The sequence below is a fragment of the Emydura macquarii genome, unplaced genomic scaffold, assembly GCF_026122565.2.
Source record: "Emydura macquarii macquarii isolate MOO-44397 ecotype Brisbane River unplaced genomic scaffold, CSIRO-AGI_Emac_v2 contig_480, whole genome shotgun sequence".
NCBI lineage: Eukaryota > Metazoa > Chordata > Testudines > Chelidae > Emydura > Emydura macquarii.
The window spans coordinates 10,747,849-10,875,000 of record NW_027130617.1 but is presented as its reverse complement, the minus strand read 5'-3'; the positions used below and the strand labels follow the sequence as shown (position 1 = coordinate 10,875,000).

At 40.2% G+C, this 127,152-nt stretch overlaps 1 protein-coding gene and 2 long non-coding RNA genes across 8 annotated transcripts in view; 1 reads left to right on the top strand and 2 right to left on the bottom strand.

The window, feature by feature from the left end:
- LOC137146881 (uncharacterized) overlaps positions 1-2,994 on the top strand; it is a 4,025-nt gene extending 1,031 nt beyond the window's left edge. Inside the window, exon 2 of the long non-coding RNA XR_010918071.1 lies at positions 584-2,994. This is a non-coding gene — a long non-coding RNA (uncharacterized lncRNA). The remainder of the gene's footprint in view (positions 1-583) is intronic.
- Positions 2,995-14,026: 11,032 nt separating this feature from the next.
- Positions 14,027-17,570, bottom strand: LOC137146879 (uncharacterized). Its single transcript, XR_010918070.1, has 2 exons — positions 16,493-17,570; positions 14,027-14,419 (listed from the first exon to the last, which is right to left on the bottom strand). It is a non-coding gene; the product is annotated as an uncharacterized lncRNA (long non-coding RNA).
- A 22,296-nt stretch (positions 17,571-39,866) lies between these two features.
- Positions 39,867-117,888, bottom strand: ZNF644 (zinc finger protein 644). 6 transcript variants are annotated; one of them, XM_067538497.1, is made up of 7 exons: positions 117,673-117,888; positions 85,969-86,024; positions 55,377-58,420; positions 54,572-55,177; positions 51,925-52,047; positions 42,084-42,186; positions 39,867-41,471 (listed from the first exon to the last, which is right to left on the bottom strand). In XM_067538497.1, exons 3-7 carry the CDS (start codon positions 58,387-58,389, stop codon positions 41,279-41,281), a joined length of 4,038 nt encoding a protein of 1,345 aa, XP_067394598.1. In that variant the 5' UTR covers positions 58,390-58,420; positions 85,969-86,024; positions 117,673-117,888; the 3' UTR covers positions 39,867-41,278. The 6 variants fall into 6 exon arrangements, with proteins under 6 accessions (XP_067394598.1, XP_067394597.1, XP_067394601.1 ...); XM_067538496.1 differs by lacking the exon at positions 117,673-117,888 and adding an exon at positions 89,368-89,860; XM_067538500.1 differs by lacking the exons at positions 85,969-86,024; positions 117,673-117,888 and adding an exon at positions 85,315-85,880 and having other exon boundaries at positions 55,377-55,932; positions 56,374-58,420.
- Positions 117,889-127,152: the final 9,264 nt, after the last annotated feature.

Genomic DNA, 127,152 nt, shown 5'->3' with positions numbered 1-127,152 from the left:
TTGAAGACCTTCACCAACTCTGGGAATTATTAGTCTACATTTATACTGGATTGGCACCTAAAGGCTCCAGTCATGATCAAAGCCTGATTGGGCCAGGTTCTATAAGAACACACAGGAAAATTCAGTCCTTGCTCCCAAATAATTTACAACCTAATTACAGACCAACACAACAAACGGGTGTGACAGACAATGGGGGGACAAGAGGGGTTAACAATCGTATGATTTTAGGTTACATAGGCTCAGACAGTGCAGCGAGATAGATGGTTCTGAATCATTTAAACAAAGTGAAAATGCCAAGAAATAAAATACAAACTTCAGAGTGAGGGTGACTAACCATTGGAACAAGCTACCAAGGCAAAGGGTTGATTCTCCATCTCTTAAAGTCTTCAGATCAAGACTGGATGCCTTTCTGGAGAGTATGCTTAAGTAAGACAGGACTTACTGAGCTCAATATAGTGAGAATTGGAAGAAATTCTATGATATCGAGGAGGTTTCAGATTAGATGATGTAATGGTCCCTTCTGGCTTTAAAAATCTATCAAATCCCTTTCTGTGTCTCTGCTGTTGGGTTTGTTTGTTTCTAGCCTAGTCATCACCAAGTGGCTGATTGCTTGCAGTCAGAAGATGTGGGACTTGAGGAGGGGTTTGAAAGATGAGAGGACCGTGACCTTATGGATCCATTCAGAAAGGGTGCTCCATACTTGGAGAGAGGCATGAAAGAAATCACCATACAGTTACTGGAGAAGCAGACAAATGGGCAATCAAGGTTCCAGTCTTAAACCTTAATCTGAAGCTGCCAATGCTTCCCCTTCGACCCCTTCTCTCCCTATTCAGATGTTCAAGCTCCAGCTCTAAATTTGGCCTTCTCCAAACCCAATCACCAGAGAAGCCAAGGTTGGATAGCTAGATGGCATCACTGTTGTGGGAGGCATACAGGTGGTGCGGCACTGGGGCCCAGAACAAAGGCCCACCACTGGCTGTGGGGGCAGCCCAGAGCACCAGCACTGGCAGCATATCTGAGGTTGGAAACTGCTGTCTAGAGTCTTTCTGGGCCAGCTGTATAGGTAAAGCTCTGGGACTGGCAGGCTTCAAAAGGTATGGAGGAGAAAGGTGTGTCAGGGAGCAGCACATTTGGCCTCTTGTTCAGTTAACACAGTTTCATCAAAGACTGCAACAAAAGGAACCAAAGGATTCTAAAGCCCCTCCAAGGAGAGAAAGACAAACTCAGTGGGAGCTGGGCAAGCCTTCCAGAGCCCCAAGGCCACTAAGAAGCCAGCAGCAGTTTAAGAGAGGAGAATATTTCTGAGACAAAGCTATTTTGCGTTCCTTCCCTTAGCTGTCAGTCTGCATGTTTCTTTCACACTGATTATGTGACCTTCAGAGGCATTAGCACTGCAATTCCCGGCCCTTGGAGAGGACAACACACTCCATTGTTAAATTAAAGAAACGAAATCCCAGAGACTAAACCAAGATGGAAGTTCCTGACACACAGATACCGTCACCATGAAGAAAGAAAATTTGTTTAAAGACAGGGACCCAAAGCAAGAATATTAACAATAAGCTAGAAACATCAGTAACATCTCAGTGATGTTTTTATTAGTATTACACTTTTGTAACATTTTAAATGCTAATAGTAAGGAGAATGCTGATAATCCTGCTGAAGTACTCTCTCTGACCCTTTTGCTGAGTGTCTGGCAGGCCATCCCCCTGTAAGACCAAAATGTAGCAAACTACTCGCCTTGCACAATTCGAGTTTTAAGTAGTAGGCCTAAAGATCAGCCAGATCAGATCTGTGTCTAAGAGATTGGCACCTCCTCTGGGTAAATGCCCTTCAGACATTCTTTGGAGAGTTGACCATGGTTTCTAAAGAAATTAAGTTTTAAATATTTATGTTCTCTTCATGCCTTTTTGAAGGAGAAGAAACCATGAGCTATGGCTCTTTGCCAAGCACACAGACTGACTCAAAAGTAGAATCATGTGGAGTTTGAAAACTGAAGCGAGACCCTATTCCCAATGAGAGCTTTCCCACTGGTTTAATTAGGCATAGGATCAGGCCCCTAGATTTAATGGTAACAGTTTTATAAACATAGTTGAAATCCTGGCCCAGATAAATCAAGAGCAAAGTTCCCATTCAATAGGGCCAGAATTTTACCCTATGTCTTACATTTGACCAAAAAGAAGGCCCTCCTTTTATCTCCCTTTTCCTTCTCCATCACGTGGGTACTTTCAGATGCTATGCAGACTTTTTATCTCTATACTTTGTTTCTGAATTAACTCTGAGACAGTGATCCTTAAAGTCTCCCAAACAGTTAAGATTGTGACAGGTGATCTGGTGGGGATTGAGATTATGCTAAATCCAGTGAACAACAAGCTCCCTTAGTTTTGGGGATGGGGCAGTAACTGACAGCCAAAAAGAGAAATCTTCTAACTGGGATTCTATATCAGCAGTGTTATCGGTCCTTAGTCATGGAATCGAACCTAAGGTCAATAGAACTCCTTACATCACTTCATCAGAGAGGGGCTATTGGGAAATGTAGTGTCAACTAGTTTTTTCCACAATGTCTTTTGAAGAAAAAGTGAAGCTACAGCCTTGGTATTACTTTTTAAATGATGAATGGGAAATGTAACATTTCCCCCTCCTCTTCTTCACCATCTATTTAAAAAAAAAAAAAAAACCAAATATTTCTATTCACACAATCATCTAGTTCAAAGTGACCTCTTACCTGTAGAGGACCTGGGCTTGAGAGCTTGCTGTCCTTTAACAGGCAAAATACCCATTGACTTCACAGGGCTTCAGCTGATTTCAGAGGGAGGTTTGGCTGCCTAGGGAGTGCAGGATCAGAGCTTGCAGCAGTGTTTCTTGGATTCCTGGAGATGACTTTTGTACAAGATAGTTTTTAAAACTATTTAGGATTTCTCTAATAAGTAATGCATTGCAGTGTAAATGTCTTCCCCTCTGCTTTTAGCAACATTAACTACAGTCCCTGAATTTTATTCCTCCCAATTTGGTTTTCTTTACATACCAAAAAGAGGGGTTTGATGATAATCTTAAAACATAAAACAAAATGTATTTTTAAGTGGTTTTTACTTACCCTTTAAAATAACACACTGATATGCAGCACTGCTTTTACAGTATTCATGTTATATGAAATGGAGATTCAGATTTTCCCTTAAACTGAAAAGCTGCCTGCATAAAAGTGAACATAATGAAATTGTGAGGCTCATCTTATATTCGTTCCACAATATAGGAGGGATATCCCCTACAAAATTAAAGACAAGAATAAAATGAGACCATTAGGATATTAAATATGGCAAAATACATTCATTTTCCCTAAATCAACACTGTTTACTTAGAGAACAGAAACACTTTTTGCATAATGTCAAAGTACAATTAGTTCTTTATACAATAATTTAATTGAACGTACATCAATTTGGACTAAATTACAAAGGACCCAATAGAAACATTCATCACTTCAATTTTAATGCCAATTGAGTTAATTGGAGGCACTATTCCAATAAACAACATTCAGTTCAATAAACCACTAAGTACTACATAGCGTCAAACATAACCTATTTCCCAGTGTACTGTTGAAAGAAAAAAAAATTGAAATGTACATACCTGGAACGCCTAGGAGGTGAGGAAAAATCTTGATATATATACCGAAGCTATACATTAGTGGAAGGGCTCAATTCTTCATTCACTGTGAACCCAGTCTCCTCCTTAAGTCAATGAGGGTGTTGGCTGCACAAGGTATATTGAGGGCTGGGAGCTAAGTAGGTTAAACACTTTCATTATGAAACTATGTACAGACACTTCTGAAAAAAAGTGACATGCTTGTTTCCAGCCCAAAGGTGATTTTTTGTGAAGAGATAAATGCAAATTCTATTTGGCTCTTTTTAAAAATTTACTTTAGTGACTTGAGTTGGTCTTTCTGAATGGGAGTTCTTGGCTTGAAATGAATGGGGGAGCTCTGTATGTAAAATGCTTGGAGGATTGGGCCTTGTGAATGTGAAAAAAAGTGTTTTCACATTTTAACACTTTCTGATTTTTTTTTTTTTTTTTGCTAATTCAAATAACAGGTTTATTTTTAACATGTCAGATTTGCCAGTGACTTTGGCCCGATCCTGCACTCTTTATTCAAGCAAAAGTCCAAATGAATCGTGCCTGAGTAATAAGCGTTTGTCTTGTTCAAAAAAAAAAATTGGTTTAGAAATAGCTAAGTTACACGTATTTGAATACAGGAAACAGAATTCAGATGTGATTGTCCTCCATTTCCTGTTAAATTTCCATTGAAGTCAACTTACAGAGAATGAAGTATCTGGCCCTAAATATTTAAAATTTGCCACGTTGGAAAGCTTTAGATAGACACATGACAAGCCTGAAACATTTACTTCAACCCTGTAGTTCACTCTGAGAACAGTCTAATAAATGCATTAAATTGCAAATTCAAATAGCAAGTAAACAAACAAATTTAAGGCCCAATTCTGGCCTCAGAGCCAAACCCAATGAAAGTCAATGCACACAAACCTCAGAATCTGGCTCTAAATTGGTTTATTTTAACCTTCCATTGAACTGTGGAACAAACAGGGGGGATCCAACCTGATTCCTCCAATTCCTCCTCTCCTCTCACTGAGTTCGGTGGAAGTGGGAAGAGGCCAACACTTCACTTATTTCCAGAGGGGAGGTTCTTTTTCACTTCTCCCTTCCACATTTTTACTAAATGGTTTTGCCTGAATAATGTGTCCTGACAATGGCAATCACACCAACACAGCTGGAAAAGCCTCCCGCTCCCCTTGACTTTAGTGGGGAGAGGGGGGGCAGAATTGACCTTCCTGGGATCACCACTGAGGTAAGGGGGCTGCCCCAAATGTGTCGATTCCCTTTTACAGCACATGTGCTTCCTTCACACCAAATACTAGATTAAACTCGTTGAGGACATTTCCTAAAATTTTAAATTCGTGTTCATACAAATATCCCTATCCTCCTATCCCGGAAGGCAGGTTGTATTAGTGACTTACGGTTCATGGCAGAAAGAAACATTTTCATTGGTGATTCAAAAGCTCTAGAAGCGATTTAAAGTAGACTTTTCTGTAAATGGTGAAGACTGCTGTTCTGAGGTCCAATATCACGTTGCCTGACAAGACGAGACAAGTGGCAGCATCTCTGTCACTGGAAGGCCCAGAATCTTAGGCCTCCAATGGGATTTTTTGCCTTGATGGTTTGATTCATCAAACATGATCCTGATTCTGAACCGAAAAATGCTAGTCCTGGACTTTGCATAAGTATGTTTCTAAATGCCCACTTTTTGGGGGAGGCGGCATGAATTTTATGTCAGGTTCTTTTGGCAAACAAGGGCTGTCTAAAAGCTGCTCAGGGGTTTAGAGTGTTAGACATGGTCTTTGCTAAGGTAGATCAGTGGGCAGAATGCAGGTGAGGGGATCAAAGGTGTTAAATAAATACAGTGTGTTCTATGGGTCTGCAAGGCCTGCAGAAAGGAAAAAAGAAATGTGAGTGTTTATTAACAGCTTGTCTACATAAAGGTGTAAAGATGTTTATCTAGCCGTGTGTGTTCAATCCACTATATGATGGATTCAAGTGTTTAACTTCTTTCAGTATTAATGGTGGTTAAGAGCACAAATTTCCACCTATTAGGAGATCAATAGACTCATACCTGCTCAATGGCCATCTCGTAGTGTAAAGAGACTACTCAATAGTAGGAAATTCAGTACACTTTTTACATGAAGTATATTAGTGACGACCAGGCACTGTCCATTTCTGGCTCGGCGTAACTTAGGAATTGTATGATGATTCCCAAATGACAAAAATAATATGTATTACACGCTATCTACAATCACAGATTGCTCTACAGTCTTTCTGCTGAATCTTCTGAGAGATAGAGGACAGCTTCCAGTATGAAATTCCAAGCAACACTCCAAACAATGAATGTTTCCCTATAGTCTGTGCCTATGCTTATGTATCAATCAGTACACATCACAGTAGAAAATATATGCATGTACTCTGTGTAGATCTGTGATCATGTATAGATATAAACAAAAAGATACAGATAGAGAGAGAAACACATACCTCATGGTCCTTTTCACGGCTGTTTGGAATTTATAATAGTGTTTCTTTTTAGGTCTTCAAAACAGTTAACATTCTAGGTAACACTGAAGAGAATAATGCTCTCTATGCAGGGAAATGCATATATTAAAATAAACATACATACCAAGGTTGAAAAGAGGTACCATAACCAGGACTAAGAACCATTTTGGTTTTACACGACAGCCAGTGTTGTAGTTCATTAGACAGAGACACCGTCATGGACTGAGTAAGTTTCCCATTTGCACCAGTAATTTTCATGACATGTCTAACATTACTTTAAGCATGAAATGCAGCAAAATTAAAGAGATTCCCATTCTTTATTCAACACTCCCAGCAAGTGCAAAAGACTGGGTGGTTTAAAAAAAATGGATCTTTACATTTCAAGCGCTCCTACTTGAGAAACCTTTACAACAATAGCATTCAAAGATTGCTAAGGACATTTTCCCCATCTGCTTTCTAAATATACACATGGTAACTCACTAAATAGCATCTTTGTGCTGGATTATAACGACCACTATCAAAAGCGAACCTGCAAAATAAAAAAACTAAAGACACAAAAATGCATCAAAAATTAAAATAATCATCAAATATTTAAAATCAGTGACCGCATTAAAAGTCACCAGAATAACGAACAAAACGCCATAATCTTATTTAAAAATATGTCATTTCCATGGAGGCAATTGTTTACCTCCTTAGTAGTGGGCCATAGCTAGCCAATTAATGCAACTTAATGCTGTAGTTGGTTCTGTTTAAAGAGTATTTGGAATGCATTTTTTTCTGTTGTTTATGATCAAACAAACGAGCCCTGCTAATCTTATATTTTATCTCCCTAACATATGGAAAAGCTATTTATCCTAGCCAATCACAATAAAGTGAAGAAAACCCCGTTTTATGGAAAGGTATATATCACAAGTTTGTTCATCATTAAAGATATGATTACCAGTGAAAACCCCCCGAAAGTGGCACATTTATGATTCCAGAAACAGATGGGGACATACATTTTCCTTGCAAATACTTTTGAAATTGCTCTACTGGTAGCAGTATAAAAATGATATACAGATGCCAGTGCCAACGAAGCCAGGACAAGAGGTCCAGATTTACACAGTAAAAGCTTCACATGCGCTCTGTCAGCTTTGATTGATCTGTACTATACCTCAGAAACTTGTTGACTGGTAAAGGAAACAGTGCAAATAATTCACTGCAACAAGCCAGATAATTCACACAGCCAATCGGTCTGCTTCACTTTTCCTCACCAAGATGCATCATTTTCCAGCATGAGCAGTATTCAGTGTCAGGGAGGGGGAGGGAAAAGGAAGGAAGGAAAGAAAGAAAGAAAGATAGGAGCAGCTCACACAAAAGAAAAGGCGAGACAAGAGAAGTTGTTTTGGGTAATGGGCCCAGCCATCTACCTTTTCCACTTTGAGCCCTAGCAGAGCCATTCAGCCCCAATTGTCATTATCATATTGATTAAGTTCATCAGAGTGCAATTTTAGATTTAACGCCAACGGATTGGGAAAGGGAGCAAAGAATTATCTAAGAAAAGCACAACATTCTTACCGCAGGGACGTTTCCCTGTTCCAGTTCATTGATGGAGTTGATTAAGTTTAAATGAAGCAGACACTGGATAAAAGTAAGGGTATTGACCACTGGGCAGGGCGGGCTGAGCTTGAAAAGGCCTGATACATGCAGAAAAGCAAGATTTGCTAAATGCTCTAATCTTCAATCAAATCTTACATCAATACAGACAAAGTTTGGTAATGAGAGATTCAATGAAGCATGCGGGAGAAAGAATTAATCCTCTTGGTCTAAACTGGGTTCAACTTTGAAGCCTGCTCCGAAGGAAAGACAGTTATCTAAATGCTAAATAAGAAACTTATTGTACTTTTCATGGCATGCTAATCTTTTGTCTATTTCATCTCTATTATTTGTATGCTCATAGATTGCAGTTGTCATGGTGATTATATCAAACCACTCCGAGCGGATGGTTGCGAGGACTCAGGGCCTCCATACAACCCTCAGCCACACACACAAAAACAAAAAACAAGGCATGGCAATTAAGCCCCTTCTGTCCGGCCGGCCAGACCCCCAATATTGCCCTGCGGGTGCAGGGCAGGGAATTCTTTAGGCTACCAGCCGGAGAGCTAACAGTCAGCCGGGCCCTGGCCAGGGCCACTAGCTCTCTCCAGTACAGCGATGTCGTTTGCCGTGGCAGGCCATACAGACCGTTTTCAGCACCCCTGCCCCCCCCCTTGCAAAGGGAGACCCTCCAAACCCCGAGATCGCTCCCCGCCAAGCTCAGCCCAGCCCAGCCCTACACGAGATGCTTTTTTTGCAGGCTTGTCTTGATAAGCTTTTGATGTCACAAATCAAACACTCGCCAGGAGGTAGATAATGGGGAGTGTGATCTCCTCGATTTGTACATCGCTAGCGCTTCGCAGCGGCTCTGCCTTGAACTTTTGGGAGGGAGAGTAAAACAAAGGAGAGGAATGTCGACGGTCGCGGTCGAAAGGGCAGAAAGCGCCGAGCGTCCCGCCCGGCCAGCGGGGGCTGCAGGGCCGGTCCTCGGCACCTGACTGAGCCGCTCCAGTCCCTGCGCCCCACCTGGAGGGACCCGGGCTCCCCCAGGCCGGGCAGGCGGCGGCGAGGGGAATTAGGATTCATGTATGCAAATGCCTAGGGGGCCGCAGACACTGTAACTGCGAAAGATGGGACGGCGCGGGGAGGAGGAAGCGGCACGAACAGGAGAGGGAGCTCCGCTCCGCTCCGCTCGCTCGGTGCAGTGCAGCTTGTCACCGTCTGCGGACAGGCTGCCGCAGGAAGCGCCGCGTAGTCTGCGGACAATCAGCCGATCGCCGCCGGGCAAAGGCAGGGGCTCGGGGAAGGGCCCCGGCTGCGACAGACGGCCGAGCTACGCGTGGCGGCTGCTCCTACAACTCCTGCATCTCGTGGGCCTGACCATGCAACCCCCACCCACCCCCTCCCTCTCCGGGGAGGGGTCCTGACCCGCAGGCCCAGGGCGGCCATTGGCCGCGTAGGTGAGGCACTGGACAGATGAGACAGACCAGAGAGGACAGGCAGGTCAGATCGGCTACCTGGCCCCATTAGATTGGCTAGACAGGCAGCCCTGACGGGAGCCAGGCAACTCAGATCGGTCAGCCTGCACAGCCAGACCGCCCAGAGGGACACACAGACCGGCAGATGTGTAGAGGGAAAGGCCGGCCCTTGCTCTCTGTCTGCCCAGAAAAGGCCAAGCCTAGTCATTAGAAACCCCAGCTTTTCTCTAGGAATCCGAGGCAGTAATCAGGATTTCTCTGCAAATCGGGGGGGGGAAGCAACCAGCAGAAAGGCCTGGGGAGTCCAGGCAAGGGAGGGGGGGGACTTTCACTATTATATAGTCACTTGAGCGCACAAAGGGTGTACCCGGCTTTTGTGTGTTTTACAAGAGTTGCCGAATTAAGGTCGGCTTAGGGAACCCGCCAGGATTTGAGGCAGCGGCAGATATAGCCCGGCTGTGTTTATGAAAAGCTTAAAAAGTAATAAAAGGGGGGCCAGATTCCGAGAGCAAGTAACATGTCTAACTCTCATTAAAGGAGCAGCGAGCGGGGCTGTGAACTTGAATAACTGTTTGAACTTTAATTTGTTCATTAACAGGATTTGCCCCTGACTGTGAATGTTATTACTGCTCTAAAAGCGAGGTGCAAATGCAAAGCCCTCATGAAAGAGCCTGGCAAAAAGTTAAATGCCTAGTAATTACACTTGTCTCATTGGAAACTTAAAGTAATACAAAAGTGATGAAAAATGGGAGCGGGGCTCATATTCTCCCAACGCCCCAACCTTGAAACAATAGAAAGCCAGAGCTTAAGGCCCAGGTTTGATCTTCATCTCAATGCGAGAGCAACACACACAACTTGTGCGAATATAACAGAGGGACCCCCCCCTGTATCCAGCTGAACTCTAGGTATCCACCTACAGGTGTACGTAAAAAGAAACCCCTTGGAAAGTCCGGGATTTTTTAAAATGTTTTATTTTCCTTTTCCTCAGTGGGGGAAGTCTGTTTTACTCTGTTTTAAGTCTTGAGTGAAACATGGTGTCAGAAGTCTGATCTAATCTGCATGTTTGTATCCTAAACAGGGCATATTAGCTTCCCTCTTCTTCATCACACCGACAGTAGCTAAAACTCTGGAGATCTGGAATAAAACAAACTCCTGCTCCTCTCAGAAGGTATGTGACTTTGTACTGATGCTTTTGCCTGTTAGCTCCGCATTGACGGTCTTTTCATCTGTCAGTTATTTCTTTCCTGTTTTTGTCAACTGTTTTTTTTTTTTTAAATATATATTCACTTGTCATCTGCATCCTTCCTCAACAGGAACATGCAGCCAGGTCGCAATTAAATACACAGATACGCGAGCTGTTAGCAAGATTTCACCCTTACATCCGAATCAGAAAGCAAAAAAGTTGGGGGGATGATTGCCATGACACTTCCCTTTACACTTAAAATGTCTTAAAACTCGCCCGCAGAGCGAGGTGTTTGTTATTTATTCAGACACCTGCTTTTGTTAGGGTCCCTTTCGCTGCCGAAAATCTTTGAAGTATTGACTTAAGCTGCTGCTTTCTGTTTTTTCCACATAAATGTATAAAATAAAGAGAGAGAGAGAGAGAGAGAGAGAGAGTCCCCAAAGAGATGGTCTACCAGCTGCTCTTACCCGTTCGCTTCCGCACCATTTTCTCATCACACTCACTATCTCGCGAAGCAAGAGTGGAGTCGGCTGGGGCGGATGCTCAGTTCTCTCCATTCTCTCCCCGGGAGGTTACTAACGCTTGTCGGTAACCGCGGTGTAAGGACCGCTGGGGCGGGGCGGGGCGGGGCGGCGGGCGTGGTGCTGCGGTTGTGCCCGGGACACGTTCCTAGCACAGCGCCTTGCTGCGGGAGAAACCCGCGCTGGCCAGATCTTACCCCTCTCCTGGCATCGCCCTGCTGGGAACAGGGGGGGAGCTGAGCCTCTGCCCCAGGGAAACTTGACTCCCCGGCTCTCACTGCCTCGCTCCCTAGGGAAACGCCAGCCCCAGCCGCTGAGCGGGGAGTTAACCCAGCGGCCGGGCTGGGGTCCGATCCCCGCGGTTTGTGCGGGGTGGGAAAGCCGGTCACCCCCATAGTGCCTAGGCGGGCCGTGCCCCAAGGCAGGGCCCGCCCGCGGCCAGCTGCGGAGCTCGCAGGGCAGGCCCGGGCCGGGAGGACCTGCCCCGGGAAGAGCCCGACCTTCGGCGGAGGGGGCTGCCCCCTGCAGCGGCTGAGCAGCTCCCCGAAGGCGGCGAGCTGCCCGGTTGGACTGAGCTGGCTGCCCCGCGGGAGGCCGGCAGGGAACAGAGGAGGAGCAGACCGAGCTCCTGCCCGCCCAGCGGGCCGGCTTGGGGAGCTGTTTACACGGGACAGGCGGGGCGGGAGGAGTGAATAATTGATGCGGAGGGGCCGGCGCGCTCCCGCGGGGGGCGGGCAGGGGGGGCGGCCTCGTGTTCTCACAATGCTCGCTGCACTTACAAAGAGAAATGGTAACGGCGCGGCGGCCAATTAAAGCAATTAGCTCCCACCAGCCTCTCTCCCCGCCAAGCTGCTCATCAGGAAACGATCAGAAAACAGCTCCTCCCACGGGCTCCTCCGTCAGCAGCAGGCACCCCGCCGTGGGCGTCTGGGGCTGGCTCTTCGCGCCCCTTTCCCCAGGCCTGGGCTCCACCAGGGGCCCCTCAGCTAGGTGTAAAAGGGAGCGGAGCAAAGCCTCCTTCACCTGCAATGGAGAGACGGGCAGGAACAAGGAGAGGCCCAAGCCTTGCATCATCCACGCTGCTCTGAACAAGAGGGGCCACTGCATGGTGGGAGGCGTAGTGCCCCAGCAACTCCATGTCAAAAACTAGTGCGCTAGCCCATTGGGGCCATGGGTTACATTTTGACCACCCCTTCCATAGGGTGGGACCAGGCACCAGAGGAATCTGCTGTGCAGCAGCTTTTTCTCTTCACCCTCTTCTCTTTTCTTGTATCTTTATTAGAATAAACAGCCTCTGGATAGTTTCAAGATGAGCCTTAAACAAACCCGGAGCTTACCAAATTAAAAGATGCTTTCCTGAGCTCATGTAAAGGCCATATGGGAAAGGATGAGAGACAACAGGGAAACCAGAGCTCTGGGCAGGGGGTCCACAGGAAGCCAAGGCATGGTTATTAACAAGGCTCAGGTGGGACTGAGTGGTGCACTGACCTCCTGCTGGTGCTCTGCACAGGCTGAGTTATACTCCATATGAAAGCTCCTAAGGATGTCCTACCAGCCAGCTCAAACCCTGCTCAGGCCTTATCCAGAGAGGACAGATAGCCGCCTGCAGGTTCCACAGTGTCATTGCTGGGGAAAGGAACTATCCTGGGTCTTCTGGAAATTTGGCATCGCTACAGTGTCTGCATTATTTAGAATCATAATAATATTAAGGGCCACAAGAAAAGCCAAAAAAAATGTCATGGAGAGTCATGGAGAGAGCAGTAATTATTCCCTTTCCTGTACAGGAACAGCTATGCCCGTATGTACAGCCTTTATACCCATATAATAGTCTACACTAGGGTGGCTGTACTGCATTAACTATAGTCTATACTGGTATAGTTTAAGTGGTAGGATCTTGTTGTGTAGATAAGGCCTTATTTTTGTATTTATTATTATTTATAAAAAGCTCTTCTAGGGACCATCAGTAGAAGAACACAGATATTGTGATGGGTCACTATCTAGGAAAAAAATTCCTACCATCCATAAGTAAATTCCTTTCCTTCAGCTCCTCTCCATTCCCCAGTCTGCCTAATCAGTAATCCCTCCCCAAGGAAAGCCTGGGAAAATGGATAGGCCTTGCCATGTGATCTGAATGGCAACAAATGCAGATTCTACTGGAGCTAAGGGAAAAGTGGGTACCATAGCTGAAAACCCATCTATTGAAGCCACTGACAATCTCTGATTTAAATCAGGAGCTGTAAGCACCAGTGCTTTAGCTGATCATAACTATTGCATTATCACGTGAGGATAGAGGTAGTTACTAAAATATCCAGGATACAAGACATTAAGGACTTTGAAAGTCAAAAATACCTTACACTGCACCTGGAAACTAAATGGAAGCCAGTGCAGATCACAGAGCATGGGTGTAATTTGCTTCATGTGAGAAGTATCATGTAACATACAGATGGCTACATACTGCACCAACTGAAATTTCTCAATGGCCTTCAGCTGCAGTCTCACATATAGCAAGTGTAGTAATCCAATCTTTAGGTGACAGAGATGGATAACTAACAAGGTCCTCATCCCACAGAAAAAGTCCTAACCTTTTTGCCAAGCAAAGAAGAAAAAGTGTGCGACTGGCCAGTGCAAATATCTGGACAGTTAGAAGTTGGTGGGGTCCAGTTACATCTCCAAGTTGTAAAGTTGGCTGACAAATGGCAGGCAAGTGCCCACAAATGAGGGCTCAGACATAGGCTCCAATCCTGCAGTGGTCTCTTCATGGGCAGCTCCTTGTGCCTTCATGGAGCCCCATTACTGTCATTGACTGCCAATACTGAGCCTGTTGTAGACTCAAAGTAATAGAACTACCACTTCTGTTTCTCACCCAGCCTATAAACGTTACCTACATCTGATAAGGATTTAATCTCAGTCAGATAACTCTCATCCCAGGATTGGCCAGACACTGGCTGGATTGTTCAACTCCACCACATAGGCTTGACTACTGGAGACACAGAGCTGGGTGTCACCTACTTATTGGAAGCACATCAATGCCAAAAGCCTCATTTGCTGATGTCAGACTAGAAAATCACAGTGGTTCCTTCTGGCCTGAGAATCTCTGAATCTACTGTCTCCCCTACTAGTCTCAAATATACATTGAATAGAAGAAGTGACAAGATAGAAGCGCATGGAAACTCTCATGAGAAATCCTTGGGGCACAGGAGCAGCTGAGATCACTCAGAAACAACGTCATCTACCCTCACTATGGTGTGTGGATGTGTCAGCAACACCTCATGGGCAAATAATGTTCGTATCTGGAGTGTTTAACTGGGAGCATTTGCCACAAAGAGGGAAGGGTTCTAGCAGCCAGGCAAGATGCTTGGCAATGGAGTCTGGGATTTGGCAGGATTCTGCACACTGAAAAGTGATTGGGCTCTTGGGAGTCATTTATGGGGGCGTATAGGAGGGGCTTGTCACTGAGGAAGAGGGGTTCTCAGGTGTGGGGTTTATAAGAACTGCAGGACAGGCATCACTGAGGGATGTACTTTCCAGTCTCTTCTCCTTTTATCTCTGCCCATCATCACCTTTGAAGACAATGGGAGTTTTGCTTTAGTAATATTGCCGGAGCAAGCCCTACATATTCATAATCAAATATTTTATACAATATATTTTAACCCTGAGATATGTTATATCATCTGTAACATTTTAATAAATATGTATTTTATAGGATACATCATAAAATCCCATTATGCTGCATGCTAATACTACATCAATTCACAAACCAGTCTTTGCCACGATATCTCCATAAAGTATTAAAAAGTAGGATGTCAATCCATGGAATCCTAATCTCAATCCAAATGCAATTGGTAAACTATATTTTAAGAATGTATTTCTCATTAAAAATCCAAATTTTTAAATATTGATAATTTAGCAATAATTATTTTTATACCCAAAAGGTATAAATCGTGAAAAATATTGACCTGCACAATTGCAATTGGGGTAAACACCCCCTCCCCAAAACACTTTTTAGTGAAAGTGAAAACAAGTGCACAAAAACTGATCAAAATACGATTTACTTCTGCAAATAAAAAGGAAAGTGATTTTATACACTTTATCCAGCCAAAGGATTTGTAGTTTGAGTTTTTGTCATTGCTGATATTATTTTTTTTATAGCTACATAAAGCCGCATGGTCCCTGCCCTGAAGATCTTACAGTATAGGTAAGGATCATCTTTGTTCAGCATGACTTGTGTAATTGGAGAGGTATTTATGTATCTGGGCAATTGCTGTCACTTATTTTACCTGACAGATGGTAACAGTCCTTTTGAACCAGGTGTTAATACAAATAATGAAGTCAGTGCAAGTTTTGTCTGACTAAGAAATTCCAAGACTGGAACCATACTATGAATTGCTTCTGTGTGCCATGACAGAGATCTTATCTGTGCTTTCATTTATGTGCTGAGGATGAAGGGAGATTCTGAGCACACTATGAACTCAATCCTGCAGTTCTCACCCAGGCAAAATTCTCACGATGGGAGGCAAACTCCCAATGGTGCAAAGACAGCAGGATCAGGCCCTTTCATCTTTGAAATAGCTTTGCTTAGAAGCAATTTTGAGGGAAGGAGGAGGGGAGAAAAAAGTAGGCTGATTTTGGAATAGGAGTCTTTCAGCTTACCCTTTTCCTTTTTTTAAATTAAGCCATTTAAATAGGCCAGAGCAAACCGGGGAGAAATTCCCCTGCATCCTCACTATGCGTGAAGCAGTCTCGTTCTAATATGTGGTCGAAGCACTTTGCTTTTAAGAGCACAGACCAACGAGAGTAAGGTAATAAAGAAACGCTGTATAAAATAAAAATAGACAGACTTCAGCATCTTCAGCATTTGAGGCTGGACTAGATGACTTCCTGAGGTCCCTTCCAGCCCTAATCTTCCATGATCTCCTACTGACAAGAGTCCCCACTTCACTCATGAGCCTGACAGAACCGCTCGTTTGCCAGAACTCGTCATCAGCCCTGACCTGCTACAGTCTAACTCACCTATAGATGTAGGGGTACTGGAGGAGACTGAAAAGAGTGGATGAATTTAGGTACCATAAATACTGCAACATGCAGATAGTGATTTACGAAGAGAATTAAGAGATCTTGAATTTCTTGGCTATTATGGGTTTAACTCAGATTCTTCACGGACTTTAGTGAAGTCTTTTGTGTATTAGGAGTTTGTTTGTAAGAAATGACGTTAAAGAGCAAAAACTACAGAGAATAAAAGGCTACATATACATGTAATCATACAAATAGTATCTGTAAGCATTTCCCGTGGCTATTTGATCATGAATTTCTATACTTTATTCCATTATCCCCTTCCTTGCATTCGTGGAAACTTGAATCTTTGGTCTTGGGTCATAAACCGATTAGTATATATTTTATTATCTTACAGAGGGGAGGGACAGAAAGGACGGGAGGGGAAGAAATAAAAACAGTTTGTATCGAATATTCTACATTAGCCCCATGATCAGATCCACACCTATTCTTTGATCAGGCAATAAAGCTCTAATTCAAAATGGGAGGAAAAATTCATGACCGTTCTCAAAAGTCTCTAGCAACTCTGCGTCCCTGTCTACGGTCGCTAACCTGGAAGGTAGTAAAGGCTAGTCAGTACTTACTCTTTTGGAATCCAACGGGCCGTCTTCAGATGATTCAAAGCCCTTTAATTTTGAGGTTTCTAATTCAAGCCCCTTTCCTCTTTGGCTGGTGCAGGCAGACCTAGCGCCTAATCTTGGTAGAAGTATGCAAGTAGAGCGGCCTCTAGTGTTCATTCTCAGATTTGCAGCTCTGAGATGGAAACAGCTAGTAACAACAAAACAACGCATGGGGCTAATGCAGCTATTCGATAAAAGACGAACGAGAAGCGACATGGAAACCAGTCTACCAAAATGAACTGTGATATCCTTTTGATGGCTATAATTTATTCCGCATAGTCACTGGACTGAAACGATCAATTAGCAGCCTGAAACGCACTGTGAAGTAAATTGTCACACTCCCTATTACAGCGTGGTTATCATATATTTGTAAGGTGGGTTTTCTGCAATCAGAGCCAACAAGGTGTTGAGCGATCAGTCATAAACGCAATGCTTCACAAAAAGAAAAGCCCGGGTATTGTGTACTGAAAGGAGAAATCTTTGTGACAGATATTACACCTTTCCTCCAGGAGTGTTAGATTTTATCTGGGGAACGCAACCCGGCACTACAAATGGGAGCCGAGCTATTGCCAAGCAGGGAGAGATGTCCATGCGTGTATTAAAGGGCACTCCACCCTGGCCACTAGGACTGAGATTTCCTCTGGGTTCAGGCACAGGAACCCCGAGATGGGGAGTTTAATCGGCTGCTGCTGAGCCTCCAGCTCAGCCCAACCTGGGGTGGCAGCTCCTCTCCCAGGACATGTTCTGTGCTCGCTTCCTCCACTGGCTCCCCTCGCCAAGCCGATCCTTGGTCATTTGTACTCTTCGTGCTAGGCCACGTATTTTGCTCCTATTCTTTGTTTCCCAGCAGCTCGACAATTCAAAGGAAGAAGCTTTGATGGGGAGTTGGCATCCCCCTCCGAGAGCCAGCACGGGCTGGAGAGCGAGCTCCCCCGGCCTCCTGGGGCCATTTTTCTTCACTTGAAATGAGCGCTCTGGAAAGCGGAGGGGCCGCTCTTCACTAGGAGCGGATTGCCCGGCCCCGCTCGCCCGGCGCTCCCCTCTCAGGTGAGCCCGCCGGGGCAGCTGGGCTGTCAGGGCCGGGGCTTGCATGGCGAAGCCCGGACAGCAGCAGGAGTCAGGCGCTCTCATCTGGGACAGAGGCCGGCGAACGCCTCTCCGGTCCCGCCCGAGCGCTCCAGGCCCGGCTCTTTTTCCCTCCACTCACTTCCCCAGCATGCACCGGTCGTGGCGCTGCGGGGAAGGGAGGCGGGCCCGCGAAAGCAGGTCAGGCTGCGCCCGGAGGGAGGAGGGGCAGCTGCTCGCTGACCAGCCCGCCTCCGTCACACCCACGGCCTTTCTTTCCCCTGGAGACTCCCTGAAGCGAGTAACGGCCTAGCCCGAGGAGCCGCGAGCGGCCTCACCCAGCGCTCGCCGAGCCGGGAGCGGCACCTCCTTCGCACGTGCGCGCTGGGGAAGAGCGCTTCCGCCAGGGGCCTTTGGCGGGAGCGGACACCCGCAAAGGCCGGCTCCCGGGCAGAGGACTGGGGCGGCGGGCACAGGCGGGGGAGGCCGCCCTGAGGAATGGCCGGCGCCCGGCGAGCAGCGTCCCCGCGTTCAGGTGGAGGGAGCCCCGCTCCCTGGCCGGGCCGGGCCGGCTCGGCTCAGAGCTGGCGAAGAGGGCAAGTCCCGCAGGTCTAAAGCGAGCAGCCGCGGCGCAGCCAGCGAGCCGGGGGCCTTCTCAGGCCAGCATGACTCGCGGGAGGTGGGATTTAGCTTCTTAATGGACTTCAAATTACTAGCGTCGCTAAACTCTGCCCTAATGGAGTCGGAGAGATCCGCGCGCTACCTTCCCCCGTGCGTCTGCAATTCCTAATCAAGGGCCCAATTTTGTCGTTTGGAAAGACTAATTATCTAATCACGCCACGCGGCGGAACGTACTTGTCTGCCCAATTAGCTAGGACAATTATTAAAATTCGGAGGCCTAATTATGTCTCAATTTAATGCTGGCAAACTCGTGCATGGAGCAGTAATTAAAATCCTCTCCTTGCCTCTGCCTGGAGGGCAGTGGCTGATTAGGACCTGTCAGAGGCTGTGCGGAACCAAACCAGTCAAGCGTATTGTGCAGCATGACCCTGCATTGTTAAGTGTGTCAACATATTAACCTGAATTCCCTTCAGCCCCCATCACCACATTGGGTAGGCGGAAGAAAGGAGGCTAAAACATGAAGCATTTTATTAAAAACACAAATGCTTTTTAATTAATGCTACCAGAGATCTGACGCGGTGTGAGCTACCAAGCGCTGCAAGTCATAAGAGGGGTTCTTCTAATTACCAGTCAAGGGGAGTTTACTCTCCCCCCCCCCCTCTTCCCCGTTTAAAGCAAACGAGGGTCTGGCGGTGGTGTATTTTTAAACCCAGCTAGTTGGCTCCCAGTGATAAAGTTGATTGCCAGTTTTTCTGTTTGATGAAAGAACGCAAGTGACTCTGAGCTTCGGCGCGAATCAAAAGGAGGGCTGGAGGCACAGAGAAAAAGGCCAGCATTTAAGACTTGAAAGTAGTTAATAGAGGGTGGAAATTAAAAATCCTAATATTGGGTTAATTGCTGACTATGGGTTTTTGCTCTGCTCCCCAGTTCGGTGTCTGGCCGGAATTCCCACGGAACCCCGAGACAGGCAAGAGCTGGGCTGAGCCCACGGCCATATTCAGGCCGGATTCATTCCCACGTGGCTGGGGTCAGAGTGGGGCTGCGCTCGGCCCTGCGCTGTCTGGCGGGGGCTGGCCCGGTAGTAGCCAGCGAGGGAGGGACCCTCTGATCCGGGAAGCTGTGCTTTGTCTCCAGGGGGTGTGTAATTTCTCCGTGCACACTGCGGAGGCCAGGGAGCGGGGGCAGGCCCCAGCCCTGCTCCCCTACGGCGTGTGCCCTACATCTTGGAACAGGCCTTCCTCCCAGCCTCTCTGGCCGGCGCGCCGAAGTGCAAAGCTGTGTTCCGACTTGTTCTAGGGAGCTGTCAGCATGTTTGCCTCTTGTCAGCAGCAATTGACTGGCCAGGTTCACCCTTGTACAGCAATTGTCACAGCTCATTGACAGACCAGTGACCCAGCCGCACCCGATAATGGAAAACTATTGATTGGGGGCGCCGCGAATTCAAAACCAACGAGCAGGGGAAAGTCATCAATTGCTTGGACTCCGTCAAAGAGACGACGAAGTTCCGAAGATCGGCTGCGCAGCCTGACAATTCGCTTGTAAAAATCCGTGCATGCAACGATGAAGTGGACCTTTATCAGCTTGTTTCCCAAATAAACAATGGTCAATCAATCCCCTCTTTGAACCCTAGGCTGCCCTGGTACGTGCGCCTGTAAGTCCGCTGCGGGGGAGATCCCAGCTACCTTTTAACTGAAGAGATCTGTGACTGTCTCTTCAGCTGCTAACACGTGCCAAGGAAGAACTAGCATAAGGAGATTGATCCTCAAAACCGCCCCATCCCGCACTAGAACAGGGAACAAGCAACGTCAGGGGGAGGAAGAGAGACAGCGCGGTATCACGGTACCACCTCTGTAGCCGATACTTGTGTTAACGTGCGGTTGTCCGAAAGCTAGAATAACCAGACACACCTGTGAGGACCACGCACCTCCTAGCTAAGGAGTCTGGTAAGGCAGCATGAAACTTTTAGTCATTAAGTAATTGGTTCAAATCTGACCCACCTCAGTAGCCCCCAGCTTGGTTTGGCTAAGGCTTGGTTTTTCAGAAGAGATGAGCACCCACAAATCCATCTGAAGTCAACAGGGTGTCAATGACTGCACAGGGATAAAAGACCCGTGGCAGTGGGGCACATCCGCTGGCTGGCCAGGGTCAGCTGACTCGGGCACGCTTTGGGAGTGACTTCTGACAATCCAGCCCTCCCTGTCCAACTGCTCTTTAATGAACTATTGCTCCCACTCCCTAGTGGACAAATCCAGACATTACCAAACGCACGAGTAGAGCTGGCAAAAGTGAAAGGTTTTGCAGTCAGAAACAAAGGGGAGGGGGAATTGTGGCAGCATATAGAACATTATATGTGATTACATTATATCCTGCAAAGTTGGGGAAGTGGAATACAGATCTATGAAAAGTCTTAGGGAGAGAGGGGCAACGGCACCCCTAGCCTGTATCAAATGATATCCCTGCTTGCAGTCAGTCTTACCAAAGGCAAAGGATTGACTAGGCATAGCAACAGAGCTATTCTCTCACCTGTTCAGGGGCCCATCCCTGGAGCTTTGCTTTGACTGCCAGGTCCATCCTATAAGGCATTGACTAAATGGCAGTTAAGGCTACTCAGCAGCTTGCAGAATTAAGTCTGATCCTGCAAACCCTTACACATGAGAGTGCTCAACACTCAGAGGCAGGGGTTTAACAATGATTTGCTTTAAGATAACCATATTTTAAGATCAAAGAAATCATAATATATTTCTTTATAAACTTTGAGTAAATCATTCCTTTTGTGAAAGGAATGTAGAATAATGAATCACTCTGAGTTTCTTGTAGGCAACTGGCTGAACACAGATCTCACACTTGCATGAATCAGGAGTGAGGGGAGTTACACCAGTGTAATACATATGGAAGATCAGAATCAGTCAGGTTCTGGCTCAGGGCTACCAAGTACATTTTTATAGAAAGTGTTTAAAAGCGCTTTGAAAAGACCATGGAGATGGCCAGAACTTTACTTCTTGTTTCTGCTAAATGAAGCTTTCTTTAAAGAGAGAGGAGAAAACAAAAATAATGATGATGCAGAGGACATGATAAATTTAATTCAACACTTAGGCTACGTCTTCACTGATGGCAGCAAATTTGCTGCCATTAGATCGATTTTTCTGGATCGACTGAGCACTCAATGAAGACCCGCTCAGTCGATCCAGAAATCGACGTATTAAGACCACCTTCTCAAGTGGCGTAGCACTGCGTCGAAGGGAACACAGGTCCCATCGGCGCAGTACAGTGAAGATGGTGCACAGAACAGAAGCAGAGAAGTCGATGAGAGTTAAGCAAGTTTTTTGCATAGCTTGCGTAACTCTGCTTGACTGCCGCTGAATCTTGGAGGTAAGTGTAGACAAGCCCTTAATAACAGATGAGACTTGAATGGCTTTGTAGTCCTGGAAAAAAGTTAAAGTATCATTGTAGGATGGAAATTTCTATTTATACCTGAACCATTGAGCAGCCCCTACTATTAGTCCATGCTTCAATAATTTCTCATCTCATCTACTTTAATTTCTCCTTGCTGGCCTCCCATTCTGTCTTTGTTCTATCCTCACTATGCAAAGACTGCTCCCAATATCACCTTTATCTCCCACCTTTGCGACAATGGGCCCAGCAATCTGCTGAGCACCCTAAATCAAGGAGAGTAATTCAGCACCTTGTAGGAAGCACTCAGCCACTCACAAGATCATGACTGTCTCTCCCCACTTTGAGTTCTTTCCTATTTTCTTTATATATTATTAAAACTTCTCACTTTCAGACAACTCCATAACACTGGTTCTGCCAACGCCTGAGCCCTGACTTCTTCCATATCGGTCTACTCCCCTCAACCCTCTCTTCATAGTGTTCCCTTTGGTCCTGATGCTATGAGCCTAGATATGCAGCACTTGAGAACTGCTGAGCACCATCAGTTCCCAATAAAGTCAGTCAGAGTAGAGGGTATCCAGCCCCTCACATAAGGTGCTCAGGACCACACCTTTTGTCATAGTCTCTTACTATGAATTCTATCATACGGGTCCCCTAATCTTGCAACAACCTCCCAGTTAAATACTCAATATCTCTGCCTTCTCCTCCATCTGCACCTCACTTCTGTTAAGCCAACTAGGGATAACATCTGCTCACTGCTCTGTTTAATTGCAAGGTACCCACCCAGGCTTTTAGGTAGTAAGCTTGTGGGCCATGGATTTTGCTCATTATTACTGTTGTCATATTGTCCCTGCTGTAATGTTTAATGTACAATTATGGCACCTCATAAATAAAATATAATAAAGACATGTTGGAACACACATGGAAGCAGAAGAGTAAAAGTAGAGCAACCATCTAGGTTTGTTGTCTAAAACTATGATGGCTCAGATGACATGATGCCAACTACCAGATCTGAAAAAGAAATGAACTACAATTCTGAACACTTTAGAATACAGCCCAGTACATAATTCACCTTCACGTAAATAGTTCATTCATTATGGTCTTCTTTGTCCCATGGTTTTTGATCATCTCCTCCCTCACACCTTTTCTTCATTCAAATGATTACATTTAACTTGGGTAGTAGTTTTATTGCTAAGTGACAAATCCAGCAACAATGAAAGCAACTAAGCACAGTAATTATAAGAAGGAAAACATTGTGTATTCTTGTGTCCCTTGTGTATTCTTGTAGCATTTGACTTTTCTAAGATGAAGCAAATCTTAACTCAAACAGTAATCTCTTTTCTACTCACCTCATACCCTAAAGAGATAGAGAGAGGGAATTTAAAACTGCTCAGTTAAGAAACTGGCTGTAGCTGTCCCTCTGCAAACACCTACTAAAATTAGCCATTGAAAGGTTTGCATCAAATCACCAGAACTTCTAGATAAAGACAAATCTGACTTACAACTAAATCCCTCTCTGCAAAGATATTCATTATGAAATCAGTCCCCTCTATCGTTTCCATAGGAAAGACATTAATAAAATAGTCATTTGTTTGTTTTAAATACATACTATACAGAATCCAATGTCTTTGGCAGCGGCTTTAGATTTGATAGATGAAGATCCCCATCCTGCAACTGCTCCCACACTGAAAGACTCCTGTGCCTATGCAGAGCCCTATTGAAATCAAGAGGGAGCCTTCCATTAGTTGCAGGACTGAGGCCTAATCTGCGCTGTGATTTTTGTAGGGATCTTTCCTCTTACAAAGCCTAGAATTTTTCTTTGCACGTGGCGATGAATACCACAAACCCAAATCCCACCCCATCTTTATAAGCACAGTTTGGTGTTAATGTCAATTACTCCTCTGGCCAGTTGTTGTCTACGCTAAACTTCCCAAGACTTTTAGTAGAATTTCCTAATGCTTAGTAATAATTACTTTCTTTTCTATAACTTTTAACTATGATCTGGTACAAAAGACTAATTTACTTCATGACCAGTTTATATTAGATTTGGGAATAGCCTATTAATCTTAAATTTTACAGTGTTAAATGTTAAACTAATGTAGGCACAGTGTACTTGAGGGGCCTTGGAACGTCAGTGGGAGTTTTACAGTTGAGAAGATTCTGGGAGACTACAATTCCCATGATGCCTTGGGGAAAAGGGTGAGAGACTCTTCCCGTTCCAGGGCGCTCAGAAAAAAGCATGGTGGACTTCATTTTCCTTTTTTTTTGCGGGGGGGGGGCGTTGGAGCGTGGCCAAGGCTGGAAGCTGCTGCTGCCGGCTGCTGGGGGTCCCAAAGCTGCTACTGAGAGCCTGTTGGAGTTTTGATTGAGCCGCCAGCTTTGGAGGTTGGTGGCATTGCCCAAGCCAGGGCAGGCACTGAGCCTGGAGCTGCCTGAAGTGGGCCTGCAGTAAAGGTGGTGTGAGTGCCTCCCCTCCCCCATTTTGTTTTGGGGCAGGGCTTGTAAAGGAAGGGGCATAGCAGAGAGACTTTGAATGGGCCTGAGAAGAGGCAGAGAGGTATTCTCTTCAAGCCAGGGCTGCTGACATTTGGTTGGGACAACTCCAAATTTTCAGCTTGAAATCTTAGCTGAGCTGATACGGTGAACCAACAGAGTGCTGTCTCCTTCTTCAGCTCCTCAAGCGTGCCCACGCAAGCAAGTGGTTAGGGCTCTGAACTCTAGGGGAGTGCACATTCCAGAGGTGGGGTAAATATTGGCAGTGTAAATGCCAGCTAGACAAGTCTCATTTATTACTGTATACTATATTTATTAATTGAATTATACAACTGCCCCAGTGGATTTAAAATAGTAGTGATGTTTAATTTGTCTATTATGCCATATTTCCTTAATTTGTTAAGTAAAGGTGTGTTAACTCTAATTTAAGCATATTGGCTGTATAGTCTGCATAATTGGTATTTTTGAATTAGACCCATGCCACAGATTATAGAATAGGTTTAGTCCTGGAAGCTCCCAAGGCATGCTATTGAGCATTTACAGGGTCCAGCCAGGTGGAGGCACCGCCAATTATAAACTCCTTTAGGAGTAAAGGGACTGCAGCAGAGGGGTGGATAGAGGATTCCCACCTATCCTACAACATTACTGGGGTCCTCAGGATCTCCTTTGTTGTCAGCAACCTTAGGCACCTGTGCACACAGGTGAGTGTTGCCTGCTCCCAGTAATCCAGAAGAAAAGGGGTTACACTAATATGATCAAACTACCAAATCTATACTTTCTCTTTCAATGGAAGGTAACCATAATCTGAAACCCATGTTCTCCAACTGGGATTATCACTGAAGAGACAAATTAAAAAACATTTTCAGTATTAGGAATTTTGGTATTTTCACCAACTCTATATTTCTTGTTCAGTTTTAGAATTATTTTCTACTACAGCTTTCTTTATAGAGCAAAGTCCTTCCTAATTCAACCCCATATCTGCTATTATTAGAAGGTAAATTAATTATCTAGCATTTTCAATAAACAGACCTTTGTTGCAATACGAATTATAGTATTTCTAGGCATTTGATAATTTTTTATTAGGGCTGACCTCAAAGGAAACTCTAGACAAGTGGCCATATGAAGTCCCAATCTGAGAAGCAGGCTCGTCAATTGAAGTGTGATAAGGACTCATTTTTAATCAACATTTTAAAAATCCCTACTTTTGTCTAGCTTTAAAAGAGCCTCTGGCACAACACGTATGTGGAATAAGAATTCTCGGCCTTAGGCCTTTTATGCTGACATTCAGGCTTCAGCTGAGATCAAGGATGTGTAGGAGGGTCTGCACCATCACAACACTAAGAAATATTTCCCGCCTCAAAAAGCTCACCATCTAAACAGACAAAGGTTGGGAGACAGGAATGCAATATATATGTAGAGTTATCAGAGTGCTGATTAGCAAACTCTCAAGAAGTGAATATTTATTTCTGGAAATTTAACTTCAGCTCATCTTTAGAATGTTATTTGAAAAGGGGAAACAACTTTATAGTTACTGAAGTTAGATGAAATGATAGAAAATAATGAATTGTATAATTTCTTGTTCTGGGGAATAAACTTATTCTCTGTCAAGGTAAAGTTTGATAGTCACCTCAAAGGAAGAAAGCATCTACTTTTTATACCCATTTAACTCAAGGGCAGAATGCAATTGCTAATATTTGTGTTTCTTATAGATAGGTCTTTACAGATGCGTTCACATTTTCACAGGGTTTTATTAATCTCTCTGAGACACCATATGGGGCTGAAATGATAAGATCATTTGTTCACATGGTATTTTCATTCCTGAATAGTAAAAAATCCCCAAGAAGGCTAGTTCTCATGTTATTTTGGCTGCATAAATGGCTCTCTATGCCAATGAAAACCCATAATAAACACAAATTCTAACAAAATCAGGCTTATTTAGATTTTTATGAATCCAAATGCACAGTTCTGATTTACACAAATGCACGGTGGCTAAGAGAGGTTATGTGATTTATACACAGTTATTGCAACTCTGTGAGGACCAACAAGAACCAAACTTGGAGACCCAGTCCTTCATTACACTATGGCTTTTTTTTCCTTGCACCACTCAAGTTGTGCAAAGCCCCATAAATCTGGCTAAATCCACCCCTTCCAACTTCCTTTTGATCAAGGAGAAAACTCACATGATGAACAATCACTGTAGCAGCTCTATACCAACACCCTTCCCAGTCCCTGGCATAGGCAGCCTGGCTGGTGTGTCCCTACCCTTTGGTAATTTCCAGTTGCACAGCCCTTTGGTGCTGTTGGGTTCTGGACATAATTTAAAATAACCTTGAGGCTGCTTTAAGTTGCACCAGAGAATCAGTTTGGATGGGAAGGAAAAGAAAGGTGTAAAGCTGACTGAAAAGCCACATTATTTTTCCCACCCAGAAACGTTCTGGCATAGCTCAGGATCAGTGTCTAGGAGTCAACACCAAACCATGCAGCAATGAGTTAGTGTGATCCTATTGGCATCCTTCTTTGAAATGAAGTGTAAAATATAAAGGCTTTCATTGGTTAGTTCAAATCCCTGCTAAGAACTCTCCTATTTCTGACCCCATATGGGGCATTCTGAATTTAGTCTCACTGGAAGCACCAGATGCTCGAATTACATCATCCTTGCCTTTTATAAGTTCTATTGGACAACCAAATGGAAACATTTGAAATTTAACATTAACTATTTTTTAATCAGATCAGCAACATTTTTTATATCATAGCTCAAGAATCCTCTTCAGTGGGACTATGTTGTTTTAACACTACTCAAGAGCTTTAGTGAGGAATTCTTAGGATGCACACACCCTTGTATCTGTTTTGAAAAGACTCAGGCACATAAGGCCATGAATGTTTCTTGCCCATCTGCTCCATACATTTTTCTGTAAGGCTTATTTGTAGAACACAGTAAATGAGTTATACTTGGTCAGCTGTTGCTTTCCATTTTTGTTGCAGTCACTTAATATGTTGCCAATAGAGTCCATTTCTGCATCAGCCTGTTTGATTTCATTTAAATCTAAGTGAAATGGTTAGATGGGGGCATCTGAATCATCTCTTAATTATTAATTTATTTTAGTAACATTAACAGCCTGCCTGGAAAGGACCCATGAAGCCTTAGTATGTTGTTTTCCTAAAACATTATATGAAAGTGAAGTTTTCCCCCAATCAGATGTCTAAAATACAGTATAGGAAGCTTAAAAATCACAAGCAATATAGGATGAGCATTGCATTTTTATCCAGAGTTTTCATCACTTATTGAAGTTGCCCTTCTTTTGTCTTCATGATTGACCGATGTTCCTTTTTTATTCCCTTCTACACTCTCTTAAGGTATGTGAGCCACCTTTGAAAGTTAGTCTTAAAAAAATTTTTGGATTAAGTGCTGTCAGGAATAGCAGACAACCAGGTGCATGGCTGTTGTGAGATAAGCACATATATCTCAGGTGCGTGCTGAAGTGTAAAACTGAAGGCCACATGCCTTCAGCATCTAAGTGCAGTTTTCTCACAACTATTGCCAATCCTGGAATGTGCTTTTTCAGATATGTAAAGGAATAAGTGATTTTAGTATGGGGGGAAAAATGCTAAGCCCTAGTTCCAAGAAGTATGGCTGTCACCTCACGTGAGATGGGACAAGAGCTTAGCTAGCCAACCTGTCTCTCTTGGTCCTGTCCATTTTATAATGTTTATTATGCAGAGGCATGGATATGAAAAACGATGAAATGCTCTGAGAGAATGGTGAAAGTAGAACCTAAAGTCCAAGGAGTTAACTTGGGTTTCAGAAAGGAGTCAGCACTGTCAGCCATCCCCTCACCACCATATACATAGCCACTTACCCTGAACAAAACACTTTATAAACTGGATGTGGGGCAAATACAAGGCACAAGAGTAAGCTCATACGCCTTCTGCTCTACAAACATTGCCAGCCTTTGCAAACGGGGCCGCTCTTTGAGTGCCAAGTTGAAATACCCTTCCTGTTATAGCATGGTAAAGATAGGTGATCCCCCAATGCTCTCTGTCTTTCTACACTAATTCATTTGCACAGCAGAGGATTTAGCCCTTACTGTGTTTCTCTGTCTCAACCTTTCTGCAGTGATCTTTTTGTTAATTTAATGATTCATTTACTCAGAGTATCTTCTTGCTCTGGCGTTCACTTGTAACCGATACTCACTATTGTTCTCAGGAAATGCACATGGTAAATTCTTTGCCCAACTGGAATCAGAAGCATCTCTTTGTGCTAGGAGCGAATGAAAGAAAACTCATACGTTAAAAAAATACTTGGCTTGCGCAGCCACTCTGAATATTGACTAGAATACAAGGGAAGGCTAATTTGTCTGCTCTCGTGTAATGTTTTGGCTTTTATCTTTTTGTTTAATTATTTTTTAAATGTTACTTTTCTATAACTCTCACTTGTTTTACTCTTATTAAATTATCCTTTCACTTTATTCCATCAACAATGGTCAATCAGTGTGATCTCACTTATTGAGGACTATGCTGCCAGAATCTAGCTCTTTCATCAAAAATGTTTAAAAATATGTATGGTTAGAGGGTCTAGTTATTCACAGAATGGCTTTGTTTAATGCATTTTGCAACTATTAAAAACAGTACAAAAAATGAGTTATGAAAAGAAGCCTAGATTCTGGGAGACCGGAGTTCGAGTCCCAGCTTTGCCACAGACATCCTATGTTACCTTGAGTAAGTCATTTAGTCTCTCTACACCTTAGTTCCCCATCTGTAAAATGGGAATAATGTTTCTTTATCTCACAGGGGTGATGTGAGAATAAACACATTAAAGATTGTGAAGCACTCAGATACTACAGTAATGGGGCCAGATCAGTACCTTAGAAATGTGCCAACTACCGGTTTGATTCAGACAAGTGTGGCACACTCACTTTCTTGGAATGAAGCACTGGTAGTTGGGGTGAGATTTCTGAAAGAGGAGATTATTTGGACCATCTCTGTTCAAGGACTGGCATACAGTATGTAAATAAATCCATTGTGTGTACACACACACACAAAATACCCAGACTGCCCATTTGAAAGCATTCAGATGGCTGGGGGATGAGGTTAAGACTGAACATTACTAAAACACCTCTGCAATCTATTAATGAAATAATTGTTTGGAGTGGTGGAGATGGTCAGAACCTGAGGAATTACTCCTAATTTGATTTTATTCAAGATGGGGAGTACAGAGAAATCTGGAGTTTATGAAGCTATTGGTACCTTTTCAAAAACCTAGATTAGAAGTTACCTTTCTAAATGAAATCTAAGCAGAAAGTTTGATCTGTGCGTTCTCTTTGTGTTTAATCCTATGAGGACTGAACTCATAACATACCTTTACCAATTTGCTCATAAGGATGCAACCCTTCTGTGCAATATATGTGATCTAGTGAATGTAATGTTATCAATTGCACCTGTAAACAAGTGAGCGCAATGAACGTTTTAAAAATCATGCATCCAAGGTACCCTCTGCAGCTTTTGTTTTTATTATTTTTTTCATGACATACTCCCACATAATATAAAATTAGGCCCATAGTCTAGCTTTTGTTATGAGAAGATGATGTGCCTATGTTTAAGCAAATTTGGTACATCCCCTTGGGTTATGTGTCATTCACCGAGCTGTGCTTACAGTCTGAGCCAGATGGCTGATGCAGAAGTCGTTTGGAGGAACACATCTCTATAGAGGATGATGTCGCACTGTACGTGGTGACCAGGCTGTCACTGAATGCAACTCCGTCACGGTATTTAAATCACATTAAAGCTTTCTTTTATTTATGTATCCCCTTGTGATTTTGTCTGGCTACATTCTAATTGCTAGCCGCACTGCAGTGCACTGATGTGCCACAACTGACTACTCCTTTTTATTCTAGGGAAAATGACCTCCCTGCATTGAGTGTTCACAATACTGCTGAAAGTAACTGTGATGAAGTAACTCACTCTGTCCTTAGTTTCCACCATTCAACAGCATAAATTTTATTGTGAGAGCTGCCCTGATATTTACACTTCATTTTTTAGGTGCTATAGATAGATCTGCTAAAGTTGGGGCAGGTTTCAAATATACCATTTTATTACTTTGTTGCGTCTCTCATATATTGATTGATTTTATCTATCAGTAACTTATGTTCTGTAGAGAGGTCAGGGAAGTCCGTTCCCCTTGCATTCAGATTATGTTTCTATTATGTTTTAAATCATCTATTCCTCACCCATGGAAAAATAATATTTATTAACTAGCGGTGTTGAAAATAAGATGTGTTTCACTGACGTCTAATGACTGATTTTATAGGAAAAAAATCTACAAAAATTAAAGGTGATAAGTAGCACTCTTCTTCACAGTCTGGATAGGAAAGGGCTTACTGGAGTTTAAAAGAAAAATGGAGAATGTGATGATCATGAAAGCAAAGGACTAGACTCAGGAGTAGTCCAGTCCTTTATACATCTCTGCCATTGCTTTTCAATCATAGCCTGGAACAACCATTGCCATTCAGTTTCAGATCTCTTTTGAGTAATATGTCAACCATACTAAAGTGTGTGCCAGTTCCATAATCTGTCCACCATTCCATAGCTATTTGAATGAGACCCCTGAACTCATTTAGCATGGTAACCCAAAGCAAGCCTCCTGTGTGGTGAAAGGTCAAGTGTGTACTTACTTTCTCTCTTGGTTTCCCTCCCTAAGAATAAAACTGAGGTGGGCAACGAGCACAAACCACAGAATAGGGAAATTTCAATCTAGAAATTGAAAAATTCAGCCCTACTTAGAGAAAAAGAGAAACAGGTGCAAGATCTCAGCTACAGTTATATCTGCACCAAACCTAGACCTTTCATGAGAACCATCTTAATTAAAATCCGTAGTGACAAACTGAGATCTTTGGAGGGTAGTAATCAATGCAAAGCATTGACTGTATACAGACAGCACATGCCAATGTTCCCAGGCAGCTGGCATATGAAACAGTTGAAGCTCTGAATACACCTGCTTTAATATTCACTAATTTTTCTTTGTTTTCAGGAAGCTTAGACTATTGTACGTATGCATAGTAATAACAATAACATCACTGGAGGTTTGTAAAATTAGGCCACATTTTTCAGATGTTGGAATCTGAAATGAGACACCTAAATAAGTTGCCTGATTTTCAGAGATGCTGAGCTCTCACGGGCCATTCATGGGTCTCTGAAAAATCAGGCTACGTTGGAGGTGGCTAACATTAGACATCCAAGTTTGAAAATTTTGGTCCAAGAACTTTGGTAGAAGTAAAATGTTATAAACCTGTGAAATCTGAGACAGCAATGTAAGAAAACTGATTGCTTCAAATGGGAACAAGTAATGAATCTGCCTGTTGGAGGCCTAGCTGCTGAGGCATAAATCTATCGAGAGAGATTAAAAACCTTCCTTTACAGTATGCTCACTACTTTAAATTTCTAAGGCAACACAAAGTGCATTTCCTTCACATCTTTTCACACCATTCATAACCCACTCCAATGCCCAACATGTTACAGCAAATGTAGACTTAAAGCCAGTGTTCTCCCCCTCTGCCCTTTATTAAATTATGTGCCAGCTGTTATGTACCGCAAAGAAATTATGTTAAACTGCAGGTTGCTAATTTTGTTTGCTGCTAGCAGTGGGGGTTCAGGTACTTCTGGCACATTTCCAGATAAAATCTGAAATCACAGTTTAATTTTGTATAGAGATTTTCATGACATCTATTGCATTCATTATTAACAAGTACAGGCGCCATGATTCAGGCTCCTCAATATGTTTGTACAGAACTTATTTTCATTAAAATCCCCCGGTGAAGATATTTGTACTATCTTGCTTAAAAAGCTAGCTAGCTGCTTGCTCACAAAAAATGTTCAAGTCAAATATTTCATTTTCCAGATTTCCTCCCATTTTAAATGAGACTTGCCAGCAAAACATTCTGCAGTTACATTAGGAAACCAGAAACATGGCATTGGGAACAGAGAGCATTCCACTCGTGGACTCAGCTCATTCTATGTAAAGTAATTCAGCAGGAAAGACATTTCAATCACAAAACCAAACAAACAGGAGTGCATTCTGACCCTCAAGATTTGGGAGGAATTGTTACAGCTCTGACCTTGTTATTCCTAGTTTCTCTCATCTGCTCAAAAACATTTTTTAAAACATTAACAAAGACACCTGGGGTCTATTTATAGGGGAGACACCAACAACTTTGGCTTTTAGAAACAAAACACAGACCATGAGATAGTGAAAACAGGTACTCAACAGTAAGTTACAGGTATTCACATTACATATATCCTGCTAACCATTTCCAATACAATTAGGTAGCAAATCTTTAGGTCTGAGGTGGCAGAGGTAAAACAAGACCCATAGGACAGGAAGAGGAGAAAAGTCAAACACTGCACAAAAACGGAAGATGACCAGAAATGGCCCAAAGAGCACAGAAGGCAAGGTGGTAAAAGAGGGTTATCAGCAGGAGCAAGAAGATATGTGGAGGAAATGCAAGATATAGTGAGGGGAAAAGCAGATGAAAGGACTGGAAAAAGAATATGAGAAGAGTGAAGAACAAAGGATGAGTGAAGGAGAAAGAGACAGAGGAAGGGAAGAAAGAACAGGAAATAAAAGTGGTAGCGAGGTTATTGGCCCAATGAACGTATATCACAGTGTGTGGGAGTCCTGGGCTTGAGAATCATTTCTGGAAAGGGTCTTAGGCCATGGGGCAAATAGCATGTAGCCAGTGTCCTCTGCTGGCTAGATCTACAGCCACCTTGTTTTTTATAAAGAGGGTTGCTTGCCTACTGTTTCAGTTGGAGAAAAGGACACAAAATGGCAGATGTTTGAGAGACACCTTTGAGAAGGAAAACAATAGACCCAATATGAAGAGGAGATGAAAAGTTGATGGCTTATAAGTAACAGGCTTGTGATTGAGGTTAAATATGGTGATGAGCACATATTCATTCATTATGTCACTAATCATTCACGTCTGCAGATTTAATCATCATTTGAAAAATCAACAGTAAAATTAGTCCATGGTGATTTGGCGTCAAAGCCTGTATTCCTCCCTGCCATAAGCCTATTTCTTTTATATATTTTATCTGGACAGTTAGTGATCCTTGACTTGTAAAGGCACTTGGAGAAGATTTGAAGAGTCTGGGAAATTCAGCAATCAGATTTCATGGAACACAACAAATAAGCAGAAACCTTAGGCTAACCTTGTCTTCTGCTGTTTCTCTTTCAGAACCTGGGGAAAACCTAACAAAAATTGTCGTTGTCCAAATAAGGACATTTAAAGTTAATGTACATGCTGTAATTGGCTTTTTCAGAAAAGAGGAAGATGAAAAATTCTATTGAGCAGGATTTATGCCTGGTTGACATGCATTTCCTCATTCAGTTAAAACGTAGCTTAATCTTGTTCACTCACATTCTACTTTGTCAGTCATCTCTCTTACACTGAACGAGTGCAAGAAATCATGACTTCGGCATTCATTACTGCAGCAGTGACTTCACTTATTAACAAATTGAATTTGGATATGTTTCACAAAGACATACATGAACATGATTTGTATCTGCACCTGTTGAAAGGATCCATCACCATCCTGTGTAGATATCGTAAATATCTGAAGAACAATCACACTACAATGAAATTCCAACGAGCACAATCATTACAATTATTTAAAACTTTAAAGATCACTATGCAGCACTTCCCCTAAAAAGTCATGTATTTTTTTCTGGATGTTGCAGGTCTCTCCAATACAAAATGCTGCATTTAATAAGTAAAGATACAATTAAGTGTCTGTTAGCTTTTGTTATAAGACTCAGTTTTGAGAGGTTAAAAACTTAGATTTTTACTGGGATGCAGGATGCCGAGACACACAGTGCTACACATGCTATGGGAGCGGTTCAGACATTTTTGGAAGTGTAAGGGAGTGTCCAGCATTTTGCTATCCCTTCAAGTTACACTCACAATGAAGCAGTTCATATATGGACAATTCCAAGGGGTCTCAATCTCACAACTACCAGGAATACTTGTCTCTGTGGTCTTGCATATATTAGGGAAATTTATCATGACCCTACATGTGGGTCTCCCTAGCATACCTGTAACAAACCTCGCCTCCGTATTAATGCCCCAGTGATGTGTATCCATGTCAAATATCCTTTGAATTGGACATATTTCCAGCCAGGTTAACTGTGTAGATTCTCCGCTGCAACTGTGGACATAGTCAGCTGCTCTACCACCACAAATGGTGCAAACAGTCCTCTTCCATCCCAGAGTCTTCTGGTGGCCTATCTGGTCTAGGAGCTGTGCTCCACTAGCAGTCAAGATGGCCAGATACCACTTACCTGTACAAACAAAGTTACATAGACATGGACTGCAGATGCAAACTACTTAGACTGCAAGTTGTTGTGCTTTAAGCACTTGACTATTACCTGCATGCCATAGAGGAAGCTTTCTCACAAATGGGTTGTCAGCTGGCCTCAGGCCAGTGTTCAGGCCCTGGTCTCAATCTGGGGAGAGGTGGAGATGCAAAGTAAGCTAGACAACATAATTAGAAATATGCTTGTTTTATGGCCAGGTGGCAGAGTTTAGGATAACCAGGACTAGCAAGCAACAGGGATTAAAGGCCTTAAACTACAATATAGCAAGGAATAGCAGTTGGTGGAAAACATGCTCACTTTATGATGAACTTGATTGGTTCCTGGGCATTTGCTCCCCCGGTGAGCCTGAAGTGCGGTGGGTCAACAATGAATCACTTTGTGGTGTGGTTGTAAGGACTCAGGACTGCCAGCAGGGAAGATCAAGGGGCTAAGGAGCTGCACAGAGAAATGCCTGATGTACTACTAGGATCACAGGATCCAAGTGTGGCTGGTGACCCAGTGGGCAAGCCAGTTCTGTGGAGGGTGGGAGGAGGGATTGGGGGACCTGGGGCCCTCTACAGGAGATAAGTACTGTAGTTCCTTATGATAAAGGTACTAATGAGGGTGGCTTTGAGAGGCTCAGGGGAAAAAATGTCCAGTCTTATGAACAGTGCCATTATTATTTGTGAAAGGATGGATATAGCCTCATATTAGGACAGAAGTGTCCAGCCTTTCTCCCTGCTCCACCAGTCTCCATCTGCACTACTGTGGCACAAGTAACAGTTGGCTGGACCCTCCCTACCTCCCCCAATTCAGTCCCCTCAATTTCCTAGATCATCTTATTCTCTTGGCCCCCATTTCAGCTGAAGGGCATTGTTCCCGGTGGAAGCAGAAGGGCCTGGTTTGGCATGTATGGCAGCTCACAGAACCATGCCACGTGGCTGAACTGGGAAAGGAGGCCCAGTAGGGAAAAAATTTCAAGAAGTCACAAAAATGCAAAACATAGGAAACATTTTATTGCAAGAAGCTACATATTGGGCACTATGACCAAAATATTTCCATTACGTTGAATCTTCTAGCCCATGTGCCAGGCAAAAGCATCTACATCACATGCTGAACGTATACACCTGCAATCGCATGAAATTAGTCTGACTTTCTAATGAATGCATGAAACATTATCCTAAGCAGATTCTTTCTAGCTGCTTAGGTAATGCCTTTAAAACGGCATGAAGCACAATTCTGGAATGTAACCAATGTGGACGTTACAGGCCACTGATTGGTGGGGTACAAACTACAGTCTTGCGGGGAGTTCTGGTAACTATAGCCCTTATTTCATCCCAATCCCTAATTACTGTTTCCAAAAACCATTCATAAGAGCAAACACTTGCTATTCACCATCACCATCCTGCTCAGTGTACAGCTGAATTTTCTTTTATAGGTGTTTGCATACTCAGGAAAAGGCCTACTCTATGAACAAGCCTTGGAAGATAATAGTGGGTATGCAGGGTCATCCAGGATCATAGTGTGTCTACAAACACTGTTCATGTCAAAATAGTTTGGTAGGAACAAGATTCCACGTTGCTCACTCTTCTAAAGTCCAAAGTTTTGAAAATCCTGGAATTTTGCACGTTTCCAGGCTCCGATGTAAATATTCAGGACCTTCTCATAAAGATCCAAGAAGGCCTGCACCACCATGGAGAGGTAGCCCTTCCAGTTAAGTGCACTCCTGAGCTTGTTTGGGAAGATGGAGGGGGACAAATGGATACATGGGTTCTTCCATCAATAGCTCATAAAACCCAATTGTTTAAGTACCTTGATAAATTTAGGCACATTAGCAGCTTAATTACACACTCCTGCAATACATTAGGTTTTGGCTTGCACATTTTCACCAGAACAGCAACTACCATGGACGTCCTGACTGCAAACGGAGTCTCTCCCAATGACTGGTAATGAATCTGGACTGGCCAGATTCCACAGGATGATGACTACTCTCTTTCACAGAGATCTGGCACTGTGATACTGGGGCGAGGTCAGCACAAGAGTTCCAGAACAGTTTCTTTTCTCATCCCAGGGTTGTGTAGGTAGAACTGGCCATCTCAAGTCACCAGAACAACTCTGTCCCACAAGCTTGTGGTCGTGGTTCACCTGGTGCAATTCATCCAAGAGTTAAAACACAGAGCTATGCACGTGGCAAGTTGCAGTAAGTGCCTGATGTGTATGTTGGTCTCTACGCTCTCTGCAGGTACTGTCTGAACACATGCCCCCACTTTGCAGCAGCTGCCTTAGAGGCCTCTTGACGACTTTTCCCATAATTCTCCTGTGCTTCCCAAGACATTTTAGAAATCCTTCCACAATCTTCCTAGAAGCAACTGTTTGTGAGAGCTGTACCAGAAACTAGGATAGTTATTGGGAGGACAGGGCAACTACAGTGCTGTAGAAGAGCATAATATAAGGATACAGAGCAAAATTGCAACAGTCTTTAGCCCGAAACATGGCTAGTGTGGACACAGTGCACCACTGGTGCTACATGAGTGCAATTTCAATGGTTCAACTCCTTAGTGAAGACTCTGCCTAAAGCCTCCTAAGCATTGCAGACATGTAAAGATTCAACATCTGTATGATTAGAAAACTGAACTTACGAATTTTGTTATTTGTCATCCTTAGAAAGGGTGACAAACAAAAGATGGACTCAAACGTTTTGGACAACATGTGGACTGATTTTTAGATATGTTGAGTACTTGCAACTCCCATGGAAGTCCATGAAATTTGAAGGTGGCACCTCTGAAAAATCAGGCCGATCATCCTTATTGCTTGAACACATGATAAATGATCCACCATTATCCACTTTAAAACTGTCTTGCACGTCACCAAACACTATGCACCAACCCTTCCTTTGCTTTTCCTGTCAGTTCTTTCCAACTTTTTGGACAGCTTTAATCCCTCTTCTACAAATTATATATTTTACTTTAAAAAAAATCCAATAAATGCTTTTCACCAAAAGAAAAAAAAAAAAAATCAGCCTCATCAGTTCAGGCTGAACATGGTCTTTTAATTTGGCCACAAAACAACATTGTTAAACATGGATAAACTAGTCAGAATGATTTATTGTAAGTCAGTCATCTCCTTTCATTCCTAGTGGAAAAGCGTCTGTAATATAAAAACAATCCATCACAACTGGCATTCTTTCTGGTGGTCTCAACAGAGAGGTCAAGGCATGGGAACCCAGCTGGTTCTCAATTAATATTAAAGTACAGTAACCAGTAATGGCTATAAATAAAATGAAAGGCCAAACACTAGATCAAATTTTTCAAACGGGATGCCTAGCACTAAGGGTAAAAATCCACATTTCAGAACCCAAGGAAGTGGGCATAGATATGCTGAGTCAATGGAAGCGCTGAAGTCAGTGCGAGCGGTATGGGCTGTGAATGCTAAGCACGTCTGAAAAATCAGACCACTTATTCAGATGCCTAAATATGGAATTAGCTGCACAGGTTTGAAAATTTTAGACTTCTCTTTAAAATGAAAAAGGACGAGTGATTTAACTAAGTCTGCTCTATCAGATTTTTAATTCGCTCCATAGCACTGGAAACTGGGATTTATGGAATCTGACAGTAAATGCTGATGGTTCTAGACTCCCAGCAGCACAAACTAGGCAAGTAGAGAAATCCTAACACCTTATGTCAAGTAGGGTCATTTTTAAAAAGACCTAGGGATAGATAATTTAATAAGCAGCCTTTAGAGAATTAATTTCAAATCCAACGTAGGTCCCAAGTGCAATGACTTTAGCTAGTCAAAGAGTGCTAAAATTTGCCTATATTTAAAAAAAAATATATTGGTAGGAGTCCAAGACAAGCACAGCAAGATCCCACATTTTGAGACAGACACAGATTAGCAGCAAATGTGCATCTGAATAATTGTGCAGCTCTGGCTCACACTATGCAGAATTCTAGCCATATCAAACAGTCCATTTGCTCAAAAATTAAGAGTCGGATCCTGGAAATTACAGCGCTCCTCCTTCAAGTATTACAGGACAAGACCCATATGCTCTTCAAACTTAACCTTACAAGTGAAGCTATTTCATAAAGGTAATTCACTCAGTGTTACTATTACACACTGCTTGGTTTGAATCAAATTAATAAAATTCACATTATTTATCTTGTTGAAAACCCTCTTTAGATTTTCTACTACTGCTAAATTCTGCATGTTATGGCTTTACTTTATCAGCATATTTAGCAATGTTAGATAAATATCAGTGTAGCTTCACTGAATTATCCATCAGTTAACCAGCCACAGAGTATGGTTAACTGGTTAACATCTTTTTTGTGAAAACAGCCTATTAAAACATGAACTTTCAAAGCAATTTCATTGCTCTTATCTAATTTACATCTGTTTCTCCAGCACTTTGTTTCTAATCCTCCATCTTCACTTACAAAGCAAGCTTTCCACCACAAGAGTTCAAAATCCCACAGGTTGCTTGCAAACATCTGGTTATTTTTCAGTATCCACAACTGAAACCAGCTCCTATGCAGACCAAGACTAAGGCCCTGATATGCACTGTCTGCATCCAAGCAAAGCCCAACTGATGTAGACGGAGCCTTGCATGGACACAGCAGTCTACCTGTGTGCTACACAATATATAAGGTCAGTTCCTAAGTGATGATAGACACTTAGTTTTATGATCAGATATATATAAAAAAATCAAGATTAAATGCAGTTTTAGTACATCAAACCAAAAGCATGCAAGGAAATGCTCAGGAGTATTGCTATGAGATTTTCCTCTCATCCTAAAAATATCAGGAGGCAGCACTCTTTTTAAATAATAAGAGAAGCCCTACAAAATTATAGTAGGATGTTTTTGTACTATACATCAATATATTTCAGTTTCCTATTTCTAAAATGTTTCCCACAGCCAAAAATCCTTTAAATATTTTCAGGTGTATTTTTGATTCAGAAAGGTAACAATATGATCGGACATGTTAAAACGTCATCCGCAGAGAGTTACACTAAGAATACATTACAATGCCTCTCTAATGACATTAGCCCAGACATACAGAAAGCTACTTTTGCAAGATATTAGCAAGCCCTAGTATGGAGATTATTTGAGCTTTATTAAAGAAAACAAACCATCCTGACATTTACACCAATCAAATGTAATGCTTCTGCGAACAAATCATATTCTGTTGTGAATAACTGTATTTTACTCAGGATCACTAATGAGGAAATTCTAATTTCAAGCAAGACAAATCAACTTGTCATGAACTGTCATTTCATGCATAATGCAAATAAGAAATGCTTCACATTATAGACATTTAAGATTTTCTTTAAACCTTTTTATTTAGAGATTTTTCTGGTAAGGAGATATACCATAGGAAAGCAATTTCACTGGCAGTGAGGTATGTATATACTCTACCAAAATACTCCTTGTTTTAACTGCTTTTAACTTTATTTACAAGTAAAGAAAATATCAATGCATATTCTTGATTTAACTACTGTATTAGTTACCCTACATGAATAAAATGAAATGCTACTTGCATACAAAACTGATTTGTAGAGGAATTTGATTTACTGATTTAAAAATGAAATCACTTTTGATGACAGTTTAAATGAACAAACACAATTTATCATGACCAAGACACCTGCACCATATTTTCCATCCTCACAGCACATTTATTTCGGTAATTCCGTAAGTAGGTCCTTAGCATGAGCATAGTGTTACACAGTTTTTATACATATAATCACATCCAAAACAAGTTCTAAAATGTAAATTGTAAACATTCTCTTCATATGTAGAAACATTTCAATCTGTGTTCAAAATTGTTAAAATGATCAAAAAAATTTTAAACAGTATTATAAATGAAAAGTCTAGTCCTAAACCGTGTAGTGAGCAATTCTTATTAGTACATTTCTACAGTGTTAAATAAAGTAGTAGAGAGGCAAACTGTTCTGTAAGCAAGTTAGACTTTAAGTAAAACATCATAAGGAAACAAACTTAACAAAAAGATGCTTTGCAATAAAGAAAGTTAGATTTGAATCTACTATGATACAAAAACGTAAAGGGTAATAATACCATCTTTGTTGACAAAGTAGGAGGTAGCATGGATGCACCACTTATTGTCAGTGAGAAATGCAACTGAAGTAAAGAATACTTCCTTACCACAAATAATTTCCAGTACTATGTACATATTTCTCTTAGAAATATTTGTTTAAACAAGTTTCCCTCCACTTTTTAGTACAAAAAAGCCTCATGTGATTTAAAAAAACACTTACACACCTAGATAGAATAGTACTAATTGCCCTATTTGAATGAAACAGTCTCTTGAACTATGAAGTACATGATATTTAATGCCCTAAGTTGAGTAAGTTGTATTAGCGGTTCTTGTTATTATACAAAACACTACATACATACAAATAAAATATATCATCTTATTTTACTATGCAAGTGTTTTTTGTTTTTGTTTTGGAATAAACAGAGTCTTGATTCTGGTAACACTGCAGAGGGCATGGTTTGTTTTTAATAAAATCTGTCTATAAGTACCCATGTGCAACAATTTAAAAAATGGCTGCTTACATGTAATGATCTTGTATTGATAGTGGACACAGTAACTGACAAAAACATAGTAAACCTTAAAAACACATCTTCCACTCTATATAAAATATAAAGACTACTTACTGTAACTGTTAAGTACTCAATTTGTTTTGATGTTACTATAATTCACTTTCCTACTTCTCTGGCTTTAGGATTTATAAACATAATTTAGTGTAGCAATATTTTTTAAAAAATGACAAAGTATTTCAAATTTACATCCAATTCAAATTTAAAATGTTTCCTTGTTCTATGACGCTGCTTCTGCCATCAGTAAAGAAAACGAAGTTTCAGTAATTGAAGCAGGCTTTTTAAATAGTGATGTGACTTCAACCATGCCAGCCCCAGTCCGTGGAAGATTTGCATTGACGATGTGTCTCTGCAAGTGCTTTATCCAGTCTTCCTGAACAGACAATGGTCCTCGAAAGACCAGACCACAAAACCTGTGCAAATTTTAAAATCATTCCATCAAGAAGATATATTAGCATTCAACGAAGTGCAAGTCAGACAATATTGCTAAGGGTTGAAAATTTGACAAAAGTAAACTTTTCTCCTAAAAGCTCATTTGAATATTTTTTTAGATGAAAACCCTAATTGTTTCTTGGTTAATTCAACAATACTTGATAACTGTTTCAAATGACTATGAACATATAAACAAAAGCTTAAAAGGTTTATACTATGAACTATACCTTCACATTTGTAATGCTCTACTTAATGGCCCATTTCCATTAATAGGCTTTTGTTTGTTTTGTGCAGGGGAAGAATACTGCTCAAATATGAAACATGGAAAACACATTTTCAGCCAGGAGAGGAAAAAAATCTATTCTAAAATGTAAAACTGTTTCAGTTTCTCTTTTGTTTAGGTTAAAATTGTTATATTAAACTTAGTTCTTTGTTTTGCTCAATGTTAACTTTTTAAATCAAATGCAGTTACAAGATACACTTCTGAATATTCTTAACAGCCACTATTTATAACCTTTTCTTAAAAAAACAAAAAACAAAAAACCCAAACACATGTAATTTCAATGAACCAATTATAAAAATCCTGCATATACCTGCATCGGAGTATGTAAACTTCATCAGCACTATGAGGTAATGGCAGCATTTTTTTCTTGCTTCCAGATCTTGATCTTGACTTTTTTTGCTTACAGTCTAAGGCTAAGAAGGAAGGAAGAACATTTTCCATATATAAAAGTGAACAATTACTAGTCCTAAACCAAATAGAAATATTTAACAAACCTTCATTTATAACAATGCCAAAAAAGCCATTGATTGTCTCTTACTATGCCATGTTAAATTACAATCTAAATGCCAAAACTTTCAATTGCCCATCAAACTCTAAATAATGATTCACAAACAAGCAAATATATTCTTTTCTTATTTTTTGTTTATCTTATTGTTCTCTTCTAAAAACCAAAGGACAAGCATTAAGCTAGATACATTTTAGTTCCAGCAAGCACTAGTAACTGTTATTGTAGAATTATCTGGAATTACCCAATGACAGTTTGAAATTCCCTTTCATTCTTAAAATTTTTTCAGTCTTAGAAGATTCGTTGATTACTATGGTTCAAACTACATCATAAAAATACATAGTTACAGCTTCAAAATGTTAGCATATTCAAGCTAATTTGATTTAAATCCAGAACATGAATGAGAATTTCTGTCTGCCAGGCAATCTTGTGTACATCTGCTACAATAGTGAGGAATACATAATACAAGCGCCAAACAGAAGCAAAAGTTTTGGTCCTGTCCTGTCTCTGGGACTTGTAGATGAAACTTCCTTAACATTTCCGTCTATTCAATGGTTAAAAGGAGTAAGAACAGTGATCATGCATCCCTTGTAATAGGTTGGCAGACTATGACAATGCAGAGAGATGCAGAGAGGCACTTGCTGAATCACTGTCTTATCGGGTGTTTGAACTATGCAGGAAGGTACAGCGTAATTACCACTGATGCATATTAGCATGTGGATTTAATTAGGATTAAGAGGGGGCTGAGTTTTTGAGAGGCAGAGGGAACTGAAATTTGAAACAAAGAGCTCTGTTCTGCCAGGGGCAATGCTTCATTTGTGCCAGGGCTCTACACTTGGCAGTTCATAGCCCCAGCACCTCTGGGTTTTTGGCGTGTCATTTATGAAAGTAAAAAAAATTGCTTGAACCCCAGCACCTCTTTCTTTACAAGTTAAGCACTGGCCTGGGGGCAGGGCAGAGGAAGCCAGAACTCCGTCCCAGGGGCAGTGCTGGGATGGGAGCCAGCCAGGTGTCAGTGTATACCCAGGGAAGCAACTTGCAGGGGCTCCCCTGCTCGACTCAGTGCTCTGCTCTCCAACTTATTCCTGCCTGCAGCAGCCCAGGGATTCTCCTGATTCCCCCTCTTCCCTCCAGTAACACAGGGCCTTGCATCCCTGCCATCTTCCCCCTGTGCTCTGCTCAGCTGGGGCTCCTCCATCTCCCCATGTGCGCCAATTTGGCTGAAGCACCTCCGCAGTATCCCAGGGGCCCCCTGCCATCCCCTTCCACCCAGCCCAGCCTTGCCATATCCCAGAGGCTCCCCTCCATCCCCGCCCTGCAATATCCCCTCCATTTGCTGCTCGTCCCCGGGCAGCGGGGCTGGACACAGTAAGATAGCAGCAGGGTTCTCTTTCCAATCTGCTGCAGCTGTTCATTTCCAGCTGGTGCCCCCATCATGACAGCAGCCCTTGTGTGAAGCAGGCTCTTAGCTCTATTGAGGCTCTTGGCACTGCCACTCCTCCATCCCTGGCTGCTTGTGACAGGGAGGAGCCACCATGGGCATGGAGCCCCTGTGGCAGTGGGGTACCAGGATCCTGCGTGTTTCCTGTCTGGGGTGACATCACCCCCCCATGGCATCAGTGCAGCTAGTAGTAACCAGCTGGTCCTAGCCAGCAGTGGCCCAGCTCAATACCTTGATGGACCTCCTGCTGCACCGGACCTATATGGAATTCACAGTGCTGGTGGACCTCTGGCTGCCATGCTCTGACCTTCATGGACCCTGCCACTGCCACCTGCTGGGCTGCCTACACTCAACAGGAGGCGCTGTTCCCTGCCTGTGAGCCCAGGACCCATGAGCTCAGGGAAGCTGAGGTGGTGTCCTATAGTCAATGGTGTTATGATTTCCTAAAATGTTTGTGCAGTTTTATTTTAGCCACTGCAGTTTGTGCTTTTTTTTTAAACACAACTGAGAGATAGCATGAAAGGTAATTTATGCAATAAAATTAATATTTTTGATACTCATAACTATACTGATCAAAACTCTTCTACCTTATTACTTGTATTCTTGCAAAGTATAGGATTTTCAGTTTTGTGTTGTCAAGTAAACAGTGGAGAGATGCAACTGTTTTCTCTCTTCGCTTAGGGAGGCTCACTGTTGCAAAGTTTGAGAATCCCTGTTCCAGACTGGCGTTTCTGAGGTGCAGAAACATTACGATGTAAAATCCTAATGTTTGCATTCTCTGACATACCAGTCAAGGATTTGTCTACTCTAACACAAGGATAATGACGCAAAGACAACTACTCTTAGCATTCAAAACCTCCTCTGCTTAGGCATTTATACCAATTAAAAGAAAGGATAGAGCATTACACTGCACCTTTGCATTTTGCTTCTATCGTAGGTGAATACTCTGGGAAGTAGGGGATCCCTTCAGATGAACAGATATCTTGATCTACAGGTTTTAATCCAGTGGGCCAAACTTATTTTTAGAGGCCTTGTTTTCATCCCTGATTCTGTCCAACAGAAGAAATTAGTACTTTGTACTTGGAGCACCTTTCACTGGAGGCTCTCAAAGCTCTTTAGTGGAGCAGGGGGGACGAACATCCCAACTAGTTTTAAGATGGAATCTGATAAATTTGTGACTGGGATTATATAACGAGGTGTCTGCAATAGCTGGGGACTTGACTCAATGATTCGGGAGGTGCCTTCCAGTCCCATGTCCTATGATCCTCCCCGAAGATATGGTGCCAGTGGTATGGGAAATGTCAAGCCACCAATTTAATGGCTTCCACTCCTGTGTAATTCATACTCTCCTAAAGCTTGGAAGATATGTTCTTCTTTCCGTTACAGAAAATGGAACATGTTCTTTTGATGTTGACAAAAAGCAGTTAAGGCCAATTCCTGTTCCCTTGATCACATCCTGCACTTTCTCCAAGAGGGTCTTGGCAAAGTCCTTGCTGTAAGCACCTTTAGTGTTCAGATCCCTTCACTTGCTGAGAGAACACCATTGGGCCTCATCTGCTAATAGAAGGCATCATCTTTTGTGCAAATAAGCCTATTCAGATACCTGTTTTGTACCCATGTGGAGTCTGAATTTAGTTCTCTCCTCCCCTCAAGCCTCTGAAGTGTCAGTGAGCTTTCTATTGGTCTTAGTCATTTTTCTAGATAATGCTTCAATAAAAGGGATCAGCAAGTTGGCAGATGTCTCTCAATGTCCTTTCTCTTACTCTCTTTCCACAACAATAAGACGATAAGAGGCTGAGGGAACATCTTGGTACTCAGTCAGAAGCTAGTTTCTGGGGCAGCCTCTGAATATTCTGGCCTTGATGTTATGTCTGGAAAGAATTAGAGGAGCAGAAATCTTTAGTTTCATCACCTTGTGTCTCCTCATCGGCACAAGACAAAGATCCTTTTTCAGCCTCATCTATCCATATAGGTTCTTATGTAACCATCATAAATGCAGCACCTGAACACCTTCCACAATTATGGAGTGTGCACAGAGATATAATCTCTCTTCCCATCAGTCAGTAGGAATTTGACTTAATTCATTTTGTACTCCCCTCCCCCCCTTTTTAAATCTAATATTACTGATGGACATCTTGGTCAAAGCGGGTTTTGCATTTTGCCTGGAAGGCACTGAAATTTATGGCCATCCTTATCTCTGTAGAAGAGCCTTTTGAAAGAGATAGGGTCCCTCAAGCCTGGGTACCAGTGTGCCTGCAGAGAATTATTAGCATAAAGGGAGATCCATCTGTCCAGATGGAAATGATTGCTACAGCAATGGCTTTGCTTCTGTGGATCTTGCAAAACACCACCACATGGAGGGAAACTGGAGGAAACAGACCACAGCTCCATTAGATTGTGAAGGCATCCAAGCAAGTTCCTTCTGAGATCAGTTAGCAGTTCCAAAATCAATGATATTAAAGAATGTGAAAAAGGTCTACAAAGTGGCAGCCCTATATGGACAGCAGGCTCCAAAACACAGAAAGATGTCACTCTTGTGAGATAATGCTTTGTGGCTCAGATTCTCTTAGATCAGATTTCCCTGGATACAGACAGACTTCAAGATTAGATTCTCCTCATCTCCATCAAGAAATTTGACTCTTCTCTCAGGCAAATACGCCAGTGTTTCAGGGAGGCTATACCATCACTTGTGTCCTAACCATAGCTTTTCTAACAAAGGGTTCCTGAAGGCTAGCAATTCTAGGACACTGATGTGTAAGCGTCTGAGAAAAAAAACTCCTTGACCATCCCACACTCAACTGAACCCTAACTCAGTAAAATAGTCTGGCACAATGCACCAAGAGAGGTGACTTTCCAATAGCCAGACAAAGGATTTTACAGGGTGTAAAGGGAAGGAAGAAGAGAATGGGCAAGGATTTTTCTGATGTGTCTAGTACACAGGCTCTAGATAGAGGAACTATAAAACACAGAACTGAGAAGAACTCAGCACAAGACTTCCAGTGAATGCAGCCCCTCTCAGATAGGGCAACAGGACTAAGGCTGGAACATAAGGATCAGTCCACATGAAGCAACAACAATAACAGATTTAAGAAACAAATTTGCAAGCAATTCAAATGTTAAAACTGGCTGTGAGTTGAAGTAGCATTTCACTAGATACATTTGCCCCCTTTTCTTGTGGTGTTTTGACCTAGAGTACATTTCTTTACTTTTAAGGCACAAGCTAGCATGAATATGCTTTTGGGTCACTGCCAGCTAAGCAGAAAGATATCTGTAGGAGAGAAGGTAAGACCAAAACTTTTGGTAGAATTTGACTGATGCTTCTGATCAAAATTCAGATGATTCACTCTCCAAACAGACTGGTATACAAGCAACTGCAAAACTTGTCGTTAAATTGCTAAAACGCAGTAGTAGCAAGCTCATTTAAAATAAAGCCATGTGTGCACAAACACTTTTGGTGCTCATATACTTTATTGATATGATATTAAAACAAACAGCACCAATTTAAGAATAACACAGTCTCACGCCTGGGTCACCTGTCCAACCCAGCCCATGTTATAACCAAAACGGTATTTAATAACATCTGTCTGGTGGTTTTGGTCCAGTTCCTAATGGACAGTTTCCACATGACAAAGTATCACTCCCACAAACAGCAGGCTCACTAAAACTCAGCAAAGAGACCAAGACAACTGAACCCCATCTAGCCTCATGGAATCCTTAAGATTAGGGTTGAGGCACATTGTCAAAGCATAGGGAAGCTCTGACTGCCACTATCTATGTTATGCCCATGTTGTGGATAGAGGGTTTCAGCCTACACAGCTGTCAACTATCACCTTTCATGAGCAATATATTCAGTATACGAGTCTCTCTGAATGAAACCTTTTCCCTTCAACCTTGACTACCCGCTGTCTGCTTAGTTGCTGCTTCTGAAAGCTGTGTGTGACTGACTGGATTCACTGCTCATCAAAAGCTTTGATTCACCATGGCAGAGTAGAGAAACAACCAATTTAAAATAGAAGATAATTGAAAATCTTTGGGAAGATCACTCTGAGGATCTCAAGTTCTGTTGAGAATGCACTATTTAGAAGAGCATACACACTATGTAAACAGGCTGCATATATACAATTTTACAGCACAGTGACAGCATGACAGGAAGGACCCCAGTCTCATGGACATGGCAAATTACAATGTATGTCCAATATGAGTGGGAAGCAGCATGGATTATGTTGAAAATTGTAACTAGAAGTTCTTTGTTGCATGTCTTTTGGTCCAATGAAATTCCCAGGCTGTGAAATAAGTATGCAACTATACTAGGTCTTAAAATTTGTGCTTTCTGCTAATCCATTCTATTTCAAGTGCTGAAGCAAGGTTTGTTCTTACTAGGACGTCATTGTTTTTGCTACAGAACATTTACTAGTATACTAAACTCAGGTGACACTACAATTAAGTGATATATGTTATCCTTTAATTGTATTTGTTTGCTTACTTGCTAATTGGCCACATTCAGTCGTTAGCAATGTCTCTCCCAGTCATTAATGAAAATTTGTAGGGTTCAACTATACATCAAAATATTTTTATCTATAGTAATTTTTGCACCAGGGAACTTTATTGTGTATTCATGAAGATATTAATACATTTTCTTAAGGTCTGCAGTTTGATCAATTATGGATATAAGACTGCAGAATAAAGACTTCTGAGCTGTATTTCTTGCTCCTCCTCCTACTCCAAGGTCACTTCCCTTGTTTTGTGCCTCACTGCAGCAGCACAGCAGGGAGCAGTAACAGAAAAAAACACATGGATCCTTATTTACAGTGGAGCAAAAGGAAGGGGAGTGGAGGGGGGAAAGAGAAAAGAAAGGGGGAAATGCCACAGAGCAAAAGAGATCAAAGAATCTCAGGGGACAAAGAGAAAACTGGGAAGGTCAAAGAGAGAAAAATGGGGGACTCTGGAATACAACACCTTAGGAGGAAAAACCAAGGGGAGCAAGATGGTGGAGGGGATCTGTCGTTAAAGTGACAGGGTGAAAAAACAAATGTCTCATCTGCTCCGCAAAACACCAGAATTGGACAGCAATCCACTAAATCTTTCACCAAAATAGGTAGGAGGAAGAAAACTAGCATCTATTGGGCATGAAGGATTATAACAATTACCATATTGCATTGTGCAAACCCATGTTGTACAGCCTGGAAACTTGCATTAAGTTCTGGAACCAGACTTCCAAAGTTAGATGTGGAATTTCACAAGCAAATTGAGTAACTATGCACACAAATGCACCTAACTGGTCATTTATGCATTCAGTTACAGTGAACAGTGGACCTATGTTGGGAACCTGCATGTATAAATTGGGTTCGTAATTACAAACTAAACTTACCATTGCCAATGGCCTAACGAATCTTGCCCTTGCTTAAAATTTGTTCCTTGAACTATTTTTCAAATATTGGCAGCTACATTTCATTTTTTTTCCTTGTTAAACCATAACAAATGATGATATAACACTCCTGTATTTTGTTAGCATGCAAAATTTGATTACATACCCTGGAAGTTACTGGTTCTGAAAAAGCATGGAATCTACTAGAAAAGTAATGTTGTAATAGTTAATACTGAAAATACAGTCAAAGTAGTGGGGAAAAAATTAATTGCCTAAAAGAAGGGAACTTAAACTAATGCAGCCCTGGGAAAGCCTTCATTTCTGCTTCAGTGACTTGCATAGATGATTCTATTTCTTTTATTGACTAGCAAAGTATAAACAGTTCCTATAGCAATTGCCACATCACATAAGAATTACAGCAATCATACATGCATACAATTATGTAATTAGAGCAAGAAGCTGGGACAAGTACTGAACTAAAAGAATTTCTCTGTGACTAGTATTTCTTTAAAAAAATGTACAGAATTAAAAGAGTAAGTTGAGGGCTTTTTTAAAATCAGAAAAATTACTAGATACTCAATTCCTCCACACAGTTTAGAAGCCAAGGTCAATGAATTTCGGGGTTGAAGATCCCATCTCATAATTTCTCTAATGTATAATGATCCTCATCTAACAAGAACTGGGATCTTCCTAATATGGGAGATCCTCACCAATACCGGCCCTCACGTAGAGCCATCTCTTCCTCACTTCTCAGCAAAGGCGTAAGAGCAGAGTGCTTGTAGTGTGGTGTTATATCACTAAGATCTTAGCCTACAAAATGTATTCTAGTACAGTACATTTACTGATACACTATGAATTATCAAATAATTAAAACCACTATTTTCAAAGTACATTTTGTGATCCATTATCTTTGCTTTGTTTATTCGCTTGCCAATTGACAAAGCTCGCTAATTTGCAAAGAGTCTCCCAGTCATTAGTGTAAGCTAGCAGAGTTCTAGTATAAGTCACTGGGGATGAAAGTAATATTACATAGTGATTATGTATTCTAACATAATTTAATCCTCCTATACATCATTTTTGAGACACCTACCCCATGGACTTCCTTTGGCTGGCTTAATGTATTTATCTGCTGTCTGTGACCAGATTCAAATTCTGCAGTTAAAAATTAAGTTTCTAGCTCTTCCAGAGGAGAAGAAAAACTTCCAAATGGGCAGATGTAAATGAAGAAAAACTCATACAGAATTATCTTTGAAAGTTTGCAGACAGCTTGAAACAGCTCTAAAAAACATGAATTGCCCTCAATCTCAGAGGTGTATTATATAATACGCAATAATAATAATACACCTAGCTTTTATATCGCACTTTTCATAAGTAATCTCAAAGGACTTTACAACTTTAATATTATCTCTGTTTTACAGATTGGGAAACAGTCACAGTATGACCTCCGCAAGGTTACCAAATTCAGCTCTCCTGGGTTCCAGACCAGTGCTCTATACAGTAGGCCACACTGCCTCCTCTGTTAACTTTTAAGAGCAATAATTTCCAATAACTTACTATGCAACTGTGCACCTATCTTGCACAATTATCATAACTAAACTGAATAAATGCACTAGCAAAGAGAGTAAAAATCTCAAAAACAGCAGTGATGGTAACAAAGCGGGCCAGTGCATTATCTTTTCCCCATTAAGTGATACTGCAAACAGTAACCTTAACGGCAAAGTTAATTATTATGTAAGAGCCATATTCTATCATCCACACACAGTCTTGGTTCAAACCTCCCATTGCTATCAGTGGGAGATCCACTGTGAATCAAGGGTAACACATGACACAACCTTCATAGATTCTGCTTGCAGACGAGAATTAAAAATGTATCTTGGCCCTCTTCGCAAACTTTGACACTCCTCCTTTATACATAACTTGTACTTCATATAACTAGAAAGATTTATGGCTAATAAAATGGAACACTACTTTCACCAAAGCAGAATGTAGACTTCCTATGCTTGTTTCTTCTTTACGTACTGATAGACTGCCGCCCTTCCCAGTTACCTAGTATGTCTATTCCAGGCTCTCCACCTCCCAATTGCCTTGACATCTTCCCCTTCTGCTCCCCAACTCTCATTCCGCCTCCTACTGTAGACCATACACAGTCAGATGACACTGACTTCAGTGATACTTCATGTGGCTACAGGGATTTGCCTGCAGACACACAGCTGCAGAATCAGGGCCTGAGATATTATTCCAGATCACAACATAAAATGGTAATCTATCTTATTGTAATATGAATGAGTTAAAAGTAGTGTCAGACAGGACTACACTCACCCCCTAATTCCACTACCAAATTATTTTGGCTTTGTGAACCACCAACACAAACAGAGAAAACTGTGAAACTGGCTATACACAAAGTGCTGTCAGATGCAGACTGAAAAATTAGCTATTTTCTACTCATGTATTTCAACTGTAGTACTCTTAATGGTTACTTATAATAGTAAGTAGGTAAAAAGTGTTTGGACAGGCATGATTTTTTAAAGCTGTCAAGTCCCTTTCATAAGAAACAAATAGCTATTTTTATTTTGGGGTGAAGAATGAAATTTGCTCAGCTTGCAGCTTTGTTTACATACCTGAAATGCTGGATCAAAATGAGTAAGAATGAAAAACAAACATGAAAAATGGACAACAGCAACACCTATATGTTTACAAGTTGCTGCAGTTCAATCTCTTAATTCAACTTGTTTACCAGAGAAAGCGTCAAAATTCATTTGGATTCACATATAAGTTTGTGCAGTCTGATGAGGAAAATGCATCATACACAAACTTGCTTTTACATCTGTAACAAAACATACCTGTCCCAGTCAAAAGTCCAGCACTCTTCTTTCGTGCATAAGCGCGTAAGTGGTTGGACAGACTAACAGCACTTGTAAACGTCGTATTGCAATGCACACACGTTCTAAGCTTCACAGGCATACCTATCATTCAAAAGAAAACTATAATCCAGTTCTCTCTTCAAAAAATGAAATTCTCAAAGCGTTGTAAAAAATTTTCTGTAATAAAGATGTTTAAAATATATTCACTGCATTGATGCAATCGTTTAGTATATCAGAAGGATCCAAATTAACCATTATTAGTTTTGCATGTAGCGTTTAGAGCCAAACCATGTTATTTTGAAAGAAAAGGGGGGTAAAACCTTGAACCCCCAAGCTTCTCTGGATTTAACACCTATTATCACTTTCCTGCAGATCTCCACAGTATGCAGATCATTTCCTAACCCCAAAATACAATCCTGTGATTTGAATAGCACAATTCTGTTGAGAAGTTTCAAAGCCTGCAACATTCCCAATAAAGAGAATTAAAAAGTCTAGTTGACAAAGTGGTAATTAAAGTGTTTTACCCACAAGACTGTAAAAGGCTCAATACTAAATTAGGCTGCTGATGAAGGCTGGGAGAAAAGGTGGTAAAACACACCACTGAACAGCTGTTAGACAAAACATTTTATTCAGTGCATTTTATGTTCATTACTTTGGATGCGCAATCAATAATGAAAGTTAATGATTTGAAGTTTTTTGCTAAAATCTTTGTGCTAAATAAATGATCAACAAACTAACATCTTAGTTATCACAGGAAAGAAAACATAGTGAAACAATACTAAACTCCTTACTTACCAAAAGAAACCATTATAATTGGTTTCTTCTCAAATTTACTGTGATACCACATCAAAGTGCTTCCCTTCCCTTTGTCAAAAATACATTATCTTGGTCAATGAAGTCTAATATTATAGAAAACTTGCAGTATGTTAGTTTAAAATGTCTACAGCTATTATGGTGGGGAAACTTCTGTTTGCAGGATAGAAAGAATCCTATTATCCAGTAGCCCACAGAAGAAAAACTGCTTTTCCGGCAAATTACAGAATGAGAATATCTGGTTAGTAGACAATTTTTTTAACTGAAATTGTATTAAATATATTTGGAATAACTTAATTTTTGCTTGATAAGCAATTTATGGTTACAGAGATTTTCTTTTCTTTTAAACTCAATGGTCATAGTGAGTTAGTGGTCAAATTCTATTACCTTAGCCATAGCTAGCCTAAGGGTTTTGTTTATAACTATTAGTATTATGCAAGTATATGTTCATTTTCACTTGATTTTTCAATACAGCTAAATAGATACCACCTAACATTCAGAAGTAAATGTATTAAATATAAAGCTATACACAGTGTCAAGTTTGAGAAGCTATACTTCATTCAGCATGTTTTCCCAAATATAGTGAAATCTGTCAAAGAGACCCTTCCCTTATGAGAAAACTTCCTGTTTTAAGGGACCACCAAAAATATCCAAATGTACTGAATATAATTCAGTTCCAACTTTGTGAGGAAAATTAGAAAGCCACCTTTGTTAAGAAATTGATTTCTGTCAGACAATTGTGTGGTCACGTAAGACAGGTTTTACTGCACAGGCAAGATATTTTTTAAAAAGGCAAAAATACAGGTGAACAAGCATTGAGCACTGCCAGATTTGCTATACGGCACTGGAATACTGACAAGAGAACGAGCAAAACAAAAATTGTTACAGGAATAAAATAAGATCCTATACTTCAGTATCTAGGATATTGTAGTGCCAGAAAGCGGTGTCCAAACTAGGAGCAGAAACATATTAGCTATAATTCTGTTTACAGGAACACATTATCAAAGGATATTAGTAGAGTTTCCCTGACCAGTGGAAACAGATTTTTGCAAGAGCTGTGTTAAGAACATCATTCTAAAACTGGGTTAGAGACTATCTAGGAAGTAGCCAAATATTACAGAATTGTTTTACTAACACATTTCTCAGGGGGGGAAAAATTTCTTCCCGCAACAGTCAGGGATTGTGCTGGCAACCACTATGTTCAAACAGAGCTGTAACTAGCACAGTTCTTCTCCCAGGGTAGACAGGGCTAAAAGGAGAACAGCAGTTTTCCACATCAGCCACCATTATACAACAAACATGCATTAATTTATGCTGAAGAAGCATGTTTGCCTAAAATGTTGAAATTATTCAATAGTTGTTCATAGTTTTGAAATAGTATGCCTTTATAACACTGAGAATAGTTCTGTCAGCTTGGGTAAATGCTGCTTCTGCACAAGTTGGATTAGTCTCAGAGAGGTCTAAGGTTGGCTCCCAGCTACTTCAACTGTTTTTGTTGAGGAACAGGATATTTTGCTATCAAAGATTGTGCTTTGGTCTAAACTTTTGCTTATTCCCTTTTAAATCACATCCCAATCACATGCTGTAAAAGAATTATGTTCTGTGCAAAAGAATTCACTGCTGATTAATACTAACGTTGGGCAAGTTACATGAGAAGTTGATTGCATTCTCTTTCTCTACTCAGTGCTTTGCAAAGGAAACAAGAGTTAAATTAACTGTGTTCTAAGAAAAATATTCTACACTGAAATACCTTTCCTAAGAAATGAAAAAATTCTTTGGAAGAATGGTTAGACAGCTATAAACAGCCTCTTACCTGACTGCATAGTCAAGTCCATTCTTTGTGGCTGATACATCAATGGACTGTCTTCATTTAACGGAAGAACACATTTCTGAACAAACCTCTTTCTTGCAGTTTGATTATGGATCTTTTGAGGAGAGATATCAGGATTCCTTTCTTCTCCTAACCTTTTATTTTTCAGAAGTTCTATCAGTGTAAGAGACTGATTTTTTTTTTCATCGTGTAGTACTGGTTTTGTTTCATCACATTCATTTAGGAAACTCAGACCGTCTTCCTCCGATGCAGACACTGATATATCTTCAGTCTTTAGGCCATTACGGTATGCTTCAAGAGGTATAACATTTTGAGATAAAAAGTCATCATTAGATGCAAGTTTCTGAGCGACAAATGGTCTGGGAATAATACGGCGACTGTTCAATGCCTTTAGGATTTTTTCATATTTTTCTTCATTTTGCATCATCTCATTTAGAACGCAGATTGGAGACTTGTGTGCATCCCACTTGGTTTTGCCAAGCCTTTTCAGGTGTCCTCGCACATGATTAGACAATCCAATTTTAGTATCAAACCAACCTCCACAGAGCTGGCATGTGTGTTCAGAAGAAGTTTCAGATTTCTCAATAGCTAAAAAGAAAAAATAATGATTTATCAATTTTCCAAACATTTTTACCACCTTATCTGTATATAACTCTATAAACTTTTAATCACAACTACAAGGAAAAAAACTTGAAGGCAAGAAAACACAATTTACCCTCTTTAATGATTAACAGACCCGTATATCCTACCCTACCCCGTACTGCACACTCAAATTAAGAAACTGTACCTTTTCTAACTCGCTTAACAGGGGTTCCTGTTCCAGTTCTTTTGAAATGCTGCATTTTGTCACTTGTCGCTATCTGCTCCGGTGAAACCACATGGCGGGCTTCATAGCTTAATCCAGCTCTGTGAAGATGCCCACGGACATGATTAGACAATCCAACTCCTGTTTCAAATGTTGCTGGACAGTATGGGCAGGACTTCTTCTCAAGTGATAAATCAGTCCAATGGAAAACTGAATTATGCTTTGGCAATGCCGTTCCTACATTTTCTAAATTTTGAGGCTCATGTAATTCATGCAGAAAATTACTACTCTCTGCATCTTCATAATATTCAAAATAAAAACCATCATTCTGCTCATAATGAAGAGAGGATTTATCACCAGTTTCTTGATCCTCCATTTTACCTTTGAATAAAGGGAATAGGTTTACATGATCCTGATTAATATCACTGTAAGATTCATCCTCCATAGACTGTGTAGTGTAATCACATAGTTCAACATTATCCCATGAACTTTCATCCTCCGTTTCATAGCTGTCTTTTTTTTCAGCAGAGTTAAGTTTCTGTAAAACAACAACAGTCATTTTATGTAGAAAATCTGGATAGCAATCCAAATCATCTCCTGTAACAGAGCCTTCCCTCTTAGACTCTTTAACCACTCTTTTTACAGCTACACGCCTATGGTCTTTATAGCCTTCTGGCCTTTTGGAATCAAGATTATGAGAATCCATGATAAAACAATTATTATGGGGACTATTTGATGATGAAAATAAACGTAAAGAACTAACAGAACTGGACTCTTCCTTTTTAAAATGTAAAGGATAAGGATCACTAGATTTTTTAATCATCCTGTAGTTTTCATATTTGTGTCTATATAAATAATTACTGCTTGTTTTGATACTAGCTTTTTGTTTTGCTGCTTGATGGAAATATTTAGGTTTTTGGTCAATGCTATTTTTAATCAAAATAGTCTTGTTTGTAGAGTTTTGATTGCACACACTTACAGCTGACTGTGAAACGCTTTTCCGAGCCTTCTGTATCCTGTGGGGTCTCTTGTGAAGTTTCGCAAAGTTACTGGATTGTGAAGCTGAGTCAAACGATCTTTTTACATCTTGCTTTAAAACAGAATTCTTTGGAAACGTAGATGATTGTTTGATCAATTGTTTAGTTCTGCTACCAAAATTTAAAGGTTCTTCAATTATGCTACTTTTCCTTTTTTCTAATCTAAGATGGCTACCGAACTGATCAATGCATGATGTTGGATGCAAGTATTCCATGTGTTTTTTTAAAATGCTTCTGGCTGATGTAGTAAATGGACACATCTTGCACATGTATGTGGTTGACTTTTTTGATGACCCTATATATGGATCTTTCACTGAAGTCTTTTTCTGTGTTTTTCTCTGGGACATATCACTACTGATAATCGAACACTTCACTACTGCTCCATGAGCAACCCCTCTGTGGCATTCCAGTTCATTTTCTGTCACAGCCATGAAATTGCACTCCTCACAACAGTAATATCTTTTATCCTTTTCATGGGTTTTAGCATGTTGCACAAATGTTTTGGGACAATTGGTACCAAATACACACTGTGGACACTGTAATCGTGCACTCCTACCCTCATCCTGAAGTTCTTTCAACTCACGGATTTCTTCCATCAGTTTCTGCCTTCTTTCCTGGTGAATTATCATATGTTTAAGAAGTGAATTACGATCTCGAAATGTCCGTCCACATTCCCTACATGCATAGGGCCTTGGGACATTGAGATGACGGAAGTGACTGTTCCCATCCAAATGATACATCATATGCCTATGCAGATGTTTCTTCTCCCTAAAATTCACATTGCACTTTGTACAAGGATAAAATGATGGCTCATCAGTACTAAAAGTAGATGGTGATTCTGAATCATTCTGTTCACATTTGTTTTGTAAAGTACTAGAAAGGAAAGTGCTAGTGTGAACAGGAGAAGTATCTTCTGCACATTTGTTAGTGGGACTATAAATCAATTGTTGGATGGCATCAACAGCTTCCAACTCCTCATCTGTTGATTCAGGCTTCACTTTTGTTAATGCATATTTTTGTGGTTCTACTACTTGTAGGTCCTCACTCTGCTCTAAATAGTCAACATCTAGTAATTTTGATTTACTGGGAATATAATCTGTATCATTAAAACAGTCCTCTGTATAACGTGTTATCTTGCTAACATCCATTTTTCTTTTTCTCTTTTTCTCTAGACCTACCTTACAGTGAACTGGAGACTTCTCTATTGTTTCTTCATTTGTCATAAGAAACTGTATGAACTCTTTTTGTGGATCCCAGTTTGTATCATTTCCTGATCTGAAACCACCTGTACCTGAGGAAATTCCTGTTAATGTATTGACACAATCATCTTCTACTAGTAAACTTTTGCTATCCTCACACACTTCTACTTGGCTCATTAAAGTGCTATCTGATTTCACACTATTTCCTATAGATTTCTGTGTATCACAACCAACTGAAGCAGAGGTAGGTAGATTTTTAATGGAATGAGTCAGGTTCTTAGCATGTACTATATCAGGTAACAAAAATAAAACTTGGTGTTGACTTGATTTCTGTGTTGTACTCATTGTGGGCAGCTGAAGATCATGCACTACCGGCAAAGTTGAGCAGGAATCTGTATGACCCACAGGTTGTCCAGTGGTTAATGAAACACTGCCTTTATTCATAATGGAAGTTTTAGTTAAGGTGGAGTGTGAAACTGGTCCATTAACAGCAGTTCCTTTAGGCAAGATAAAGTTTTCGGTAGAAACAGTAGGAGCACCAGTATGTATAAATAGAGACTTCTGGCCTCCACTTAAGGCTTTTTCGGACCGGTCCCTTGACAGCTCTTCCGGCACAGTCAATGTATTGTTTTTCTGAAATGATGTTTCACTCTCTTGTGGTTTAGGAATGCCACTTTTTTCCTCAGTGATGAAATTGCTGTCATCTAGGAGTCCTTCTTTAGCACCAGTAATCTCAGTATTTATCTTTGAATCATCCATATTGCTGGTCTGTCTATTAAGCACATTTATACTAAAAATAAAAAGAAATACAGTAGTTAGACATTCACAGAAATAGCTGATAAAGGCAGTTTTAAATTGATATTTCTGCAATGATATACTATATTATGATTGTCTGAAGCTGAAAAATCATTTTGAATATGTTAAAAACAGTTCAGTCTTTTCATTTAGGAGATTCAGGGCAGACGGTTTCCTAAATTAACTAGAAATATAAAATGAATTCAGTGCGCCCCTTCCCCATTTATGCAATGTTAAGGTTGAAAAATCAAGCATTAAAAACAAACAAAGTTCAAAAAGTTAAGTCTGAGATAACAATATTAACTTAGCCACATTACACAGCCTATATACTTTATGATATACATTTACATTAACATTTTCCAAGGAAAAGAAATAGCAAATACTATATATTTGCAATGTGGCAGACAGTAACTTTAGCTTGTGAAATTTCCAAAAGTGCTACAACCTCATCTTGCAGCCTTAACACCATTTCCCCCCTTCTAATGTCCTACAGTTTGTATTTGTTTAGAAGGAAAAGTCTGGTGGAAACTGGAAGTAATTGGCTTGTGCATCTTATCACCAGCAGAGCTTTTATGGCCGCTATCTTACAAACGCACTCTTAATTTTACACAGTAGTAAAGTGGTTGCAGAATCAGGGCCTAAATACCTTGTTCCATATCTGTTGAGTTTGCACATCTTACAAACTTCATTAGCTTTGCACCTGTCATTTACAGAAATTTTCTATTATGTTCAGTGTATAGTTTTCTATGGTTAGATCCTAATTAAATCAAAATCAATTTTAAAACAAAGAGCACCAGTGCTCAATGAGGAGGATATTTGCAGGTAATAAAAAACAAACAAAGAAAAAAGGATCTCTGCTAGTTTGATTTCTTCCTCTCACCACGCTATCTATCTATTTATACAGTATTTAATCTCCCAGTTAAAAAAATTTAACCTACACATTAGTGGTTACAGAAATAAAACTACAGTTGGAAATGAATAAAAGCTTCCAGGACAACTATGCTAGAATCGTTTCAATGAACATGCATTATCGGAAAAGTCAAAAACCTCCCTTTAGCATCTGCAGAGTTAATCAAGAGAACCTGTTCTGTATCCCAAAGCATCACCTACTTCAAGGTGTTTGTGCACAAGGGACCTGACACCAACTATGGAATAACTTATTAAAATCTTTGCACTGGTGGCCAAGGAGCTTCCTATTATCAGAAAAAAGAAAACAAAAATCTAATTTCTAGTTTATCAGCATTGATGTAAACATGGCAAAGCACACTCAGTATATAGACAGACCTGGGTTATTCGAATCAGTTAATGAATTTAAATGTGTCTTGCAAGAAAGAGGAGAAGTTGGTGTCTGTCTTTCACTATTTCCTTATGATATGTAAAGGTGGCCTGACAGGTTTTTCCCTTCTAACCTTCCACCCTCCCACCTCAACTCCAAAAAGATTTTTTCTTCTGCTTGCTTTAACATTAGGATTTCCTATCTCATTTAGGATGGTACACTATGCCAACTGGAGAGTAAGAGTAATGTGACATCTCAAGGGTGCAAAAAGTGAAAGTTAGGCAACTGAAAGGGAGAGAAAATTTTAAAGGTGTATCAAAAGTGGGCACCCAAAATTTGAGGTACCCAAAATCACTAAGCACTTCTGAAAATTTTGGTCTTTGTTATTTGTTTATTGTTAACATCTATTTAACTCCAATTAGTAATTTATATTTTGAATAGAGATGTTAAAGTCATCACCTATACTCCTTCAATTAAGGTGTCACAACTCACAACAAACATTCCTGGCTCCTCCCAATGGTCCTTCAACAAAACCAAAGGAAGACTACACTTGACATCCCTTTTTCCTAAAATTAAAAATTAAAAAATCAAGCAGTAAGTTAAAGAAACCACACTTCAATCTTATTAACACATCATAAAGTAATAAAATGGACCCACAATGTCTTTTTTTTTTTTTTAATATTTTACAGTTCACTCTAAAGACAATCTCTTCCTTCTAACACAAAGCCAACAAATGCCAGGCCTCATGGAAATGCACTACTGTACTGCTCATATTGGAGCCAATTCACAAAGAAAAAGCACAGATTTACCAAGCCACACTTAATTTTCTCTCTCTTCCTCTCTAACAACACTTTTTTACTATCTTATTTTCCTGAGATAGTTAATCTGTACCACCTTATAAAAACTAAGCTGGGCTAAAAAATCTGAAGATATGATAAAAGAAGTAGTATAATGAAAATAGCTTTCCATTACAAGCAATATATATACACATATAAAGCTTTTCTTCACTATATCAATATTCAGAACAATTCCATTTAAGTAGTATAATATCACCTATATCAGTGTCCAATCACAAATACTGGAAGTATGCATTAAAAACTGATTCTTTAAACAATGTAAGACAAATCTAGTTGAAAAGGATTTATGCCATATCCTTAAGTAAGCCTAACTAGACAAAACCTAAATTTTTAATCCTTCCATTTCTCCAATTTTCAAAATCCTCTGACGTTTTGAGATTAGCACATTTTCACAGTAATTAAAAGACTTCCAATAAGATCATATTCAATGTTATCACCCTAAAATGGCGATAATACAGCACCCAGCAGGAGTCTTTACATCAGGTACACAAGTTAAAAATGAGTAGCATGAACACGCACTAAAAAGCAGTTGTGCAAATGTTAGTTAAAAGAAAAGCAAACTTCAAGAATGCACCAGTTTCCCTGTCAAATTTCTTACTAAGTATAAGATATTGAACTTTCAATTATATCAGGGCATTCTGAAATAGTTTAGAAATTTCATCTTTTAAAGTTATTTATGCTTAAAAGATTTGTATTTTTTCCATCTTATTATATTCACAGAGGTAGACAAACGTATGCTCAGTCAATTTGAGAGCCTATATTAGTTTTTCTCAACAGGAAGCAATGTTGCTAACGAAGTGGTAAATTCAGTGTTAATGAGTGGCTTCACTGTTACCACCTCTTGAGGTAAAACCTTCCACGTTCCATGTTCCACCCATCTGTTCTGGTGTTAGGGTTCAGAGAAAGAACAGACGCTTCCCATTTAAAGCAACTTCATTGGTACCCCCTGAACAGCAGGGTGGCAAACTGAGAATATCATGTCTGCTTGAAGACTGCAATCCTCATTATCAGAATGGCTTCATGAAAACTTTCCACAAGTTTACATGATGAAGACAGAAAACCATATTGTTGCACACATGAAATAGAGACTGATGAAGACTTTAGTAATCTATATAGAGCATAATCTATATGAAATATGGAAATATTACAATCCAACCACCTCCAGCTAGAAATTTACTTTAATGCTATTATGAAGAACAGTTTAATTATACCAGATATTTTTATTTTTCATAAATTACTTCAGGTATTACATGTTTATGAAGATTGACAATGAGTCAAAGAGGACTTGATCAAAAATACCAAAATCAACAGAAGTCTTTCCACAGGACTTCAGCACGCTTTGGATCAGGCTCAAAATGCATACTGCTCCAACACTAAGATGTATCAGATCAATTTAAGCTAGTTGTAGCATTCTCCCACCTATGAACAAAGTGTTGGTACCAATTAGCTGACATCAAAGGATGAAGTAACTTTATGTTTGCAATCATTTTAAATGTCTTTTTGTGAGTACATGGGAAGGGGAGGGAGATTTGAGCTGAAACTGAATACTTAAACTTATAGGATTGTACTTGAGTACTACAACACACAATCACCCACTCTGATATCCTGAAACTTATTTAACAACAATACACTGGGGTAAATGGTTATAATAGTGTTTTATCCTGAGCTTTGCATGTCCTTGTTTTTAAGGGAATGTTTATATTTGAATCTCAGGAAGAATAGTGACCTACTGAAGTGTTATCTGACCCAAGGCACTTTCAAAATTAGATGCATCAATAGAGTAGTATTAGCCAAGACTGTATATTGTTCTTAATTGCATTCATAACACACATCTTTAAAAATTTCATGCTGTACACTGTATCATGAAAGCATATAACAATACAAACTGATCCAAATGCACAATAGTAACCTTTAAATATACTTACTGTATTTGCACAGTATCAGCCACTTTAATATTTCAGAATTTAAGTCACCTATTTCTTTTTAAATGCTGAATGTATGCAGTATTTTCCCCCATGCTAAGCACTCTCTCTCTCTTTTTCTAAGCTAGATAGCTAAGCTAATTTCCATTTTTTAAAAAAAGGTACGACTCCTGGCTAAAATCCTGTATAGTCATTTAGATTGTAGTAATGCCTAAAATATGCTAGGTGCTGTACAAATACACAGAATGACCCAGTCCCTGCCTTGAAGAGCTTACACAATATATACCTTCAAAATCTGGCTAATAAATACTGATAAATTAGAGTAGTGTATCATCCAACTCTATATAAAGTACTGGGCCAAATTCAATTACATCAGCAGAAGTCTGGAATAACTCCACTGCTAGTAACAACATGACTCCAGATTTACACCAGCACAACTATGTATTGTATTGTATTGAGTTACTTGAGATTTGCACCAGCATAGCCAGGAGTAGAATATGACCCATTGTTTAGCTAACTAAAACACAATTTGTCCCCCTACTTTATCTATAAATGAATGTTTTAAAAAAATAAAACCACTAATTCTTAAATATCTCATTTGCAATATTTAACATAAAACATCTCATTTTTTGAAAAGTCCTAATGAGTTCTGCAGCTATAACTGCCTGTAGCTACATACTATAAGCCTTAGAAAAAAGTGCAAAGGTCAGATCTGTCTTCAAGATGACAGATCATCACTTAAATGCCTCAAGCTAATCTTATTGTCTCAGAAATCTCAAACATCAGTATTTTTGCAAACTATCAGCACTTGCTATAACACCCTTACTACACTACATCTTGAGGTTACTACAGAAGAAATGAGGTGATAATTGCATATTAACATAATTATTCTGTAATCCCTCTAAGCAAGTTTCCTAGGTCACTCAGTAATTCAGATTAGATGCAACCTTCCTGTCATCAAATCTATGCTGTCCACTTTCTGTTCATTAATAATTCTTTTTGATAGAAAATGTACTTAATTCCATTCTTTTATGTACATTATTAATTGTATTTATTACAAGTAGGTTAATATTTCTTGAGTACTTATTTCATAATGACAACCTTTGCCATGTAATACGGTCACACACAAAATTATAATATTGCTCTCATTCAAGGCTAGTTCATAATAACTACACTACAGAGCTAAATATATTACACTGTTGCCTGCTAGCACCATTATTGTTAGGGACCTGTCAATTTCTGTTATAACCTCTCTATTTTACAGAGGTTTGCAACATACTCAAAAAAACACCGGAGCTGAAAGTCAGAATTAACAGGATTTAACCAAATTTGTTAAGAGCATAAAATGCTTTTCCACAGCAAATATACATTTTCATGCAAAAGCTGCAAGTACAAACTTAAATGAGCTAAAACCATGCCTCTTCAAGTGACATTAACGTTAGACATTTTAAATAAACATTTAAATAAACGTGTGTTTGTTATTTCCTGACACTCTGATTAAAAGGGACAGTGGGGAGTATGTGGCATAAAAAATTGAGCCAACTTAAAGGTGGCCTAATTTTATTCGTCCTGTTTATACAATAAAGACAGAAAACAAGCCTTTCAGCAGAATTTTAACCCTATATAAACCCAGAGCACTGGTTCTTTAAACAGACACATGCACAATCATTTCACAGGAAATAAGGATCTAACAGTTAGTGGCAGGAAAGGCATTTAAATTTCTGCACCGCCAATTTTTCAGGTGTGCTTCTCATCAGCCAAGAGTGAATCCTTGAAAAGACTGCTGCCTAATATTTATATCAAGTGACTATTTTGAATATACTTACTAACATGTATAATATTACATACAGAAGTTTCTGTAGAGTAAAGGTCTCTCTCACACACAACCCCGATATTACCGGGAGACAAGTTGGTAGAGCCAAAGCACAGCTATTCAAGAAAGGAAGGGCAGTAACAGAAAATTTAGTCTGCTCGCTCTTTGGTTCTGGGATCAGACAGGACCGCAGTCAGGCTAATGGGTAGGGCATGGTCTAGGGTCCAGTAGCCATGCAGAAGAGGGGTCCTATGCAGCCACAAAGCATAAGCCTGAGGAATATCAATAAAGACAGAAAAGTAAAGATAATGGGTGATAGAAGAGAAAGAATGATGAAGAGATGAGGAGACACCGCTCCAGTCTGGAAGCTATATTCTCCCCAAAGCAAAAAGCATACAGGAGAACTAGGGAGGAGGGAAGAGTCACAGCAGGCAAGAATTCATTACACAGAGAATGAAATTAAAACGATAAGATGGAAAAAAAAACAATACAGGAGAAAAGAGAGAAGAAAAGACACACAATTTTTAGATTGATTTTTTTTGGGTTTTATATTTTCTTTCTCTGGCCAATGTACCACCTTGAGCTATGTAATTTTTGAGATAACAGGAAAAAATAATGTTAACCTTACAGGAACAGGAGTCAATACTTCATATTGTTATTGCTGAGCATGTAAGAACTCATTCCTTTTTTGGGGCGGATGGGAGGGGTGTTTTAATGAAGCGAATTGCCACATCATGTTCAAGCACAGGTTTGGAATAAGACTGAAAGTTTAAGACCTTTTAAAAAAAAAATGAGAGCGCACAGAAAGAACAGAGATGACAAGAAATTGGTATTAACTTGCCGATCCTGAGCTTGGAGGGAGACAGCCTGCTCCACCAGTCACCAACAATGCTAGCAGAAGCCAGCCAGTCACCCAGCAAAACATCCAAATAGTGTAAAGCAAGAACAAAATCACTTGGGTTTTTTAAGTGGATTTTTGGATGCTAGCAATTCTGGGTATTCATACGATTGTATAGATAAAATGATTATAAGTTTTAACTTGTGCTTTTGGGGAAAATACAGTTTAGCATTTCTGGTTCTCTGCCTTTTAGAGCAATTCTAACCACTCCCTGAGACAGAAATTTACTGCTCCTTATATAAGGCTACACAATTCTTTCCCTCCTTTTCTGCTTGTGCATGCAAAGCAAATTCTTGAGTGTGCTCCCATATTTGTGAAACAGCACTATGAAACATATTTGTGAAACAGCATCTCTACTATTTGTGGGGCTGACTTGTTTAAAAACCCACAATTTACAGAATTCCAGTTATTGCAGATGTGACTTTTATTTAGCACATGGTCTTACCACTTCTCCAGTGGTTACTCTTGTTGAATTTAATTAAACAGACACACACACACACCATTCTACAACATGCAATAAAGGAGCAAGGGAAAACGGCTCCTTTAAGCCCTTTTAATAACAAAGTTCTCTTTTTAAAAGGAAAGGAAAAGCAGGGGTGGCAATGGTTTTTCCTGGAATTCATATGGATCAACTTTTTTGAGTATACTTACTAAAATGAATCATGAGACACACAAAAGTGTTCCTAAGCATCATCCAGGCCTTCTCTTGGTATTTTTCATTTGTTTTTATAAATTCACAGGTGTAGAGTTTTGAAACAATTATGATTACTGGTTTGGAAACAACTCCAACCTAACTACCACTATAATGATATAATTATGCTACAATTAAGTTTTCCAGATGTTCTGGTGTGGCACTATTCAGGTCAGGGAGCAGAATCAGAGTCCTTGTATCTGGCTCCTTGAGTCAGCAAAGGTTGAGAGTGCTCAAGAGGCAATATAGTAGCAAAAAAAAGGAAAGTGGATAATTGTTCAAGTCATTCAATTGCGACAATTGATCTGTTAACACTGAGTGACTCTGAAATCTGGTAGTACAGTGGTTGTAACTTGATGCTGGAGTCCAAGTGTCCATCAGAGAGGAAGCGGTAGTGACGCAAAGTGGTCACGCTACTCCTTCTTTGCTGAGGCTGATCACAGCCCAAAGAGTGGGTAGAACAGTCATTGCAGGGGTTCTACCAGGGCAGCCAGGAAATAAGTAAATTCAGTACCCTATCATGACAGCCTCAATTAGCAGGGTTTGTGAGATCAGACACCAAGCAAAGCTGGGCCTGGTTAAACAATGATAAAAATTCAAACTGCTCCTGACCAGTGGACTCCTCCAAAGATCCAAGATGGAAATGTTTATCCTCACTAGGTGTTAATCCTCATTGAAATGAGTGGCCCTTGCCAGTGTGGAGAAATGCAATTTACGCCTCCATCCAACAATCAGAATATATCCAGCCCCTTTTGGATGTGTGATCTCAGATTCAGATAAGTATACCAAATGCATTCACTTGAATATGCACTTTTTTCATACATGGTGACATATAAACTATCACTTTACATTTATATACAGAAGACATTAAAGAGGACCAATCAGGCAAATTAGTTTACACCATATTTCATTGCATGATGATTCAAATTTCTAGAACTATTTCTAGAGCATGTTCACCCTTGTATCTAATTCTGCAACAAAAGTATCACATCTTAGTGCATTAATAGAAAATAATAATCTCAAAGCAATTTTTGACAGACAGGGCATTAAGACAACACTTTTGTCATATCATACCCATCTTACAGAAAAGGAAACAAATTTTGCCTTGGACAAAGAAAGGGGCTGAGGAAGAAGAGGTGACTGCAACTAGCTGTGATATGGTAACCAAAATTCTTTGAACAAGACAAAGCATTAAAAGTCAAACAGTTTAAGAAACAGAAAAAGTGTGAGTGCAAAAAAACCAAGTTTCTGAACTGGTGAAATACACCATCTCCTCAGGCTCAGATCTTTCAGAAATGGCAAAATGGCATTTTTCTAATCAAACAACAAAAGAAATTCACCTTTCAGTGAGAATATACATGAGACATTTCAAGCCCAAAGCATAATTTTTATTTTTTCAGAAAGTTGTAAGTACCAGAAAATAGGTGCCTATAATGAAATTGCTTCCTCAAACGTAATTATAGCATCACTATCAGAATATTAGCACATATATTTTCTTCTGAAAGTGAAAGAATTGAACCATTTGTCAATAATACATTTCTGAAAGTCTATCTTCAGTCAAGAATGAACCATGAATAAGAGTGAGATTTTTACCATTTATTACCCTGAAGGAAAGACAAATACAATTTAACTCAGGGCTGAAACATGCTTATCTTACAATTACAGAAGCCAAAGCATATGAATTCAAGATTCTTGATAATACCCTTCTCTTAATTTTTGGACGCAACAAGTGATTAGATAAATAAACAGTGCCTTGAAGTTTTTTCCTCTGTGCAAAATTAAGTATTTAAATTAAATAAGATAAACTAATAATGAAAGTGAAGTCCCAATTTCAAAAGTAGCACATCTATGCACATGACAAAAATGTATTTTTAAAATACTTTTCCCATGTATTATTATTTTATTACCTCAGCATGTAGGAGCAGTAGTCATGGATCAGGAACCCACTGGGCAATTAAAAAATTAGATGATTTCATTATGAACAGTCAGACTTTTAGAGTGAATTTAGTAACTATGAAAGATCCCTGACTGACAACACTAGTATCTGAATTCCTATTTAACTACAGAATAGGGTGACCAGATGTCCAGATTTTAAAGGGACAGTCCCAATATTCAGGGCTTTGTCTTATATAGGCGCCTATTACCCACCACCCCATCCGGATTTTTCACACTTGCTATTCAGTCACTACAGAACAGTTACAGCTTAGATGGCAACAGCACAACATCCCAGGGTGTTCAATTCTGCTCTATGAGGGACCATCAGGTCTCCACAAGTATTCAGTGCTTGATGATGTCTCTACTGAGATTGCCAACAAGTGCATTGCTTGCAGTGGAACTTCACTAAGGGAAGGCTAAACTAGAGAGTTTACAGCAGCAAAGCTGCATCGGTACAGCACTGCCACTGTAAACTCTAATGTAGCCACTGTAAGCCCATGGAAGAGAGCTCTACTGTCAGTTTAATTACTCCAGCCCCCATGAGCGGCAGTAGCTATGTCGGCAGGATAAGCTCTCCCATCAACACAGTGCTGTCCACACCAGTGCTTAGGTTGGTGTAACTTATGTTGCTCAGGGGGGTGATTTATTCACCACCACCTCCCTCCCTCCCTCTCCCCTCCCCCCCAAGTGACATTATGCTGACATAAGCTGCACTGAGGACATAGCCTAATTCTCACTAAGGTCTGGGAGACCCATATTTGAATCACTGAATTTTCTAAGCAGCACATGCGTACAGCAATCGATGCAAAGGGAGTGAGCACTCCTAGAAATTGCAAGACATTTATCTGGAAATATCATTTTAAAGCATTTTAAATTAAAACATTAAGAAGCAGTTTCTTTAGAAACCTAGGAGTATTTTGTCTTACAATGAAAAATTTGACTTTTGGTCCTTATTCACACAAATAGTAAGAGACAGTGTTGCAAATGCATAATTATATCACAAGTTTCAGTATTTGATTATTTGCTTAAAGCCCCAGTAATTGGATTGCATGAGAATCTTGATATTTGAATCCTTAGACTTGATAATACTGAAGAACATATCCCCATCCTTTTAAAGTTGGGACCATTAACTGGTATCCAAATTAGCTGTAACACAGAAAACTACTTCTAAAAGCCTGCATAGAGAAAACCTAGCTGTTAAATACAGCTAAAGCAACTTTTTCACAATAAATACAATTGCTTTAAATTTGCTCCAAATTCTCACAGAGTCTTTTAAAGTTTTACTGTAAACGAATGAATTCTTTTTAACTTAAACAGGTATTGTGTGTGCCCCATTAAGAAAATCAAGTTATTTGTAAAGGTAAGAGAGCCTCAAGCCAATCAACACTATGGCATTATCTCAGTTTAGACTAGTGAAACTCCAGAAACAGGAAATTTGCTTGTCTGCACAGAAACTTGTTTAGTATGCACCTTTGTCACATGACTATCTTTAAAATGAATATATTTTTGCAGTGGCAAATAACCAGCAGTTTCCTCTAGCTGTGATTCAACACTCATTAAAGCTGTTAAGTTTTTGCTTATTACATACTCAGTTTTAGAGTTTCATTTACTATTAGAGACATCCGTTTAGTATAAATTTCAATAATTTAAAAGCCACATTAATAGATTACAGAACATGAAGCCATATGTTATACAAAGCTTACATTCTTCATGTAATTTTTTTTTAATTACCAATGAGAGCTGGATTTTTGTGTGGTATTTGTCAGCAACTGATAAACACCCCACACCAGCAAAAGAAATTAAGAACTCAAGTTCTCTCAATAAAACAATATACGCAGTACAAGTATAATATAGTGTTTAAGACCATACAGTCTAAGCTGCAGAGAGGTTGTGTAAATTTTTTGGAGAAGTGTTAAAGAGGGGAAACATATATTTTAGTCTGATTTTACAGCTCCCAAATTTATCCCAGTCATTCCTTCAGCTGCTCTACATGAGTGCTCTCTCCCTAACGTCTCTGTACTTAGGCCAGCCTGGTACTCTGTTTGGGTCCATGTGGTTTTGTGAGATGTCAGGCCAAGCAAAAAGAAAGCCTCAGTGGAAATTTCAGTCACCAAGCAAAGTTATCTACTCATCTTAACTCTTCTTACTGGGCATCTTCTAGTATATCACTGACTTACTACTTCATTTGACACTACACTGAAATCCTATCCACTGCAGTCCTGTGGACTAGATAATCCTTGTGATCCCTTCTAACTCCATGATTCTATGATCATCTCATACAGTGCAGAATCAAACATTATGGATATCAAGTGTCATGGTGGCTGTATCATGCGTCTCCTGTTTCAGTCCTCTCATTCTTTTTTTTGTTTTGTTTTGTTTTGAATTCCTTAATCTAAAAATAATATTTGGGTTGACAGCTGCACAATCCAGGATATTTTTCCCTAAAGTTAGGGGGGAAAAAAAAAAAAGGACCTCATCATTATGTAGCGACACTAATTAAGGTGAAAACAAGCTTTTTAAAGTATTTTCTGCATATTTCATTGCCACAGAATATGCTGCAGAACTCACTCCATGACAAACTATGCTTCAAAATCTAAGTTTTCATCTAAAAGTCTTGTTTCTAGCCTTCATGACAGCAAAGGTAACCTTCCAAAAGTGAAATGAATATAAATTATGTAGTGTTGTTTTCTTCCTCAGTTTGCAGGCAATCTGAAGCAATACCTTCACGATAGATAAGAACTGTCCCCATTCAACATTATGGAGTATTTATTATAGAATCATAGACATGTAGGCTAGAAGGGACCACAAAAAGTCACCAAGTCCAGCCCCCTGTGTTGAAGTAGAGCCAAGTAAACCTAGACCATCCCTGAAGTGCTTGTCTAACCTACTCTTAAAAAATCTCCAATGATTCAACCTCCTCATTAGATTTCAGAATCAAAGGTCAACATTTTTAACTGTCACTGCTGATCATTTCAGTAGAAACATCCAGCTAATATGTTTATCCCAGCAACTCAAACGACCTTGTGTGTTAAAAACCCCAAATCATCTCTGCCAAAATGTCTAGTTTCCCCAATGATCCCTGCTGAAATTACATGGAAACTCATGAATTTTCTTGTGTAGAGGGTAAAATGTCCCATAGACAAATGAAGTGCTAATCATCAAATGATTATCAGTGAGGCTGAAGATTTTGACAGTTATACTCTAATACTAAATTGCAAAGATATGTACAAAATACATTTAAGTACTGTTCAAATTAAGAAAATGTTACGGAATTGTGAAAGCCTCTTCCTGTTTTCATGTGCGTTCACATATTAGATAGTACTACTTTTAACTAATGTTACATCACACTAGAAGAACAGAAACTTTATTTCTTCAGTATTTATAATAAGGGCCACATTTTCAAGCATTTTCAGCAACCAAGAGTACCCTCTGAAAAAAATAGGAATTGAGCACTTCTGAAAAATCTGTCCACTTTGTTTAGGTGCCTAACCTTTCTTCTGAAATTCTGGTTCAAACTGGGGGTGTTGAGTGCTTTTGAAAATCTGGTCTTTTTTATATAACACAAATAGGTAGATTTTTTAAAATATTGCAATTATTATTTAATTATCAGGCAGTCTCACATGTTCTACTATGTCAATGGCATACAGAGAATAAAGGAGAATTATCTTCTATTTATCAAAAATGGTTAGTCTACTCAAGGTTTATTTTCCACCCACCCCCCACCCCCCAGCACCAAAAGGCTGACCATTCTCAAATGGTTTGGGGGCTGGTTTGTGTTTAAGTTTAGTTCTCACCTCCTTCAACTGTGACACTTTCTCAGTATAAACTCTTGTTCTCTTCACTATTTCATAGACTTCAGGTCAAAAGGGACAATCATAATTTAGTCTGACCCCTTGTCTAAACACTGATAATATAATTTCTTCCAATTATTCCTGCACTAAACCCAATGACTTGTGGTTGAACGAGAGCTTATCTCCTAGAAAGACATAGTCTTTAAATATTCCAAGGGATGGAGAATTTATCACAATCCTCAACAATCTGTTGGTTAATAATCCTTATATAAGATTTGTATCTTCTTTCCAGTTGGAATTTGTCTGACCAACTTCCAGCCACTGGATCTTGTTATGTCTTTGTCTACTAGGGCCCTCTAGTTTCAGATATCTTCCCTCTGTGTAGATACTTAGCATGATCAAGTTGTCTCAAATATTCTCTTCAATACCCTAAATAGACCCAACTCCTTAAGTTTCCCATTGTAAGGTTTTCCAGACCATGAATCATTCTGGTCACTTTTGACTTCCAGCCTTCATAGTTCTTCTTTATTGGTACACTTAATTTTTCCTCCAACCTTTCTCTTATGTCCACTATGCCTAGATCAATTCCTTTCCTTCATGCTAATTTCAGTTGCTGAAGCATCCTCTTTCTTCAAAAATCTAAAACCCTGATAGCATACCATCTAGTTTTTCCTTTCCTCTATCACCTGACTCCTTTCATTCAGCCTTCTAATATTTTTATTTCACTTATGTCTAGAGTAATTGGCAGACAAGTCAGTATTTTGGCTACAAGTAACTTTTTATCATTAAAATTCCATCTTATTAAGTATTTGCATTTCAAACAAAAATGTTTGGTATAGTTTCATTTTGTTTTTTTGCTTTCCATTCTTTTCTTCCTGCAAAATTCTTAGCCCTTTCTTTCTTCCTTCCTTTTTTGAAAAAAAGAAAAAAAAAAAAAAAAAAAATTTAAAATTCCACGTTTTGTCAGTCCTAGAAAAATTCAAGGTTTCAACATACGTATGTTATACAAAGGACTGATTCTGATCTTCCATATAAATCCACTTCAACAGATGTACCCCTGCAGGCTCAGATTTTGTCCACAACTTTCACCCATTCCCAGCACTGACAATATGCAGATTAAAGAATTCTACCAAAAAACTTCCACTGATGCTACCTCCAGATGCAGCCGTATGTAAGCCTCCTGAGCAGGTTAACCTCTCCCCCCGAAACTGAACACGTGCATGTAGAAAATATCTATTTTCTCTCTGTCCCATGACACGTCACTATGAACATATCACACTTAATATGCTGCCCAACACCTTCTCTAGGTCTCTTTCAGCATTACTGTTTTCCAGGTGTGTCATTAAATTGCTCAGTTTGGGATTACTCTTTCTCCAGTGTATTAATTTGCATGTTTCCAAGTTACAACTATTATTTTCTATTAATATTTCTAATATTCAAGGTCTTTTTATTATTTCTCAATTCATGCAATTTAAGATCTGTAAATTTTACTGCTGTGCTGTGGATTGCATACTCCTCTAGGTGAGTATAGCTTGCGTGGACTGCCTTCTTGATTTATCACACTGCAAAGAAACCCAAGAGAGTTAGGCACCCAATCCACATTGATTTCTGAGGTGATGCAAGAAAAGAATGCACTTCCTTCTAGTTTTTTGTTTGTTTGGATTCCTTCTAGTTTTGTTTGTTTGTTTGGATTTTTGTGTGTGTGTGTGTGGGGGGGGGGGTGTTTGGAGGGAGGGAGAATGGGGCAAAGCAATAGCCAATTTCAGCTCCTGTTACCAGAGATGAGAACTGTCCCAACAGGAGGCACCTTTGTAAGAATGCCTGCAAAGAACGTGTCCTCCATTCCCTGCAAACAACGTGTCCTCCATTCCCTGCAAACACACAGTAGCTTTCCCTCCCAAGCCAAAAAGTGCTGCAATTGTAGCAGTATGGGTGGACATCATTAGGAAAAGAACAGGTGAAAAGCACTCCTTGTCCCACTGTCTGGAGCCATCATCTCCAAAATAAATAAGTTATGCTGTTTCAACACATGAAAACAAAACAAAAAATAATGCAGATGAACAAGTAAGTAATCACAAGACTTAAGATTCCTTTTGGTGTTGAGCTGATAAACGGAGGAAAACACATTGCATATTTAGGGAAGTGTCATGATGTTAGCAGCAAGATTACAGTATTTTAGAATTTAAATATACTGTCTCTAAAAAAATAAAACACAAAAGCAAATAATGGGTTATTACACAATGAAGGACACACCAATTATTTAGCTTTACAATTAAAAGTGTTAATTTTGGGCAATGTTTAAAAAAATCACATCTCAATTATATATTTTTAAACATTCTATAAAACTGTCTTTGGGACATAAAAATTAAAAGCTTTTCTGTACATTAAATAAAAGCCTCTTGCATTTCTGAACACATTTCCATTCTTTTCTGATTTTAAAACAAAATTAATACAATTCGTGTATCCCCTAATCTGTAATTTTTAAGAGAATTAAGGCCATTTTCCTTTTGAAGCCTAGTACTGCCACCAAGTGGTGGTCAATTTCTTCAGCAGGAAACCAACAATTTGACGGAGAATTCAATTCTATGGCTTTTTGAGAACAGTTATTTTTTTTCAAAATGAGCACGAAAAATTATTAAAACCATGTAAGTAGCACAGGACAAAATGGATTTGAACATTTATTACATATTCCAAAACTGAACTTTCCTTTCAATCTGAATAATTAAATATTTTTTTCTAATACTGAAGTCATCTTTACATATAGTATTGTTTACTATTGCCTTTAACCAGTATTCCCACAGCTAAGAACAAAAATAATTTAAGATCTTATATTTATACTGAAAGTTACTAATGTACAATAAGGCAGTTATATCCTACGGAGTTTACAGTACATTTAATTTTAGAACAGCATTAGCAGTTTGATAAATTTTGATTTCTGCAAGAATGTTGATGTTAAGCTCCATGCGACAGACACTATCTTCCTCTGGTCTGTGCAGAACAATGAGTATATCTTCAAAGTTTAGAAGGTAATAAGGATTAAGGGGCTCCAGTAAATCACAACTATATCTTTCATGGGAATTAATGGAAGTGGACCAATCTTGAGAGTGGGGACCTTGCTTTTTTTTTGTTTGTTTGTTTGTTTGACATTCCCTTACACACTTTCCAGAACACACTTTTCAAAGGATAATCCAGGCAGGGCTTGCTTACATGTAAGACCCAACCATTACTGAAACTATTTTAAAATAATCTTGTATTTGTGTATTATCCTCTTCTGCAATTTATACATCAAAGAAGAGTTTTATGGCTCCTTTCAGTAGATATTATTCCATGACTTCTCTTCAAGCTGCCTGATCATGTTGCTGCAAACAACAGGTAGTCGTATATAAGACTTATTTTCACAGTAGTTACAGATTTTTATAGGTACTGTGAAATTGAGTTCTCACAGTGGAAAACATTAATATTCAAAATTCCTAACAGCTTTTTGTTTACTGCAAAATTGATTGAATAGAATCTAAGTTATTTAATATTTATATTGTGATAGTGCCCCTAAAGGTCACAACCAGGTCGATCAGGAAATGCAAGAAATCAGCTCCATTTGATTCTTGACAAGAACATTTTCCAGATTTTTCAAACTTGGCACTTAGTTTGTGGATTAGCCCAAAAGTACAAGTGCTGAAATATTTTATTATAATGCACAGACAGATGATAAAATCAGAAGCACAAAGGCAGAGAATTTGCATGTCATCAGCATGCTACCACAGAATGAATTTAAAGTACAACTTTCCTACAGCTAACTTAAGAAATTTTAACTCAATTGTATTGAAGTTTGTCATGTTTTCGTAACACGTAACATCTTTTGATTTTTGGAATTTTTCAAAGTGAAGTTCCATCAAGCTAAAAAGTGAAAATTCTTTCTTCAATGTGTTCTGAAACATACATACCAACTTGTGATACTTTCTTTGGTTGACAGCCACCACTGTGGTCATGAAACTTTATAATGGACTTTTACCATTTTGCACATTGAAAACAGATTTTTCAAATTGAAAAACATATAGCCCTTGTCATATGTTCTGTTAAATATTTTATAAGTAACTGGATATTGTATTGGTGCAATTTATAAACTTAAAAATACAATGAAGTAAAATGGATAATCTGAGGAAGCCATCCACTTCCCTCCCCAAGAGACATTTTCCCTAGGTCAGCAAGATTTTCTATTCTTCAATGGGAGGTGGCAACGATCAACACTTTTTTCTTCTTCTGCGGCCCCTAAAACACTGCCAGCTGCTCTCCTTTCCAGTCTCATATGTCCTTAAATAGGGAAGCTTTTCAGAGCAAACCTTCCCTCCTCCACCACACTCTACACTGGACAGTGACTGACATTTAGGGAAGTCCTTTGCACCTGACCTGGGGCCTGTTTCATATGCTCCTAGCTCAATAGCTGTGTTTTTCAATGACTACATGTATTTTTAATGTATAAAAAATAAATGCCAGTTCTAGGTAAGGCCAGGAAAGTACAGACTGGGAGCTAAGAATTCAGCAGTTTGGGGGGGAGGATACTCTTTTGGAGTACAGAATCTTAGCTCCTTCATGTGAAAAGCACAGAAACAAGACAAGATGTATTTAAACGGCAAATTAGTTGTCAACAGCTGTTGCTTGTCCCACTAGTCATGCATGGCATCACATTTCAGGTGCATAGAGAAACAGATAACAGTCACTGATTACCCGAGTCTTCTGCTTTTGAACTATCAAAAACCAAAAGTCACTTCCCACCAATGGTTTAATGATGGGTAAAACCCAATTTTACATATATTACTAGGACTCGCCTAGATAATTTGAGAATGTTGGTGAAATAAAGACTGTCCCACTATGCTACAGTATTCATGACCAAGCTAAGCGAGCTTGTTTGAAGCTGTTCTACGTTATTATCCTAGGCAATTTCAATGTCCACACTAATGACTATATTTAATCATCAGTTCACCACAACATCCTTTGTTGTTAATTCAGGTATTTTGATTAGTTAATGAGCTGCTGGTGGATTCTGACATGCATGGAAGGAGTAGTGTTCTTCAATGGCTCCATTTCTTCCTTTCCAAGAGCTCTCTCATGAGTGCTAGGTATCTGATCATCAAAGAACCAAAGAAGTTATCAAGGAACCTAACATGATTACTTTCTGTAGTCTCTTCAGTTCAGTGTATAAGGAATTGTGAGCAATAGTGCCATCAATATGCTGATGCACAGCTCTAAGTTTACATTTTATCAGATCTGGATGGGGTAGTTTTCTAGCCTTCCCTCTATCTAAAGGAGACAGGACCTGGATGAAACTCAGATATAGTTTGGAAGAAGAAAAAACTAGGTGGAACAGGGATTGTAATTGCTCCATAAAGTACATTGTTTTGCAAAGCTGTTCACTTTGGAGTGCATCAGCAATTGGCTCTTGGATTCCTAGCTGTCAGCTGTGTATTCTATCACTTTTTCATTTGCAAATAAAGCAAACCACCATATTAAACTAAATTTATATAAAGAATACTTACAAGAACAGGAAACTTTTAGAACTCACATTAGGAAATACATTTTGTCTAGAGCACAAGCAATATGGTTTGTAGCTGTAAGTCATTTATCCACCATTTCAGTGAGTGCCCGAGTGACAGAGGTCTGCATAAAACAAGCAGCGAGTCTGGATTAGGATCAGGCTAGCTGTTTGGCATTCAGAAGAGCAAAAGAAAAGCAGAGTGCCTACAGTGCTGCCAAAGACTGGAGATGAAGGAAGAGGTCTAGAGACAGCTGAGCAATGTGTATTATTCTTCAAAACAAGAAATAATTCATTTTCAAAGTAACAGAACCTGGTGACAAGTGACTCACTATGCGTCTTTGAATAATATACTTTTGCTCATACAAGCCCTATATAATAACTTTCAAAGCTAGCAAGTTTCACTGTGGTTGTGGGGCAAGTCTTGGAAATTCTCAAAGAATATGGCTGGAGAACATACGGGAAGGCATCTGAGTAAAAATAACTAGGATGGATTCAGGTAGAGAAAGATATACCTAACTAATCAGCTGGAGTTCTTTGAAAGAATTGCTGTGTGATAAAGGCTTTTCACTGCCTATACTTCAATTCCCAAAATGCATTTTACAAGATTCCACATCTAAACAATTGCATAATTTGGAAAAGGGATATAACATGCAATCAGTGCAGGGTCAGCTTTAAGACCGTGGTATGATTTTATTAAGATGTGATTTTATTTACATAATTTTGCAGGAAAAAGAAGAGGAAACGCTCCAAGTTTACAGATATTACAATTTATGGCAGAAGAGATGTGAAACAGTACAAAACAGACTCAAATGTATTTTGAGCAGTTAAGGTAACAATTCTTTAGTTTAGAAAAATCAACAAATAGTCAGCATGAGAAGAAGGAAGCAATTAAATGAAACTATTAACCAACATACTGAATAATTAGGAAAGGAACAATTTATTTTGGAAAAAAATTGAGAATTATCAGATGTCCAATGTGCCAGTTACAGTAAAAGAGGAATAGGAAACAAGACAAAAGGGATAGTGGTACATAAAGAACCCAATATGTTTCTTCATTGCCCAACAGGCATTTGGACTATACTTAATCTAAGAGAAAATAATTATGTAAATCAGTTTGCTTGTAAAGATATTTTAAGCTTACTAAACCAGATATTTTAGTTCTCTCACACATACAATCTACTTGGAATCTTCCAGAGGAAATAAAAACACATGTATTACTTTAAAGTTTTTTTTTTTATTACTCAAGTAAAAAAGAAGTTGGAAATTCAGAATTCTACCTACGTGTGTCCTTATAGTAGTTTGAGATCAAAACTTTAGGATACATGAATGCACAGAACACTAATTGTTCATCAACTCCATCCTCTGCTTTATAGTAAATATATCTTGCTATTTGACAAGTATACCAAACAAAATATTTTGATGTCATTACTGCACACTGTACTAGGTAAACCCGACCTGAGACATAGATCTAGGAAAGAACAGTTACTTAACTTCAGAAGCAGCGGTTCTTCAGGATATGTTGTCCACACTGATTCCACCTCTGGTGCACATGCACACGAGATCCAATTCTTTTTGGCTAATACTGTCTTGCTGGAGGCACACCTGTGGTATGGATGTCCTCATATTCTCCCCCTCAACTTCCTCAAAGGCTTAAAAGGCAGGGTGGGCCCAGCTATTTCTCATTTCCTTTGCGGATACAGAATCCTGTAGTTATAAGACTCAAAAGCAGCAGGGAAGGAGGTCAGATTGTGGAACCCTATACAGACACAGGGACCTTATGTAGATACAGCCACCAAATCACAGCCTGGTTCTTCACAACCAACAGGGATTGTGATTGGGGAGCTCTGTCTATAGCAAGGATCCTTCTTAGACAGTAGGGTCCCACACCAGCCCAGGAGCATATCTTCAGATCTTGTGTGTTTAGTTTTGTGATTTTTGCAATCTTGTTCATCTTTCACTCAACCATGGCCCTCACCACACCCCTCTTCTGCATCATAGCATCTGTCCTCATCCTCTTGCCTCTTCCCTTCCTCCCACTGGCTCCATCTTTCTTTTCTGGTTACCTTCACCCCTCTACAATTCTTCCTACCACCTCTACCTTCTCTTTTCCTCTCTACCCCAATCTGCCCCCTCTTCCTGCCAGCACAAATCTAAGTCCCACATCCACTTCCTCATCTTTGGGGACATTTGCCTCAACTGTGACCCTCCCTCCATTCCCACTTTCTCCTCCACCCACACCTACACTCACCATCACCTCCACCCTTCTTGTACTACCATTCCTACCCTCACACCATCCTGCTCCTCCCCTTCTCTTGCTGTCATGTCTAACAAGATCACTTATTCAGGACCTCTTCCTATCCCACTCCCTCCATCTCCTGGCTCTCAAAGACACCTGGATCCCTTTGTCTGACCCTGCCTCTACAGCTGCCCTCTGATGGAGGCCACTCCTCTGCTCATGCTCTGTCTGACCATGGTCAGGGTGTTGGGATTCTCCTCTGCTGTTCCTGCTGCCATTTTTAATAATCCTCCTCCCTTACCACTCTCTTCCCTCTTTTGAATAACACTGTATCCAATTCTTCTCTTCTCCCCCTCCATGTTGCTGTCAGCTGCCATCCACTCAATTCCTCCCCATCAGCCTTCCTCTGCTTTCAACTCCTAACTTTATCTTACTCTCCTCTCAGTCTCCCACACTCATCCTAGTGACTTCAACTTCTGTGCTGAAAACACATCCATGGTTCAACTCTTCCACACACCAAAAGGCCCATTCACTTGACCTGTCTCCTGGCAATGGTCTCTCTGTTGCTGAGTTCTCACTCCTGACCATAACTTAGTCTCTTCCAGGAGCCCACCCCGCCATCCTATCACCCTGCCTTTCCATGACTTCTCTCTTCCCTCTACATCTTCTTTCTAAATAACTGCATACACAAACACAAATTCAACTCTCTCTATAATGAGGTTTCACAGATCTCTCTCTCCAGACCTATCTCCTCTGTACAATCTAAAATCTTTGCCCAGCTATTTGGCATCTCCTCGCAGCCGTCTAGCTGTCAGCTCAAGCTAAATGGCTAAAACAGAGCTCTTCATCTTTCCCCCAAACCCACGCCTCCACTTCTTTTCTCCTTCATTAGACTTTTTAAATAATCAGCACAACAGTGTATCTAGGTGAAATACAGAGGTGAAGTTGAAATGAGTTCAGCCCCATAAAGTGGAACAGAATAATTCTAACCCTAAATTATTAATTATAGAATGAAAAAATACATTATCCTGATCATTTAACTCAGAATAATTTAACTTGTATTTTAAAAAAAGACAAAGCAAACCCTGACACATGGAGAGGATTCAAAACCATAGCAGAAATATCAGGCTATAAACATCATAGGTGGGGGTTCCACTGGGCTTTGTCATCGGTCCTCTTCTCTTCTCCCTCTCTCCTTTATCTGTGGGTAATCTCAAACACAAATTCAACTACCATCTCTATGCTGATGAGACACAGATTTACCTCTCTACTCCAGACCTGTCTCTTTCCGGCCAAACTAAAACCTCACCCTCTGTCTCTGACAACTCCCCATGGATGTCTGTCTGGCCATGAGTCCTAGCTAAACATGGCTAAAACAGTTATCACCTTTTTCTGTCACTGTGGACACCACCACCTGTCACTAGGCCCACAACCTGGGCATCCTCTTCAACTCAGACCTCTCTCTCAGTCCTCACATCCAGGCTATGTCTAAATATTGCAGATTCTTTCTGCATAACATCTGTAAGATACAGCTCTTTTGTCCATCTAAACAACTAGAACTCTTGTTCAGGCTCTTGTCATCTCAGTTACTACAGCATGTTTTCTCAGGCTTGAAAAATTCAATCTTGCCCTGTTCAGATCCATTCAGAATGCTACTGCAAAGATCATTCTCCAAAGCCCACCACTTTGACCATGTCACCCCCTCTTTGAATCCCTCTACTGGCTCCCCCTTTTACATTGCATCATAAGCATCTTGTCTTCACGTTCAAGGCCTTTTAGAGCCTACCCCCACACTAGCTATCATCTTATTCACAACATCAACCCCTGCCTCTGATGCCACCCTCCATAGCCCACTTATTACATTTTCAAACAAGCACCTTTGTGCTTTCTCTCAGGCTGCTCCTCACATTTGGGAGGAGCTCCTGGTAAACATCTGGAAAACTATCTCGTTATCCTCCCTCAAATCCCTGCTTTTGGCATGAGGCCTACAAAATACTTGACAATATTTAGGCCACCACTGTTGCCAAAATCACTGGCTATCATGCTGACCAATATTGCCTCACTGTTTCCTTGTGCTCCCGTCTGTCTATATCGGTCTTTTGTCTTATGCTTGAATAGTACCATGGTAATTAGGAGCCCCAAAAAGGTTAACACAAATTAATAATAACCTCACAAAACCAGTTACTGAAGGCAAGCAACCGTTCTTTCATTTTTGAATGGCTGTCCACATGGATTCCATTTCTGGGTAGTTAAATTAGTGACCTCTCAGTTAGCAGTTGGGTGCTAGGAGTCATATTTCAAAAAGGTCTGTAGGATAGCTCCACCAATGGGGCAGCTGATCTTGAAGCCTCAGCTAAGGAGTAGTGCTGGTAAAAATGTGGACTGATTCCCATGTAGCCCCTTTACAAATTTCTGAAATAGGGATGCTGCTTGGAGAAGCCACAGAAGCTGCCTGAGCCCAGATGGAATGGGTTTTAATCCACATGGGTGGATTTAACTTAGCGATCTGAAACCAGGATACAGTTGGATGCCCATATAGATAATCTTTGATTGGATATGACTTGACCTAAAACTCTATCTGCAGAGGCTACAAATAAATCTGGGAGAGCTGTTGAATGGATTGTCCTGTCCAGGGAGTATGAAAAAGTCCAAGGGTATGTGGTTAGTTTTTCCCCTGGTTTGAGTGAAGCTCGAGGAAGAAAACCAGGAAGTGAAGCAACTGATTTAGAGGAGGCCTAAGAGTCACCTTGTGTTTACAGAACATCTAATACATTATAATTATCTAGCCTAACAAATAATTACACAGTACATATAGTAAGAGGACACTGCAGAGGTTCCTCTTGCTGCCAGGGGCAGTAAGACAGAACCAAGGGATGGCTGCGCCTTTTATGCCTTCAGGTAGGTGGGCACAAGGACATCCACGGTGCAGGCACAGCCCCCAAAGACACTGCTGGCCAAAATAATATCATCTCCTACACATGGGATGTACATGCATCAGAAGTACAATCCCTGTGGACAATCACTCAAAGAACTACTGCTTAATTCTCCTTTTGACTAGCTGTATAGCCTTGGGCACAGCCTCCCTACATAAGAAATAACAGACATTTACCTCACAGGATGTTGTGAAAATATTTTGTAAAATGTTTTGATGTTGTAGGGAAACGTAGATACTATGTGCAGTGTAGGTCACCATACTATAGGAAAGGTATTGTCGCCTTGGAAGGGAGCACAATAGAGAAAAAGAAGCTGTTATCAGGTGTCAAGAATATAAATCAGAAGAAAAATTAAAGGGTTTGGACTTATTTTCAATAAAAAGAAAAAAGTTGGAGGTGAACCAGTAAGTTTTCAAATATATGAAACAGAATAGTAAAGTTGAGCAGGAACATTTTTTTCACAGTGGTGTAGAGATCAAAACCTTGGAAATAATCTAAAATAGTTTGGATATCAAGAACAGAAGACCCCAACATCACTATTTCACATAAAAGGTAAACACACCCAGGGAAATAGTAAGTGCCTAATGATTCTAATAAAGGTAAATGTGTTTCTGGAAAAGACAGGGATTTGAGAAGTATTGTGAAAAAAGAAGAGTGAAATTAAAAAAGCCAAAGCAGAGAAGCAACTGAGGCTGATATTTTTTGCCAGCTGCTAAAATTTCTTATGTAGTTTCCTAATGGATCCCTTCTCCCGGGACCACGTGAGGTCCCACAATTATAGCTGATTAACGCAATTGTGTTCAAATAAAATGTAAATATTATTAACCACAGAGCATTCTGAAGCCAAATGATATCACTCAGATCATCCTTAAAAAGAAAAAACAACAAGGCACTGGAATCTAGATGTGCTCCCTCATTGAAGCACTAAGATTACAGGTCTTCAGGAAGCTTTCATCCAAAAAGCATAGCTTTGTACAGTGCAGGTCAATGTCAGAGCTCACTACTTCAGACTTTCCAACCAATTTGTTAAGAGTCAGAGAGGATTCTGAAAGTTTTGATTTTTTTTTTTGTGCTCTCTGCACCAACAATATCGCTGCACCAGTCTATTTACCCCCAATATTATCATCAGGCATGAAAATTACAGATAACAAGGGGCCCTAAAGACTTCATAAATACACACTATCCACGGCCAACAAAAATCATCTCCCCATCCATGGTTCTTCTATTATAAACTCAATCTGGAGTAAAGATGAAAATCTGTATGTGCATAGTTTTGCAGAGTTCCGATTGTTTCACCTTTCAAGGTCCAGCTTGAAATTGTCATCAATTCCAGTGTTAAAAATATACATGCCACTAAGATATTAGAAATATTCTTCTACAGCTAAATATCAACATGATACAATAACTGTCTGTTTATACTGCTTCCTCCAAACAACAGTAGATAACACTATTCAAACCAGAGTTACCTACTCCAGTACACAAACCTACATCAGTACGTAAATTGGCACTTCAATTTCCCAGGAAGTGTTCCACTACAATCAGTGCTCTTTGGTCCATACCTGTGGCTCTTTCATCTTAGGATAAAAGAGGTGAAGACACAAAGAAGTTCAAATCTATTTTTAAAATGTACATTTCAATTTATTTTTTTAAGCAATTTTAACTCATTTTAGGTATACATATTAATCACAGATCAGAGAAACAAAGCAAGTTCAGTATGTGTAAACCCATCACATCCATCAAGCTACAACACACATTATTTGGTTCAAAGATTACATGTTAGTTGAACAGCAAGTAGAAAATGTAATGTAAAGCCTAAATAGATAAGTGAGGAAGCTCCTGTACATACGATGCCATCATGACCAGGTTTCCTTGAGAATTTGGTCCTTAACTAAAGCTGCCATGCTCAAAAAGTAGGATAAGTAGTAATGCAGAAATCTTAAAATTATATAGGATCAAATTTAGCTTAATTACCACAGAGAATATTCTCTATAATCTTGATTTCATAAATCCGTGTTTGTAAAAAATGGATCTCTATAGACTAGAGGTACATTTAGGTCTAAAATAGAGCAAAGTCCATAATAATGAGGGGCAGTTGAGTGAAAGGCTAATTTTTGGAAATGGAACCAAGCCATTATTTACCAGTGACCCATGTTTCCCAAGTTACCAAAATATGCAGGTATCTTTTGAACAGCTCCAACATCTACAAATGTTATTCTTGATGCAACCCAAACTTTTTTGTATTCCATCTTCTGTGATGTTATCTACCCACGTTCTCCCCAAATCCTCCCCAGTCATGTCAATTTGTACAAAATCATGCAGCACATTTGACTCTTGTTTGGCCCATAAGTTATTTTCAGTTAAAAAAAAAAAATCAACCTGTTTGCATGCTTTATTTTACCACAGGATTTCCCACTTGCTGCCTGGTCAAAAAGGGCTTGGCTTTGAAACAGTATTTCATTCCAGCACGTTTCAGAATACAAATGGCCCTGCATGCCCTAGAAAATAAAGCTTCTCTAACATGAGTCTTTGCTCAGACTCCTAGAACTCAACTCTGCTGCCTCAGAGACTCCCCCCCTGCAAGATTTCATATCAGGCCATCTGTCATTTTCAGAAGCCAGGGCAGTACTCTAGCAAGAACTTAATGCTGGTGAGGACACCTTTGATTGCAAATGCCTATACCTAAGATGCAAATGCCTAAGAACATAATAAAAGGAATGCCTACTGACAGTCAAGTCTTTTTAAAACCTCTTTTGATTATGTGAATTATCTGTTTTTCAAAGTTCAATCTGCTTAACAAACTTTAATGGGGAATAAGAGAGAGGGAGAGGATTTCGGACTACAAAAATAGTCAGAAATCCTTCACAAACCCAGAATGTCAAGCAATAAAGAGAGGACTAGAATCCAACTTTAGTTACACTTTCCTTGATCTGAAAAGATTCATTGTACCTTTTTGGTAATGCTACAGTGGAAAAAAAAATTATCCTAGGAACATATATTTTGCAATTACCTGAGAATGCCCATGTAATACTCTGAAGAATATCAATGCTTTATAGTAAAGTCTTTATTAGCTTGTCAATCAGTCTCATGCCATCTGATACAGTTCCTGAGGACAGGAAAACCAAAGAATATAGGTAAACCTGATGTCCTCTGGTATTTCATGTTGTAAAAGGTTCAATATTCTGGTAGCCACTCAAATTTTCTATGTACCAGTTAAGATAGCTATGAACTGAATTACATCTTAAATACGAATCTAAACAATACTTCTGTAGCACAGCAAACTACATTTTCAGCCTTTCAAAATCACATGGACAATCTGCAGAGAGAGAAATTCACATGAATGAAGTCTTCACTCTTTTTGGTGCTCTACAACTAGCACAAGTGCAGGTTATTTTCTTAGCTATGGATCATTTGTTGACAAAAACAGATTTGTCATCATAATGTTAAATACACAAACAGTAAACACAAAACAGCACAAGAATTTCATTTTTAAGGTATCAGAAGAGAAAAACAAGCAATTACAAACAAGTAAACATTCACTCTAATTTACAATATTAATTTATTCCAATTTCTATAAACCAGTGTTTCTGGTCATTTATAAGTATGTGTTAACAGATTAAAAGATTTGCTCCATATTATTTTTGTAAGCTGTTTTTCTACTTACCTTTGTCTGTTTTATTTGTATCAAGCTGCGAGGTTTGATTTAACATTAAAACAAACCTGCAAAATAATAAACAAAAAACTCAGTTAATTTTAGAGCCATCATCCTGCTCCCTGCATAGGACCTTGTAACCATTAGATAAGATATCAGCTAAGCACTAGGTGAGGAGTTTATATATGTGGAAGTATTTTATATTGCCCCAAATTGTAAAGATCAAAACCCAAAGTCACTTTCCCTCACACATGCACAGATGTTAAGATGAACTAGGTAACTTCTTATAAGTTATGGGGTGGGGCAAGACCCTGAGTATCTACAGGCCTGCCACACTTGATACAGTAACAAAAACACACACAAGATATTTTTTCGGCACAGTGATTGAGCAGAGCAGGAAAATCTTTTAGTGGAAAAAAATCAAGGAAAACCCCATGCCAATGTCTTCAAAGGCTATTTCCCCTGATTGCAGCAAACAGCTATCTGAAATAATAAATTCAATACATGGACATAAGTAGAAAATGGGATGATATGCAACATGGTTTTACCAAAGGTAGATCACGCCAAACTGATTTGTTATCTTTCTTTGAAAAGATCTGATTTTTTTTAAACAACAGAAATGCAGTAGATCTAATCTATCTGGACTTCAGTAAAGCATTTGATACAGTACCACACAGGATACAATTAGCTACATTGGAGAAGATGAGGATTAGTACAAGAATTGTAAGGTAGAAATGGAACTGGCTAAAGTGGAAAAAGACAAGTAGTGCCTAGTGCCTAAAGGAAAACTAGTGGGCTGGAGGGCAGTTACTAGTGGAGTTCCTTAAGGGTCAGTTTTGGGACTGAACTTATTTAACGTTTTTATTAATGATGTTGTCACAAAAAAGTAGGAATGTGTTAATAAAAATTGCTAATGACACAAAGTTGGGAGGCACTGTCAATACAGGATGAGGATCAGAATATTATACAAGAAGAATTTGGATGACCTAGAGTATCAGAATAATAGAAATGTGATTAATTTATAGTACAAAGTCATGCATTGGGACTATAATGAGAATTTCTACAAGTTGGGGACTTATCAGTTGAAAATGACAGAAGGAGAGAGACCTGGGTATATTAGTCATCCTGTGATCAACTATGAGCCACCAGTGTGATACAGCTTTGAAAAAGGCATATGCGATTTTTTGTTTCATCAGACAAGGTATTTCCAGTAGAGCTAGAAAAGTATTAAGGCCACTGTACAAGGTACTGGTAAGACCTTATCTGGAATACTGTATACAATTCTGGTCTCACAGGTTTGAGAAAGATGAATTCAAACTGGAACAGATGCAGAGAAGAGCAATTAGGATGATCAGAGGAATGAACAGCCTATCTTGCAAGTAACTAACAGAGCTTGGCTTGTTTAGCCTAGCAAAAAGAATGCCAGAGAGGTATGATTGCTCTCCATAAACACCAAGGAGGGAGAAGAGCTACCATAGAAAAAGTTGGCACAAGAACAAATGAGTATAAAATTGGCCATGAACATATTTAGGCTGGAAACAAGAAGGTTTCTAACCATCAGAGGAGTACGTTTCTGGAATGTACTCTCAATAGGAGTAGTAGGGGAAACAACCTAATTAGTTTTAAGACAGAGCTTGATAAATTTATCAGAGGGATTGTATAACTGATTTGCCTATGATGCTGGGGGACCAGACTCAGTAGCCCAGTGCCAGACAGGATGAACTGCTGCTCTGTGACGGAAAAAGGAATTCTTTCTTTCAGATGCTCAGTCAAACAGATTGCCATATTCAGGATCAGGAAGAAATTTTTCACAAAGTCATATTGGCAAGGACCTTGGAGGATTTTTCACTCTCCTCTGCAGTCTGGGGACCAGGGTACTTGCTAGGATCAGCTGCACATATCTCAACAAATCAATTCCCTGTCATTGCAGGGACTTCGGTGCACCTCAGTCCCTCCTGTTCTCTGCCTGTGGCACACAGTAGCTTAGTCTATAATACTTTAGTCTAGTACAGGTTATTGTGCTCAATACAGGCATAACCAGGTGGGGTTTAGTGATATACAGGAGACCAGAATAAATGATCTGGTGGTCCCTTCTGGGACTCTATGATTCTGACTCTATTAGAGGAGTTAAGGAAGCAAGTGGGGAAAACAAGTGAGAATAACTTTTCTAAACTTCTTTAGAAGAATTGCCAACATTTCTGAGACCAGGTGCTGAAGGTCATTAGAGCTGGTACCCTAAGGCCTTGTTTTCACTAAGAAAAGTGTGTTTTTAATGTATTGGCTAACATTCCCTAGAGTTTTATACTTGACCAGCTAACACATGTTAAAATCCTAGTATAGACAAGGCAAGTTGTAGTCTTAACATGTGTTGGTTAACATGTTTTAGCTACACATTAAAAATACATCTTTTTCCCCTGGGTAAACACCGCCTCAAAGAGCTTTGACTTGGCTGATCTAGTTAAAATGCTTTAGATAAGTCACATTTCTTCCCTTTTCATCCTCTCCAACCAGCCTCCATCCTCAAACTACCCAAGTATAATGTTATGAACCCCTGTGATTTGAAATGAGGTCACATCAACCTTTTTAATCCCATTTTGTGTAACATAGGTAACAGAAGGGATGTTGATAGGGTTGCCACACATCCGGGTTTTCCCGGACATTTCCTCCTTTTTGATCCTCTGCCCTATGTCCCAGCGGATTTTTGCAGAGCGTAGGGATCGACCCCTCTGCTACAGTGCAGCTGCCAGATCCGCCCATCCAGGCCCCAGCTCCCAGACCTTGGGAGGGCGAGAGGCAGGGAAGCACTGACAGATGGCTGGCACTGCATCCCGGGCCTGCACCAGCTGCCCTGCCTCTGTGACTGGGAGCAACACTGCTGCCCATCTCGAGAGAGGTACCCCCTCCAGCAACCGCCAGGTATCCTGTCACAGTATACACCCCCCAAATGCTTCCTCCCAGTACACACATCCCTCAAGCATTCCCAAATACCCCCTCCAGTAGTCCCAAATACCCCCTCCCAGTACACACACACACCCTTCCCGCACCACCAAGTACCCCCTCTCCAGCACCTCCAAATACTCTTGCCAGTACACATACATACTTCCTGTACCCCTCAAAGCCCCCTCCAGCACTCCCCAAACATCCCCTCCCAGTACATACACACCCCTCCAGCACCCTCCGACTCTACCCCCTCCTCCAGCTCCCTCTCCCCCCTCCCCTCCAGCAGTGTCCTCTTTTTGGGACCCTGAAAGATAACCGCAGATGTAGAGTAAATCAAGACAATAATGAATACAAAAGCATTCTGTCCCTTCAAAGCCTATGGCTTGACACTGTTACATCCTGTCTTCACTATGAAGACAACTGAGTTTAAAGGTGACTTAAGCAATATTTTTTAAAATACTGAGCTTATACCTTTTGCTTCTTTATGATATATGGAGAAAGTCCAGAAGGCTGATCTCTCTCTTTATTCCTGCTTTATATTCTACCTTTGAAATGCTGATGTCTTGCTAGATAATATACTCTGGTTTTGCTAGCAGGCCCCTGAGAAGACACAAGGACACATGCATGAGCTCTCACATCTTGACTGGAGGAGCAAAGGTATGTAATATTTAGCAAAGACTTACCCAAAATATTAAAGTAAGTCACTGAAATTAAATAAAACACAAAGCCAGAGTTTTAAGGGCATGTCTTTACTACAGAGTTAACTCAGGCTCTTACTTGGGTGTTGCCCCTAACCACCTTCCCAGCCACACAAAACCTTCTCACCTGAATTTAGTGATGCTTAAAACCCAGGCTAACTGGCCTGACTAGGGGATACAGAGTACAGCTCAGGTGCTGAGCTGATAACCTACTCATTTTGCAGTGAGAACACAGGCTAAATCACTCAACTGCTGATAGTCCTCTAATGTCTTCTCCCAGTTTCCGTGTATGCCCAGATGGACAGACAAGTTCTCCCACAATTCAATAGGAAAAGAATCAAAGACTGACTCAGTTTACTGTAGCAAAAGAAAAACATGGGATGTGTCCTCAGAAGTCCTAGCAACACATACAGATGAATGCACACCGTTGAAGATACATTAACTTGGATATGGCTTTGCAGTTTGCTGTGTGGCTGCTCACATCAGGCTATGCTTACCTGGGTCCTCATACACAGATGCTGATCATCACAGCTAACTCTGCAGTGAAGACATCCCTTTAGGATATGTCTACACTGCAAAGACACCAGTTACTGGCCTGTGCCAGCCAACTCAGGCTTGCAGGGCTTGGGCCACAGGACTGTTTCATTGCTGTGCAGACTTCTGGGCTCAGACTGGAGCCCAGACTCCAGCACGCTCCTACCTCACAGGGTCCTAAAGCCAGGCTCCAGCCCAAACCCAGACATCTACACAGCAATGAAACTGCCCCGCAGCCTGAGCCCGAGTTGGCTGGCACGGGGCCAGCCACGGGTTTTCTTTGCTGTGTAGACATACACTTAGACAACCAGCTAAAAGTCCCTTTCCCCTCAAATCCTTTCTGCTCTTGGTTCTTGTGATGTCACCACTTTGAGTTTTCCAATCATCTCATCATACTGCCCTCAAGGCTAGACAGAATTTAATTCCTAATGATATAAAAGGATAGGACTGTGAGAGATGTTTTGTTGTCATTACATTAAAAGCCTTTCAGGCCTTGATTATCCATCAGAAAGCAGCAAGAAAGGGCACAAGCCTCTCCCTCCTCCCCCCCCCCCCTTTGCAGGGCATTTTTAATTTTAATGCTCAACTGTGGCCCAAACATGTTATTAGCAAGGTATGATTTAGCCTGTGGAGACAGTGACAAACTAGGTTATAATTAGATTTTTAAATGTTTTAGTCTGAGTCTCTTGCTTTCATAACATAAATGTCCCTTGCACATACAGGACCTCAACAGCTGGAATGAAAACAAGTAGGCACTAAAGAAAATCTTTGCACTTTGGCCATGTGTTCAATAGGATTAGAAACATAGTAGCTCCTATTCCTACAGGTTAGTGATCCCTCCCTCCCCCCCATGGGGGGGAGGGAGGGTCGTGGCAGAATTGGTGCAAGGACAGCTCCAACCACATTTTTCTGACCAGTGCAAACAGGGATTTTTATCTCCAAGAACCATACACTAAAATACTGACCTCTTGTAGCCAGCAGCATGGATTTACCATTCTAACATTCCTCAATTCTTTTGACCACACTAGTTAGGGAAACATTAGCAATAACTGTACTTAAATGTATCTGTAAGTAGTATGTTTCTGATCTAAATGTGGACAGAACCTAGTGGTCTGAAGCAATAGAATACAATTTAGTTCTCAAATTAGCCTGTATAAAATAGTGAAATAAGGTATGTGAAATTAAAATGTATATTCTTCTCTTGGGGATTTCCATTTTCCTTATGAAACACAACAGCTTTTGCAGTCCCCAAATCAACAGCACATTAGAAGCCTTTCAGGAACAAAATGAAATACTATAATCTGTAACTTATTGGAATAATACTACACTAGGAATATTCAACAAGGAAACCAGGGGCCTGCAGAGAAATAAAAATAAAAAACAGCAAACGCACACCCACAAGCTGGAGAAAATAAAAAATAAATAAAAAAATTTAAAAATGTAGGATTCCCAACAAACAAGACTGATGCTTTAAGCCAAAAATAAAACCTGGAGCCTACCAAAACAGCTATAAGATCTCTCACTATGCTATTCGTTCACAAACTGCAGTCTACAAAATGCTGGTTGGTCAGACAGCAGCTACCAAACAAAATCCTTTTTCAATGACTTTCTCAAATAAACAGTTGCTGCAGTTGTCATAGGGTGTTCATAGATTTAAGGTCATTACAATCATCTAGCCTGATCTCCTATATAACAGGCCAAAGAATTTTACCTGCATCGAGCCCATATTCTGTGGCTCGGTTTCCGTATATTTTATAGAAAGATATGTAATCCTGATGTCAACATTTCAAATGATTGAGAATTCAACACACATCTTAGTAAATTGTTCCAAAAGTTAATTTCCTTAACTTAAAAAAATCTCCATTTTGTCTTTAGCCCATATTTATCTACTTTCAGTTTCCAGTCATTGACTCTTAATATGCCTTTGTCTGCTATTATCAGTTATCTCCCTATCTACTCACAGGCTGTGATCAAGTCACCTCTTAACCTTCTCTTTGATAAACTGGCAGTTCCAAGTGGAGAGAGAAGTGGTCCATGCAATCATGAATAGGAGGGATGGTAATTCACAAATCTCTCCCCCTTATAGTGTGCTTTATGCTGTGAATTTTTGCAAAGCACTGGACTATGCAACCATTGCCTGTATAAAGGCTACAATGAATCTACATTGATTAAATAGAAGCCTGCAATCCTCCTGTCAACACCTTCATATTTCTGAGGAAATCATCCATCTTCATGTCTGTTCATCCCATTAGGAAGGAGCCCTTTTCCAAATGAATTCCTGTCTTTTGCTGAGGAAACTTGGATATTTGTAGCCACAATCCTAGGTCTACACTACAAATTTTTTCTGGTATAGCTATGTTGATCAGAGGTATGAGATATGATTTGTGACTGACACAGCTTTACTGGCCAACACCCTTAGCATAGACGCAGTTATACCAGCACAACTGCACTGTTGCTAGTCTAGCTTATTTAACTTGGAAGGAAGAGGTGGCCCAGAATAAGCAATAGCAAAGCACAGTTTTATCAGTATAAACTACATCCATCCACACTAGGAGCGCTTTGCCAATATAGTATACTGGATTAGCTATGCCAGTAAAGCCTTCTAAATGTAGTCCTGGTCTCAGACACTTTCTGGAGTTTATAAGACTTCGTTATCTGTTGGGTATGACATTTATGCCTAGTAGGATGTTCCCACTGCAACATTATAATTTGAAAAGTGCAAGTAAAAAAAACTGTACTCATCCGAAGGAAAAGATTTCACTTTTTGGCTTCCACTTGTTGCAGGCTGAAGTATTAGAGTCTTACCATGATCTTAAAGAAATCTAAAGACCTTAGGAAATAAGGTGAGAAGAATTGGGAGGAAAGAACTGAACGGGTGCGCACACTAGGAGAGGACTAGTTAAATCCCAGCTTCCCACCTACAACCTACTCCTCTTCACATTTACGTAATTGCCTTTGAAATGGAATGAAAAAAGTAGCACTTATCTGAGGTCAGTCTCATCTCTGAGTGAGTTACGATAGCTGACTCAGCTGTTGCACTGAGTACGCGTACTCATCAAATTGCAATTACCAAAGTATGGAACCAGCAAGGCTAAATAGCTTTGTATGGGTAGAGCCCTGAACAGATAGAAAATTTGGATCTGCAAACATGAACAATACATTCACGGATATAAAGTGGACACCCATGGATTTGCAAGGCTCTATGTATGAGGTATTTAGCTTCCTGCTCCTTTTAAATGCTTGTGTAGGGAGGGACCCTGGATGATATCTTTATGGTTCCAGTTACAAGTCTGAAATTACTTTATCCACATCCAATACCTAAGAGTAAAACTAGCACCCAGGGTGGAGCAACTTAGAACACTGATTTATATCATTTTTTTAAATTGATTTAAATCAGATTGAGGCTTTGTAAAACTAATATGATAACCTGTGCTACTGAAATGTAAAATTTATAGAGAGGTAAATTATAAATGTTTTTTTTACTTAAATACCACAAGTAAGGTATCTTATTGAAATTTTACAAAACTGCTTCAGGCAAAACTAAGACTCTGATCCTGTAAACACTTAAGGGGGCATGAAACGTTACTCACATGAATAAACCCATTGACTTTATTGGACTACTAGAGCTTAAAGTTCAGCATGTGCACTAAAGCATTTACTGTATCAGGATCTAAAACTGTATTTTTATTTAACATTTCTCCTAGTGGCCTTTGGCCTCTACATTTGCTCAAGGAACCTTCCCTTTCACTAATCAGAGGAAAATCAGACTTAGACCAGGTCTATATTACAACCTTTCATCAGTATAACTGTCACTCAGGAGCGTGAAAAATCCACATCCCAGAGCAACAGTTTTCCAGACCTAACCCCCTGTGTAGACAGTGCTGTGTCAACAGGAGGGCTTCCATCTCTCGTGGAGATGGTGTGCCTAGTCCGACAGGGGAAGCCATCCCGGCAAAGGTAGCATCTTCACTGAATTGTTTAAGTGTAGACCTGCCCTTAGCCTCCTGAATTCTGAATCTCTTGCTAGAGTTTGCTAATCACATGAGCTTTTGAGTCTAGAAGAAAACTAATCATAGAGTCGTTGTCCTTTGTCCACTCATCCTAATTGAAGAACAGATAGTACACATGCAAGCCTCATCACAGTTTTGGAGAGCTCTGCAATCTCTCAATTTTCTGGTCTTAGAGAGTTTTTATTTGCTGACAGTCCTAATCATAGATAGTGAAGCAGTTCAAAGAAACGCCGACAAGCACAGGAAATAACTAGAACTGATGGTAACAAAAAAAACACCAAACAACTTCACAGCCTTTATTGTCCAGACAAATAGATTACAGGTCCACACATGCCACAGAAGAAAACAAACAAAGCAATGAAGAATTCTGTCTCAGTGAGGAAAAAAAAAAAGTAGTTAAAGGAGCTAAAATGATGAGTGAATGAAAAGATACAGAACAAGAACAATTAAGATACTTACAAGTATGGATATTTATTCCAAACTTATACAATGCTAGCAAAATGACTAAAAGAGCCCTCCCTCATGTTAGAAGGAAATATATCCCAAGTGGACTGTAGACTCTTGGATGGACACAAAGAATTTACTAGTTAAAAAAATAGGAATAGTTCTGTTATTTTTTTCCTCCCCATCTCTAAACAAACAAAAATTTTCAATTTTTAAAAGTTTCTGTTAGAGAGTGGGGGGAGGGAAAGAGAACAGAATTCAAATACCATTTTTTTAAAAAACTGTTTGAGCAGTATATATTCAAGGCAATGAACAAGTAGGTGACTGAACTGTAAGTGTACATATGAAAATGGCAAAGTTTTGAAAACATTTTATGGCCTCAAACCCTGAACAGATTATACACATGTATTTGTTACTTGAAAGTTTACTTACACTGCAAAAGGAAAGCTGCAATGATTGGTGGTAATACTCCACACATTGGTGGTAATTATTTATTAAATAAAAATGTGTTTGCTATCTCTCACTATGTCAGTGTCTGGTATCTCTTACAATGAGAGCTACCATTTAGTAGGATTACAGTGAAGATACAAGCAGCAATGAAATTCAGTTCTTTGCATCTACCTTCACCCGTGCCAGCTTAAATTACACATTAGAAATATCACACAGACTCGGCTGTACATCATTCAGCACCACCTTCCACCTTAGTTATCTTGACCAAATAAACTAGCTGTCTTCATTTCCTTCATCTGTGTATCTCAAAGCTAACAGCTTCTCTTGAACAAGGCAAGCTTACTCAAGCATAATGCAAGTCTCTCTGTCCATTTCACTCTGATCCACCAGTTGCTTTAACTATATAGAAGCTTGGCATCATCCTTCACTCTAAACTTCTTTTAAGTCTACATGTCAGCAAAAACTCTCCAACACATTAGCAGTATATGATACTAGCTTGATATGTCATCTGCTGAAAATTTCTCTCGTCTGAATTATAGAAAACTCCTTTTTCTCTATCATCAAATCAAAGCTCTGTAATCTCCAGTATGCACAAAATACAACTGCCCACCATCTCACATTTATAAAGCTGCATGAACATACACACTCAACTCAAACAACTTGTTTTAAAACACACACAGAGATTTGGGATATAGAGATTATATATTATTTCATGGACCTTGTTCCATAGCAACAGCTATTAGGGTTCCCTAAGCGTTTCTATTCCAAAACCCCATTTTCAGCTGCTCATATAGGCTGAACATTTTTAGACTTGACCTCTGCCCCAAGGTGAAATTTCTGAAAGTTTTAGCCAGAATAGCTCAGCCATTTTTGAGGAAAAGATATTTTTCCCATTACAAAAAAATAATAATGCAAGAATTTTATTATTTGTTAAACACTGCTATGGCTAAGGTAGATATTTAAAATTTGCAACACTTGCTTCATTAAGAAGTGCTTGAGAGTTTATGAAACAGTGCATGAGAAAAGGATACTATCTATCTTCTTCAGGAACAGACCGGAATCTACAAACTGCCACCAGCCTGACTTCCACTCCCCTCACTCTGGCTCTGCTTTTTGCTCCTGTTTATTCAACTGAGCTGTTAGGGTAGCATAGAGCCTTGTTGATTATACCCAGTTAAGCTCCAGACACTCCCTTAAAGGACTGCGTTCTTTCAGAGTGTTCCAGTGAAAGAGTTTTGATTTGAAAAAATTGAACTTCATGCTTTATTTTTTAAAAACAATTTTAAAATGTTTGGCGTAAAGGTGGGCTGTGCTGCACATGTCCAGAAATGTCCTGACTAGCTTTAATGCACTTTTTAAATAAGGGGCATACCTGTAAGGTGTATGGAATTAAGCTATTCCTCACCCCGAATATTTTTTTCTTCAGAAAGCCCATGGAATTCCAATTAAGAAGGCTATTCTAAAAGAATGTCAAGATTGCAGAATTAACTTTGCATTTCTTGACTTGTATACTTAAGCTTGTGCCTACAGCCTTAACTCTTCCCCATTCTGGTATGTGTTACTAGATATCTTAAATGATGCTATACTATTTTTGCATATAACAATTTTTTCTAGAACCATCTAAGCAAAGACGGTTACTAAGGGCTTGTCTACACTCAAGCTTATGCCAGCAAAACTTCTTGTTGCTCAGGGGGGTGAAAAAAACACCCCACTGAGCAACAAATTTTGCTAGCATAAGGGCAAGTGTAGCCACGTTATGTCGGCGGGAGAACTCTCCCGCCTACAAAGTGTTGTCTATACTCGCCATTCAATGGGGTGCCATTTCCATTTCTCTGTGATGGAACATATGGCTTAGAATCAGGCGTCTGGGAGGTAAGCCCTGGCCTTGTTTGAATCTAAGACTGCTCCTATGAATTCTATCCTCTGGGTAGGAGTCAGGGTTGACTTTTGTGCATTGACCAGGAGGCCTAATCTGGTGAAGGTCGAATTTATTAATTTTATGTCCACTTCCACCTCTTTCCTGGAGTGGCCTTTGATTAGCCAATTGTCTAGGTATGGACAGAGTTGGATCTTTCGTTTTCTGAGGAATGCAACCCAATCATCACACACTTTGTGAACAATCTGGGAGCTGCCAATAGGCCAAACGGGAGTACTGTGAATTGATAGTGAGATCTATTGACTATGAAGCAAAGGAATCTACTGTGTCTTGGGATAATTGACATGTGGAAGTATGTGTTTTTCAAGTCGAGGGTGGCATACCAATCCTCCAGATCCAGGGAGGGAATAATCGATGCCAAGGAGGCCATGCAGAACCTCAACTTCTTCATGAATCCGTTGAGGTTTTGCAGGTCTAGAATATGTCTGAGACTGCCCTTGGCTTTTGGGATTAGGAAGTATCGGGAGTAGAAAGCCTTTCCCTTTAGCTTCCAGGGAACCTCTTTCACTGCTCCTGTCTTCAGGCAAGCCTCCAACTCTTGAGTTAGAATGTACTCGTGAGAAGGGCCCCTGAAGAGAGACGGGGAGGGTGGAAGTCATGGGGAACTGTAGGGAGTTGAATTGGACGGGAGTATCCCAGTTCTACCGTGCATAGCACCCAATGGTCTGATGTAATTTGGGCCCATGCATAGTATAAGCAGGATAAGCAGTTTGAAAACAAGCAACATAGAGGATCCAGGATTTGGGTTGGTACACAGTGTTCAGGTGCACCCTCAAAAGTTATGTTTGGGCCCGGGGGGTTGTTTTGTCAGGCCTGCCCCATGACTAGAGGGAGCCTGAGGAGGTTTCCTCGGATAGTACCTGCCTCTCCTGTATCCAAAGTCCTGTCTTTGATGTGGCTGATAGAAGCGAGGGAGCACTTGAGATTTGAAGTGTCTCCTCTGGGCACTGAAGTGCGTAGGCCCAGGGACTTGAGGGTGGCCTGAGATTCCATAACGCTATGTAGCTTCGAATCAGTCTGTTCTGAGAACCAGGACTGACCTTTGAAGGGAAAGTATTAAATAGTTTGTTGGACCTCATGAGGGAGAGCTGAGGCCTGCAGCCAAGAGCTGCAGCGCATCGTTACCCCTGTGCCCACAGAGCAGCCTGCTGCACCTGCTGCGTCCATAGCCCTTGGAATGATACTTTAGAGGTTGCCTTGCCCTCCTCCACCAGGGTCATGAACTCCTTTTTGGAGTCAGGTGGGATGGCCTCAGCAAACTTCAGCATGGACCCCCAGGTTTTGAAGTTGTACCTGCTCAACACCAGTTGCTGGTTCGCCATATGGAGTTGGAGTCCCCTGGTATACTTTCCTGCCAAACAAGTTCATCTTTTTTGCCTCCTTCACTTTGGGCATAGGGTCTTGTAGCTCCTGTTTCTCCCACTCATCAGTTGCCACGACCACCAAGGACCCTGGAAGAGGGTGGATACAGAGGTACTCATAGTCCTTAAGACGGGAAGAAGTACTTTCTTTCCACTTTTTTAGCAGTTGGGGCAATGGGGACTGGGGTCTGCCACAGTGCCTTTGCGGTATTCTGAATTGTCTTTTATGAGTGGCAGGGCCACCCTGGAAGGTCCTGATGGGATTAAAATGTCCATCATAGGGTCTACCCTGCCCCCCTTCCCCTTTGGAGACTTCTTCAACCTGGAGCTCCAGGTTTGGGGCAAATCTACGTGGAGTTCCTGGTGGGCCCTGCTGTCCTCTGCGGCCAGTTCCAGTGAGGAGCCAGCAACTGCCTCATCAGGGACGAGGACGACGATTCCCTTACAGGGGCAGTCTCCTGTCCCTCTGCGCCCTTGTTCAAATTCAGTGATCGGGTCAATGACGTCGTGTTCGGTGCTGGGAATGGCATCAGATCAGGGAATGGTTTCTGACCAGGATGGCTGGTATCTGCTCCTGGATGCTAGTGAAAGTGAGCATACCGAATGAAACCCTTGGGCTTGGTGAAAAGCCCAGGGGGGTCCATAAAGCCACTGTGCCGGGATCTGCCTTTGGGGTGGCCACAGCATGGAGAAAGGTGAGCGATCTCCAAACTCCAATACCTCCCTCTCTTCTGGTGCCGGCTCCACCTGGAGGCATAAGACCCCACCTTGGAGTCAGATCCTGAGTGCTCACTCCTCAGAGACCAGGGTGGAGCGGTGCCCTTCAGTGAATGGTGCCAGGGAGATGATTGGTGGGCATCATCATGGCCTTCCTCTGCACCAAGGATTCTGCCTCTTGTGCTCTTTTCTCTGCTTGTGGAGGTGGCACCGTACTTTCAATAAGCTTCCTGGCCACCTCAAAGGTTTCTGGCATGGACAGAAGCTGTAAGTTCTCCTCCTCAAACTCCCTTGGAGGGGAGTTCAGGAGTACTGGACTCGACAGATCCCCTCATCGGGACTCGAGTCAACTGCACCATGGCCACAGGGGCAGTGCCTGAGTGGCCCAGCATGGGTCGCGCTCCACTCGAACTCTTGCACCCTGATGATTTGGACATTAGCGAGCATCCCCTGTCCATTTTCTTCTGTTTCTTTCACAGAACAGGGGAGCGAGACTGGTTCCGCACCCTGGAGGTGTCCCTCAGTGCCGGTCACCCATGGTGGTGCCGAGGGTTTCTTGAACCAGAGTCCTTCCTCAGCACCAAGTTTCGTACAGACGCCAGTTCACTCTGAATTGAGGTTGACATACTGGGCACTTGTTCTGACGCGCTCGGGATGGCCTCCATGAGAATAAACTTTAACACCTGGCTGCTCTCCTTCTTAGTTCTGGGACGAAAGTTTCTGCAAATCTTGTGGTCGTCTCTCTGGTGTGTCTCTCCAAGGCACCTGAGGCAGGTAGCGTGGGGATCGTTCCTGGGCATGGGCTTCTTGCAGGCTGCACACCATTTAAACCTAGGGGACTGAGGCATGCCATTGTCCTGGGAAGAAAGGCAAAAAGGCAATCCCTTAAGGGGAACTAATACTACTCTTATCTAACTCTAAGCAAATATTTAACACTACTCTAACTATTTACAGATAACAGTGTGGGTAACCACTACGAAGAGCACATAGCGTTCTAGTCAACCTGTAAGAAAAAATTGAAGGGGGGAGGGGAGGAGTTGGCAGAGCCCTCTATAAGGCACCATGAAGGTACAACTCCAGGTGGTTCCAGAGCTGACCCTACAGATACCACTAGGGGAAAAACCTTCCAGCAACTGTGCACCTGGAGCGCACATACCTACTTGGAATCGACATGAGCAAGCACTCGAAGAAGAAAACATCCTTTAAAGTGCATAGTGAATGAAGCTGGATTCTACAGCAATCACTCTCTCAATCAGAGTGCATTTGTATACAAATTACTTGCAGGGACTGTCTGCAACTACACAGCTCTACAAAATGATACCGCTATGTATTTAAAGTTGCAGAAATGATATATTGTGTTGTACCTGAGAAATAACATGTAATCATTTATTTTGAGTTATGCAAAAATCACCCAATCCCAACTATTAGGTACATGAACATAATTTAAAATAGTTTAGATACATAAAAAATTAAGGATAAATGCCAATCATAACATATACAAAAGTGCACAAATGAAGCTTATATATTCAATCTTAACATTTCCATTTCCTGACTTGCATGCTTCACAGTGCAACTTTAAAAATATAAAACTTTTCTTTTTTAAAAAAGAAAAATGCATTTTACTTACAATAGTCTGAGATCTTAAACAGTTATTTCTTCTTTATTAGGAACTATATATACTTTCACCATGTGCTTACCCTATAAATTCCATCCACTTCTATCCCAACAAGATACATTCAGGTGGAACTCTTCATATTTCAGTTGCAAGATCTGGCTTAAAAAAAACAAACAAAAAAACCTAGACATTTTTCTACTATTTTAATTTCAACAATGAAGGCATTGTTGAACTAAGAGCTTTGTTGAACTAAAACCCATTGAAGGTACATTCTTGGAGAAATAGGATTATACTGTAGGTACCCAATACACACTGAAAGGATATTGGGGTTTTTTTCAGCATTATTGAAGAGATGAGACTTTTCTTGTTTTCATCTATCATTTTACAATGGGTAACTAGAAATAACTGCTTTTCTACAAAGAAAGAATGACTGATTTACTAAAATTATATTTAGAACAGTCAAATATTATTAAAATGTTCTAAGAATTCAGACTCTGAAAGAGCAATTCACATAACAAAAATAAAATTCTACTAACAAAAATCAAAAAGTTTATAACTAACTATATGGGAACGTACATTCCACATTACGCATCTCTCTTCCTGAAAGCTAGGCCTTACAAAATATTTCAAATGGTATATGAAAACAGTACATTAACATGTACAGCCATGTTGTTGCTGTATCAGCGATTTCTAGTAGCCATTTTCTTTTCAGCTCTAACATGTGTCAATTCCAACACTTCTTGCTGCAACCTCTGTTTAAACCTAAATGTGGCAATTGCTTTAATGCATGGTCTCTCCAGATATGTACACAAAGATCCCTTGTTCTATACTACCTTCTTAAACCTAATGTACATTCTTAATAGTATTTCCAAATCACTTATTACATATCTGTATTTCACATGTAAAAATTACTTGGGTCAATAAATGTCTAAATTACGACATTTTGTGGTCTAGTTTGCATTAAACCAGTCAAAACTGCAACAGCATGACAGCAGTATGATAATTATATTAAATCTATGGCCTACAAACAGTAAAAAAATTCTATTGAAAATATGAACTAGACTAAGCTGGAATTTTAAGTAAAAGGCATTGCTACAATGTAAATAGAATTGAGTACTGCTCTAATATAAACTATGTATGAGTATTATCTATCTATCTATTTAGGTCCTTATATAACTGCTCCCCTGTCCCCCAAACATCAAAGTACTTGAAGAACAGCAAGGACAGGGAAAAGAAAGGTACTAAGGATTTTAAATTAAATGTTTATTGCACTTGTTTTTATTATGAAATATTTTTAGCACACCAATCTACATATGTGCACCGCAGCACCACTATAATAAGAAGTGATTATTTGTAGATAAAATACATTCACACCAATCCAAAGTGGTGCCAATAGAGCTGGGCATGGTAGATTGCAAACAATTGAGGTTGAAGCTATTACAGTTTACTAATCCAGTATATATGAAAACCAATAGAAAGGAAACAACAAACAGAGGCTGGAGAAGAAGAAATAGGAAGATTAAGGGACCATTCACTTAAGAGAACATAATGGTATCTTCAGCAAGGTAAATGTGTTTTAATTATAAAAAATGCATGTAATCTTTGTCTCTCTCTTTTTACATTTTTAAAGAAAATTTGTAAATAAGGGACAGGAAATTAAAAACTGCAACTAAGATTCCATATCTAACTCATGCAGACTTTACGTCTCAAAATGGTAATTTAGAAAGACGAAGTGTATTGTCAGTTTCTCATCAACTTAACCTTTAAAGATTTTTAAAGTGTATTAACTGTGTATGTGATTGTGTTGGTTTAAATGTTAATATATTTTTAAATTCTACAAATTTTACAAATTTAATAGAAAAATGTGATCTAACGAACTTGAGCACAAGAATTATACAATTCACATCTTCAGTCAATTTGGAGTAACTTTCCTGAGTGTCCCGCTCTAGACAAGACTTCAGTTTTCACACATTTCCTTACAGAAACTACCTCTGCAAAAGCCAGTATAAATTCAGTTTTATTACTGTGGCTACAAAGCTTGTTACTGTAAAGAATGTTCCAGAATTCAATCAGATACCTGCATAACCTCAAGAAACAACTTTTAGATAATTCTTGACAGAGGAAAGTATTATTACAACTGTTTTGTCCAAAACAAAGATCTCTGTATATATTAGGGTTCAATCACTGGTCAATCAATAGCTTTAAAGACAGTCTGCAAATAATTTTTATTGGACTTTTATAAATTCTGCTTCTTTATAATTTATAAAAAAATCTAAATAGTTTTTGACTATAGAAATACTGGGAATATCTAGTGTTCCCTAGTTTTACAGGAAGAGATGATCAGAATGTGTTGAGAGTGCCGTCATTTTAACTGAAAGGGTACAAGTATTAAATGTTTAACAGACATCTTTTATCCAAAATGTTAGTCACTGAAGTGAAACTGGTGTTGAGTTATTAAACAAGTCAAAATCCCATCCTCCTCTCTCAGCTGCTCAACTTTCACCATTGGTTCTCGAAATATTATTTCACAAATCCCCCAGGTGTCAGAATCTAAACCTGATAATACTGAATAAAAACCACATTCATGACTTTTTTTATATACCACAAAGTAAAAAAGGTTCAATCCCATTTTTTTCCCTTTTGCAGGCCACTTTTGAAATAAGAATGTTAATCCCCAGCAAAGGTTTTTAAAAAAACTGCAGAACAGTAAATCAAAAGGATCACTTGGGCTTATTTGATCAAAGTTAAGTAAAACACACAAACATCATTCTAGGTTTAAGTTCTATAATTTTACCTTGGTCTTACATTCAAAATTCAACTTGGTTTCTGCTGAAGTTTCAGAGATAAGCTTTCTTTACCAGTTTTTCAGTAAGTGCTATGCAAGTCAGTCTTGTTCACCTCAAGGTGCTTTTCTGACTTTTCAATATAATACTGTATCCTCTGTTTCACTTACAATTAATTCTGCCATTCAAGCAACCCAACTCAATGAAGACTATGTTACTTGCTTGTAAGGCCTGTCTACACAGTAAAGTTATACTGGTATATCCCAAGGTGTGATTTTAAGGCACTATAGTTAAACCAGTGCAGTATTCTGTATGGACACTTGTTTCGGTTTAGCTTAAATTGAAATAAACCACTCAAACTAAAATAAAGTCTTTTCTACACACAGTTGTGCCACTAAGTATACCAATACTGTTCAACAGCACAACCTCACTCCATTATGGATGATGCATTTATAGCTGTATAAAAGAGCTTATACTGATGTCATTTATTTCCATATGGGAGGGGATCAAGTTATCCCAATATAAAGCATCTTTATATCAGTATAACTACATCCACACTGGAAGTTGTTACTGGTATAAAATCAAATCCCTAACCAAAATAATTATACCTGTACAAAATCTGCACATAGACCAATACAATCGTATCTGAACAAGATTTGTACTAGTTTAATTATATTGGTTTAAAAACCAATTTATGTTAAACCAGTGCAACTCTCCCATGTAAACATGACTATATTGTCTCAGTCTAAAAGGAAATGCCAAATAAGGGTAAGAATTCAGATTCAAGCTTCTGATCTAGTCATTAACAAGGAATAACAAACACCATAAAGTATTATAGAATTTAGACATTCAAGAAACCATAGAAGGTCACTTCTCACGTTCTGCAGTGAGCTTCACATAGTCAGACCCCTTTGCCCATACAGAGTCTCACTGATTTCAGTGATGCTCCATGTAGGGCAGAGGTTCATTGGGAGATCATAGAATCATAGCATCATAGAATATTAGAGTTGGAAGGGACCTCAGGAGGTTATCTAGTCCAACCCCTGCTCAAAGCGGGACTAACCTCAGCTAAATCACCCCAGCCAGGGCTTTGTGAAGTCGCAGCTTAAAAACCTCTGAAGACAGAGATTCCACCACCTCCCTAGGTAACCCATTCCAGTGCTTCACCACCCTCCTAGTGAAAAACTTTTTCCGAATAAGGAAATAAAGGCCTAAATAATTCTTCTCCCTCTTTAGTGTTTACACCTTTCAAATATTTGTAGGCACTGTTCCATTCACATCCCCTTTTGCTTAGTCATCACTTTGAATAAAAATTAAAATAGCCAAATATGTCTAATTAACCCCTCCAGACACATGATAATAGATGAACAAATTAACTCCCTCCACCTTGCCAATATCATTATGTTAACTAAACATATTCCAGATACGATTGTGTAGAGTTTCATAAGAGTAACTTACCTCCCTGGTCCATGATACTTTGGAGTCAAAAACTGCACTGGCTTTTTTTTTTCTTTTTTTTTTGTGCACGACATTGCAAACTCGCATTGTCCAGCTTGCTTTCCATTATCCATAGGTCTCTTTCAGAATTACTGCTTCCCAGGTTTCTTCCCACTATCAAGTGTATGTGTCTGATTTTTTTCCTCTCCCATGTATACTAGCTTGCATTTTTCCAAGTTAGAAATACTTATATATTAGCTAGGTTTTGGTGAGGAAACAGATATCCCTTTTCCAGTTTATGCATGATATCCCATGATGTGAAATATACACGGATGTTTTAATGAAAAACAACAAGATGGGATACACAAGAGACAAATTTCACATATTTCTGGCTAAGGTATACTACCAGAAGGCAATATATAGAGAAATAAATTCACTGGATAAGCAAAGAGAAGCTTGTCACCTATTGGATTACGGGGAGATAGCAACAGACACCAAAAGAACTGTGATAGAAGAATGTTTCAAATCTGCTTTAGCTAAGATTGAAGAAAATCCAGAACAGATGGGGAAAATCATACATTTTGCATTTTATTTTATCTGTTCCCAAAATAACCCAATTAACTTCAGAATACAGATCCCAATGCCAGGTTTTTAACTGGAGGGAAAGTGACTCCAGAAGAATAATTATTTAGGTAGAAAATATTCCACTCTCTGGTGGAGAGTACCTTATCTTACCACTATATAGTTTATGTAACCTGTGTCAAATGGCCCAGAACCAAGAATCTTCTTGAAACAAACCAAAATGAGCACTCAGATTAAGAGAAAGGCCACCACTCACTTTAGTAAGTGAGGCTTTTGACCATCTAAGCTCTAAAATCTGAATAAAAATGGCCCATCAGATGACAGTTCCAATTAATTTATGCAGACACATTTGAAATATCCACAGTCTGTACACCTGAAGTGAACCTAATCCTTGCACAACACATCTGGACCCATAAAACAGGGGAGTTGATAGGAGCACTAATGTAGCAAATACACTGACTGACAAGGGAGGGAAAGATTCCATCTTTTTAGTAAAAAATGGAATGGCTTCTCTTTCAGGATAGAAACAGCAGAGCCAGCTCCTTTCCAATCACAGAGAGGAAGCACCTCTCCTTGTCCAGATAGAATCCTGATGAGGAATGGGGTATAGGGTAAGGTTGAAGTGTCAGAGGCAAACTGTCCAATGATTGATCAGAAGACACAAGAAGTAAAGTTCTGAAGGGCAAAGATAATGAAAATAACCTCAGAATCTCATGATGACTGATAATGTGTTTAGGTCATCTGCTGATCCTGAAGTTGCCAACTCAGTATTATCATCTGGGAATTTTGAAGCCCTGAGTTTAACTATTAGTTTGTCTTCTATATAGTGACACAAGTTAAGAGTTTTCTTGGGTAAATGTAGCACTCCATATATTAGTTTCTGTGTAGAGCCCAGAAGTATCGTATCTGCTACAGAATTCTGAGAGAATGTTTCAGAAAATTAATCATTTCTACTTAAACACCTCAGGGATATCTATAAAGACCCCACAAAAATTCCAACAGGCAGTCTACTGGAATGTACCTTAGAGCGGGTTACTTTGTCATTCTGAAACCAGAAATAGTTCTGAATACTTTTACATATCCCATTTATTTCACCTCAACCACCTTTCTGCAGAGCTAAGGAGATCCAAGAGTTGCTATCTGTAAGTCTAGTGGAGAAAAATAAAGAAAAGTTTAAGGTATGTTTAGGTACTTTGTAAGTCTGGCTTCACTAAATTCATAAAACCAACTAAAACCAAATCTCCTTGTCAAAGTCAAAGTAGTAACATTAGGAGGACAGGCCAGCTTCTTTCAATCTTTTTCTGATTTATGAATATTCTAAACAAAGGTACAGCTAGGGTACTAGTATACCACCTGAAAAGTTTTTGAAGATCCGACAATCTGAAAAGAAGCCAACATCAAAGAGTCTTTCTCAACTCTATTAGTTAGTACTGCTCCCAGAGGAATACATCCTTAAGTTTACCAGTGGGCGTTGTGTCTATTTCAGAGGATATAGGCCAAGACTCTAAAGAGAAAAAGAGAAGAGGTAATTCTCTTTGAATTATTAGTGCTGTCCCTAGATGACATTCAAATGATGTTAAATTTTAGCAAAGAACGTCACTGACAAATGCTTGTGCTTCATAGCACCACCTTGATTTTTCAACACCCTCCCAATTAAGTTGTTCCTTAACATCAAGCAGTTTTATTTAGTGGAGTCCTTGGATGACACAATCTACTTTAAGACCAAGAATTAAGGCTAATGAAGCTGTATGAACTGAAAAACATGAAGATCTAGGGCATATGTGATTTCAGTTTAATTTGCTGGTTCCTGGAATTTGTTGTCAGAAGTAGCTCTCTGAAAATCTAACTTGGAACGATACTAAAAAACAAATGGGAACGGAGAGATCTCCCAACATAAAGAAAGTTTGCTCAAATTTCCAAACACAGCCTGGTCTGAGACAACAAGGAAACTTTTTTGAAACAGCTCCTTTCAAAGCTATTTCCATTTTCTTCTAGATTAGTCTGGATCCTAGTTCCATCACTGCCATTTTGAAAAAGTTCAACTTGAGGTGCCTGCAACATTGAGACTACTTTTAAAATTCTTCCAGCTCTATCTGCACTAGGTATAAAACAAAGTTAATAATGTACAATGTATAAATAATGTTCCACTTAGACAGTTTTCCAACAGTTTGGCCACCCAACGGTAAAAACCATGTTAGGGAGCCTAGAACTGTTTTTAAAACAACAGTCCCACTCCAGCTGAACTTGCCAACTAAACCACATCAAAAACCAATTTAGCAGAAACAGTGTTTAAACAATTTATCAATTATTTAGCTAAGTAATAGTTTCTTCCTCACACATCAGTCCTTCTAATCTCTTGGTCAATTTGGTTGCACTTGTCCAAATTCTCTCTAGTTTCTTTCTAATATGAAGTGCTCAGAAATGAACACATTAGACTATATCTAGAATAATCATTTAAGGTTTGGTCTATACTCAAAAGTTAAGACAAATTAACAGGGTGAAGTTAATACACAAATTAAAGCTTATTAAAACCCTGTGTGGACGCTCTCATTCTGAAGTAAAGTAGCCTTAGTTCGCTGTGGCTTAATCTCAAGGAAGATTCATTGGTCAATTCCAATGCTGCTTCCCTTAGGATCCTCAAACTTTTAAAACCTCCTGGTTCTAGGGCAGAACTAAGGCAGCACACAAATGGAATCAGCCTTCTCAATTTCCCCCACACCAGTTAGACCTAAAAAGAATCAATAGTACTCCCATTATGGAAGGTTGCAGCCACTTTCCTTTCTTGGAGGCTCAGGCTGAGATAACCCCTTTTGATTTATAGGTTATTAGTCCACTAGGTACTTTTAAAATCTATAAAAATTTGTTCACTGCCTACAAAGAAACTATGTTGTAGGGCCCCTTCTTCTGGCTGCCGAGAGCTGAGTAAGACTCCCTTCAGGCCCATTATCCATGCTTCAGAGATTGACCATGCAGGATTTGGGCTGCAAACTTCTTCTTGATACTAATCCCAGGTGACAGGTCTCACAACAATAAACCAAGCAAAGATTTGGGCTTCAAGCAGGAATCACTGGGTGAAATTTGGTGGCCTGTGTTACACAGGTGGCCAGATGATAGGATTGTAATGTTCCCTTCTGGTCTTAAAAATCTATGAGTGTACTGAAATGTCTGTATGGTATTTTTGCCAGCTTTATAGTAGAACTGACGTGTTTAGAGCTCAGATGGTGTCTTCCCAGTTTTGTTTCCAATATTGATTCTGTCCCTTGTGCAGATGTGTGTGTGCATGTTGATACACACTGCTACTGCTGAAATGGTGGAGAGTAGTGATAACCTTCTCAGACAACCACAGTTCAGTGACTATGCTAAGAAAGGTACACTTTTATTTTATATGTGAACGGTATTTCTTTCTTTCACTGAGTTTTCTTCCTCGGATTCCCATGTTGGCACTTGTCCAAGACAGACTCCAGAAATAATGGTTCTCTCCAGCCCCGCAAGTTTCCCCAAGTTGCCTGTGCCATAACTGTAGTAGTGGTACCCACCCGGACTCTACCAGGCAGTCAAGACAAAATCAGTGGGTAAGTATTACTTCCTGGAAAGTTTAAATTTAAGGCGTTTTTGGAGAGGTGGCTAGCTCCGCTTAGGCTGATTGTAATTTGAACGTCAATCATGTTCCTTTTCTCCCGCTCCCCCACTGGAATCTGGCTTAGAAACTATTGCTAAGCCAGTTCCCTGAATGATCTTGATACTGTTCTACTCTGTTCGGAGCTGGGGATACCTCAGCTACAGTACTGTGTTTATATTTGGGCACCACATTTTAGGAAGGAAGTGAACACACTGGAAAGTCAAAACAAGAGCAACAAAAATGGTAGGATGTCTAGAAAATTTGAAAGAATTGGACATGTTTAGAGAAGAGAACACTGAAAAGGGGACATGATAACAGTTGTTATAAAGAGGACAGTGATCAGCTGTTCTCCATGGGTAGGACAAGAAATAATTGGCTTAGTTTGTTTGCAGCAAGGAAATTCAGATTAGATATCAGAAAGTTTTTCCTAACAATAAGTATAGTTAAGCACTACAAAACATTACCTAGGGAGGTTGTGGAATCCCTGTCACTGGAGGTTTTTAAGAAAAAATGGTTACCAATCTTACATACAGTTGCTCTTTGAGATGTGTTGCTTATGTCCATTCCATGTTAGATGCACATGCGCTGCGTGCACAGTTGCTGGAGATTTTTTCCCTAGTGGTATCTGAGGGCCAGCTCTAATGCCCTCTGGAGCTTATGTGCCGGCCCCACATCCTCTCAGTTCCTTCTTGCCAGTGATTCCAACAAAGGGGTAGGAGAGCAGGTCATGGAATGGACATAAGCAACACATCTCAAAGAACAACAGTTACGAAAGGTTAGTAACCATTTTGTCTACGAGTGCTTGTTCATGTCCATTCCATATTAGGTGACTCACAATCAGTACCCCCGGAGGTGGGCTCAGAATTCACAGACATGCTGATTGTAACACTGCCCTCTCAAAACTGGCATTGTCTCAGGCTTTTTGAGTGATAGCATAGTGGGACGCGAAGGTATGCACCACTAACCATGTTGCGGCTCTGTAGATGTCCTGGACTGGTACCTGACCAAAGAAAGCTGCTGCTGATGCTTGGGCTCTGGTGGAATGGGCTATGATGATGGCTGGAGGCATGACATTCGCCTGCCCATAGGAAGCTCTGATACAGGCTGTTATCCAGGATGATATTCTCTGGGAAGGTACTGGTAGTCCTTTCATCCTCTCTGCTATTGCTACAGAGAGCTGTGTGGACTTACGGAAAGGCTTAGTCCTCTCAATGTAAAAGGTGAGGACTCACCTAAGATCTAAGGCATGAAGTCTCCACTCTTCAGCAGAATTTAGAGTTTTGGGAAGAAAAAAATCGGTAGAAAGATGTCCTGACTGATATGAAACTGTGACACCACCTTTGGCAGGGGGATCGGGGGATGTGCAATTGGACCTCGTACATGAAGAAAATCATGTACGGTGGCTCCGACAAGAGGTCCCTAATCTCAGAAATCCTTCTGGCTGATGTAACTGCGACCAGGAAGGCGACGTTCCAAAAGAGAAAAAGCAGTGAGCACGAGACCAATGGCTTGAAGGGAGGCCTTGTAAGCCTGGACAGGACCAGATTTAAGTCCCATAGTGAAGTAGGCTCATGAACTTGAGGCCTAACTGTCATTTCATGAGAGAACATTGACCTGCCACTCAGGCCTGGTCTACACTTATCTTCAAATTCGGCAGCAGTTTCGCAAGCTACACAGAGTAGCTTGCGTAACTCCCATTGACATCGTAACTCCTTTTCTACGTGGCGTCTTCAGAGCACTGCGCCACTTGAAGAAGTGATTTTAACAAGTCGACTTCTGGATTGATTGAGTGGGTCTTCACTGACCACTGTCAGTGAAGACGTATCCTCTCTGGCAGATGAAAGGCGGAGATGGTGGCCAAGTGGACCTTTATAGATGAGCATGCCAAGCCCTCGTGCTTCGGGTGGAGCAGATAGTCTAAGATAGCCTGCAGTGAACAGCGAGATGGAGAGAGTGTCCATTCAGAGGCCCAGTAAGTGAAATGTTTCCATTTCACCAGGCAAGTTGCTCTGGTAGAAGGCTTTCTACTATCTAACAAGACCTGTCTATCTTGTTCTGAACAGGCCTGCTCTTCAGGGTTCAGCCATACAGCAACCATGCGGTCAGGTGCATGGAGGTTCGGTTCGACTGCAGCAACCTGCTGTGGTCCTATGAAATCAGATCCAGATGGAGGGGAAGCATAAGAGACTCTTCCATCAAGAGGTCCCATCAGCGTGCCAAACCAATGCTGGCGTGGCCATGCCAGTGCTATGAGGATGATCTTCATCTTGTCTTGTCTGATTTTCAGAAGGACTCTGTGAACCAGAGGCATCAGAGGAAAGACATACAGAAGATGGTCCATCCATGATATCAGGAAAGCATCCGAAAGGGAGCCCAGGCTGTGCCCATTCAGTGAGCAGAACTGCTGGCTCTTCCTGTTCTGCTTGGAGGCAAATAGGTCTACCTGGGGAAACCCCCACCTCTGGAACATGACCCTGACAACCTCTGGGTGGAGGGACCACTTGTGGTGAGAAGAGAGTGCCCTGTTGAGGTAATCTGTGAGCAGATTTCTGACCTCCTGAAGGCATGTTGCTTCAAGGTGAATGTTGTGCTGCACACAGAAGTCTGAGAGACACAAGGCCTCCTGACACAGGACCGGGTGCCCCCCTGCTTATTTAAAACATGGAATCTGTACTGTCTGTCAGGACCTGTACCACTATACCAGAGGTTCTGGGGAGGAACACTTGGCAGGCCAAGCATACACCTTGAGCTCTCTGACATTTACGTGCATCACAAGCTCCTCTCAGGAACAGAGGCCTTGAGGCCTGAGGCTGCCAAGGTGAGCTCCCTACCCTAGGTCCGACGCATCCGTGACTAATGACCAATGGTTGTTTGCCAGCAGTGCAGCACAGTTGGAATGCCACGGTAAGTAGAAGTTAGGAAGGCGACAGGAGATATACAAGCTATGTAGAGTAGCTTGTTTATCTCCTGTCGACTGCCGGTGGATTTGGTGTAGACCAAGCTTAAATCTGTTTTATTGAGTTCTGCAATTTTTCAAAGCACTATTCAAGTACAGCAAAGATCAACATAGCACCTTGATTGAAGTCACCTAGTTAAACAGAGTAAGAGAAGCAGGAATTGCTAAATACAGGAGGACAAAATACACACACAAATGTGAGATAGAACTGGGAAGAGACCAGCTGCAACTGTTGCTGCTATCCAGATGCAGTGCAGCAGGGTGAAGTGCACAAGTACAGATGGGGATGCTATCAAAACTTTCTCCAAGGAAATGCACTCACACTAGTACTGACAATGTTTATACAATACTAGAAGCATTTTTGTGAGAGGACACAAATCTGGTCTACATTAGGAAAATTTTCTAAAAGTTTCTCTCTATGCCCAGAACTGGTGTTAGTAACATTAGGAGCTTGTTTCATTGATATGGTGATACAAAGAAGTCCAGCCATGGTATTAGGGTTCCACCCATGCCAGTGGTAACACTGGACATACAATTTTTGGTAAAATTCCCTAAAGTATACAAAGCCTAAAAACAGTGAATTATTCTAACAAGTGAGGGACTGTCTTGAAAGTTTGAATAAGGGTAACTACATGCAACTGGTGAGAAGAAAGCTTTTGCTAGTGACATAGGAGTCAAGTCTCTCTCCTGCAGCTTTAAGATTTCCTTTTAAGAAATTTCTAGCCCTTAGGATTTGCAAAGAAACTTTCAAATATGAAATGAATGCAAACCAATTCATTCTTGAGTCTGCACACAGCTCCAAAGCTACTGCTGTCCATTGTGGCATCCTAAAATATTACAAAGTACAAATAACAAGACTGGTCAGTTACCATTCCCTTCCTACAGCTACCGGGGATAGAACTAAAAATTTAACAAACACTCCCTATTCAGAAGCTAACACAAGAGATGGTGCCCCCAAAAAGGGCTAACCAGCCTTCATGCCACCTCAAATTGTTGGATAGGGGCACAGTATGCTTGGACAGCTCCTGGATAGAAATCCCAGCATCCTCCCTTCCCAGGAGATAGACTACACAAAGTAGCTAGTCTTTTTCACCAGACAACATAAGGCTCATTTTTTCAGTTTACCACAAAATTAATTATTTTAATGTTATAAAGATTGGCATTGTTCAGGAATACCTCATTTTTAATTCCATTTTTAACAGGTAAAGTTTCATGATTCACATGTACAGCAGAGGACATTATTTAAACATCAACACATCCAGCGAAAGTTACAGAATTTACACCTCATTTTGCCCTCTGCATTCAGTGATCTGAAAATACAGGTCTAAAGTGAGGTATTACCATGTGGAATTGGCCAACCATTGACCCACAAAATGGGTGCCTCTACAGAAAAGCTGGGATGATTCTGACTTCTGTCATCAGTGACTGTTAGACAGCTGAAGAGCAGCAATTCTAACTACACCTCCCACAAGGCTTTCTAATTAATATCCTATTTGATTGATTTCTTTTGCATTTGGAAGTCCTTTAACATTATCCAATAGTAGCTTTGTGTAAGCGAACTAAAGAGTGGTAATTGAAATGATTTCTAAAAATAAGCATCCCTCAAAATAATTTGACAGCAAATATTAGTTTATAAAGCCATTTTGCATCATTGTACTTCCCTTATTAAAACTGAATAAGGATGTAAATGTAAACTGCAAGATTACATTGAAAGAGTTGCAATTCCATTTTTAGAAAATTTAAACTTTTACAAAGTCATAGACATCTAGCTAGCTAGTTATTTTAGGCACCTTGGAAGTAGTCATCATACCACAGTATGATGATACCGTACTAGAAGTACTAACAATCTGAACTTTATAATGATTTAAACCTAATTTTAACATCTTTCTGACCTCGTAAGAATTTCAAAAAATGCTGAAAGACTAAATGTCATAGCACCACTCATTTGGTCAATTACGCATTAGTAATTGCTAAAACTGTTCAACATCAAACAACATAAATAATCCTTAGAGCTACCATTTACAGATGGATCTGGTGAATTTAGTCAAGTACTAACTCCTATTCCATAAATATTAGCATCATACTTATACTACTTTGAAAAGGAGCTTTAATTATCAAGTTCACTAAGAAACATTAAATAAGGTGTTTAACATTGGGTGTAGAAGAAAACAAAAATGCACACTCGCTGTTAAGCCAGTTTCTTCCCCTTTTAACCTGTTAATCTAAGCACATTGCTGTAGTGTTTATTCATCACAACAGCTCTGTATACTTTTAAACAGAAGTGCGCACAACTACTTATTTGTCTTGTACTTCAAATTATACATATCAAGGAATCAAAACATGAGTAGATTCCTCTCTTATTCAAAGAAATGTGAGTATTATCCAATTCTGAGGAAAAAACAACTCATACCAAAATCTAAGACAACTACTACAAACTGAACAAGTAACATTATTCTTCCTAAAGAATACATATATCAAAGATCTGGAAATCATATATTAAAGTCTATCCAAAGTCACTGATCAGTGCCTTTTCTTGGCAGGCAGCTGTCATCTGAGAATCTAATCAAATCTTGCACAGAAAGTATTACTGTAGTTTTGGTCTAATTCATGGAATTTTAAAGAGGTGAAGGAAACTGTATTGAGTATATCAGTGCCCTTGTGCTGTAGTACACACATAAATGGAACAGCAAACATTCAGAAGTTTTGAATTTTAAGAGGCACAGACTGTTCAGGCAAATAAGTGCATGTAAAAGGATGCTTCTCCCACCCCCCCATTTTTTTTAAGTGGGGAAAAGGCATTCCTTCATGTGATTTTGCATTCTTTTAAATTTATTTTTGTGACTATCTAGTCTAGTAGCATCCGAGAAACACCTCAGATGCAAAGCATTCATCATCTTTCTGTGCAATTTTAATTATCTACCCAAAGTTTTACATACTTGGCCTATATAACCTGAAGCACTTTTTTTATATCTAGGACTTGCCTACATGAGAAAATTGTACTGGTTTAATTTAAAATGTCATTTAAAACAAATTTATAGTTCAACTGGTGAAAAATGCTGGGAACACTTATTATGGTATGAAAAACTGGCTTACTATAATTTTAAATTGGTAAATAATCTATTTATGCTAAATCAAAATAAGTAGCTCTTAAACAGAAGTAAATGTCCACACAGGGGTTTGCACCAGACTAAATCAGCTTAAAAAAATCAATTTAAGCTAAACCAGTCAAAACTTCCTTATTTAGACAAAGCCTAAACTTTTTCAAAGTTTCATGCCTTTGGAAAAAACAGTATTGTATTTCTACCATTGACTAGAAAGCAAACTGCCATGTGTTCAATTTTATTTAGCTCTTTAAGAACACAAAGTTAATATTGGATACACTACCTTGAAATATTAGGTGGCAAAAATCTTTAAAAGATGCTCTCTCCTAAGAGCGCTACTTATTGTAGAAGATAAGGAATTCTTTTTTTCTTTAAAAACCAAGAAGGGTGGCAGGGGGAAGAGGAAATGAGTCCTACAGAGTCCACATATTTTTGTTGTGCCATAATCAATAACAACTCCCATCAAAGGCCCAAGTAATTTCACTGAATCCAACTAATTATGAAAAGTTTTTTCATGAAATTGTAATGTGAATTATGTAGCTACTCCATAATTTTTTTTTCCAGTTTTAAACTTAAACAGCTTTTGCAAGTCTATAAGAAAGTCTGTCAATGCTCAAAATTAAAAACCTACCAGTCAGTATCAGTATATTTAATACTGTCCATCACTTTACCACGTCTTCAAAGTATTTGTTTTCTAGAGGTGACTTTGAGGAGCTTGAAGCAAAAATGCATGCGCATTAATAGGTTCAGAGTTTATACACATAGCTATATGCACAAATCTTCTGATAAAATCCAATCATCCCTTAAATTCAAGAAATATCCATAAATTCAGAATGCACTGTTATTTTAAAATGGAAAGTATTACTACCATTGGTCAATATCCTGTTTATTCAACTGCTGATGCTAGCACTCTGACACATGTTCCCGTCAACTATTACATTGCTAGAGAAGATAGGTAGGATGCTCATAGTCATCATCATCATCATCTTCTCTTCAGACTACCCAGGTCAGCTAAATGGAAACAGCAGAGACAGGTTTCAAGATAACACTGCAAGAAAACATTGCTAATTCTTAAATGTATGAAAGGCATGCAAGTAGTACACAGATACGGTATTCTGACTATCCTTTAGTTATTTCCATTACAAGAAAAGGGTTTTTTTTAGTGAAATTAGTGACAATTTATTTTTGCACCCCTTCTTTTATACATGTTTACTTGAGTAACAGAATGTCACTTTTTGGTGCAAGACAAACATCCTGTTTAAAAAGCTTTACTGGGATGGCTGTGTGTGGAAAGAATACATAAATTAATTTTTGAAGCTGTAATTCATCAATCTCTCTCTGTCACATCACTTTGCTATCTTGCAGACAGGTTTGCAACAGGTCTGATTATAAGTCACTGTAATAGGATTGTCACACAACACTGTTCCTCCATGCACTGTGTTTAAACTCTTCTCCAGTAAGGAAATTGCTACATTCTCTCTGCATCTAAGTGATCCATTATCAGCTTTTCAAGATTTATTTTCTCTGTCTAATCAGTCCACTCCTGCAGTCTTCAAAATCAGCTGAACCATGTAATCCTTGTAGTGAAGAATTTTATGCAGAAGGGTTAAATTAAGTTGTGGAAGTCTTGAAGCATCTTACCCATCTTAGTTTAGTAAGATTCTTCTGTTTAAAATTATTTCAGATCTCAAACCAAACAAGTAATCTTGAATCTACTTTTAATGGAAAACATATTATGAATAATTCCTGATATAAAAAAACTACATACAGCTATAATCCCATCATGGAGTTAGAGAAACACAACTACTGAAGTGTTGCTCTCATACGTTAGGTCCTCATTAAACTATCCAAGATAAAATGGTTGCCTTCGTTGGGTGCATATGGTTTCTAATATGCTTCTAACTACTAAATTCCATGATGCAGCCCTCCTAATTAAAACTGCTAGCAAATCAGAATATCTTTTTTGAATATTGCAAGTGAAATTTTGCTTAAAATGTTATTTTTATGCAATGCCAATGGGAACCTGCTTGGGCGCATTTTTATTCCTGGCATGTCTTGTCAGCTTACAGTCCACAGGGCCATATGATCTGTTCAACAGACCTAAAATACATATAAGGCATTCAACGAAAAACTTCTTTTGGGATTTTGAACAAGTGGCACAAAGGCAAAGGGGCTTCAACTTTGAACAGAATCTTAGCCCAAAGATACAACTTTAACACCTGAACTACTAATTTTTTCTTCACCATCTGCATATTGTGAAGCGTGTGACCAGACAACAGTGACGACGACGCCACCATATACATAGGACATGCTTCTCAGACTCCACAATGGGCCACAAGTTTACCAACTTTACTAATAATGACATACGTTTTGCTGACCTCCAGGTTTCATGCAAAAGGGGCAAATGTTGGAAGAGACTTGACACCACGCCCAGCTGGGGACACCACTTGCCAGTCTCTGCCAGGATGACCATGCACCCAGCTGGGCATCATGTGTGGCAAGTCCACTACACTACTGTGCTGAAAGTACACACCTGGCAGGCAGAACCCACCTCGCTGATTTCCACACCTAGGGACACCGGGCCTGCCAGACGCCACCAGGGTGACCCCCACTGCCCAGCAGCTTCTCCATCCTCCTATCCCGGGCGCCCCGGCAGGCAGCAGCGGAGCCGGCCGGCGCCCTGCACCACGGTTCAAGCTTTACCTCTCCTCCCCGCGCCCCAGCCTCCTCTCGGCCCTGCTGGCCGGCGGCAATCCCGCGCCACTGAGGCGACGCCGGGCTCCCCCAGCTCCTCAGCGCCTGGCAATGGCGGCGGCCCCGCTCCCCCGCCCAGCTCCTCGCTCACTGGCTGCGCCGATTCATGTGACCGAACAAAACCCTCCTCAGCGCAGCCCTTTGTGTCCTGCCCGGCCAGGGCAGGGCAGCGGGGAAGCCGCCCGCCCGCGCGGGGCTCCGAGGGAGCCCACTCAGCCCGGCCGCAGCGCCGCCTCCCCCCTTCGCCTCCCCTCCCCACCCCCTACCCTGCGAGGGCGGCCCGGGGCCGAGTCCCTTTGCCGCACCAGCTCGGCGACGGCGGCGGCCATGTTCCCTGATGCGGCAGGACGGAGGGGACACCCCCGAGCCGTTAGGGCAGGCAGCTAGCCCCCGCTCGGTCCCCCCCACTGCCTGGGTTCGCGAGTTCCGCCTTCTCCCCGCACCCCCCTGCCGCGCAGAGCGAGGGCCCTCCCCTCCCCCACTGTCAAGCGCCGGAAAAAAAAAAAAACCCATAACGGGAACTCACGGGCTCGCCAGGCTGTGCGTCACACCGCGGTTACGTCTCACGCTCAGCGTCATGACGTCACCGCGCAGCGCAGTCTCCCTCCCCACACACAGTAACGCACATCCCCCCCCCCGGTGAAGAAACACGCATGCGTGTAATTTTCCCGCTTCAGCAGCGCAGAGCAGCGCCGCGGAGCGTCCCAGCTTCGCAAAGGCAGCGAGAGAAAAGCGCCCCAGCCTGGCTGAGAGGCCGGGAAAGGTGTCAGTGACACGCACATAGGACGTGCAGCACTTGCCCCTACTCGAAGCCCGTTGTTAGACACGTGACGTCATCTGCCCTCCCCTTTCAAATAAAGCTGCTGCCCTGGGGCCGGGCCTGGCAAGTTTCGGTCCCTAGCATGGGACTTAGGGACTCAGGTGGAGCCTGCCTGTAGTTTGACTTCTGTGTGGGGGGGAGTGGGGCAGTTTCAGCCAGGGCAACGCGTCGGGGGGCACATTCCACACCTGCCTGAGGCTTGCAGTGGGACCTGGAGTCAGGTGCCGGTTGCCCTCCATGCCCCTGTGACACCCCCTCATCTGTATTGGTGAAAACTAGTTACAGCAGTTGTAGGGGCTGATGCAGGGATGTTGGAGCCCGAGCTCTGGCCAGACAGGACTGATGTCCTCAGCAGTTTGTTTCCTTCTTGAATGGTTTTTTGTGTGTGTTTGTTTGTTTTAGTTTCTTGGTGTCTATTTTGGCTCTGTGCTCTGCCAAGTTTTGTACAGCTCCCTGGGCATTTTTGTAGTGGAGGTGCTGAAAGCCACTGGAAAAAACTGCATATGATGGAGACCACTTCAAGCTGGGGTAGTTGCAGCACCCCTGTCCATGGGTGACAATTTATGCGAATTATTCAATGAGCTAAATTGCATGTAACTGAACTCCAGCATCAACACTGTTTACTGTGCTTGTGTAGCTATGGTGAATTAAGCCTTGTGTCATTTACAGAGTGGCAATAGGCACACATAGCCCTGCCAACCTGCCTCAGCCCAGCTCTGCAAGGAATTTCCTCTAAAGGGACAGACAGACAGTTCAGTCTCCATAGCCCATCAAGCTCCTGGCCTGCTGGGGGAAGGTGGGGGGATTTGTGAAATAAGCACTGGAACTGAGACTGAAACTCATTTCACATGGAGACAACTAAATACCCATTAAAGGGGAACAATTTTTAATCTTGAGTAAATTACACTGAATTCAAACTGGTGGCCTGCAGGGGCTGAAGCTCATTAACAGTACCCTAAGGCACCCAGGCCCCTGCTAAATTCTGACAGTTTTGGAGCTTACACAGACAGCTCTTCCACTAGCTGCACAAACATGTAACAGATATCTCATACATATTACCCTCTGTCTTCTTCAAATAATCCCTGTAATGTGTGGTCGACCCTGTTCATAGAGGGACAGCTGCAACCAACCAAAATACAGCCACTAAAAATACAACACAAATATTAACACAACATCCACATTCATCTCTAAATATATTATTTTGCACTATAAAATCATTTCAACAACTATTTGAAGATCATACTTAAACGTATTACCCCCCCCCCCCCAGGCTCAATTGCCAGGTGTGATCCCACAACTTTCAGCTATATAGCACAAACCCCTAAAACTCTAGTTATAGAAGCAATACCTCGGGAATACTGTATGAGAATCAGCCCATTGAGGGGAACACAACATACTATATCACTGCTACACAGTTATTTGTGAACTAGAATTAAAACATTTGGTATTAATATTTCAGTGCTGCCAACTCTCATACTTTTATCACAAGTATCACAATATTTGTTTAGTGTTTTTCTTAAAGCCTCAGTTCATATCCACCAGTTGTTACATGAGAATCTCCTACAGACAGAAAAAAGAGGAAGCAAATAAAGAGAATGGGATTGCTGCCCCCACAAACGATGAGGGAGACATTTAGCGCAGAGGCTGGAGAGTTTCTCTCTTATCCATAGATAAGTGGCCTTGTGTACATTATAAAACAAAACAACATATGAGGAAACTGTTTTTCCAAAATAGGCTCAATTAGCAGTTTTAGGGGGATCCTTCCCACACATGCAACATCAGGCTACTCTCTTCTTCGGTGTCAAATTCTATCCCATAAAGCTCCACACACAGTGATTGCAGATAAGAAAAGTGTGTTTGGAAATAAAGGATCATCAAACGTGACTCCTGGAAACAAGTTTTAAGCCATGTAGAATGTTTCCAAAATCTTAAAATAGGTGAAGAGAAGGGCGACTAGGATGATCCAAGGAATGGAAAACCTACCTTATGAGAGAAGACCCAACATGATTGCTCTCTATAAATACATCAGAGGGATAAATACTAGGGAGGCAGAGGAGTTATTTAAATTAAACGCCAATGTTGACACAAGAACAAATGGATATAAACTGGCCATTGACAAGTTTAGGCTTGAAATTAGCTAATCTGCGACTGCTAGCAGCAAGTATCTCCATTGGCTGGTGATGGATCTAACTGACCACCATATCTGGGGTCAGGAAGGAATTTTCCATGGGTCAGATTGGCAGAGACCCTGGGGGGGGTTGCCTTTCTCTGCAACAGGTTAAGCCACCACCTCTATCTCTTCTCCTCCTTCTGAAAGGTTAGCCATATTTTTCCCCATGCTTGAGCTTTGGAGCTTAAGTCTGTCAGAGATTATCTACAGGTGGACATTTAGGAAAATTAATCTGAAATAACTAAAGGTGTGGCTTAGTTAAACTGCATTAAGTCCCTGTGTGAACATTAATTCAGAATTAAAGTGGCCTTAATTCAGTTTAGCTTAATTTGCTTTCCTGAGTATCCCCAAGTAGACAAGCCCTGAGAGACTTAAACTCAAGCATGGGGGAAGGGATGGCTAATCTTTCAGAAGGAGCAAGGAAGTGAAGAGATAGAGAATTAGCGACTTAGCCTGCTGTTGAGGGTCAGCAAGTTGTTACACTTATCTCTTTTCCTATGCTCTTTGAACTCTTATAGAAAAAAAAGAGATATAGGAAAATAAGATGCTATACTTAAGTGACTATCTTTAAAACAATATAAATGCCATATTTGCATCACACACAGGAAATATTAAAAGGGGAAAATATGCTATGAGCAACAAAGCTAGTCTGTTGATAAATGATAATTTAGTGGAAAAGGAGAAAAGCTGTGGTAATAAAGTGAAAAGGAAAAGACCACAGTAGAGGAGAGAAAGAAAACAAATATTTCTGTTCCAGGTACAAACACTTGAGAACAAAAATCTGGGGAAAAAAAGACAACTTTGGGTCAGATCCTGTAGCTTCATTGAAATCAAGTTGAGGAACTGATACACTGTATGACTGCACTCAGACATGAGGAGTGGCTGCTGTAGGAAAGAAGTTGGTGCTCATCAGAATGGCTGAGTGGTAATGGTGCTGGACTCAAGTTCCAATGGATGTGAGCCTGTGTGAATTTGAATCCCACTGCTTGCACAGGTTAGTTGCTGTAGGAAAGAAGTTGCAGCTCCTTGATTCAGGGCTGCCCAGCCCAGTTGCTAGTCAGGGCTGCAAAGCAGCAGCACTAATTTAGGCCAGTAGAGGACAGGGCATAGAGAAGTTCAAATCTGCCGCAATCCATTGCCATAATGTCCCCAGCACCCCCTTCCTTTCTTTATGCTTGGAGTGGTGGCAGCTGGCATAGGAAGTGGACAGCCACTTTTGTCAGTTATATACACCAGTGGAGATTTTCCTGCAAAGGGAGAAATCTCAACTGGCCTTTTCAAAGTAGCTGTAGCAGACCAGAAAGTTGGCCTGAGGTCTTCTTAATAACATTTTCTTCGTAGACTTATCTTCACAGGGATGTACCATGTGTTTTACCATCATCCTTCAAAATTAACAGAACCTCTTAGGTGGCATCTTCACTTCCAGCTTATTAATTTCCATGTACAACCTAAAAAGCAAAAATTCAAGTTTCCCTTTTCTCCCCACTAGCTTCGCTGTTCTGCCCTTTCTCATTCAGATACTCCTATTTTGGGATAGCGGTCATTAAATCAGCTGGTCATGTGTTCTATTATTCTGAAGTTTGTGGCTTGCATGCTGCAAAGCATAATAACTATATCTAAATATCAAACAGTGAAGACAAAATACATTTTTATTACTATTTATACTGGAGTACTGACGTGCGTATTTCGTCTTCAGGTAAGATCACAGCAGCAGAAAATCTGTTTGATATGCCACTATCATCTGTTTTGTTTCTTAATTGTAAGGAGTTTGTTTTTTATCAAGACAATTAATTATGAATATAGCTGAATTTTCCAACAGAGATAAAGCTTAGAAAAGCTACAAAAGCTTTTAGATTATACTGTATTGTGTATATATCTACAATGTATGAAAAGAGACACCTTTGTAATGGAAACCTAAAAAGAAAAAAAGTTACCTAAAAGAAAAATTATCACACACAATTTTAAAGATTTTAGTAAAGCATATATCATCTGAATGTGCAATAATCAGGATAAAATATAGTGGATTATTATACATACATTATTTCAATGTACTGGTAATTATAAAAATCTATGACGAGAATAGGTGAAAGACATTGGAAATATAATGTCTCCATTTGTGGAATAAAAGCACAGACAGAGGAGATCCTCGAAAAAACAAAAAAAGAGATAAAGTCAAAACATGTAGTCATTAAATGGAAATGGTATTAGCTGAGGATTCTCTTTCTGGGACTAACCTCTGGTTCCAGCCCACACTATTTGGTTTGTATCTTTCTGTGCAAATACAAGAGGCATGTCAGACTTCTTTCAGGACTCCTGAGGTTGGCCACACCCATACACCCACCTACTAGAAGAGTCTTTCCAATGCTGTCACTGAAGCTGAATCAAAACACTGATTTTTTTGGTCTTAGTACAGCAATCTAAACAAATTATCTGATCTGTATCTGCAATGAACAATATACATGATCTAGGGCTCGTGTTCATTGATAGCCATTCCTTGAGAATGTATATTAGGTGGGGTAGATTGGAAGAAAGATCAGTCCCAGAAAGAAAGTAATCAGGTTAACAAATGTTCTATTCTGTGTAGTGACTTTACCTTCAGTCCAGGCTATTTGGGAGATAGCAAGCAGCAGCAGCAACAAAAAGAGCACTAGAGATGGAAAAATAAGACAGGTACAAGAGAAAAAATGTTTCCCTTTCTGTAAAGATTGTAAGCAATAGATAATTTTAGACATACATGCTTGGAGCACCTTCATACTGAAGGAATTTTCAGCAAAGGCTTGCAGGTTGAGTCTGTGATATTTGATAAAAGTATGGATGAATTTCCAAACAGAAGCCTTATAGGATTTCTGCAAGTGGTACTGATCAGGGAACATGACCCTACAGAAAATTTCCACAGGAGTAGAGAAAGTTGGAAAGCATGGTGCGGGAAAAGGGGGTAGACTCATTTTACTGTTGGGAAAAATAATGAGATTCTATGGGTGACACCAAGCCCTCCCACCAACAATTAAAATAGGTTAGTGTCAAGATCCCCCTCCATATCTGTCACTAGAGTAGTTAGGTAAATAAAATACTAGAAAACTCAAAATAAATGAACAAGGAACAATTTATTTAAGGGATAGACAACAAAGAGGGGTCACTCAAGGATTTAACAGATGGAGCTGAACTCCAGGTCCTTTCCCAAAATAAAACCAATCAACCCAGGTCCAGTGTCAATGTGATGAACTTAAGATTTTTCTTCTTCCTCCTAGGGTGCTATTCACGACTTCCCTGGATGAGGAGACTGGAAACCTAGATCCTGACAATGGACCAGGAACCGTTGCAGGTAAGTAAGCTGATCTTCTAATATGGGGGCTGTCCACAGTGTTGTTCTAGAGGCTCCTCTTCTTCTCCTGACTGCTCCTTCTCTCAATGTCACCTTGCTGCCTCTAGGATGGACAGCCCTGAACTGACCATCTCACCATAATTTATATTGTTCTGTTGCCGGGCAGACTCCAATTCCATCCCGCCTTTACCCAAAAAGGCCAGGAACAACTCAGGAAGAAGACATCCAATGTGGAGTCTGAGCTGTCTTTTCGCCTTTTAAAATGGCAATTATCCTTTTACAACTCATTAACTATACACAGTAGCCAATAAATGGGGAATTTTCACTAACAATGAATAACATTTAAAAGCTGTGAAGTAAAGGTGGAAATGCTGTCTGCACCACCAGAAGTAGATCTGGTAGGAGATTAGAAGGGGCTTGGTCAAGTCCCAGAGCCCTAGGGCCAAGGCTGAACTACCAAGGGATGTATAGCCCCCAAATAGCCCAAAGACACATATCAGTATCCAGAATAAATCTTTTCAGTAACCAGCAGTAGGAGTGAAATATCCACTGAAGAAAAAAATAAAAAGAGTCACAGACACCAACAAAAGCATCACTAATAGGTGGCCACAACGTTCAGTATGTTTTTCTGAGCCCTTTCCTGTTCAAGATGAAGCCCTCCTTTTCCCCTCCCCACTCTAACATTTGCTGATGAGCCCCCTCTATGCTTAGAAATCCTCTATGCTCATAATATGCCATTCCTCAGTGAGAAGTTCTTTTTTAATAAGTTATAATGGTGTTTATAAAGGTATGACACCTGGCTTCTCTCTGGCTCATCCCAGATAAACAGCCTAACTATGTTTTCTGAGAAGTGTAAAGTTTTGGTGGTATAAACTGGTTGCCATCATCCCACACAGAAAGTGGGTCTTGTGTTTAGGATTTAAAGGTAAATTTTGTGCTACGCTGCTACAGTTTTCAGTATGTCATGTATGGGAGCCTAAAAGGCGTGATTAGAAGCTCATTGAACTCAGTGGAAAGACTCCCACAGACTTTAATGAGTTTTTTGATCAGGCTCAAAAAGGAAATTTTAGCTCTAGTTTTTTCAGGTAATTGAAATCTGCATACTTAAAGTAGCTTTAAAACAATGTCTTCAATATACTGAAAGGTGTGTGATATAAATGTCTACTGAACTTTCATTAGACAAAATAAAGTCTGAAAGATCAAAAGAATATCTGAGACGTATCTTATGTTCCTTTACTTCGTTCTTAATTTTGTCCCATCTTAGCAGTCAAGAAGGGATTGGTTTCCCAGAAGTATACCATATAATTAGTGGGAGAGAAGTGAGGGGACCTGGACACAGGTTAGTCTTTCAAAGTCTATTTTTATTTATAATATGTAGATAGTTCATTGAGTAAAGATGGATAAACAGCAAAGCTAACTCCACTTTCATAACTCCCACAAAAAAACAGTTATGTTTGAACTTCAGCCAGTTCTCAAAGCTATTATGATGCAAAACCTGTCTAATTCCACCCCAAAACACATTAAAATCCCTTTAAAAGAACTTGTGCTTAGATTGTCATTCAAAAATACTCTGGGCTCTGAGTCACAATGTCGGTATTTTTGTTTTAAAACAACTCTTTTTTACTTATCACATTCAAAAGTGGCTTCTGCTTTTTAAACAATACAGAAGCCAATGAGTTAATTGTTGTATAATGTTTAACTTAAATGCCTTAATCAGTGAGTCAAAAGAGAAAAGCTTTGTTACAACCGATATGAAATCTATATAACATATACTTATTGTTAATAATAAATTAGACAATGAACTAGATTTGGTCCACTCTACAGCATGAGAAAGCTTACATAAGGGAAATCATCAGTATTAACTTCTAACATAGAAGTGCCAGTAGCTGACAGAACAATTGTAATTACTTTGCAGAAGTTTCAAGGTGATACATTATAGAAAATACAATTAATAAAGTGTTTATTGATCAACCAGGGCTATCTTATGCCATCCTCCACTATGAACAGAGGAGATAAAAACCCTGTGGCTCTAGCTGAGGGGACACACTGCCTTGGCTGCAGTTTTCTCCTTTATTGAGCCCACAGAAGCATCTCCATGGTGGTCTGTGAGGCTTGGGATCTGCTGTTATAGATAGGGCAGAGCAGGGCAGGGAGAGACGATGATATTTCATGTCATCTGTCCCCAACAATGGGACTTTAGCAGGTAAGTTAATGCTGATCCACTTACCAGCCGTGGGACTCCCCTGAAGCAGAGTTCTGGGGGCAACAGCCAGTGGTAGAGCCCTTGAGCTGCGGGCAGCTGGAAGCCAATGCCGGTGCACCAGGTCTCCAAGCAGATGGCCCTGGCCTCTCCAGATCTCAAGCAATCTTCAGGTTGAGTGGGGGTGACTGGCCAGCAGCTTCCATGAGGCCCAAGGAACAAACCTCACTTCAGTGCAAGCATGTGAATGAATCTCCATAAGAAAAACTTGTGAGTTTCCTGTCACTTGTTGGGAATAGCCCAGGAAGATGATGAGTTGGGTCTGGAGAAGAAGCAGTAAAATCAAAACAATTGTGCAGTAGCCAATCTGAAATGCCACCCAGGATGTGAGAGGTTTTCTGACACTAACTTCAGAAGGGTTTTTTTCTTCAAAAAACATGCTTGGGAGGACAGTGACAGAGAACATCTCATGCCCTGAGTGGAGTTTAGTTTGGAAATGAAAAATGAAGTGGTAAGATAGCTTTTTTTTTCTTCAGAGTTTGTGCTAGAAAGAGTTAGAGAAGAGAATAATGGAAGTGGGGACTACCTTGGAAGAGTTCATAATGTGATCTGCAATTTTAAATTCATGTTTATTTTACTTTAATGGGACTACTAGTCACAAGAGTAAGGCAAACTGGATTAGACCATTCAGTTCTGGAGAGTGACAGATTAGTAGCACGGGAAGCCTAGGAGATCGTTCAAAATTCT

Excerpts from the sequence above, each read along its gene's own strand:
- ZNF644 (XM_067538495.1), bottom strand. Across the intron at positions 55,178-55,376 it reads TGTTAAGCGAGTTAGAAAAG|CTATTGAGAAATCTGAAACT; the intron begins GTACAGTTTCTT and ends TTTTCTTTTTAG. Across the intron at positions 41,472-42,083 it reads GTTTACATACTCCGATGCAG|GTTTTGTGGTCTGGTCTTTC; the intron begins GTATATGCAGGA and ends AAATTTGCACAG.